A 136,717-nucleotide genomic window follows, 5' to 3' on the forward strand; every position below is an offset into this window, starting at 1 on the left:
AATGTCAAGCATTTCTATTACTGATTTACAATGTGTTATAAATGTGGGAGCGACATGTAAGAAACAGAACAGGGACCACCTGACTGAAGCAGATATATTAATTGGATACACAACTGGAGACGGATTAAACATGAGCATCACAGAGATTCAATAATTTCCTACTCTCGTAAAGTGAGAAATGGCCAAATTATTTAGTTCACTCAACGTCCTTGTCTATTTAGTAGCTTCTGAATTTTTCACGTACAGCAAATGTGGTCTCATTCTTCAGATTTGTGTCTCTATTAATAATTAATCACTCAGCAGAACAGGATACAGAGTATCTCTGGCCACATTGCCTGTATGATTAATGTGCTGTAAAGTTGGCGTGACAGCTCCCTCACACGATCTGGGGAAACGTAACACTTCATCTCTCGCCGCTGTCTGGGACGAGGGCTCGAGCCAGGGGACCGCCGGCACCCACAGAGACATGGAGGTAGGGGGCAGAGAGAGAAAGAGATGTGTGGTCAAATCCTACGGTCCACGGGATTCTCAGGAGAGATGGACCCTGAATGTATTTATCCATTGTTCTTCTTCTCCTTGAACAGGTTATTGCTAAATCGCACAGCTTGGGTGTTAAATATCTATGTCACAAGGCAGCCTTTATTAAAGAGAATATAATAACTGATATATATGGACGACATGCTCATGGTTCACAACTATCACTTTCTATACAATAATAATAATGATAAATTGTTTGTTTAATACTTATTGCATTGACCCACGGTCCCTGTTTTTTAACGCATGTTGTACAGTGCACAGTAGCAGGCCCTCGTTGTGATTAAAGGTTCGCTCACATAACCTGAATGTTAATTCTGAGTGGCTAGAGTCAAACTTATAAATACATACTTATCAACAATAATTTTATACATTTACTATGACAATAATTATTGTCCCATATCTATGTAAAAATGTATTAAAACAAAACTCCAAGGTTCATGGTTTAGGAGAAATATAGGAGAAAAAAACAACAAATGCAGTGATGTATATAACAAAGGAGAAACAAGTGTACCACTGTAAAATGGAAACCGTGATTTACAGTAATTGGTGATACGTATTTATACTCCACACTAATAAAATAACAACCATAAAGCACATACATTAAATAGAATATTCTTCATTAGGAGTATTATTAGGCCCACTGTGTGTTTAAAAGCTACCGAGTGTAACAAGTCTAACTTTTTGTAGCTCTCCTGGATCAGGTAAACACACCAGGAAGTGAGCAGGACTTTTCAGCTTGTGCTCCTTATGGCGTTTTCACTGGAGTGGAGAGGTCATTAGAGTGATAAGTCCTGGGTTGGGCCTCACACCAGAGCTCAGGACCAGTCACTTCTTGTTTTACCAGTATCCTACTGATGACGCAAAACTTGGTGGCACAGAAACAGAACTGAGATTTTGTAAAATTTGACCTGCAGGTAAATGGTTTGTTCTCTCCACTGATTCTGCAGCTATCGTCAGAGTGCAGCTTACAGGGAATTACAGGATACACCTGATCAGTTAGTAGAGGGATTTTCCTGATTCGGATGAACATCAGTGTGTGCGTGCATGTGAGTGTGTGTGTGTGTATGAGTGTGAGTGTTTGTGTGTGTGCTTGCATCTGTTTGAAACAGGAATACCGGTAGAAATTCATATTTTGAAAACAATCTTATTGCAATCTTCACATCTTCTGCACAGTATATGAATGTAATTATAAATGTATTTAAATATTACATTTCCAGGACCATCATTAATATTAAGATCAGTCTCATGTTTTTCTTTTCGTTGAGACATTGATCTAGCTTTGGATTTATTTCACTTATATCCAATTTAAAATGTGCATGTCCACTTCTCCACTGTCCTCCAATACGGTTTCACTTAGGCTCAAATATCAGCAGGACCCAGTCAGTGTTTTAATGGCAGCAGGTTCATTCAAAGTGTTGAATAATGGAGAATTCAGGCTCAGAATGAGACGTCTGTGGCTGAAGGAGCCTCGACTTTCACTGGATTTAATACAATGTATATGATTCTGCCCCAGTTATGAACTTTTGAAGTATGGACTTTTTTGACTTGTTGCCCTATGTCATGGTCTCAGAAATATAATTAGTTTGCATATGAATTTCTTCTCTATTTAATTGTTTTATTTAGAAATTCCTTTCCTTTGGCGTCTCCCTTGCTTTGCCTCCTGTCTTTGTCCTGTTTCCCATGATCACCTGCACCTGTCCTCATGTGTTTCACCTGTGTTTCATTATCTTCGCCTCCCTCTCTGGCTATATAGTCTCTGTGTTTACCTTTAGGCTGTTTGGTTCAGTTCTGACCTGTTTGTTGCTGCCATGTTTGTTCCACCTTTGTTCGGCTGCTTTAGTTTTTAATATGTGACTGTGTTAGTTTGAGTTTTGAACCTTTTTATCATCCAAACCACAAAAGTCACTGAGTATATAAATATGAATAATGGTGTATGGTTGATATGAGTCAACATCTACAAATGTGTGTTCTGATCCAAGAGTTGATCCTCAAATGTGGATCCAGTGTGTCTGTTGAAATAGTGCGACAGTATTTTTTATATGAAACTGATTTTTGTGCTGGAATGAAGAACTGTGTTAGGAGTTTTTGAAAAAAGTGACCTCTGAACTCTGGAGAAACGCATGTTACTAACTTAAATTAATTTCTCTACAGACCAGTGTTTTGCTTTTTTACCATTTGACAAGTCTTGCGTGTCAGTGCTGAAGTATCATAGACCCATGTAAACCCTAGCAGTTGTACAGAAGAACTGTTCACTTCCTCTTGGCTTAAAAAAGGCAAATTAATGATCCTACTTCCTCTTGCAGTTGAGGACCTGAAAGGAAACACTTCAGCCAGTCTTTTGGACCTTTAACTGAAAATAGACTTATTAAATACATATTTTACCTGGCAGGGGCAGATCCAGAGGTGGGGCAAGGGGGGCACTGTCTTATTGGACCCTGACGTACCCCTGTCCTGTCAGTCATATTAAAAAAATGTGTCCTCACTCAAGCTCAATACAACAAATCTATTAGAACAATTGTATTCCATAAAGAAAGAGACAAACAGTGGAGGAAGTGTGTTTATTTCTAATTGTTATAACTTTCAAATTGGAAGAAATACATTTTTTTAACCAGACTAGACTCATTCTGTGGACAATGGCTATTAAAAAGGTTAATGCAACACGCAAACTACACTAACCCATGTGACTTTAAATGGATCCAGCTCTTCAACATGAATTACAAATGCAATCGTGCGTCTCTCTTTCACAGAGCGCTCTCTTCCTAAGTGACTAACATCTCACTTGTGTGAAACACTGTGTTGGGTTTTCCTCTCTCTATCCCCAAAGGAGCGCTCTCCTCCTTTGTCTCATGGCTGATGACATGACAATGAACTTTAAATGTTTAATATTCTTCAGCACGCACGCAACTTGCATCACGCCATCTGTACGACACTTGTTCTGCACGGGGAGGAGAGAGGGTGGGAATGAGAAAGGAAAAAAAAAAAATGAGATAGATGGAGAAATAACAGCGAGAGGTGAGAAAAGAAGTTTGCTCAGGAAGAGGCCGAAAACAATGAAAAAAAAACATCCAATCAAGAGAGAGGGATGGATGCTTAGGGCAACTGTAGTGTAGGCAAAGTGTTTGATGCTTGTTGACAGCTGTATCTGTGAGGGGGAGTCTGTATTAGAGTGTGTGTGTGTGTGCAAACCAAGACCTATAATCCTATACCATGCAAGGTTGCGTGACCGTTCATACCCCACTCTTTGCTGCTCCACACACCATTTGCCCTAATTGGTCACGCCGAGTCTTGGTGTCTTTCTCACACACACGCACCCACACACACACGTTGATACACACTCATACAGGCAGATGCACCAATGCATATATAGACACAACAAGGTCCACATCTCCTATGCCCCGTATCCACGGTGACAATGAGGGGACTCCTTGAGGGTATGTCACAAACACGCATGTACATACACATATGCATGCACATCGTCATACCCTACTAAGCATATGGGAGACAGTCACGCAATCCCCCCCGCCCGTAACCCCCACAACCTTGTCAGGCCTTGACAACAATAAACCAATAGACAATAAACGGGACACCTTGCCTAACTAGGATTTTTTTGGAACATGATTTTAGATGATGTAAAAGTGGACTTTTTAAACAACTACTTTCAGTTAACTATCGGACCACCTCTGTTTAGATTAACAGCTACTTTTCGAGCACTGCTACATGTTCAGGCAATACACCCGATTTTAACTTGATTAAAAATATGGGTATACAGTACATTTTGAGATAAAATTATAATTGTCATATTGTCAAATAATTTTTGTAACTTGTGGTTGGAAATCAGTGCTCTAAGGCAGAGTCTCTAAGGCAGAGGCTTTCAAAGTAGGAGAGGGGGCCTCCACAGCTCCAAGGGGCCCTAAACAGTTTTAGAATGACACTCTCTGAATTAAAGTGAAAAGAATTACATTACATCAGTTTTAACATGTTTCATATCACAAGGTCCCAACTACCTGAACAGAGCTGCGTTAATCAGCTCCACATGTTTTGAATGAGCTGCAAGACGTCCTAAATTTAGGACTATTACCGTCTCTTGTTTGGTTTGTTCTTTCCATTAACATTGGTTTTCATGGAAAAATGTCAGTTATTTTTATTTTCCAGGATATATTTTAGCTATTTTCCTATGTATGTTCATTGTTTGAGAACTGTTTGCTGTGTTTAAGTTGGTTTTGTGTGTGTGTTCTTGTTTTCATTGCCTTTGTAGGACCTTTTCGAGCATGAACAGTGACCTTGTCAGGACCAGTCGACCTCATGGGGACTAAAGCCTGGTCCTAATGAGGCAAAACATTATTTCTCCTCCTAGTTAAAGTTAGGGAAAACATTTTGGTTAAGCCATCAACAGTACAATGGTAGTCAATGCTGTGTCCTAATAAGGCGTATGTGTGTGTGTTTACATTTGAAACTTATTTCATATTTCCTTGCTGCACATCTAGACCAGGAATTATCACAAAATATATTGTACCTCAATGGGACCTTCATAAATACAACATGTAGAATATGTAGAACTAGATATTGTTTGTGTGGAGTGAATTTATGTGAAAAAGGAATATTGTAGGCTTTCTATTGTTTGGTTAAACAAGTAAAATGGGGGGCATTTCGCTGAGGGGAAGCCCACAGTGTTACTCTGAAAACACAAAAATATTCTATAAATAAAAATCAATCCTGAGCCCTAAGGATTAGAAAAATATAATCTGCTGAACGTGACGGTGTTTTGTGTGAAATTGAAATCTTCATGTACAGTATTTGCCCGGGGACGACTGGCCGGTTGAAAGGTTACCAAGTGCAACCTGGTGATTCATGAACTAGATATGCAGGCAGCAGCTGACTGTGAGTCATCCTCATGCACGCACATATGCAACACACAGGAAGGCAAACTCCTCCACCCGGATACCCAGACTGCTTCACAAAAAATGTCCCCTGAACGCCACGAATTCAAGCCTAACCACTGTGGAGCATCTCACATTTTCTTAAATACACACAGTAGGCCTATATCTCTTGTTACACACTTCCACCATCAGTCCTGTGGGGCAGGGCCAGCAAACATGAATGCTCCAATAACCTCCATGAGAGATTAGGGGGAAGAGTGTACAGTGAGATTATGGAGCCACTGCCAGCAGTGTTTGTTGTGGTTGTGTTCATGCTCTAGTTGACAGATTAATCTGTGAAGGTTACACAAGGATAGACGCTAATGCCCTCCCTCTTTTGCTGGGAAATGCTCCCACCTACTGGTCACAATGTCAACCCGCAGCTGAAGAGAAGCCTATGTTACAGGTCACAGAGTGTTATAGGACAACACTACATTCAAATCAGTCACATCAGTTGAAATACAATCTTGATAAAAACAATCGTGGACTGTATTCACATGGTTGATCACCTGGGTTCATTGGTTCCATACTAATTCAGTTTTATTTATCTGTTCATTACTGGACCAGAGGGATGAATCACAATATACACAAAAAAATAAAACATTTTAAACCAAACTCCAACTCATTACATGCTATTGGACTTTATATTGATTATTTGCCTGTTTAAGACATTGGTAAAGTTTTTGACAATGAGCTGATGAGCATTTAAAAAACAAAATGCAATTGTTTCTGTTTAGAGATTATATTCCTGTATAATCGCATAAACTAGAAGGCCACTCTTTCATAATGTTACATTTACATGTATTGAGATCAGATACATATACCATGTACACAGAACTATATAATGCATTACTAATGTGAAACCCAGGCCATATGTCCATTCTTTGGTACAGTTGAAAGGAATATTTGTTACCCTACAGTAACTGAATAAATAATATCCCTCTAAAAATAGTTATATCATAGAAATTACCATTCTGCACATGCCAGATTGTAAATTTTTTCATAGACATTTCACAGAAATGTCAAAAAAAGAGAGTCCTATCTCACAATATTAAATGAAGCAGTCAAAAAAAATCCTGGATCAAATCAAATCAGTTCTAAGGGTTTTATTATTTTGCATAATCCTGCCAACAGACAAACAGGATGAAAGCATGACTTTGTAACGGAGGTAAACGTTCAAATTTTACATTATATAAAAAGTGCATTATTTTACCCTGAGGGTCAGTGTCTCCGATCACACCACAGAGCACCTCTTTTATCTTTGTATCAACAAATGTTGAATTTAACGAGCCCTAACAACACTTGTTTGTTCTGGTGAAGCAGTGAGCATCAATATTTATTGAGTATTTTCTCTAAACTGAGAAAACTTGCCTGATTCATGGTTGTTCAGACTGAAGGAACTTTGTGTGATTCTCTGATCTACATCAGGTATTTTGGCCCCTTCAGCAAATGGAAAAAGTTTTCTTTCCAGTGTGAGTCGCTGAGGATTTAAGGGTTTTGACTTGCAGTGGCAAGCATTTAATCAGTGGCTTTAACTCAGAAGGACTGGAAATACCTCTGACATTTGTTCGCCCCAAAAGTGGTAAGACATATGACTGGTCCGTACCAGGAATAATGAGGTAACATGACAAAGTAATTACCAGTAAAACACTGGGGAGATTGATCAAACTTTAGTCCATCAACTCCACGTAAAACCACAGAAAAGTGGAACATCCTTTGAATCTTCATATTGAATCTGCGATCAGAGTGAAAATTCCTTCCACATTCAGATCATTCAACCTTTAGTCTCTGAGAAGTTTGTGCTGGTTTGTAGTGGACTATGATCTGAATCAAGACGAAACAGTTAATGATCAAGAAGAGCAGTCCAGCGAGCCAGATCAACAGGAAGGTGTTGTAGCCTTCAAACTCCAGGAAGTAGGCCGGCCCCAACCAAATACCCTGGGGAGAATTGGAGAGAAAACAGGTTTTCTTTCATACTAAGCTCAATTTTAGCTGTTTCACTAAAAAATTCAGTTGTAAATCTACACAGATAACATCAATATCTGGACGTCACAAATGGATGGTCTGGAAATGTGCTTATGTGAAGTTTACCTGTCCAGCAAACCAGAGGAGCAGCAGTCCCGCCCCCTGTTTCAGAGACAGACTCAGACGAGGGATGACCAGAGGAAGTAGGCACAGGTACCACAAGAAGTACTGTGAAAGGATAACACATGAATCTTTGTTAAAGTATGCATGAAGATACGTCGACAATATAAAGGACCACAATACAGAGTTTGAATTCTTTAGAAAAGGCCCAAACTATTTTTGGATGGTCACAGGGACCTTTAACCACCAAATTATATTTGGATCATCCTTGAGACCAAGTGAATGTTTGGATTGAATTAGAAGATAAATGTCACCATCATGGAGACACGAAAACAAACAAACTACTACCTTTCTATCTGATTTCTGCCTAAACTCTGTTGATGGTGGTTCATGTACCTGTGAAGTGCAGACTTTGTTGAAGGAGACGAAGATGGCTGTGTGAAGGAAACAGGAAAAAGCCAGGTCGGTGCGAAATGCCCATGATGCTGCCAGCAGCAGGATGAGCTGAGGGAGAAACGCAGCCAGGCCAAGCCACTGGCTCCACCTGCTGTCTGCTCAGACACAAGACAGGAGAAACAGACCAGTCTTAAAAGGCTATATTAACAGCACACATCATGGGATGGCTCTGTAAACTGTGAACTTTTAATCCAGTCATCCTAATTGTATGAATGTATTTTGTGCAGTGGCATACATCTTCCGCTTTGTAGACTTTTGATGTTGATTTTAATGATCTAAACTAGCAGTTTTATTGGAGAGTGCCCTGATCAAGCATACATCTGCAGTAGTTATATCTTCATGCTGGTCTTTGCTCTGTAGTTCTGTGATGCTGCTTTCAGAAATGCACTGAGCTCTGGATAATCTCCGGACATTCTGTGGAGGTTCTCCTGCCAGCCCGCCTGTAAAGCTCTTGATAATATCCGAATGACCCCATGTTAGAATACAGCAGGAAGTCCTCTGGAGGATTCACCACAAGTGAGTGGATTTGTTAATGATTATTCTAAGATGCATAAGACCCAAAACTGGAAAAAAGAAAAAAAAGAACACGTATGTCAGAATGAAAAAGCGGTGCCACACACGAAGAAGGAACATCCAAGATGTCAAGAGAATATTTGCTGATAAGGACAAACGAGAGTGTTAATGAGCTGCAAACAAAAACAGGTGATCTGAGAAGCATGCTGCACCACCCCTCCCCTCAAAAATCTGCAGATTTCTCTGCTGTTATGAACGTGTCTGTTGTAAATCTGGTGCCTTCTTCACGTGTGAAAGGCAAACTCTGGAGTCAAGTCCCCATAGTGAGATTTCATTCTCCACAGTGTATATCTGAAAAAGCTTATGATGCACTGTGTCCAACTAGGAAGCTATAAAAGGTTGACGGATAAATACCTGCAGTGAGGTAGAGCATGTAGAAGTATGGAGAGAAGTTGTGTCTGATGTCTCTTCTGGTCAGGTGGTACAAGTAGGTCTGATGAAGGAACTCCCAGCCATACCTGAAGAGACAGGAGAGGAGTCACATGAATGAGCATTTCTATTCAAACCTATCAAAAGTTGGTATACTTGTTCAGATAAGGAAGTTAAATCAATATATTTTTACCATCAAATAACCATAAATGCTTGAAGTATTAAGCGTTATTGTAAGAAATGGAGCACTTAATACTTGTCTGGGCAGTACTATGGAAATCAACTCCTGTGTGTTTATGTGCATCTTGTTCATCTCACATGTGATAGAAGAGGGCTGTGAGTCCACAGAAAACTCCTCCGGCCACAGCTGCAAAGAGGAACAGCTCAGTGTTGAGGAAGCTTCCAATGAACCTGATAATTCTCCTCCACCTCTGTTTGTCCTCTGCTCGGCTCTCTGGTGTGCGCAGGGTCAGAGCGATGGTCAGAGCATATGTAACGGGGTAGATCTTCATATGCACCGACAGGCCGTACAAGACAGCGGCGCATATGAGATGTCGGCCTTAAAGATAGAAGAAGATAAAAGTATCAGAACAGGAGCAGTACTTTACAGAGCTACAAACCACATCCACCCACTTACCTTCCATACAGAGTAATGTCCCCAGCACCAAGGCTGCCAGGATGGACTCAGCGTTCCCTCGGGTGGACACTCCCATGGCCAGTGGGTTGAGGAGCCACAGAGACGAAACACGACGTGCAGTCTGAATATGGAGCACATAAAAAACAGTGTTAACTGCACTGCGCAAAAATCCTCTGGGCTCCATCTACATGATTTTGACGAAACAAAATGTGTTTTGTGATCAAAATATTTCAAGTAAAAAAAGATCGAACCTCAGAGGTCAGACCTCGCAGGCGCAGGATTCTGTAGATGAGCAGTCCGGACAGCACGTCACACACAACGAATAGGATCTTGCCAAACACCATGCTGAGATAGATGTTGGGGGTGAGAAGCCAGGCCAGCAGAGGAGTGTAGCGGTAGGTTGATCTGTTGTACGGGGACTCGCCCTGAAGGTATGTGAGGTTACAATCAGAGACATGTACTGTACCTCTTACTGCTGCAATTGATGATTGAGTCAAGTTCTGGATTTTTCCCTCTGATTGACATCACATGTTTATTTTGTTGAAGCTGCTCATCTTCATCAATCAACGTATAAATGTATAGAGAAGAGTAATATATCTCATCATACTAAAGGGCCCCTGTCTTATCAGATCATCGGTATGGATTTTTTTATGATTGATAATAACTGATATTGTTGCCAGGTGAAAAGGAGCAAATTTGAAATGCATCATATAACTGTCTGTGACAATGATCATATTGTATACACTAATCCAAAAAGGCAGCTAGTGGCATGGAAGAGGCACATTAAATAGTAAATTAAATTGATGTGCTTCAAAAGTTACAATAACTTCCAACACTGTTATTTTGTTAAACCTCTTGTTAAAGAAATAATTAACAAGTGACACTGAAGATAGTTTCTAACTCAGCAGTTCATGGGGAGTATTTAAGTATTATACCATGTCTATACCATGTAAAAAATAAATCTATAAATATAAGCTACGAGATGAAAATGTGTTTCAAAAAGGTTTTAAAATGTATTGTTGTTCTGCATATTTCCACTGTTTTCCAATGCAAATATTTAATGTGTGTAACTACTTTCGGGTGACATTTATTTGAAGCTCATTGTGACTTTGGAACTTTACTGAACTACTTACTGACTGCCTTCTGATTTGTGAAAACAATCATCACTGATTCTACACAACACCTGCTGGTCTCTGACATGTCAAATGTTGAAACCAGGACACAAACAGTAGCGATCTGCTGTTACACATGAGGTCATGGGGCTGTCACCTCAGTGATGAACCTTGCAGCATCCGTGAACACATGGTAGTCAATGTCCGTGTACTTCACCGCCATAGTCCGGTCCTGGTGGTCTCCATAGGCGACCAAAGCCAGTCGCACAGCGAGGGAAACCGAGAACAGGGCGTGTTTGTCGGTGAGCGTGGAGATCAGCCGCTCCATCGCGCAGGAGAACCAGGTCACCACTATAAGCTAACTCTGGCTAACTAGTATGGATGTGTCCTTCCCATAGGTCCTTCCATGGCGAGGGTTTGAGGCGTGTGTCTAGTAATCCAGGAAGATTGTTGTGAAGCGCGTATCGAGGCTTGTGCTGACGACGTATGTGGTGACGTTCAGAGCCTCGCGAGCCGGTCGTACCACGTGACTGATTCAGGAAATGGTTTGCGGATTTGGCAATGCGGTTCCCTTTTGATCCCTTTATTGTATCATAAAGACAGACACCATATTAATAAGTTCATAATTTATATATTGGCATCACAAACATCATTTATTGAATTCAACGCTTCACACACGCCATGGTGTCATTATAATCACTCTGCCTGTTGTACATTGATTGTCCACTTGATGGCACAGTAGAGCAAATGAAACCTGAGTGAACCAATTGGATGGAAAGCGTCAATACTTCATGAAGCTTCATGTCGCCATCACCATAGATATATGGCCATCACCAATTATATTGTTATCGGCACGTTTCGCTGAGAGGTTCCACTGACCAGACTCCAAACTCACTTCCGGTATTTGTGTCACGTGGGTTGAGGGCGTACCACTGCGTCAGGTTTGAAGTGGACGAGGGCGCACTCTTCTTCTTTTTGTTTAATGGCGCGTTGCACCTAACGTTAGAGGTCCATTACCGCCACTTACTGTGCCGGAGTATGGGTCAGAGTGTTTGGTCTGCGGAAATACATTACTACTACTACTAATAATAATACTAATGATAATAATAATAATAAAAAGGACCAAAAAAAATACTGAATACTGTGTTAAACCTGAATTCTTCAGGTATTGTTTCAACATTATTTAACAGATTTGGTATTTCTCTGGAGATGCTTACCCAGTCTTTCCTATGGCTCTCCTCATCTCTTGTAAAGTTAAAGGTGTATCCATCACAGCATTTGTTCTTTCTCTTCTCTGTATTATGGGTTTCTTCCCTCCCTCGCTTCCTTTTCTGTTTTAGATAGTCAGAACTGTGAATTTCTGCAAACATCTTGAACATAATCTCTCCAACTTTTAACAGTGGGTACTGCCTCTCGCTTCGAAATCCCCCCAACTCTTTTATCATTCAACATACATTGCCTATAGGAGTTATCTGCCTATTTTATTGCAGAATTCTCTCCAACATTCTCTCTTTACTTCTTTCTTTCATGGTTCTACTGACGGGACTGCTTTTCTACACTTTGTCCCTTTGCTTCTAGGGATTGATACGAGTTGCTTTGGCATGAACAAGCAACGTCCATCTGTAACTGTTAAAAATAGTTTTGTGCAGCAGTAGGCCGTGATTACAGGAGAAATTATTAGTCATTACAATACTATATCTATTCTTTCAATAGAACTGATTTAAATCGAGTTTTGGTTAAACATTAACAGTGATGTGTACAAAACATGTCATGGACAACAAGTTTAGTTCATCTTTATTACAATGGTTCAACTGCATTATATCCTTCTTATACTCATTATACACTGAACCAGACAAAATGTGAATGAAATAGTTATTTTCTTTTTTTAGAAAAAAAGTTGACAAACAATATTTAGGGAGCACACACTTTTATTCCATGTGTAAAAGCATCAGGATACAGAGACATAATTTGTCAAAACTGCATATAAACTATTTTTTATCAATACTCCACACCAAGCACACATCCTCTGCAAATATACTCATCACAATATTCTCTTTGGTTTGCTCAATATATAAAATATTTGTATTGCATGTTATATAGAGATAGTGCAGAGATTCTTTCAATCATAATATGGTCACCTGGTATACAGGTACAGTTGACCTCTGTGCTGCCAGCTTAGAAAGGCATAACAAATGTGATCAAGGCAAATTCTTCCAAAGAGTCTAAGGTACAGGATAACAAATTAGACTGTAATGTTATAGATGCTGCAGCAAAGAGGGCCAAATGTGTATTAAAGGGATAAAGTGACCAAACTCTGAACAATAACAGATTGGTTACAATGTAAAAGCAGAGCAGAGAGCTTTTGTTCGGGATAAACACAATGACTCATGTGAGAAGTGAGGCAGACGAGAGCCACAATAAAAAAAAAAGCAGTTTCTCCTCATCATCCTGATGCTGAAAATATAGGACGGGAACTTGGGATATGATCCAACCCTAGAGCCATGTTTCTCAAACGCTCAACAATGTAGTTCTCACTGAGGGGAGCAGAAGCGTCCGGCAAACAGAACGCTCATTGTGGGGTTATGTCGGATAAAGAAGAGGAAGGGATGGTCTGCAATGAATCTGGCTGGAGGCATTGGAAGACAGCGCAGCATCATGATGGCAGCAGTGGCAGCAGCAGCCTCGGTTCCCTCCTCATTGACCTCAACAAAAGCCTTGTGAACGACCTTTGACAGCACCAGGTCATTGGAAGGAGACATGCCTGTAACAAAAAAATGAGGGATGGAGTATATTTCAGGAATGAAGGACACATTCCTCCTGCCGAAAACTAAAAACATACCTCTTCAGACTATACCTTGAATAAAAATAAAAAATCAACTTTTTGAAACTAACAATATAGTAGCACTTAAATGGCACTTACTTATAGCACTTTGTAGTTTTGCTTTATTTTGAAGAAATTGTACTTTCTTGATTTTTGTCGTCCTGGGTTTGTACCCTCGGGGTTGAATGCACTTATCATAAATCGCTTTGGATAAAACCGTCAGCTAAATTAAATGTAATGACACACTGACTTGGGAGAACCTTAGGATTCATTTAGCCGATAGTAGCGAGATCAGTTTAATTGTTTCCTGATGTTTAAATGATGATTAACTAATCTGATGTATGGTGCATGTCCTACCTGAGAAGTCACTCATTGCCATATCGAAGGCATCCACCATGCCCATGCTGATCAGGACATCCTTCATGTCATACTTCTCCTCCATCTTGAACCGAGGCAGGCCCAATTGAACCTCTCCTTTATCCATCATGTCTGGACGAGTCCACTCAACAAAGTTCTCATAGGTCAGCTCCTTCTCCAGCTGGGGTCGTAGACAAATTCAATTATTAGTTTGTCTTGTGGGTTTGTGTATTTGTAGAAGTGCATGTGTGTGAATGTCCTACCTTCTCCAGACCAGTTGAACTATCGTCTATATCCATGGGGAGAAAGATGAGCATGCTGAGCTCCTCCCCTTTGTAAGGAATCTCCAAGACCTGAAGAACAGTGTGTATGCTAAATATATACTGAATACAGCTGATATTCAAAAATCCAAAACAATAATCAGTAGCTAGTTTCATAGTTGCAGCAAAAAAAACTCCAGACATGTCATCCATTCTTTATTGAATCATGATTCGCCTCATTCATATTTAATAGAACTACGTAAACTAAAGTAATGAATTATCAATTTGGTTCTCTGGTCAATTTACAGGTGGTTGACGAGACAAACTGTTTTCACTAACTCATCGAATGGATGTCTTGATTACCTGACAGTTGACTTCAGAGATGAAGGTCAAAGGGAACTTGGTTTTCTGATGCATCATCTTCACTGGCTTCGTCTCATTCTAAAAACAGCAAACAGGAGAAGCAGCTGAAAGCTTGTTCACATCACTTTGTTGCAGTCATGCAGAAAATCAAGGTATAGTGAGAACACTTTGACATCATTACTGAGAGAACAAAATATGGGTTATGGACAGTGGTTGTTAAGTATAGTGTGCTTTTCTAGTCTTGATGACCACTCAAAGAGCTGTACATTAATTATTTTGCAATTCACCAATTCACACAAATGTTGCATCTTTGTGCAACACGATCTCTATCATAGATCACTGCTGAGACAGTCGGCCTATCTGGCTGAAGGACACTTGGGCACGTGGAACGGGACTCTGCCCACCTTCTGGTGGATGAACCACTCTACCTCCTGAGCCAAGTTTCCTCACCTGTTTTGGATTTTAAATGACACTAGGAAACCTTGTAAACTGCTGCTACTAAAATGGCAAATTCCATTAAGGAGGCACTGGATTGCAAAACATTTTGTGCAGATCTTTTATGGAATTGTCAAAGGCTTTTGACACAGTGGACTTCGTCATTTTGACGAATAGACTCGAAAATATTGGCTCATCTGAGCATGCTGTAACTTGATTTTCAAACTACTGCTTTGTCTTCCACTTTTTCCTTCCTGTTTCAAAAGGCGTAGCGCAGGGTTCATACTAGGGCTTCATCATATATGTCACCATCCCTGTTTATTAATTAATTTATCAAATACTGCCACTCTTATCCAGATCACATTACTGCTTCTGCTCATCCAACTCAGTACTACAACTGAATACTGTACCCCTCTTGAAATCCTGCTATCTTCCTCTGATGTTATTCAGTTCTGTTTAGGTAAACTTAAGTTGGTGTTAAATGCAAACAAATCCCAATTAATTTTCTCCTCTGTCAAATTTTACCTTGTTGATTCTGAACTGAGCATCAACTGTGTCACTCTCCTTAAACTGCTTGTTCCAGTTGCCTTTGAAGTAGATGGCATTCACCAGCACCAGCCTGGTCATGTTGTCCACCACACCCTGGGCCAGCACATCCTGAATTTTACCTGAGCATTTGAAGTACAAATTTGAAATGATGAAGAAATGACAAGCTCAGTCACTGTGTTCCCTCAATTTCATTTCATGATGCAAACAAAGATTTTGTGTGGTCATTGACCTTGACCTTTGACAACTAAAATCGAATCTGTCCATCCTGGAGTCCAAGTGAATGTTTGTGACAGATGTACTGAAACACACTATGCAGGTTCCTGATGTTGCCTGTTCCCAAAAACATTAGGTCACCTTTACATTTGACCTTCAACCACCAATATCAAATCAGATTATATTAGATTTGAAGTTGTTGCGTTCAAAAGACCAAAGTATTTTTTTAAGTTCACAGTGACCTCGCACTTCGTAAGCAAAAGTGTAACCAGTGCATCTTTCAGTCTAATAAAGCATTTGTACCACATTTGAAGAAATTCCCATGAGGCATTCTTTAGATATCATATTTATAAGAATGGAAAGGACAGATGAACAGACATACCGACCTATGTACTAACGGACAGTTAACTTGAAAACATTATGATCCTGTCCACTGGCTGTCACTGGTGCGGGGTAATGGTTTAAACTTTCTGCCCCTTCTGGATCATCATATGTCAAACTGGTGGCACTGTAAGGCCATGTGCAATTTTGCCAGTCTGGAAATCCTTTTTTTTTGTTATTTACTTGGATTGCATTGCACAGAGGGATCATGTAGGCTCATTAACATACTGGCGAATGTGTGTGACCCACCTTGAGTCTGCTTCTCCACCCACGTGTTGATGTTAAGTCTTGCTGCTTCATGGCTGGTTTGGAAGTCCACAGACTCCAGCTCTGCATCGTAGTGCTTCCTGGTTTCTCCCAAAAAATCCTGAAACCATCAGCAACACATTTACTGATTCAGATAACACAAACAAAATAGTCTCTTCACTTGACTTAGAAGAGTTTAAAGTCGTAACAGCATGAGAACATTTGCACAATCACGTCCTTTCTTGCTTGTTTGCTGACCCTCTGTCATCATTCCCTTTTACTTGAGCTGAAAGATTCCTATCTGAGCCTCTCACAACCCTCCACACCCCATTATGAACACACACCTCGACAAACTGGTAGGACTGCTCCCCGTACAGTCTGTTGGCAACACTGAGGGAGTACGGAGCATCTGCCTTGTTGAGTGCGTTCAGCAGTTTACTGAAGTCAGCGTGGACGTTGTCCTGACAGTGCTTGGTCTTCAGGCTCTGTAGAGAAAGGCATGTTAGAGAGACACTCTGAGCCAGTAAAACACCAGTCTAACTGGTCTGCTGGTCATGTTCCCTGATGAGAATATAGACAATATAACCATCTCTTACGAATTTATGTTTTTCACAAGTTATGTATGTATTTGTACACTGTAACTGACCTTAAATATTTCCAAACATAAACCTGATGTAGGTGGTTCTGTATGTATGTCATATATACAGAACCACGCTCATAACTACAGGTGAATATAGATGCACATGTCAACACTGACTGAAAATTAAAAACATACAAATATAATAAGGAGGTAACGTGGAAAAAGTAAACCCATGGAAATGCCTGCCAAAGGAAAAACACACATCCCTCCATGCACCAGCGAGTTACCATTTACCCAGTTATGATATCATTTCATGAGAATTTAGCATGGAAAACCATCTTCCGTATACGCTCATAGTCATGCTTGCTACATTTGGATGTATCCATGCACAAGAGCAATATCAGATTAAAAAGGAAACATCTTAAGTTGTGTGGTTTCCTGCAGCTGTTTAAAAGGGTTAAATACCACACCAGAAAGAAGCCTTAACAGAGAAGCCAGGAATACATTCCTGTGAAGTGTGCAACACTATGAGGTTTGGATCTGACATTCCAGGCACAGCTACTCCCTGCATTGTTATGTTTCTCTAAATTCATTAGATTAGGAGGTTAGTCAAAAGACAAGAATCCCCTCACCACATGACAACACCCAGACCATTTATTAGTAAAAGAAACAGCAGTTAGTTCATCGTTCCTTTGCTCTTGGCTTTGCTACCACCTTCAGCAGATGCATTGGCAGTGTGGACTGGACCTGCTGCTGCATCTGCATCTGCTGTGCTCCTGCAGGCTGCGGCTTCTCTGCCTCAGTGAAGCTGAGGACCTGGCGGGAGTGTAGTTAAATGAAGACATCAGATGGCTATGGCTGTGCAAAGGAAGCTACATTATTGTCATGATGTGTAGGTTCAGTCACATTCTGTGAGAGGACATTTAGATGCTGCTGAAAACATGAACTACTTGGTGGAGGTAACTATTCACCTGTTGAACTCACATACATTTCCTAAATTACATCAACTGGAAAACTGTTAAGAGAGATTACATTGTGATCATCAGTCATTGCTTTCACTGTTTGTCTTCTTGTGCGAGTCTCAGGGTGTACTGACCGCACCCTGTCTGTTTCTAAGTAGGTGTAGCAAGAGAGATTTTCCAACCCAGCAATGATTTCGTATATGCATCGCTCATATTTGTATTCAAGACAGCATAAAAAAAGTAGTGCATGGATCAGATTTATGCAACCGAATTATTTCTGAAGGACTTTTGTTGCTGCACTTCATTGATTTAAAACAGCTCATATGTAACTGAAAACTTTCCCTTAAATGTGTCATTAATTTAGTTCCAGCCATTTAATAAAAGGCAAAAAATTGGTATTTGGCAAAAAGTCAAGTGACAAGACTGCACAAATTCAGGTAACCACAACGCTGACTCATAAATGTCTTGTTCCCATCAACTGACTGCAATATTTGTAGAGTCAGTGTTAGCCAGCTAGCGAATGACCAAGATACAAAATTAGAACAGTTCACACAACTGGACCTTCTGGTCACTGCCTGTTAGAACATCCTCGCTGCAGCAGCTCAAACGTATTACTGTTAAGTCTGCTTCATTTCATGCATACTAACTGAAGGAGCAAAAATTATTGTTAGCATGAACTCTTATTTTGTTTCAGCTTTAAAACCTCGACACTGATATTATCTCGCTCTTGACCCACCCACCATTAATCCTGGGTCCAGCTTTGGAGAAGTTAGACTGCTGTCAGCACTTTGAGCTGAAAGTTGAAGCAACCCAGCCTTTTTACCACATCAATTCAAACCAGGTTGCATCATGGCTCTTTGAAAAGTGAACTCTGGCACAGAAGGCCTGATCCTGTTCAACAGCCAGGGAATAATCCTACTGCTACCGTGTCAGACCACAGAAGGTCATGAAAGGGATGAAATAAACCTTTTTCCTTTCATTACCAGCTATTATATTACATGATGTATCAATTGGCACATGCTGTGAATAAGTTTGTCACCAGCATCTTTAACTTATCCTTTATTCCCAAAGTCATTGAGCTTTTGAGTGAGTGGAATTGTTTCCAAGCCCCAGCGATGTGATGGATTAAGGGCCAGGGACCCGTCCTCACACATACTCTCGTTGTCATTTCGCTCATTTGGTCTTATCTGGGTGTGTCATTGCTAAAGCAATAATACGGAAAAATGTCACAGAATGTTCCCGTTTTACAATAAGGCAACTTCCACATACAAATGAATCGCCTCTTCTGAATGCCTCGTTATACTGGTGATCACCAACATTTTCTGTCATTCATTCTCGAATACAGAGTTTAATTATTATTATTTTATATAAATTATTATTTATATGTCCCAAAACTACTCAATAAATATACATTTAGCTTCCAAAATTTATTTTTTCTGAGGATCCATACACACTCAATTCCACTGGAAAATATGTGATCCATTCAGTGACTCAACTTTGAGGGTAATGCCCAGGTAGCCAGGTGTGGATGTATGGGACATATGCACACAAAAGCTGTGTCTCCATTCAGTGGTTGCGTCCTTTGTAGGACGTGGTCTACCAGATAAGGTGAGCATGTGCCTTAACTGAACCTTAGACTTTATTGCCTTTACACTTCCATAATATGTAGCATGTTCCTATAGCAACACATCACAGGGCTGCTCCCATAACAGCTTGTCAGAGTTTGAACAGCAGATCTTTGTCATTGTTAATGACTCAGGAAGACAAAGCTGGTGATTCATGTTTAACGTGGGCTGACACTGATCCAGCTCTCTGCTCTTTGTATTCTGACACAGTGTTTCTGTGTCAAAGTTCCTTTCATTCAGAATCGTCTCAGTGAAGAGTTCAAATCATGGGAACGTCTGAAGCTGCAAGTTGTGGAGGTGCATTTTAAATCTTTCTGCCCACTAGAAAAGAAACAAAGTGTGTGTTTGTTTTTGTGTTCGCATGTGTGTGTGTGTGTGTTTACATGCTGTACCTCTGACATCTGTGTGTGTGTGTTGCCTCTGGCCCCCAGCATCACCATAGCCAGGGCTGAGGAGATGCTAAATGGAGAGTAGAAGACATTTGCTGCCTGGTCGTTGTCACTCAGCTTCTTGAACAGATCCAGACAGAAGCTGGTGTTGGCCTTGGACAGAGCAGCTGATGATGCCATTGTGTCTACAATGAAAGCAGAGCATTAATTATTACATGACTCAATTAAAATCAGGCTTTTATCTCTTTATCTTGCTGTCGTTGTGCCAAACTCCACTGAAAATTTTGTTCATTTAGCATTACATGGATTGCCTCTGAATATAAATACCTGATTGACAATTTATTAGAACAATTTATAAACTGAAGAAAAACATAAAACACACCCAGCAGCGTTATCTCATATTTTTGTTCAGATGATTTTTGCCATTATAATCTTTTTGAAAATCATGTAAATCACCTTGTAATAGAGCTGTTGTTAGTGAGATTATTATTATAGTTACGTGGTGATTGTTGCCACTAGTTTATTAGGATTCTATTGAAAGTGAATTTGTCTTTGGCGACATGATTGTAAGTTGATCAGCAGACTAACACTAAATATACATACAACACATCCTGAAAGTATTAAATGTACAGACTTTCTAATGGAGTATGCTGGAAAACAAACTTTCAATATCGCAACGAAAACGACTTTATGTTAAATAACACCAATTATTACATATAACACCATTTGTATAAACTATATTCTGCCCATGACGCCAGACCGTTAATGGACCTGATTCTAACATGAAGCGTTAAAAACCAGCTCGAGCAGAAATCGTGTGTCTACAAACTAAGATCTTAGTCTCTACTTACATTCAGACAGTTTCCTCCGGGAGTCTCTCAGTGCGAAGAGGCAGGTTCTATATTGACATGCTCAGCTGACACACCCCGAAAACACTGAGCTACTTCCGCGTTGTCGCATGTCTGTGTATGGAAGCCGAAAGGAGCTTTATTCGCTCTATTCCATTATTTTAAAACCTTATTTTAGTCGTAATGCTTAAGGGTAGAAACATAACACTAAAAGTAGTTTATATAACATGTACAATATTATTTGTATAAAACTGTTCAAACGTTAGATATGAACAGTATCAAGTTACTGTGTGTAGCATGTTACTATGATTTGAATATATGTCCACGACATAGTCACTGGTTGTCATAGCAAACTAGTGTAGTATTAACACTTAAGCAATGATTGATTCAATGTCATTATATCCGTTTTGTCACATTTCGTTTACCCAGATCAGGAAAACAATAGTTTTTATACAACAATTGAGAATCACACCTTTATTTCATGTGTAAACATGCCAAAATACATAAAATGACCCAATCCAAGTTGCAAACTCACTGTATATATTATTATACCGATATTTATAACATCTGGCTCCAGAGCTTACAGAAGTGCCCCACTGTTATAGCAGTGGCAGCAGCAGCTTCTACTCCCTCCTCTTGACCTAAATAAAAAGCCTTGTGGATGACTTTTGACAACACCAGGTGACATGACTGTAACAGGAAAGAGGAACAGACGATATTTTATCATATTTTTCATAACACTAGTAAACTACCTGGTCTAAACTTGCCTGTTTTAATGAGCTGTTTGCTTGGCCTGTGGTAAGGCTGGTTGCTGCTTTCTTACTGAAACGTTAAAAGTGACCTGCAGTAATTGAGCAGAGGCAAGTAAAGAGCTGACTACTGGACCCTGTCGAAAGAACCCTGAAGCTGCTCCACCACTGCTGCACGTTCATCTGTTTAATCAAAGTTCAGTTCGCCCTTCACACAGAACCCTGAGCTGGAGAATCACCTGTTACCATTGTGGTGAATGTGCCCATTATCGTAAACGTGCTGTGGTCATGATTGACAGTGTCGCTTACAGTTATAGATAGATAGATAGATAGATAGATAGATGGATGGATACTTTGTTAATCCCGTGGGAAATTTAGATCATGGAGTAGCTTATACACTTAAACACATCACTGACATACATACATAAATCACATACGGAGAACATATTTACAGATAAAGGAATGTAATGCAATGATGTGATTGTGTCAGTGTCCAGTAGGCTAGTGTTCTTGTGCTGCTGGAGTGGATGGTACAATAAATTATATCTATATAAAAACAACAGAAAAAAATATATATAAATATATAATATATAAGAATATGTAGTGGTAAAGTCTGTGCATGGGGCTAGTATAGCCAGTAAAGGGATGGACAGTGGGTTGGTATATAATAATGATATGAGATGAGAAGAGTAGAGAGAATTATGAGCCTGTTTGTTCAAAATGTATTAATATTCAACATATCCAGTGTCCAAATTGCACCACAGTGTACTGCCTTGGGCCCTTATAAACCCACATGCTGACTGTGAAGCTGATAGATGAATAACGATTTCTGGAGTTACCATTTAGATCAGGGTTCGAATTATCTTTTTGTCTCTAAGGGGGTCTCTATCTCATAAAAAAGTTGGCGCACCACGCACTTAGCCTACCAAGGCTAAACAATGAAATAGCCTAGGTGCGAGCAGCGCTTTTGCGCACGGTAGGCATAGGCTGTATTTAACTTGACACACGCACACAACAGAGACAAATTTTTGTACAGAAATTGATTTATTAGGGCCCGAGCACCTTCGGTGGGAGGCCCTATTGAAATTGAAAGGATTATTTTTATTAATATTATTTTTCTTTACACAAATTAATTGCCTTTTTGAGGGCTCAAAAACTTTCTAAAGTTTGCAGTAAGTTAGAAAGTGGTGAAAATGTACGTATTCTGGGGTATTTGGAAATGGGCTTGGCAAAATGGCGGTCATTACCACCAACTGCTGACCATTTCACCTAACTAGCATGTTAGATTGACTACACTCTACCTATTTTACTTTTTTAACGTATTACTGAAACTTTGTAGACATATGATTGCCCAACCATATCCCCTTGCTTTATCAACAGTTATTTAATTAGCATCTAAACACTTTAGGTATGGCAGACACTTTCAGATATGAGAGACCCCCTCAGATTTTTGACTTTGTTGCTTTCATGGGAGCTAGTCCTCACTCTCTGGGAACTCGGCTCCCTCTGGCTCCCACGTAATTCGAACACTGATTTAGATAAATCATAAACTGTCGATACGTGACAGAAATGCAGAGCACGATGATGTAATTTGTCATGAATCACAAAACTATAAAAATAAAACAGTTTAATCCAAATTTCAAAACATTACAGGCTTTTGCACTTTATATTGATTATTTTCCCTTTTTAACACATTGGTCTAGTCTTGACAATGAGCTGATGAGCCTTTCAAAACATGCAAATATTTCTGAATTGCCTAAAAAGAATTTGACAAGATCATATTCCTGTATACTCACCTAAACTACAAGGCTACTCTTTCACAATGTTTCATTTACATGTATTGAGATCAGATACATATACCATGTACACAGAACTATAAAATACAGTGCTAACATGAAACGCAGGCAAGATGTCCATTCTTTGATAAAGTTATAAGGAATATTTGTTATCCTACAGTAACTGAAGAAAGATCAGCCCTCTAAAAATACTTCAGTCATGCTGAGCCACATGGACCTCAAGCTTGTTCCATTCCCTCCGCATGTGGCTACAGATCACCAAGCATCCTGAGTTGGTGTCTGCGACACATTACAAAATTGAACATTGAGATAATTACACATCTACCCTGTTCAGCCTAGTCTGGTACATATTTGAACCACTGTAATGCCATTGTTATTGGTAACAATGGCACAATGCCTCTGCTTTAATCCCAACTGATTAAAGCCAAGTTTTGGTAAAAAATTTACAGTGAGGTGTTAAAAAGCATGTCATGGACAACAAGTGTAGTATCATCTTTATTACAATGGTTAAACTGCATTATATCCTTCTGATACTCACTATAGAGTGAACTAGACAAAATGTGAATGAAAGGGTTATTTTTCTTTTTTTAGAAAAAAGTTGACAAATAATATTAAGGGATCACACACTTTTATTCCATGTGTAAAAGCATCAGGATACAGAAACATAACTGGTCAAAACTGAATATAAACTATTTTTTATGAATAGTCATTATATGTATAGAAGTGCAATTACATATAACCACCAAGCATGGAACTATCTGCAAATATACTTTACTCACAATATTCTCTTTGGTTTGCTGAATATATAATATAAAGATATTGCATGTTATATAGAGATTCTTTCACCCATCATATGTTTACCTGGTATACAGGAACAGCTGACCTATGTGCTGCCAGCTTAAAAAGGCATGACAAATGTGATAAAGGCAAAGTCTTCAAAAGAGTGTAAGGTACAGGATAACAAATTAGATTGTAGTGTTATAGATGCTGCAGCAAAGACGGCCAAATGTGTATTAAAGGGATAAAGTGTCCAAACTCTGAACAAGATCGGATTGGGTGCAATAGAAAAGCAGAGCAGAGAGCTTGTGTTCAGGATAAACACAATGACTCATGTGAGAAGTGAGGCAGACGAGAGCCAAAGAAAAAAAGAAAAACTTTGGATGGGATCAAATTCTAGAGCAGTGTCTCTCAAACGCTCAACAATGTAGTGCTCACTGAGGGGAGCAGAAGCGGCCAGCAAACAGAACGCTCATTGTGGGGTTATATCGGATAAAGAAGAGGAAGGGATGGTCTGCAATGAATCTGACTGGAATCGGGAATCGAGCACACAGTAGCGTCATGACTAAAGCAGTAGCAGCAGCAGCCTCGGTTCCCACCTCATTGAACTCAACAAAAGCCTTGTGGACGACCTTTGACAGCACCAGGTCTTTGGAAGGAGACATACCTATAACAAAAAAAAGAGAGATGGAGTATATTTCAAGAATGGAGGACACACTGACTTGGGAGAACTTCAGGATTCATTTAGTCGACAGTAGCCAGATTAGTTTAATTGTTTCCTGATGTTTAAATGTTTATGAATTAATCTGATGTATGGTGCATGTCCTACCTGAGAAGTCACTCATTGCCATATCGAAGGCATCCACCATGCCCATGCTGATCAGGACATCCTTCATGTCATAACTCTCCTCCATCTTGAACCGAGGCAGGCCCAGTTCAACCTCTTGATTATCCATCTTGTCTCGACGAGTCCACTTCACAAAGTTCTCATAGGTCAGCTTCTCCTCCAGCTGGAGGTGTAGACAAATTCAATTATTAGTTTGTCTTGTGGGTTTCTGTATTTGTGGAAGTGCAAGTGTGTGCATGTCCTACCTTCTCCAGACCAGTTGAACTATCGTCTATATCCTTTGGGAGAAATATGAGCATGCTGAGCTCCTCCCCTTTGTAAGGAATCTCCAAGACCTGAAAAACAGTGTGTTTCCATAATAATAAATATATACTGAATACATTTGATATGCAAAAATCCAAATGACTTTACAGGTGGTTGACAAGTCACACTGTTGTCACTGACTCATCAAATGGATGTATTGATTACCTGACAGTTGACTTCAGAGATGAAGATCAAAGGGAACTCGGTTTCCTGATACATCATCTTCACTGGCTTCCTCTCTTTCTAAAAACAGCAAACAGGAGAAGCAGCGGAAAGCTTGTTCACATCACTTTGTTGCAGTCATGCAGAAAAAAAGGTATAGTGAATACACTGTGACATTATTTCTGATTCTGAGAACAAAATATGAGTTATGGATAGTGGTTGTTAACTATAGTGTGCTTTTCTAGTCTTGATGACCACTCAAAGCTCTGTACAGTAATTATTTTTGCAATTCACCAATTCACACAAATATTACAATTTTGTGCAACACGATCTCTATCATAGATCACTGCTGAGACAGTCAGCCTATTTTGCTGAAGGACACTTAGGCACGTGGAACGGGACTCTGCCCACCTACTGGTGGATGAACCGCTCTTCCTCCTGAGCCACAGCCTCAAACATGTTTCCTCACCTGTTTAGGATTTATATGACAATAGGTAACCTTGTAAACTGCTGATACTAAAATGGCAAATTCCATTAATGAGGCACTGGATTGCAAAGCATTATTTGCAGATCTTTTAATGGAATTGTCAAAGGCTTTTGACACAGTGGACTTCGTCATCTTGGCGAATAGACTCGAATTGGCTCATCTGAGCATGCTGTAACTTGATTTTCAAACTACTTGTCATATGGATCATAATTTGTCCAGGTTGCTTTGTGTTCCTCTTTTTTCATGCCTGTATGAAAAGGCGTACCACAGGGTTCAGACTAGGGCTTCACCGTATACATGTCAATAATCCCTGTGATAGTTTATCAAATGCTGTCATTCTTATGCAGATCACATAACTGCTACTGCTCATCCAACTCAGTAATACAACTGACTACTGTATCACTCTTGAATTCCTGCTATCTTCCTTCGATGTTATTCTGTCCTGTTTAAGAAAACTTAAGTTGGTGTTCAATGCAGACAAATCCCAATTCATTTTAACTTCCGTCCAATTTTACCTTGTTGATTCTGAACTGAGCATCAACTGTGTCACTCTCCTTAAACTGCTCGTTCCAGCTGCCTTTGAAGTAGATGGCATTCACCAATACCAGCCTGGTCATGTTGTCCACCACACCCTGGGCCAGCACATCCGGAATTTTACCTAGGCATTTGAAGTACAAATTTGAAATGATGAAGAAATGACAAGCTCAGTCATTGTGTTCCCTCAACAAAGAAATAAATAAGGTGATATATATTCATTTACCAAAAACAGATCATCTTAAAGGACTGTTTACCACATTCCACTAATACCTGTGAGTCAAAGTGAACATTTGTGCCACATTTGAAAGGATTCTCTCGATGTGGGATGCTAACCAAGATTTTGTGTGGTCATTGACCTTGATCTTTGACCACAAAATTGAATCAGTGAATGTTTGTGACAGATGTACTGAAACAACCTAAGCAAGTTCCTGATGTTGCATGTTCACAAAAGAGATCACCTTGACATTTGACCTGTGACCACCAAAATCAGATTGTATCAGATTTGAAGTTGTTGCGTTCAAAAGACCAAATTCCCATGAGGCGTTTTGGAGATATCATATTTACAAGAATGGAAAGGACAGATCAACAGACATACCGACCTATGTACTATTCGACAGTCAAAGTGAAAACATAATGATTCCGTCCACTGGCTGTCACTGGTGCGGAGGAATAATAAAACTGGATTAAACTCTCTGCCCCTTCTGGATCATCATCTTTCAAACTGGTGGCATTATAAGGCCACGTGCAGTTTTGCCAGTCTGGACATTTCTTGTTCTATATTTGGATAGCATTGCACAGAGGGATCATGTCGGCCCATACTGGTGTATATTTGTGACCCACCTTGAGTCTGCTTCTCCACCCAGTTGTTGATGTTAAGTCTTGCTGCTTCATGGCTGGTTTTGAAGTCCACAGACTCCAGCTCTGCATTGTAGTGCTTCCTGGTTTCTCCCAAAAAATCCTGAAACCATCAGCAACACATTGACTGATTCAGATCACAAAAAGAAAATAGTCTCTTCACTTGACTTAGAAGAGTTTAAAGTCGGAGCAGCAGGAGCACATTTGAACAATCACTTCCTTTCTCGCTTGTTTGATGACCCTCAGACATCATTCCCTTTTACTTGAGCTGAAAAGCTCCTATCTGAGCCTCTCACAACCCTCCACACCCCATTATGAATACACACCTCGACAAACTGGTAGGACTGCTCCCCGTACAGTCTGTTGGCAACACTGAGGGAGTACGGAGCATCTGCCTTGTTGAGTGCGTTCAGCAGTTTACTGAAGTCAGCGTGGACGTTGTCCTGACAGTGCTTGGTCTTCAGGCTCTGTAGAGAAAGTAGACGAAGGCATGTTAGAGAGGAACTCTGAGCCAGTAAAAGACCAGTCTAACTGGTCTGCTGGTTAACTCCCATGTTGAGTTATGAGAATATTGACAAAATCATCAAATTCTTACTGATTGATATTTTCCTTGTGATCCACGGTAAGTTGTGTATGTATTTGTAGACTTTAGCTGACTTAAAATATTTCCCCAAATAAACCTGATGTAGGAGGTTGTAAATCTCTCTCTTATGAATCAAGTGGTCATAACAACAAAAACTGAAAAATGTCAGGTCTATGAAATTTGCCTTCGCCATATATCCTGGTACAGCACAGTGTATGGACTGGTCCATGATAATGACTTAATGGATAAGGTTTTATTTGCTGGTTTAATCTGATGGCTTTCAGTATCTGTATGTTAAAACCTCATAACTACATCTGATTATGGAAGACACATACATTTCCTAAATTACATCAATTGTAAAACTGTTTAGAAGAATTGAGAGGAATTACATTGTCATCTTCAGTCATTGCTTTCACTGTTTGTCTTATTGTGTGAGTCTCAGGGTGTACTGACCGCACCCTGACTGTTTCTAAGTAAGATTTTAACCTAAGTTTGAATCTTGTGAGCTGGATTTTAGATTTACTAACGAACAGGTCACAAAGAGTGAGACTGAATGGATTTTTATCAGATAAAGTTTGCTCTTCCACTGGCTAACCACAAGGCTGTGTGCTCTCCTTTGTTTTGTATCCTTTACAAATATGTGTCCGAGCTCTTTAAAGATAGGATAAAATAAAAAAGATATTTAAAATTACGCAGATGACTCAGTGATTGTGAGTGTGCTTCAGGCAATTAAATAAGTCAGAGACCTGTTGTTGAGCACTCTGTTAAGAGGTGCAAGGAATCATTCCTCCAACTTAACATTTCAAAAACCAAGGATATGGTCATCGATTTCAGAAAACAGGTCAGACTATTGAATGTGTGGAATTGTATAAATACCTTGGGACTATTGTTGAGTCCAAACTGAACTTTAAAGCAAACAGTGAAGCTATGTGCAGAAAGGGTCAGTAGCGTTTGTACTGTTTAAGGAAAACGTCCTATTTGAATATTTACTAAACCATGCTGACACTTTTTTATCATGCTTTTATTGAGTCTGTTTTATCTTTTTCTTTGGAGTCATGGTTTGGTACCCTGTCTTTAAAGGACAGAAATAGACAGAGCCTCAGATGAGCCTACAGTCCCTGAACACCACACAGCTACAGAGGATAGCCAGCTCCATTAGCAATGATGACTTGCATCCTCTACATGGGGAATTTCCTCTGGTTGAAGGTTTACAGTCCCAAGGGGTAAAAAAAAACGCAAAATAAATAGTTTTGTTTCATCTGCAATTGTTCAGTTTAACAGTTTATAGCCAAATTTGCACTTTTGTCCCAATCCAGTTTTCTATTGATAGCAATGCATTTGAACACTTTGTCAATTTTGTGGTCTTGTCTTCTGTCTATTAGTTTATAATTTGTACTATTTTGGATGGATGTCTTCTCTTTCTGTTGCTGCAAAACAAATCTACCTTTGGGTACAAATAAAGTATCCTTAACCTTAAGCTTCCTTTAGCAAAACATCACATACCTCTCCTATTAAACCTGGTCAGAGTCTGAACATCAGATCTTTATTATTTTTTGTGACTCTGGAAGACAAAGCCGTTGATTCATGTTGAACTTTGGCTGACACAGAGGCAGTTCTCTGCTCTATGTATTCTGACAGTGTTTCTGTGTCAAAGTTCCTTTAGGTTCAGAATCGTCTCAGTGAAGAGTTAAAATCATGGGAACGTCTGAAGCTGCAAGTTGTGGAGGTGCATTTTAAATCTTTCTGCCTACTAGAAAATAAACAAAGTGTGTGTGTTTACATGCTGTACCTCTGACATCTGTGTGTGTGTGTTGCCTCTGGCCCCCAGCATCACCATAGCCAGGGCTGAGGAGATGCTAAATGGAGAGTAGAAGACATTTGCTGCCTTGTCGTTGTCACTCAGCTTCTTGAACAGATCCAGACAGAAGCTGGTGTTGGCCTTGGACAGAGCGGCTGATGATGCCATTGTGTCTACAATGAAAACAGAGCATTAATTATTAGATGACTCAATTTAAATCAGGCTTTTATCTCTTTATCTTGCTGTCATTGTGCCAAACTCCACTGAAAATGTTGTTCATTTAGCATTACATGGATTGCCTCTGAATATAAATACCTGATTGACAATTTATTAGAACAATTTATAAACTGTGAAGACAAACATAAAACACACCCAGCAGCGTTCTCATATTTTTGTTCAGATGATTTTTGGCATTATAATCTTTTTGAAAATCATGTTAAACTACTTGTAATAGAGCTGTTGTTAGTGAGATTATCATTATAGTAAAGTGGTGATTGTTGCCACTAGTTTATTAGGATTCTATTGAAAGTGAATTTGTCTTTGGCGACATGATTGTAAGTTGAGCAGCAGACTAACACTAAATATACATACAACACATCCTGAAAGTATTAAATGTACAGACTTTCTAATGGAGTATGCTGGAAAACAAACTTTTAATATCGCAATGAAAACGACTTTATGTTAAATAACACAAATTATTACATATAACACCATTTGTATAAACTATATTCTGCCCATGACGCCAGACCGTTAATGGACCTGATTCTAACATGAGGTGTTTAAAACCAGAAATCAAGTGTCTACAAAATAGCATCGTAGTCTCTACTTACATTCAGACAGCTTCCTTCAAGAGTCTGTTAGGAAGAAGAGGGAGGTTCTGCTCAGCTGACACCGCCCCTAAAAAAAAGAGCTACTTCCTCGTTCTAGTGTGTCCGTGTACGGGAGCTGAAAGGAACTTTCCTTTGCTTTTTTCTAAAACACAAATACAACACATCTACCTCGATTTGTAAAATGTTTTGCTGTTGGATTGTTTTCAACTGTTTGTTAATCTCTGCTCCTAAAGAATATTTTAAAACAACCACCTTCATTCCGGAGCAAAAATCTGTTTAAGAATTTAAAATAAAGAACGATGTGACAATGACAGAACAATAAAGGGCAGATGAGAACACTGTTTGTTTGTGTAGTTTATTCTATTTGAAAAAAACACCATTAATAATGTTAATAATAATGATAACACTAATCTTAATTATGTAAACTTAATTATTTTGATATACTTTGATAATAATCCTGTTATTGCAACACTAATCTCATGATATGAACATATCATCCAGCCCTTTAAGTAACACAGAGAGGAAAACAGTTTCATAGTCAAATGCCTGTAGACTTACTCACTTGCCAAAAGCACTGACTCATATTAAATATTTCCCCATCCATTCACACAGTGTTTCTTAACATGTCCTGATTACACAGCCTCCACCCCCATGCAGCACCAAATCTGTTAGAGAACCCCACTGTGTTTGAGAGATCTTTTCCTTCTGAAAGTTTATCTCAGTCCATCAGTTCCTCACTGGAACCTTAGTGATAGATATGAATCAAATGAATACACACACACACACACACATTTATATACATATATATACATATATATAAACTCATGCTGCTCAGTTAAGACTCGAAAAGGTGAAATTGCCCTTAAAGAAACGCCCACTTAAAGTGACACTTATAAGCCTAAGTTGGGACAGTTATGAGTCTTAGCTAAAGAGGCAGTTTGTTGAAAGTTTATTAATATTCAACATATCCAGTTTCCAAAATCAAATCAGTTCCAAAAGGGCATGGGTTCTACCTTGGCCTACGTATCTCCCTTTCACTAACTTTTAATAAAACATTATATTGTATTATTTTGCATAATCAGACAAACAGGATGAAAGCACAACTTTGTAACAGAGGTAAATATTCAAATTTCACATAATATAAAAAGTGCATTAGTGTGATCGGAGAAACTCAGGTTAAAATAATGCACTTTTTTAATCCATTTGTTTTATTAAAGGTTGAATTTAACGAGCCCTCACAACACTTGTTTGTTCTGGTGAAGCAGTGAGCATCAATGTTCTCTCTAAACTGCGAAAACTTGCCTGGTTCATGGTTGTTCAGACTGAAGGAACTTTGTGTGATTCTCTGATCTACATCAGGTATTTTGGCCCCTTCAGCAAATGGAAAACCTCTGATTGTCATGAGGTACGGTCACAGGTGGACGAGACTTGAACGTTGTCAAAGCAGTTTTCTGCCCAGTGTCAGTCGCTGAGGATTTAAGGGTTTTGACCTACAGTGGCAAGCATTTTACATGACAAAGTAATTACCAGTAAAAACACTGGGGAGACTGAGATTGGACAAAATTTAATCCATCAACGACAGGTAAAACCACTGACTGGTGGAACATCCTTTGAATCTTCATATTGAATCTGCGATCAGAGTGAAAATTCCTTCCACATTCAGATCATTCAACCTTTAGTCTCTGAGGAGTTTGTGTTGGTTTGTAGTGGACTATGATCTGAATCAAGACGAAACAGTTGATGATCAAGAAGAGCAGTCCAGCGAGCCAGATCAACAGGAAGGTGTTGTAGCCCTCAAACTCCAGGAAGTAGGCCGGCCCCAACCAAATACCCTGGGGAGAATTGGAGAGAAAACAGGTTTTCTTTCATACTAAGCTCAATTTTAGCTGTTTCACTCAGAAATTCAGTGGTGAATCTACACAGATAACATCAATATCTGGAAGGTACAAATGGATGGTCTGGAAATGTGCTTATGTGAAGTTTACCTGTCCAGCAAACCAGAGGAGCAGCAGTCCCGCCCCCTGTTTAAGAGACAGACTCAGACGAGGGATGACCAGAGGAAGTAGGCACAGGTACCACAAGAAGTACTGTGAAAGGATAAGATATGAATCTTTGTTAAAGTATGCATGAAGATACGTCTGCAATATAAACGACCACAATACAGAGTTTGAATTCTTTAGAGAAGGCCCAAACTATTTTTGGATGGTCACAGGGACCTTTAACCATCAAACTACTACCTTTCTATCTGATTTCTGTCTAAACTCTGTTTGTAGATGGTGGTTTATGTACCTGTGAAGTGCAGACTTTGTTGAAGGAGACGAAGATGGCTGTGTGGAAGAAACAGGAAAACGCCAGGTCGGCGCGAAATGCCCATGATGCTGCCAGCAGCAGGCTGAGCTGAAGGAGAAATGCAGCCAGGCCAAGCCACTGGCTCCACCTGCTGTCTGCTCGGACACAAGACAGGAGAAACAGACCAGTTTTAAAAAGCTGCATTACAAACACACATCATGGGATGGCTTTGTAAACTGTGAACTTTTAATCCAGTCATCCTAATTGTATGAATGCATTTTGTGCACAGGCATACATCTTCCGCATATATATATATCTATATATATATATATATATTTATTTAAACTGGCATCTTTGCAATTATAAGTGTAAACCAGGGGTGTCCAAACTTTTTATCCCGAGGGCCACATATAGAAAAAAATACGAAGGTCCGGGCCACTCACAGCGCCATGCCCCCCTGCCCTGGAGCGGACTGTTGACAATGGGGGGGGGGCTGCGTTCTGAGGGACAGCTGCAATACAGTGGGCCATAGTCCATCACATTACCTTTCATTTAGCTGACGCTTTTATCCAAAGCAACTTACAATAAGTGCATTCAAGGGTACAAACCCAGAACAACAAGAATCAAGAAAGTACAATATATTCAAAAATAGAGCTAAACTACAAAGTGCTATAAGTAAGTGCCATTAAAGTACTTCTAAATTGTTTTTTTTTTAGGCGGGCCAATTTGAAATGGATGGCGGGCCGCAGATGGCCCGCGGGCCGTAGTTTGGACACCCCTGGTGTAAACCAATAAAAATCTAAATCAAGATGCACATGTAATATAACCTATATCTACATACATATATAACATGTACTAATACTTTATGACCTGAACTGTTTAATGGTCTGACCTGTTCATAACCAGAAACCATTATATCTTCATGCTGAATCAAGAAAGTACAATATATCCTACTTTGCTCTGTAGTTCTGTGATGCTGCCTTCAGAAATGCACTGAACTCTGGATAACCTCCGGACATTCTGCGCAGGTTCTCCTGCCAGCCCGCCTGTAAAGCTCTGGATAATGTCCGAATGACCCCATGTTGTGGTACAGCAGGAAGTCCTCCGGAGGATACAATATCAGTGAGTAGATATGTTTATGTAGATAAAAGTGAAAAAGAGAAATAAAAAAAGAACAAAAATATGTCAGAATGAAAAAGCGACACATCCAGGATGTCAAGAGAATTCTTGCTGGTAAGGACCAACACCAGTGTTGATGTGGTGAAAACAAAAACATATGATGTCAGCAGCGATCTCTTCTTGTATTTTATTATACATCATTAAAAGTTCAGTGCTTGTCTGCTTTTCCAAATGTTTTAACATTATATATCAGATTTGGTATTTCCCTGGATATATTTACTGGTATTTCTTTAAACTTTTCTTCCACTTTTTCCATCTCACAGTTCAGGTCTATGTTAAACATTTCTCATCTAACATAAGAATTGAAATTGATCCGATTTAGCTTAGCTGAATATCCAATTTACTTCTCTTTCTTCTCTTATTTATTGCATTTTTATTATTTTTCATTACAAAAGAAGGATTTTGCTCCCATGTCAACTCAAGCAATCAGAAAAAAACAAGCAGAAAATCAAGGCTAAAATGTGTGCTGCACACTATGGCTGTATCTAGTGTTGTATTGTTGTCAATGAGTTGCTTTGGCATGAACAAGCAACAGTCTATCTGTAACTGTTACAAATAGTTTTGTGCAGCAATAGGCCGTGATTACAGGGAAACATTTTGGTCATTAAAATATATCTTATCTTTCAATAGAACAGATTAAAGACAAGTTTTGGTAAAACATTAAAAGTGACGTGTTAAAAAGCATGTCATGGACAACAAGTGTAGTATCATCTTTATTAAAATGGTTAACTGCATTATATCCTTCTGATACTCACTATACACTGAATAAGACAAAATGTGAATGAAAGGGTTATTTTCCTTTTTGGAAAAAAAGTTGATAAACAATATTTCGGGATCTTTTTCTATTCTTATTCTCTTTGGTTTTGCTGAATATATAACATAATGATATTGCATGTTATATAGAGACAGTGCAGAGATTCTTTCAACCATAATATGTTTACCTGGTATACAGGTAAAGTTGACCTCTGTGCTGCCAGCTTAAAAAGGCATAACAAATGTGATCAAGGCAAAGTCTTCAAAAGAGTGTAAGGTACAGGATAACAAATTAGATTGTAGTGTTATAGATGCTGCAGCAAAGACGGCCAAATGTGTATTAAAGGGATAAAGTGTCCAAACTCTGAACAAGATCGGATTGGGTGCAATAGAAAAGCAGAGCAGAGAGCTTGTGTTCAGGATAAACACAATGACTCATGTGAGAAGTGAGGCAGACGAGAGCCAAAGAAAAAAAGAAAAACTTTGGATGGGATCAAATTCTAGAGCAGTGTCTCTCAAACGCTCAACAATGTAGTGCTCACTGAGGGGAGCAGAAGCGGCCAGCAAACAGAACGCTCATTGTGGGGTTATGTCGGATAAAGAAGAGGAAGGGATGGTCTGCAATGAATCTGACTGAAGGGTTTCCAAAAAGGTCATAAGTCTTGGTGCTAGCAGTAGCAGCAGCAGCCTCGGTTCCCACCTCATTGACCTCAACAAAAGCCTTGTGGACGACCTTTGACAGCACCAGGTCTTTGGAAGGAGACATACCTATAACAAAAAAAAGAGGGATGGAGTATATTTCAAGAATGGAGGACACACTGACTTGGGAGAACTTCAGGATTCATTTAGTCGACAGTAGCCAGATTAGTTTAATTGTTTCCTGATGTTTAAATGTTTATGAATTAATCTGATGTATGGTGCATGTCCTACCTGAGAAGTCACTCATTGCCATATCAAAGGCATCCACCATGCCCATGCTGATCAGGACATCCTTCATGTCATAACTCTCCTCCATCTTGAACCGAGGCAGGCCCAGTTCAAGCTTTTTCTTATCCATCTTGTCTCGACGAGTCCACTTCACAAAGTTCTCATAGGTCAGCTTCTCCTCCAGCTGGAGGTGTAGACAAATTCAATTATTAGTTTGTCTTGTGAGTTTTTCTGTATTTATTGAAGTGCATGTGTATGCATGTCCTACCTTCTCAAGACCAGTTGAACTATCGTCTATATCCTTTGGGAGAAATATGAGCATGCTGAGCTCCTCCCCTTTGTAAGGAATCTCCAAGACCTGAAGAACAGTGTGTTTCCATAATGATAAATATATACTGAGTACATTTGAAATGCAAAATCAAAAACACTAATCAATAGTTAGTTTCATAGTTACAGTAAAAAAAAAAATCATCCATTCTTTATTGAATCATGATTCGCTTCAGTCATATTTAATAGAACTTCGTAAACTAAAGTAATGAATTATCAATTTGGTTCTCTGGTCAATATACAGTTGGTTGACGAGACAAACTGTTTTCACTAAATCATCAAATGGATGTCTTGATTACCTGACAGTTGACTTTAGAGATAAAGGAGTAAGGGAACTTGGTTTCCTGATACATCATCTTCACTGGCTTCGTCTCATTCTAAAAACAGCAAACAGGAGAAGCAGCGGAAAGCTTGTTCACATCACTTTGTTGCAGTCATGCAGAAAAAAAGGTATAGTGAATACACTGTGACAATATTACTGAGAGAACAAAATATGGGTTATGGATAGTGGTTGTTAAGTATAGTGTGCTTTTCTAGTCTTGATGACCACTCAAAGCTCTGTAAAGTAATTATTTTGCAATTCACCAATTCACACAAATATTACAATTTTGTGGAACACGATCTCTATCTGGCTGAAGGACACTTAGGCACGTGGAACGGGACTCTGCCCACCTTCTGGTGGATGAACCGCTCTACCTCCCCAGCCACAGCCCCCCCAAACATGTTTCTTTACATTTTTAGGATTTATATGACAATAGGTAACCTTGTAAACTGCTGCTACTAAAATGGTAAATTTCATTAATGAGGCACAGGACTGCAAAAACATTTTGTGCAGATCTTTTAATGGAATTGTCAAAGGCTTTTGACACAGTGGACTTCGTCATCCTGGCGAATAGACTCGAATTGGCTCATCTGAGCATGCTGTAACTTGATTTTCAAACTACTTGTCATATGGTTCACAATGTGTCCAGGTTGCTTTGTCTTCCTCTTTTTTCCTGCTTGTATGAAAAGGCATACCACAGGGTTCAGACTAGGGCTTCACCTTATACATGTCAATAATTCCTGTGATAGTTTATCAAATGCTGCAATTCTTATGCAGATCACATAACTGCTACTGCTCATCCAACTCAGTAATACAACTGACTACTGTATCACTCTTGAATTCCTGCTATCTTCCTCTGATGTTATTCCATCCTGTTTAAGAAAACTTAAGTTGGTGTTAAATGCAGACAAATCCCAATTCATTTTATCTTCCGTCCAATTTTACCTTGTTGATTCTGAACTGAGCATCAACTGTGTCACTCTCATTAAACTTCTTGTTCCAGTTGCCTTTGAAGTAGATGGCATTCACCAGCACCAGCCTGGTCATGTTGTCCACCACACCCTGGGCCAGCACATTCTTAATTTTTCCTGAGCATTTGAAGTAAAAAATTGAAATGATGAAGAAATGACAAGCTCAGTCACTGTGTTCCCTCAACAAAGAAATAAAGTAAGATATATTCATTTGCCAAAAACAGATCATCTTAAAGGACTGATAACCACATTCCACTAATACCTGTGTGTCCAACTGAACATTTGTGCCAAATTTGAAAGGATTCTCTCGAGGTGTGATGCAAACAATGGTTTTGTCTGGTCATTGATCTTGATCTTTGACCACTGAAATCGAATCAGTCCATCCTGGAGTCCAAGTGAATGTTTGAGACAGATGTACTGAAACACCTAAGCAGGTTCCTGATGTTGCATGTTCACAAAAACATTAGGTCAATTTGACATTTGACCTTCAACCACCAAAATCAAATCAGATTGTATCAGATTCGAAATTGTTGAGTTTAGAAGACCAAAACCTTGTTTTGTAAGTTCACAGTGACGTTGCACTTCGATTGCAAAAGTCTAGCCAGTGCATCTTTGAGTCTAATAAAGCATTTGTACCACATGAAGCAATTGCCATGAGGCATTCTTGAGATATCATATTTACAAGAATGGGAAGGTCAGATGAACAGACAAACCGACCTATGTACTATTCGACAGTCAAAGTGAAAACATAATGATTCTGTCCACTGGCTGTCACTGGTGCGGAGGAATAATAAAACTGGATTAAACTCTCTGCCCCTTCTGGATCATCATCTTTCAAACTGGGGGCATTATAAGGCCATGTGCAGTTTTTTTACTTGAGACAGATGTACTGAAACAACCTAAGCAGGTTCCTGATGTTGCATGTTCACAAAAACATTAGGTCAATTTGACATTTGACCTTCAACCACCAAAATCAAATCAGATTGTATCAGATTCGAAATTGTTGAGTTTAGAAGACCAAAACCTTGTTTTGTAAGTTCACAGTGACGTTGCACTTCGATTGCAAAAGTCTAGCCAGTGCATCTTTGAGTCTAATAAAGCATTTGTACCACATGAAGCAATTGCCATGAGGCATTCTTGAGATATCATATTTACAAGAATGGGAAGGTCAGATGAACAGACAAACCGACCTATGTACTAATGGACAGTCAAAGTGAAAACATAATGATTCTGTCCACTGGCTGTCACTGGTGCGGAGGAATAATAAAACTGGATTAAACTCTCTGCCCCTTCTGGATCATCATTTTTCAAACTGGGGGCATTATAAGGCCATGTGCAGTTTTTTCAGTCTGGAATTTCTTTTTTTTTGTTATTTATTTGGATTGCATTGCACAGAGGGATCATGTAGGCTCATTAACATAGTGGTGAATGTGTGTGACCCACCTTGAGTCTGCTTCTCCACCCACGTGTTGATGTTAAGTCTTGCTGCTTCATGGCTGGTTTTGAAGTCAACAGACTCCAGCTCTGCATTGTAGTGCTTCCTGGTTTCTCCCAAAAAATCCTGAAACCATTAGCAACACATTTACTGATTCAGATAACACAAACAAAATAGTCTTTTCACTTGACTTAGAAAATTTCAAAGTCGTAACAGCAAAAGAACATTTGCACATCACTTCCTTGCTTGTTTGTTTCATGACCCTAAGTCATCATTCCTTTTTACTTGAGCTGAAAAGTTCCTATCTGAGCCTCTCACAACCCTCCACACCCCATTATGAATACACACCTCTGCAAACTGGTAGGACTGCTCCCCGTACAGTCTGTTGGCAACACTGAGGGAGTACGGAGCATGTGCCTTGTTGAGTGCGTTCAGCAGTTTACTGAAGTCAGCGTGGATTTTTTCCTGACAGTGCTTGGTCTTCAGACTCTGTAGAGAAAGTAGACAAAGGCATGTTAGATAGACACTCTGAGCCAATAAAAGACCAGTCTGTTCCACTGGCTAACCACAAGGGTGTGTGCTCTCCTTTATTTGTGTATCCTTTACAAATATGTGTAAGAGCTCCAACTTAAGAAAATTCAACTCAACATTTCAAATACCAAGGATATGGTCAACTATTTCAGAAAACAGACCAAACTGTGGAATGTGTGGATCGTATAAATACCTTGGGACTATTGTTGACTCCAAACTGAACTTTAAAGCAAACAGTGAAGCTATGTGCAGAAAGGGTCAGTAGCGTTTGTACTGTGTAAGGAAAATGTCCTATTTTAATATTTACTAAAACATGCTGACACTTTTTTATTACTATTTAATTGAGTCTGTTTTTTCTTTTTCTTCTCCTGAAATGGTCCAGTCGGCGGATTGGTGAGCCTCAGATGAGCCTACAGTCCCTTAACACCACACAGCTACAGAGGATAGCCAGCTCCATTAGGAATGATGACTTGCATCCTCTACATGGGGAATTTCAACTTCTACACTCTGGTCTAAGGTTTACTGTCCCAAGGGGTAAAACAAAACACAAAAGAAATAGTTTTGTTCCATCTGCAATTGTTCACTTGAACGGTTTACAGCCAAATTGGTCACTATCCAGTTTTCTATTGATAGCAATGCATTTGAACACTTTGTCAATTTTGTGGTCTTGTTTTCTGTCTGTGTGTTTATAATTTTGCACTGTTTTGGATGGATGTCTTCTCTTTCTGTTGCTGCAAAACAAATCTACCTACGGTTACAAATAAAGTATCCTTAAGCTTCCTTTAGCAAAAGATCACAATACCTGCCCTAATTAAACCTGGTCAGAGTCTGAATGGCAGATCTTTATCATTGTTAGTGACTCTGGAAGACAAAGCTGGTGATTCATGTTGAACGTTGGCTGACACAGATGCAGTTCTCTGCTCTTTGTACTCTGACACACAGTGTTCCTGTGTCAACGTTCCTTTTAGTTCATCATGGGAACGTCTGAAGCTGCAAGTTGTGGAGGTGCATTATAAATCTTTCTGCCCACTAGAAAATAAACAGTGTGTGTGTGTTTGTGTGTTTGCATGCTGTACCTCTGACATCTGTGTGTGTGTGTTGCCTCTGGCCCCCAGCATCACCATAGCCAGGGCTGAGGAGATGCTAAATGGCGAGTAGAAGACATTTGCTGCCTTGTCGTTGTCACTCAGCTTCTTGAACAGATCCAGACAGAAGCTGGTGTTGGCCTTGGACAGAGCGGCTGATGATGCCATTGTGTCTACAAAGAAAGCAGAGCATTAATTATTACATGACTCAATTTAAATCAGGCTTTTATCTCTTTATCTTGCGTTATCTTATATTTTAGTTTATATGTATTATTTCTACTTCTTGGGATTATAATCTTTTTGAAAATCATGTAAAACACCTTGTAATAGAGCTGTTGTAAGTGAGATCATTATTATAGTTACGTGGCGATTGTTGCCACTAGTTTATTAGGATTCTATTGAAAGTGAAAGTTTCTTTGGCGACATGATTGTAAGTTGATCAGCAGACTAAAACTAAATATACATACAACACATCCTGAAAGTATTAAATGTACAGACTTTTTAATGGAGTATGCTGGAAAACAAACTTTTAATATCGCAAACGAAATGTATATGAAATATATAATATGAAAACGACTTTATGTTAAATAACACCAACTATTACATATAAAACCAATTGTATAAACTATATTCTGCCCATGACGCCAGACCGTTGATGGACCTGTTTCTAACATGAAGCGTTTAAAACCTGTTCGACCAGAAATCACGTGTCTACAAAATAACATCGTAGTCTCTACTTACATTCAGACAGCTCCCAGTCTGTCCGGAAGAAGAGGGAGGTTCTGCTCAGCTGACACACCCCGAAAACACCGAGCTACTTCCGCGTTGTCGCATGTCTGTGTATGGAAGCTGAAAGGAGCTCTCCTTTGCTTTTTTCTAAAACACAAACACAACTTAATGTTTTGCTGTTGGATTGTTTTCAACTGTTTGTTAACAATCTCTGCTCCTAAATCATATTTAAAAACGACAACCTTCAGTCCGGAGCAGGAATCAGTCTATGTACTTAAAATAAAGAACAATATGACAATGACAGAACAATACAGGGAGGATGAGAACAGTATGTATGTAAGTATGTTTGTGTGGCTTATTCTATTTGAAAAAAACACCATTATTATGGTTAATAATGATAACACTAACCTTAATTATGTTAACTTACTTATTTTATTCATCCAACAACTTTGATAATAATCCTGTTATTGCAACACTAATCTCATGATATGAACATATCATCCAGACATTTAATTAACACAGAGGAAAACAGTTACAGAGTAAAATGCCTGTACACTTACTCACTTATCTAGAAGCACTGACTCATATTAAATATTTCCCCATTCATTCACACAGTGTTTCTTAACATGTCCTTATTACACAGCCTCCACCCCCATGCAGCACCAAATCTGTTAGAGAACCCCACTGTGTTTGAGAGATCTTTTCCTTCTGGAAGTTTATCTCAGTCCATCAGTTGGAACCCGTCTGCCAACCTTAGTGATAGATATGAATCAAATGAATACACCACGCACACACACACACACACACACATATATATAAACTCATGGTGCTCAGTTAAGACTCAACAAGGTGAAATTGCCTTAAAGAAACTCTCACTTAAATTGATACTTAATTGGGACAGTTATGAATCTCAGCTAAAGTGCCTGTTTGTTCAAAGTTTATTAATATTCAACATATCCAGTTTCCAAATTGCACTAAACTCCACAGTGCACTGCCTTGGGCCCTTACAAACACACAAGCCAAGTGTGAAGCTCAAAGAAACTAATGCTACATGACAGCAATGCAGAGCACGATGATGTCACCTGATGGATGAATCACAAACGTATTAAAAATAAAACGTAGTTTATTCCAAACTCCAACTCATTGCAGGCTTTTACACTTTATATTGATTATTTGCCTGTTGAACACATTGGTTAAGTTTTTGACAATAAGCTGATGAGATTATATTGCTGTACAATCACATAAACTAGAAGGCCATTCTTTCACAATATTGCATTTACATGTATTGAGAGCAGATACATATACCATGTACACAGAACTGTAAAATATAGTACTAACTTGAAACGCAGGCAAGATGTCCATTCTTTGATACAGTTGAAAGGAATATATTTGCTATCCTACAGTAACTGAAGAAAGATCACCCCTCTCAAAATACTTATATCATATACATTATCATTCTTCACATGCCAGATTCTATATTTTTTCATAAAGATCTCTGTGATATTGGTAATTTCACAGAAACACTCTTGAATTCCATCTCTGTGTGTGTGTTGCCTCTGGCCCCCAGCATCACCATAGCCAGGGCTGAGGAGATGCTAAATGGAGAGTAAAAGTCATTTGCTGCCATGCAGCGTAATGTTAAATAATAACAATAATTACACATAACACCATTTGTATAAACTACACTCTGCACATGACGCCAGACCGTGAATGGACCTGTTTCTAACATGAAGCGTTTACAAACAGTTCGAGCAGAAATCATGTGTCTACAAACCAAGTCTCTACTTCCACTTCCAGAGTTCAGCAGTCTCTCAGTGTGAAAAGGTAGGTTCTTTATTTAAATGCTCAGTTGACGCACCCCAAAAACACCGAGCTACTTCATTGTTCTCGCATGTCCGTGTATAGAAGCCGAAAGGAGCTTTCCGTCACTTTTTTCTAACACACGTACACAACACATCAACCCCAGATTCTTTTTAAATGTTTTGCTGTTGGTTTGTTTTAAAGTGTTTGTTATTCTCTGCTCATAAAGAAGATTCTAAAACCACAACATTCACTGAGGAGCAAAAATCAGTCTATGAACTTAAAATATATAAAAATGTGACATTTATCCTGACGATGATCGATATGGATAGGAGATTTTGTTTTGGCTTTGCAGTGATAAGACAATTGTGAGGGTTGACAGCTCAGAGTTACAGCACCTCCCTGGTAGGTGGGACTGGAGAGCTCACCGCCTTTATAAGGACATGTGCGGGCAATTACTGCCTCTGTCTGATGCCTGGTAGATGGTGACTGCTGTTTTGTGAACGTAAAGGAGACTGGGAGAAAGATGTTTTATTTACCGGTTTGAAATCGAATGAGGTATTTCATATATTCAGTTGAGTGGCTGTGTTTCGATCCAGATTTCTGTGGCACCATGGTTGAGTGAAGATAGAGGGTTTGCCTCTCCCCCTATGAGATGGTATAAAAACGGGCCGAAATGTCATGATTGACAACTGACTCGTGATTTCTCATTATTCTTCATCCAACGAGACCAAAATACATTTTCAAAAGCACTGCAAAGAGACATTTTTAGAATTTATGAAAACCCCAGTTTTATTATGTCTTGCAATTACCAGAGCTGTACTTGCAATTTTTGTGGTAAGAAAAACCTACATTTTGACAGCCTTAGCACATGCTTTAAATGTGCTTTTATTTTAGTAAAAGGAGTGATTCTCTCTTCTACCTTTGCTGTTTACTGATGCCCTTCAACAAATCACAGATTAGTATTAGATGTTAGCTGCACTCTTTTGCTTTAGTGTCCATTATTTTTAAACCCTTTTAAAGTCGTATGCTTTATTTTTTTTACATGTGTCAATGACAAATACTTGTCATGGACAACCAGTGTAGTATTTACACTTAAACAATGATTGATTGATTGAACATTTGAGAATCAGACTTTTATTCCATGTGTAAAAATGCAAAAATACAAAATTTACCCGATCCCAGTTCAAAACTTCATGTTAACTCACTGTCCATTTTGTCTATATTTGTTATATGAGTAGTACTGCAATAACATATACCTGCACTTTGCATAGCCATACAAGGACACATATATCTGCTAATATGATTTCACAACAGTTAAAAAACACTAAATTGTTGTTTATACTCAACATACTGGTGCTGGAAATAAAGAATGGGAACTCAAGGTATAATTAAAGTCCTTGCAACATGTTTTTTGAAACCCTGAATTCAATGATATAATATTGCAATCGTAAATGTACTGTAATGCCCCTCTGGTTGAGAAAAACTGTTCTTAACAATGTAGTGCTCACTGAGGGGAGCAGTAGCGGCCGGCAAACAGAATGCTCTTGGTGTGGTTATGTCGGATAAAGAAGAGGAAGGGATGGTCTGCTATGAATCTGGTTCTATGGATTACAGAAGTGATCCCCACTGTTATGGCAGTGGCCGCAGCAGCCTCGGTTCCCTTCTCATTGACCTCAACAAAAGCCTTGTGGATGACTTTTGACAGCACCAGGTCATTGGAAGGGGACATGCCTGTAACAGGGAAAGAGGAACAGACAATATTTTATTATATTTCATAATAATAGTGCAGTACCTGTTCTAACCTTGCCTGTTTGGAATGAGCTGATTGCTTGGCCTGTGGTAATGCTGGTTGCAGCTTTCTTTCTGAAACCTTAAAAGTGACCTGTAGTAATTGAGCCGTGGCAAGTAAAGAGCTGACTACTGGACTCGGTCCAAAGAACCCTGAGTTCATCTGTTTATTCAAAGTTCAGTGTAGTTCGCCCCGCACACAGAACCCTGAGCTGGAAAATCACCTGTTAACATTGCAGTGAATGTGCCCATTATCGTAAATGTGCTGTTGTCATGATTGACAGCGTCGCTTACAGTTATGAGTCTGTTTGTTCAAAGTTTATTCATATTCAACATATCCAGTGTCCAAATTGCACTAAACTCCACAGTGCACTGCCTTGGGCCCGTATACACAAACATGCAGAGTGTGGATCTGAAAGATAAATAAAGAATTCTCGAAATACTCGATAGATAATGCCTAAACTCCTGATACATGACAGGAATGCAGAGCACGGTGATGAAGCCTGACATTCATGTCCTGATTTTGATATGTTTCATGTCCTACCTGAGAAGTCACACATGCCCGAATCAAAGGCATCCACCATGCCCATGCTGAGCAAGACAGCCCCCATGTCATAACTCTCCTCCATCTTGAACCGAGGCAGGCCCACCTCAACTTTAGAGTGAGACAACCTGTCTGAATGAGTCCACTCCACAAAGTTCTCATAGGTCAGCTCCTTCTCCAGCTGGGGGTGAATACAACATCATCATTAGTTTGTCTTGTGGGTTTCTGTATTTGTGGAAGTGCATGTGTGTGCATGTCCTACCTTCTCCAGACCAGTTGAACTGTCATCTATATCCATGGGGAGAAATATGAGCATGCTGAGCTCCTCCCCTTTGTAAGGAATCTCCAAGACCTGAAGAAGAGCGTGTGTCCAAGATTACAGCAAATATACACTGAATATATCTTGAGTATATGAAACGAACAACTTATTATAGTTATTAATTTGGCTTGTAGTTATGTTAAAGAAGTCTGGATCGTACCCAACTCCCATGTAATCTATTTAGCTTTGTTACATGTTCTGCTTCTTTCAGATTTAATGGAAACTCATTGACTAAAGTAAAAAAATATCAGTTGACTTGTTGCCTGGTCAGTTGACAGCTGTTTGAGGCACATGCTGCTTTACCTGACTCATTAAATGGACGTCTTGGTTACCTGGCAGTTGGATTCAGCAATGAGGCCCAAGGGTAAAGTAGTATTCTGATACATCATCTTCACTTGCTTTGACTCATTCTGAAAACAGCAAGCAGAAACAGCAGTGGTATATATGATCCACGGAGTTTACAATTACACTACCAAGCCATTCCCAGACCATGATCTCTTTGATTTGTGGGAAAGTTTGGAAGATACATGTCCAAACTAAGTCCTAGGAAACCCAATCTGAGGGTATAACTTGACTGGTCTGTTTGTGTTAAGCTAGCCTCCCTTAATCAACGGAAACTCAACAATAAATGTTTACTCACCTCTACAAACCTGTCTAGTTTTCTTTTAATCAACAACACAGAAAATGAAGAGGGTTTTTAAGTGTGCACGTTTTAGAGACTAAATAAACGCAAATGCACCCTGTGACATCATTATTAAGCAAGCTATAGTATATAATAAGGCAGCAAACTATAGCTTTTAAGCCTGAGGATAATATACCCTAAATGTCCAAGGTGTAAGTTCCTTATATATACTTTTTTTATTTTTTTTGACTTTGGTGAATCATTTCTCAATAAAATAAAACTGTCTGATCAGTTGGTGGTACCACTACATGGGTGTGTCTTCTGACTCGCATATTTCTATAACAGGTGTCTTACGTGGTGTACTGCCCTGCTATATACAGTAGTTTCATAGAACTACACTGACTGACTAGTGTTAATCCCTTTTCTCTGTCCAGTTTTACCTTGTTGAGTCTGAACTGAGCATCTCTCGTGGCACTTTCTTCAAACTGCTTGTTCCAGTCCCCTTTGAAGTAGATGGCATTGACCAGCACCATACGGGTCATATCGTGCACTGTACCCTTCAGCAGCAAATCCTTAATTTTATCTAAGAATTAAAAGCACAAATGTGAAATGATTAAAGGGTCAGTGTGTAAGATTTGGGTATAGAGAGATCTTCCTGGCAGAAATTGAACATCAAATAATCCTAGAGGTGTTTTAACCATTGTGTGTCATCTAAATTGTTTTCTTTACCTTAGAATGGATCCTTTATATTTAAGTATTTAACATTAACATTTGTATTGGGAGCTGGTTATGGAGGCCGCCATGTTTTTTAAGTAGTCTAAACCGGACAAACTAACACCTTCTAAGTTTTTATGATGACTGAAGGCTTTCACAAGTTCTCTTTCATGTTTGGAAGAAGCGGATGAGGTAATATTAGGTGACTATATTCTGAACACTGTACATTTAACAAATGACAAGCTCATTCAACCCCCGAAATTAGTCCAATCATGTTTATTAGGACAAACAGAGTCTTGCTTTCCCAGGGTTATTAATTATGTAAAAACATGCAGCAGTGGCAGGTGGCCCACTAACCTAGAGGTTGGTGCTTTGATCCCCAGCTCTCCATTCCATGTGCCAAAGTGTCCTTGGGCAAGGCACTGAACCCCAAATTATCCCTGAAGGCTATTCCATCAGCGTTACAGTGTGTGTGAATGGGTGAATGTCAACTGTAGTGTAACTTTACGTTGTTGCCATGACTAGAAAAGTGCAACATAAAAATGCAGTCCATTGACATTAATATAGATTATTTCTGTATTTATACTAATAAAGCTGGATTGAAATGAACCTTTCTAACGCCTGTTCTCTCCTGGTGATATGCAGATCTATTGACATACAGTTAATAGATCTGTTAGTGACCCACCTTGTGTCTGCTCCTCCACCCAGCCGTTGATTTTGAGCCTTGCTGCTTCAGAACCGGTTTTGAAGTCCACAGACTCCAACTCAGCATTGTAGTACTTCCTGGTTTCTCCTATGAAATCCTGGAAGCATCAGCATGTATTTACTGATACAGATCAACCAAACAAAATAGTCTATTCATTTGACTTAGTGGAGTTGAGTCCTTACAGCCAGGAAAACATTTTCAATATAACTACAGGGCTTCAGTCTTGTTTTGGTTTAAGAAGGGCTTTTTTTTTACCAAGGCAATTAGAAGTTGACGTTTAACACAATAACTGCCAAACACACTGCCAGCTCATATCAAGCATGTTCCTCCCTGCCTTCTTCTTCTCTCTGTTCACTGCAGGATTGCAAACAAGGTGCATGGATGCTGTACCACACCCCATCATGAACACACACCTCTACAAACTGGTAGGACTGCTCCCCGTACAGTCTGTTGGCAACACTGAGGGAGTACGGTGCGCCTGCCTTGTTGAGTGTCTTCAGCAGTTTACTGAAGTCAGCGTGGACGTCATCCAGACAGTTCTGGGTCTTTAGACTCTGTAGTGAAAGTAGACAAACGCATAGAGGGACACATTGAGATAGTGAAAGACCAGTCTAATATACAGAGTCTACTAAAGTGGTCTGATGGTCAACTCACCGTTTGAGTGATGTGAATATAAACACGCTCATCAATCTTTTCTGTGTAGATTATTGTCCTGATCCACCATAAATATGAAAACTGGTACATAATGACTAGTTTTAGTTGCTGGTTTAAGTTGATGACTTTCAGTACTGTGAAAAACCTCTGAACAATTTCCTCGTGAATGTGGATGCACTAAAGAACCTTTTATACTGTCTTTTAAGAACCCATAGAAATACCTGCCCGATCTTAGGAGCCTTTCCAGAAAGATCTATGTTAAAAAACACTTATCCCTCCACTATTGTGTTATTTACTTGATAACTATATCTTTTAAAAAGATATTTAGGGCAGAATGTTTTTCATCAAATCAACAAGACATAAACCATCATCTTTAGCCATCAATTTGTTTTATCCATGTACACAAGTGTTAACAGAGTAATTCACTTGTCAAAACAGACACACCAAAGGAAACCACTTAAATTTGTGTGTCCTCAATTTAACCAAAGCACTTTTGGGTGGTTGCCATTATTTAAAACCAATGTCTGTTTAAGTCACACTGCGGCATGAGCCAGGACCACATTGCTGTGACTCATGTCACACAAAGGGTTTTTGAACTGACACTTGACACATTGACACAATAAACCTGAGGCTGAGCTACTCCCCCCAAACAGATCATTGTTAGTTTATGCAGTGTCACCTTCTGCATCTGCACGTGCTGCTGCATCTGTCTCTGTTCGGCTCCTCCAGGCTGCGGCTTCACTGCCTCACAGAAGCTGAGGACCTGGTGGTGCAATTGGTAGGGTTCACGGTTAACTTAGATTTTGCATGTCTCTTTGTGTATACACGAAGTCACAAAATCAACGTAGCAGTGAATTGTGGGTTCAGTCACATTGTGCTCCCTGCACTTAAAGTGCTTTCACACTTACCTTATTTGGTCCACACCTTTCTACTTTTCAGTTTCTTTAGGTATGAACCAAAATAACAGGTTCGGACAAAAAAGAATAGTCATACCATATAACGTACCAACATTTTGTCTGAGCAAAAGAGGTGATCACTGTCTGGATCAAACAAACCATGGTTGTACCCAGGCACGTGCACAGATAGACCCCTAGTGGTGCTCAAGCACTGGCCCTTTTGCCCTGGATGAGAAAAGTGCCCTTCTGATGGAGCCCAATTTTTTCTTCATTCATCAATATTTAAGAATAAAAATTACTCTCTCTCTCATCAATTCCCCCCAAATGTGTTTTGATATCAGACGGGGCATTTATTTGAGTTCTTGTGAGAATTTCGCCCCGACACGCCCCGCGGCGCTCACCAGACGCAGTTGCAGAAGCATGTGCCGGCCTTTAGACAAGCCTAAACACATTTGTCCCTGAGGGTGTGTTACCATGACAAATTAATCAGATTGATTTGGTACAGTAAATGTTTTTTTACTTCACGTATGATAAATCAGGTCACTGGTTAAACTAAGCTGACAAAATGGAAACCAGTCTCTTATTGAAAATTGGATTAAACATATAAAAGCTCTTCTGTTGCCTCAAGGTTTATACAGCCCTTTCTCTTTCTCCACCCTTCACTGCCAAAATCAGCAGGGGATATGGAAAGTGACAAGTTCCAACCGATCAGTTGACCACACTGCTGACCGTCACATTTCTTATTCCCATGGACCGACTTCAGTAATTGTAAGGCAGATATTGCCAGCTGGATGAATAGCTAATTACAAAAAAAGGAGCATAGAACACAACCACGCACTAACTTCTAGCAGCTTTACCTAGGTGTGTCTTTTAGAAACATGTAATTGAGGGTTCTTGTATTACACAATGTTCCAACTTCTTGGTACATATCACTTACCTCTACTGAATGTCAAATTGTACTGTTGATTAACATTTTTATCGTGGCATGTAGACTCTCTCACAGGTTTTTTGTATATCAAACAAATACTATTAATTTATCCGCATAATAATTTCCATCCAAAACCGCGCTGAATGGACATAAATTAGACTTGATTTTTCTTTTTTTACTGAGAATCACATTACTATTTGCTAATTAAGGAATACAATGTGTGATCCCTTAACTCTGAGAGCGGGATCAAACTATATGGTACATATACACATAGTGTGTGTGTGGGTGTGTGTGTGTGTGTGTTTGCATGTTGCACCTCTGACATCTGTGTGTGTGTGTTGCCTCTGGCCCCCAGCATCACCATAGCCAGGGCTGAGGAGATGCTAAATGGAGAGTAGAAGACATTTGCTGCCTTGTCCTTGTCACTAAACTTCTTGAACAGATCCAGACAGAAGCTGGTGTTGGCCTTGGACAGAGCGGCTGATGATGCCATTGTGTCTACAAAGAAAGCAGAGCATTAATTATTACATGACTCAGTTTGCAGGGTTATATTGTTATTTTAGGTACAATTTCGAGTTATTAACATTGCGATCTTATTGAAAATCATGCAGAGCACTTTATAAAAGTAATACTTACAGACAGACACGTTCCTTTAGTGCAGCAGATGTTCAGTCTCTCAGGAACACACTGATTTCTTTGTGAGGAGGAAACTACATTACTTACAGGTGCGGCTGCCACACCCTAAAAAGACATACTTCTGCATTCTCATGAACTATAATTACTGTAATAAATTGAAGTGCATATCTCTGCCAGAGCCTGAATGTCCCCTAATGAAACCATATTTAAATGTATAAGACATGGATTTTTTTAGCGATTTTTTTCTCGAATTGCATAAATGTCCGTCAGATCCATTCACTTTTGTCTGAGAAAGCAACAATAATATTGAACTGGGAAACTAAGTGGACTTTATACAGATGCACAAACAGGCAGACAAAGTGTGTTCAGGACCTCCCTGTGTATCCTCCAAATGTATCCAGTAAAAATCGTTGATATTCATGTATGTAGGTAGTCAGGGAAGTCCTGAACACAGGCATATCAGTCTCTCTCTCAACTTATTTAGCTAAGTGTTTTTATAGTACTTTGAAGTATCCTGGAGGAGATTTTTCGAAGTAAAGTCCAACATTTTCACTGTGGAATAGATCATTTCAGGATACTTCAGAGTACTGTAAAAACACTTTGCTCAATAAGTTCAGAGAGAAACTGATATGCCTGTGTTCAGGACCAGTGTTGCCACGGTTACTTTGAAAAAGTAACTTAGTTACTTTACAGATTACTTGATTTTAAAAGTAACTTAGTGACTCTACAGATTACTTCATTTTAAAAGTAACTAAGTTAGATTACAAGTTACATTATTAGTTACATTCAGCAGCTGCCGACAACACCCCCGCCACCTCAACATAAAAATGGCCCGGTTTGGCCAACACTCACTTAATTAGTAACCGTCGGAGGGGGCCCCCGCGCGAACGGAGGGTTCCCCAAGCGGGAGCCGTAGCTGAGGTGATCCGCGAGAAGGGCCCGACACACGTCCAGAGTCGCAGCCGCCGACCGCAGTACCCGGTCCCCTCCAACGGCCCGCCTTCTGCACCGTCGACGGACACAGCCCCGCGGCCCAAGAGAAAAACGAGAAAAGCCACCGCACAGGCGCCACCGTGAGGCGCCACCGGACGACTACCGATGTTCGGCCGATACATCGATACAACACTAGATATTAGATATTTCCCAAGGCACACATGATGATCTCTCGAGGCACACTAGTGCCCGGACTACCTACATACAGTTCTATGAAAAAGTATTTGCCCCCTTCCTGGTTTCTTATTTTTTGGCATATTTGTCACACTGTGATGTTTCAGATCATCAAACAAATTTCCATATTAGACAACGATAACCCAAGTAAATACAAAATGCAGTTTTTAAATGATAATTTCATTTATTAAGGGAAAAAAACTATCCAAACCTACCTGGCCCTATGTGAAAAAGTAATTGCCCCCCCTTGATAAATCATGAATTAACTGTGATTAACCACATTCTTTGGAAAGCTGAGTTCAATTTCACTAGCCACACCCTGGCCTGATTATTGCCAGACCTGTTAAATCAAGAAATCCCTTAACCCTTGTGTTGTCCCAGAGTCTGGTTGACCCAGCATGTGTTTGTATGTGTGTGACAGTCTCCAATCTTCGCGCGTGGCGTGCAGCAATACAAATTATTTAAAAAGAGTAAAACGTGTGCCACCGCATTTTCTTCTTCTTCTTCTTCTTCTTCTTATTATCACTGAGCAAGAACAGGCTCGAGTACACAACACTGGCAGCCGGGGATGCTCGTGGCGCTCGTCTCAGGGTCACGGGCACCCCGACCGACAAGAGACAGGCCCTACATGTTCGCATGTTGTGTGCAGCTATAAAAAAATTATAAAAATGAATTTCTTTTTTTAAATTATTATTACTGCGCAAGAGTCTTCTTCTTCTTCTTCTTCTTCGCATCACTGAGCAAGAACAGGTTCGAGTACACAACGCGGGCGGCCGGGCGGGCCCGACGTCGCGACTCTCAGGGTCAGGGAGAGATCGGACAACAACCCAGGGTCCAGCCTCTTGTCTAGCCCCGGCCGTCGCGGCCGCCGCAGCCTCCGTGGCAGCCCCGTTCGCAGCGAGTAAAGGCCGGCGCATGCTTCTGCGTTTTCACAGGCCCGCAAGCGCAAGAGCCCTTCCGGGCCCCTTACGTGCTTAAGTATCTCTTCTTACGTGCTTACGTGCGTCGCTCAATTTTTCTAACTATATGGCAAAGCTCTGCGAGCCTTACGCAGCCCGCAAGGGATGTGATTGGTCTGCCTACTACATCCTTTCCGGAGTCGCATTACCAGTTTCATGCCACATAATACCGGCAGAAACAACGGAAGATTTAGAAGAACGAATATGGACCAAATAGAAGAGCGTTTGGCAGAAGAGATCCGAAAGTATGACCACTTGTATAACACGTCACTGATTGGCGGATTTGTCCGCCAGAACAACGCTACGCGGAACCGCAGTGGATAAGTAAATACAAAATCGACGAAGAAGAAAGAAGGCGTCTCTAAGGTCGTCTTTGACAAAAAACATTACTCCGCCTAGTGTTCTGGAGGAGAATTGCTTACTTGTCGTCCCTTAAGTCTGTAAAAGTAGAGGAGGAGCCAGAACTTTCAGCTATCAACATCCTCTCCTATGGAATCATCTCCCACTTTCAGTTCGGGAAGCAGAGACCACCTGTACGTTTAAGAGTAGGCTTAAAACCTTTCTTTACGATAAAGCTTATAGTTAGAGCCAGTCCAGGGTTGTCCTAATAATGCTCTTAGTTATGCTGCTGTAGGTCTAGAATGTCGGGTCACACATGACAAGCCGAGCTGCTCTTCCAATTGTCTCCTTCCTCTTCTCCATCCTGATCACATTAAAGAAATAAAACACTCATCAATACATGGCACAGATTTGACTTCTTCCCCGGAGTCCCATTGCCTTATAGGTCGCAGATTCACGGCCGCAGCGGTGACGACATCGTGGATTATGATCTGTGGATCGTGTATCAGAGATTGTGATCATAATGACGGATTCTGTATCGTGCTACCTGATTGTGATAATAATGGCGGATCCTGTATTGTGTTTGCATCTGATAATGGTGGTGGACCATGATTGAGATGGCAGGTGATGGTGGATTCTGATGGCGGCAGTGGAAAATGACTCTGGACTAGAGTGGCATCCGATCTTGATGGTGGATCATGATCGTGGTGGCTGCTGACCATAGACTATGATTACAACAAGACTGTTTGATCTATAATCTTTCTCCTCAGATACTCAAACATTATTGACAATAATCCATCAATTCATTGACCTTCCATTATGCTACAAAGTGTTTATTCTAATCATTGCAGCAAATACCCTTATCTTTCTGATGTTCTCCTTTACACGTGACATCTATTGGACTTCTGTTCTTCCTGGGAGAGGGATCCCTCACATGTGGCTCTCTCTGAGGTTTCTACGTTCTTTTGACCCTGTTCAAAGTTTTTTTTTGTAGTTTTTGCTTACACTTTTTTGAGGATTAAGTGCAAATCACACCTTGTTCAAGCCCTATGAGACAAATTGTGATTTGTGAATATGGGCTATACAAATAAAATATGTTTGAGTAAAACCATTGAATCAAATACATACCTTCCAAATTTCGACCGAATCATGTTGAATTGTAATAATGTTTCATGTTTAACTTCCAAACTATTAATAATCTGTCGGAACTCAGTTTTATTGTTGGTTTATGAAGTTCTGTCACTTTATTCAGACTCACGTACAGAGATCACACAGGAGGCCATAGTTTGAGATAAAAAGTATGAACTTTAATCACAGTCCAGTTAATCATACATGAAATGACAGTCCAAGAAAAGCCACGTAAAACTGTAAAAAGAGAGGACGTAAATAAAGTGATAAAAGTTCAGGTCTTACTTTAAACACCAGGTCCAAGCTACAAATCTGGACAGCTGCAAAACAGCTGGACGTATGTCTGAAGGATCCTTACATGACATGAACCTGGCAGATCATAAAAAAATGTGATTGTCAGTTTAAACATTAACTTACAGGTGGAGAATCAGTACATTTCCAACGCTGCACTCTGAGGACGTACAGTCGACAATATGAGCAGCTTTGGGCAGATCCTGAAGGAGATCGGAGAGTTTGGTTTATTTCAGAAGCGTTTAGTCGCTGTGTTATGTATTCCCAGCATTTTCGTTGCTTTTGATATGATTGGACAAGTGTTTACAGGCATGAAATTCCCTCATCACTGTAACACTGACTGGATCTTGGATCGAGGACCCAACCTGACTCTGGAGAGACAGATAAATCTCACCATCCCTGTGAACAAAGATGGAAAGTATGAGAGCTGTGAAATGTTCACACCTGTGGATTGGGATTTGGAAAATATTGAAGCGTTTGGGATTAACACAACAACAGGATGCATAAATGGATCCAAATACGAGACACACAAAGGTGCCTCCAGCATCGTGACAGATGTAAGAGAAACTTGTTTACACTCCTGAACAAAACAATAAATATTACTTGTACTTAATAATTTAGAATAAGCTAGTGTGCAAGATAGAAAGACAGAATTATAATCAATGGGTAATTTAAAAATAATAAACTGATTTATACCTATGCAATATTTGCACAGACTAGTAGCGTGCAGATTAAAATTTTTTAAAAATCTCTGTATCTTGAGAAAGTTGTTGATGGAGTCACTGATGCAAAGTGTCAAGTTAACATATCCACTTTTATGCTATTTTCTGTTTTCAGTTTGATCTGGTGTGTGACAGGAGCAGTCTCATTGAGGTCTCACAGTCCATATACATGGCCGGTGTCCTGGTTGGAGCGTTGGTGTTTGGGCTGATGGCTGACAGGTACCATTTGAAATTGGAAATGAATTGCAACTGATTCAACTTTGACCGCGCTGTCTTTCGAAACCTGCTTGAAGACATGTAGCAGGGATGGGAGAGTTCATGTTTGAAAAAAATGTGAAACAGCTTTTTATTATTATTTCTTTTTGTGTAGGTTTGGTCGACGCTTCGTGGTCCTCCTCTCCTTCCTTCAGCTACTGCTGTGTAGTGTTGCTGCTACTTTCTCACCCAACATCTATGTCTACATCGTTATCAGATTCTTAAATGGCATCGCAATTTCTGGCATCATTACTAATGCATTTGTCATAGGTGGGTACAACGTTAAAAACAGAAACTGAATGTCTTTATACTTCAACCGAGTCACCAACACTAACATCATTGTGTTTTGTAATTTCGGGTACTTCTACCGCACAGGACCAGTGAAATACTTTGAAAACTCTAAACATTGTGGCTTTAATCCACTTGTCACAGCCCGGCTCAAGACTGTGGCAAGGAGGGAGACGAGTCGGGTGAACTGTGGCTCTTTTAGAATATTTATTCAACGGAACAAACTACAAACAACAGCCAAATCTTCAAAAACAAAACAGAGCAAAGGTACTGGCGTCCGGGAGAGCCAACCTCGTCCCGTAGGTAGCGCAAGAGAGAGAGAGCGCGACCAATCTGGCCAGCTTTTTAAGGGGCAGAGCACACCTGGCCGAGATGTGCTCTGATTGTTGCTGACACCCACTCCACCTGTAACTCAGAAAAAGGGAGAACAGGGACACCTAGTGTCCATGTGAGTGTGGAAGGGGTCGTCACACACTGATCTGATGAACACCACAACAAACATTTTAAAAATCAATGTATAAGTAGACTGCATTAGTGCTCGTATGCAAAGAGCAGTAAATACTGTGGCGACTGTCTTGATGCTCAGAAAACATGAATATATCATATGTATAGAATTGTTGTAATATATGTAAGCTGCAAGTTACTGCACAATAAGTACAAGGAAAATAACCCCCTGGGACTTTTGTTTATCTATTCACCTGATCACATTTTACTGAAAGTATGAGCAGTGTTTGAAGTGACACTGCAAAACATTGTTTCATTAGTAAATGATAACTTGCAAAACACAAACACACGTGCAAAACAAGCATAAAATAGGAAATTGTGAATGATGCCTTTTCTGTCTCATCTGTCCTTCTGCTTTGAAGGTGGAGAATGGAGTGATTCTTCCAAGTTTGCTCTCTGTACCGTCATCAACCAGTCTACAGTTCCCCTTGGACTGATGATGATGTCTGGCATTGCCTATCTGATCCGTGACTGGAGGATCCTGCAGCTGGTGCTCTTCTGCCCTCTTGTCCTTGTTCTGGGAATATTTTACTGGTCAGAAGCCTGACAAGCCACATGCAATACTTGTTTTCTAAAAACATTAATAGCATATAGTTTAGTTTGTGATCGTAGATCTATGCGTCCACCAGGATTCTTCCAGAGTCAGCTCGCTGGCTCCTCACCCAGGGCAGGAAGAAGGAGGCTATAAAGGAAATCTGCAGGGCAGCTAAGGTGAATGGGAGGAAGGTCCCAGAAGACCTGATAGAGAGGGTGAGTAAACTCAAGCACAATGAAGCACAATAAACTGAAGTAAATAGAGACTAACTGAAATATAAACCTTGATTCTTTAGCTGGAGGCTGCAGCAACACCCAAAAGAGGAAACATGTTGGACATCTTCAGGATCTCCTACCTGAGAAAACGTGCTCTTGTAATGAGCTTCATCTGGTGAGAGTTTATTTCAACCACAACCTGCTCATTGGCCTAATTTGAACTTTATGGCTTAATTTTCAGATATTTCTGACAACAACAAACAAGTTGATAGTGAAATAGGTTATGATGATGGAAAAAGTGCAGAAATACGGACAAAATTAACGCAGAGTTGGGAACAAAGACTCCCACTGTTTTTACATAAATATCTACGATTAAGCTTAAATAAGCCTAAAGGGTAGCATTGGCTGTCTGACGTAATAAAAGACCATAAAAAGTGATCTGATGCTTCTTGGGCACCTTATGTCGTAGGTTTAACAGTCATACCCAATTGGGAGAAGACCCTCGGGTAGACCCAGAACTCGCTTGAGGGATTACATATTCCACCTAGTTCCTCAGGAATAGCTATGAAGTGTGGCTGGGAAGAGGGATGTCTGGAATACTTTATTTGGCAAGTTACCTCCATGATCCTAGCCCGCGTAAGTTTGCAAAAAGTAAGATTGCAATTCATCAATAGTTCTGAGTTATAATAACATATACAGATACTGTCACCACGTGCATCTTATGCTATGGCCACTAGGGGTTTCAGTGAGCCCCCTGCAGCAACCCAGTGAACCGTTTATTCTAATAAATTAAATTTTTTCTCTTGATCGCTGAAGACATGTTTCTCCCTCCCCCCCACCCCCACCCCCCCCCCCCCCCCCCACCCCCACACACACACACCCTCCTTGATAGGTTTGCAACTAGTCTGATGTACTACGGACTGAGCCTGAATGTCGGCAACTTTGGTGTGGATATCTACCTCACGCAGTTCATCTTTGGTCTCGTAGAAGTTCCTGCATATCTGGGCTCTTTACCACTCATCCAGCACTTTGGGAGGAGGATAGGTCAATCTGGGGTGCTGATCTTTGCAGGTTGTGCTTGTCTTGGGACACTTGTGATTCCAAAAGGTAATGTGTTGTATAGAAAAGTCTGGCGCATATACTGACCTGATAATTTAATTTATATGCGTGTCAAATGCGTTTTTCCTTTAGATCTTCCTCAAGTTGTAACAGCCTTAGCTGTTCTTGGAAAATTTGCAGCAACTGCTTCTTTCTCCATAATCTTTGTTTACGCAGCAGAACTTTACCCCACTGTTGTGAGGTAGGTATTGTCCCTAATGTAAAATTTCAAATCGGTAATAAGTCATGGTGGCGAACAGTTCCTCTTTTGCTTATATTACTTGAGATAGGCGATGAGCCCATTATCTTTACTTGTAGGCAGAATGGTGTAGGTCTGAACTCCATGTGTGCTCGTGTGGGGGGAATCCTCGCTCCACTGATCCGACTCCTTGACGTCTACCACTACACCATCCCCATGCTAATATACGGCACCATCCCCATTGCTGCTGGAGGTTTCTGTTTACTACTTCCTGAAACCTGCAATGTTGAACTGCAGGACCACACTGAACCAAGGTGAGTTGATGAACCTTTTATCAACAAAATACTTATTTTTCTTTGAACAAGACCAAAGTAATTGCGTGTAATAATGCTATTGTTTTCAATTTCAGGGAACCTGAGAATGGAGCTGCTGATATTTATAAAATTTAGAAAAGAGCACAAAATTGTTATTCACATTAGCAAAATAGATTTCAGAGTCTATAATATCAGGAACAGTAGGGTGTTTCCACTTAACTGATACAGTAGTAACAGTAATTTGTCAGATCAACTTTGATCAGCTGACCAAAATAATCTCATGTTCTAAACCAACAACTTGTATGTCAGATCCCTTTCCTACCAAATTACCCTAATTGATAGTACTTCAACAATCAACTAAATTACACAATCAACCTGTCATTATCATCAGGATATGTACCACAGTCCTTTAAACTAGCTGTAATCAAACCCCTTCTCATAATTTCCGTCCTGGACCCAGAGGTTTTAGCCAACTACAGACCGATATCCAACCTCCCCTAGCTGTCTAAAATCCTTGACAAAGTTGTAGCCAATCAGCTGTGAAAGTTTCTCCAGGAAAGTAATGTACATGAAGCTCTTCAGTCGGGGTTGAGAGTTAATCACAGCACGGAGACAGCCTTGGCAAAAAGTCACTAATGACCTTCTAATAGCTTCAGATCAGGGATTTGTGTCAGTCCTCGTTCTGTTAGATCTCAGTGCAGCATTCGACACTAGTGACCATCACATTTTATTACAGACTAGAACTGTTAACAAGCCTTAAAGGAACCGCCCTAAACTGGTTTAAATCATATTTGTCCGATCAATTCCATTCGTGCAAATTAATGATGAGTCTCTGCGCACCAAAGTTGACCAAGGTGTTCCACAGGGGTCTGTGCTTAATTTTATTCTCATTGTATATGCTTCCCCTAGGAAACATAATAAGAACACACTCTGTAAATTTCCACTGCTATGCAGACGACACCCAGTTATACTTGTCAATAAAACCTGAACAATGTAATCAATTAAATAAACTCCAAGCATGTTTCAAGGACTTAAAAAACTAGATGACCTACAATTTTCTCTTATTAAATTCAGATATAACAGAGGTTCTAATACTTGGCCCTAAACACCTTAGAAATACATTATCTAATGATATAGCTGCACTAGACGACATTGCCATGCTTCCAATGAAACAGTCAGGAACTTGGGAGTGATCTTTGATCCCGATTTGTCCTTTAATTCTCACTTAAAACAAATTTCTAGGACCTCCTTCTTCCACTTGCTTAATATAAAAAAATAAATAAGATATTGTAGTGAATGGGACATACATAATTCACCCTTGTTCTTAGTGTGGTAATATACACTGTTCTTTCATACTGTTATTTAATTAATGTGTTAAGAATGACTGTGCCGGGATCGGGTCCCTTTAAATATTTATGTGCGCGATGATGTCGAGCCCAAGGTTTGCTGGGTAAAGTGATGACGTTGCGCCCAAGGTTTGCTGGGTAATTTAGCGCCATTTTGTTGTCTGTTTGGAGCTACCAAAATAAACGGAACACAGACTTGTGTTTCCAACTTCAGGAATTGTTTTCTGCGTCTAAATGCAATTCCCACAATATGCTCTTTCTCAAAAAGATGCAGAAAAAGTAGTCCACACCTTTGTTACAACCAGACTTGATTATTGTAATTCCTTATTATCAGGCTCCAGCAGTAAGTCGTTAAAGACCCGCAGCTTGTCCAAAATGCTTCAGCACGAGTCCTGACGAGAACCAAGAAAAGAGACCACATTTCTCCTGTGTTAGCTTTGCTACACTGGCTTTCAGTTAAATCTAGAATAGGATTTAAAATTCTCCTCCTCACCTTCAAGGCCCTTAATAATATGGCACCAATACACCTCAAAGAGCTGAGAGTACCATATCAACCCACTAGAGCACTGCGCTCCCAGAATTCAGGCTTTCTTGTCGTCCCTAAAGTCTCTAAAAGTAGAGGAGGAGCCAGAACTTTCAGCTATCAACATCCTCTCCTGTGAAATCATCTCCCACTTTCAGTTCGGGAGGCAGACACCATCTGTACATTTAAGAGTAGGCTTAAAACCTTCCTTTACGATAAAGCTTATAGTTAGAGCCAGTCCAGGCTTGTCCTAATAATGCTCTTAGTTATGCTGCTATATGTCTAGAATGTCGGGTGACACATGAAAAACGGAGCTTCTCTTCCCAGCATCTCCTTCTTCTTCTCCATTCTGATCACATTAAAGAAATTGATATCTCATCAATACATGGCACTGATTTGACTTCTTCCCCGGAGTCCCATTGCCTTATCGGCCGCAGACCCAGGGCCGCGGCTGTGGCGACATCATGGATTATGATCTGTGGATCGCGTACCAGAGATCGTGATCGTAATGGTGGATCCTGTATCATGCTGGCTGATTGTGATAATAATGGGGGATCCTGTATTGTGTTGGCGTCTGATAACGGTGGTGGACCACGATTGAGGTTGCACCTGTTGGTGGATCCTGTTGGCGGCATGAACAATGACTGCGGACTAAAATGGCATCCGATCTTGATGGTGGATCATGATCGTGGTGGCTGCTGACCATGGACTATGATTACAACAAGACTGCTTGATCTATAATCTTTCTCCTCATATACTCGACCATTATTGACAATAATCCATCAATCCATCAATTCATTGACCTTCAATTATGGTACAAAGTGTTTGTTCTAATCAATGCAGCAAATACCCTTATCTTTCTGATGCTCTCCTTTACACATGACATCTTTTCGACCCCTGTCCTTCCTGGGAGAGTAATCCCTCACATGTGGCTCTCTCTGAGGTTTCTACGTTCTTTTTACCCTGTTGAAAAAAAATGTATGTAGTTTTTCCTTACACTTGGTGAGGGTTGAATGCAAAGGATATCACACCTTGTTCAAGCCCTATGAGACAAATTGTGATTTGTGATTATGGGCTATTCATAAACAATTTGATTGATTGAATGAGCGTTCCATTGAATAAAATACATAACTTAAAAACTTTGACCGAATCATTTTGAATTGTAATAAAGTTTAATGTTTAACTTCTAAACTATTAATAATCTGTTGAAACTCAGATTTATTGTTGGTTTTTGAAGTTCTGTCACTTTATTCAGACGCACGTGCAGAGAACACACAGGAGGCCAAAGTTTGAGAAAAAAAGTATGAACTTTACTCCCAGTCCAGCTTATCATTCAAGAAATGAGAATCCAAGAAGAGCCATGTAAAGCTGGTAAGAGACAGGGAAACTCAAGTCCAAAATAGGGTGCAGAGAACTGGAATCATATATGATTATACTGAGGTTCAAATTTAGAAATTGATCAAATGGAAAGCTCATGTAGATTTGTTTTCATCTGATTGGATCAAACATGAATATTTGCCTGGTATTACACAATGTGCGGCATTGTGAAACATTAAGTCATAAAAAGAATCACTCTTACAGTATCTGTAGGCAGAAAGTCATGTGATCATGGAACACACTGTCCTCTTCCTCCCACAATATGTTGAGAGCTTTTACCTTGCTCAGTCATTTTGCTGATCAAAGAGAGGACATTAATAAAGGGATAAAAGTTCAGGTCTTACTGTAAACACCAGGTCAAAGCCACAGATCTGGATAGCTGCACAACAGCTGGACTATGTCTGAAGGATCCTAACATGACATGAACCTGACAGATCATAAAAACAATGTGATTGTCAGTTTAAACATTAACCTACAGGTGGAGAATCTGTACATTTCCAACGCTGCACTCTGAGGACGTACAGTCGACAATATGAGCAGCTTTGGGCAGATCCTGAAGGAGATCGGAGAGTTTGGTTTATTTCAGAAGCGTTTAGTCGCTGTGTTATGTATTCCCAACATTTTCGTTGCTTTTGATGTGATAGGACAAGTGTTTACAGGCATGAACTTCCCTCATCACTGTAACACTGACTGGATCTTGGATCGAGGACCCAACCTGACTCTGGAGAGACAGATAAATCTCACCATCCCTGTGAACAAAGATGGAAAGTATGAGAGCTGTGAAATGTTCACACCTGTGGATTGGGATTTGGAAAATATTGAAGCGTTTGGGATTAACACAACAACAGGATGCATAAATGGATCAGATTACGAGACACCCAAAGGGTCCACCAGCATCGTGACAGATGTAAGAGAAACTTGTTTACACTCCAGAACAAAACAATATATATTACTTGTACTAATTACTTTAGAATAAACTAGTGTGTGAAGTACTGTGCAAGATAGGCAGACAGGATTATAATCCTTTAGTAATAAACTGATTTTTACCTATGCAATAATTGGAGAGACTACTACCATGCAGATTTAAAAACCTCAATATCTGTGTATCTTGAGAAAGTTGTTGATGGAGTCACCATTGATGCAAAGGTCCAAGTTAACATATCCACTTTTATTCTATTTTCTGTTTTCAGTTTGATCTGGTGTGTGACAGGAGCAGTCTCATTGAGGTCTCACAGTCCATATACATGGCCGGTCTCCTGGTTGGAGCGTTGGTGTTTGGGCTGATGGCTGACAGGTAGCATTCGAATTTGGAAAGAAATTGCAACTGAAACCTGAATGAGATTCAAACTGTGTCAGTGCTGTGTTTGGAAACCTGCTTGAAGATGTGCAGCATGGATGGGAGAGTTCTTGTTGGAAAAAAATGTGTAACAGCTTTTTATTATTAATTCTTTTTGTGTAGGTTTGGTCGACGCTTTGTGGTCCTCCTCTCGGTCCTTCAGCTACTGCTGTGTGGTGTCGCTGCTGCTTTCTCACCCAACATCTATGTCTACATCGTTATCAGATTCTTAAGTGGCATCTCAATTTCTGGCATCATTACAAATGCATTTGTCATAGGTGGGTACAATGTTAAAAACAGAAACTGAATGTCTTGATACTTCATCAGAGTCACTAACACTAAAATCATTGTATTTAGTAATTTCTGGTACTTCTACCCCACAGGACCAGTCAAATACTTTGAAAACTCTGAAAATTGTGGCTTTAATCCACTGATCTGATGAACACCTCAACAAAAATTCTAAATTTCAATGTATAGGTAGACTACATTAGTGCTCGTGTGCAAAGAGCAGTAAATACTGTGCAAGTGCCTTGATCCTCAGAACACATGAAGATATCATATGTATAGAATTGTTGTAATATATGTAAGCTGCAAGTTACTGCACAATTAGTACAGGGAAAATAACCCCTGAGACTTTTGTTTATCGATTCACCTGATCACATTTTACTGAAAGTATGAGCAGTGTTTGAAGTGAAGTGTTTGAAAGTAAATGATAACTTGCACAAACACACAAACAGACGTGCAAAACAAGCATCAAATAGGAGATTGTGAATGATGCCTTTTCTTTCTCATCTGTCCTTCTGCTTTGAAGGTGGAGAATGGAGTGATTCTTCCAAGTTTGCTCTCTGTACCGTCATCAACCATTGTGCAGTTCCTCTTGGACTGATGATGATGTCTGGCATTGCCTATCTGATCCGTGACTGGAGGATCCTGCAGCTGGTGCTCTTCTGCCCTCTTGTCCTTGTTCTGGGAATATTTTACTGGTCAGTTGCCTCACGTGCCACATTCAATACTTGTTTTCTAAAAACATTAATAGTATATAGTTTAGTTTGTGATCGTAGATCTATGCGTCCACCAGGATTCTTCCAGAGTCAGCTATCTGGCTCCTCACTCAGGGCAGGAAGAAGGAGGCCATAAAGGAAATCTACAGGGCAGCTAAGGTGAATGGGAGGAAGGTCCCAGAAGACCTGGTAGACAGGGTGAGCAACCTCAAGCACAATGAAGCACAATAAACTGAAGTAAATAGAGACTAACTGAAATATAAACCTTGATTCTTTAGCTGGAGGCTGCAGGAACATCCAAAAGAGGAAACATATTGGACATCTTTAGGATCTCCTACCTGAGAAAACGTGCTCTTGTAATGAGCTTCCTCTGGTAAGAGTTTATTTCAACCACAACCTGCCCATTGGCCTAATTTGAACTTTAAGGCTTCGAATTAGGCAAACAAGTTGATAGTGAAATAGGTTACTTACGCAGAGTAGGGAACAAAGACTCTCGCTATTTCTACATAAATATCTACGATTAAGCTTAAATAAGCCTAACGGGAAGCATTGGCTGTCTGACATAATGCACGCTTGATTTTCAATACTTTTACAAGTATTAAAAGACCATAAAAAGTGATTTGATGCTTCTTGGGCACCTTACGTCATAGGTTTACCAGTCATACCCAAATGGGAGAAGACCCTCGGGTAGACCCAGAACTCGCTGGAGGGATTACATATTCCACCTAGTCTGGGAATGACTCAGAATCCTCAGGAATAGCTGGGAAGTGTGGCTGGGAAGAGGGATGTCTGGAATACTTTATTTGACAAGTTACCTCCATGATCCTAGCCCGTGTAAGTTTGCAAAAAGTAAGATTGCAATTTATCAGTAGTTCTGAGTTATAATACATATACAGATACTGTCACTACATGCATCTTGTGCTATGACCACTAGGCGTTTCAGTGAACCCCCTACAGCAACCCAGTGAACTGCTAATTCTAATAAACCAGCATCTTTCTTGTGATTGCTGAAGACATGTCCCCCCCCCACGATAGGTTTGCAACTAGTCTGATGTACTACGGACTGAGCCTGAATGTCGGCAACTTTGGTGTGGATATCTACCTCACGCAGTTCATCTTTGGTCTCGTAGAAGTTCCTGCATATCTGGGCTCTTTACCACTCATCCAGCACTTTGGGAGGAGGATATGTCAATCTGGGATGCTGATCTTTGCAGGTTGTGCTTGTCTTGGGACACTTGTGATTCCAAAAGGTAATGTGTTGTATAGAAAAGTCTGAAGCATATACTGACCTGATAATGTAATTTATATGCGTGTGAAATGCGTTTTTCCTTTAGATCTTCCTCAAGTTGTAACATCCTTAGCTGTTCTTGGAAAATTTGCAGCAAGTGCCTCTTTCACAATAGTCTTTGTTTACGCGGCAGAACTATACCCCACTGTTGTGAGGTAGGTATTGTCCCAAATGTAAAATTTCAAATCGGTAATAAGTCATGGTGGCTATACTTTCCTCTTTTGCTTATACTACTTGAGATAGCCAATGAGCCCATTATGTTAACTTGTAGGCAGAGTGGCGTAGGTTTGAACTCCATGTTTGCTCGTGTGGGGGGAATCCTCGCTCCACTGGTCAGACTCCTGGGCGTCTACCATTACACCATCCCCATGCTAATATACGGCACCATCCCCATTGCCGCTGGAGGTTTCTGTTTACTACTGCCTGAAACTTGCAACGTCGAACTGCAGGACCACACAGAACTAAGGTTAGTTGATGAACCTTTTTTTTTAAAGAAGACAAAAGTTATCGTCTTTAATATTGCTCTTTTTTTTGGTTTCAGGGAACCTGAGAATGGAACTGCTGAGATTTTATCCCATTCAGGAAAGAGGACAAAAATGTAATTCACATGTTTATTCGCAAAACGTTTTTTTTTTCATATCAGGAGGAGTAGCGTGTTTCCACTTAATTGATACACTGGTAACAGTAATTACTTATTAATGTCAAACATAATGTCAGTTAACCTTGAATAAAATACATAACTGCAAAACTTTGACTGAGTCATGTTGAATTGTAATTTTGTTTCATGTTTTACTTCCAATATTTCATATTTAAAATTCCTTAAAACTTATTGTTTTGCCTTACGTGCAGAGAAAACACAGGAGACCAAAGTTTGATACAAAAAGTACGATCTTAACTCATAGTCCAGTGAATCACACAAGAGAAGACAAGACGATTCCAAGAAAACAGCATTAATGCACTTTTCCTTTGTTGAAGGTGTTGAATTCATATGATCTTAATGGCCATTGCAGATTGGTTATCCATGCTGGGTGATACAATCCCTGTGGATCATCACTCAGAATGTGGATATTCTGATCAGGGGCAACAAGTTCACCATAAAATCATTTATTATAAAATTCAAACTACTACATATTAGTTCATAGTATTTGCTCCGGTGTAGACTGTACTGTGTAGTTACACTGTAATAAGACCTTTGTGACATTTTTTTGCAAGAAATTGGTGATTATTTATTTTTCACAGCAATATTATCACATGTAGGATATCATCTGATATCCTATATTATCCTATAATATCCTATATCAGATATTATCTGATTAATGTTTCTGTCACAGTGGAAGATCAGCCAATGTGGAACCTCGACATTTATGGTATTTGAAGTTAAAAATATTTTGAGATTAAAAAATCGTTCTTTGTTACAGATTATATAGAATGTTTTGCTGTATTTTGTTATAACTGAAAAGTGATAAATCTAAAAACAGAGCAGGTATCAGCATCTGTCTTACACTGCAAAGTTTTTTACAATTACTAAAGCATGTTTTTGCAAAGAAAAGTAGGTTATTTGTCAACACACAGTTAATCATCACTGCTACATAGATGAACAAACACAGCATCACATGGTGCCTCAAACACATATCCTCAGTCAGATTTTTCATCTTTTCACAGTCACCATATCGTCAGCTGTGGACAGAAACACAACAGAGTTTTAATGGAGAAAAGCTAATTAAAATAATTGTTCACAAAAAATGATGATATTCACGATAATAATAATTACTTTGTCGGATGGTACTCACGTTTACACTATATGTTTAAGCTTCAGATTCATTATGCACCACGCCAGCAGTATTCCTCAGCAGCCACTGGTTCTTGTGTTGCACGTGTCCAAAGCCCTCGTCATAATTCCCTTTTCTTCTGAACAGTTGTTGGTAGTGAAATATGCAGTAGAACTCCCCATGCAAAGGTGTGTAATTGTACATGCTACAAATGAACACAACATATAAGTGCAAATGAATGACCTTAGTTTAAGGTAGAAGTTACCACAGAGGATCAGGGCCCCAAAAAGAGGAGAAAGATTCCGAGAATGAAGTTGTACTATTATGACAATAAGGTCATAGTATTATAGGAATGAAAACTTCTTTGGATCCAGAAGCCTTATATACAGTATATGGGTGCAACATATGGGTTCTCTATGCTACTAATTTCCAAAAGTTTGCCCTTTTTCTCGAAGTGTTATAACTTGAAGTCATGATTTCATTCTTGACTTTTTTCCTCATTAAATTAAAACTTTATACGTTACAACTTTATTCTCGAAATTTCTAGATTTTTGTACCTAAATTTGGCCTTAATACTTATTTGTAAGATAGGGTATTGTACGAATATCTAAATCACATTTTATTGGTGATTACAGTCTTGTAGATTGATGATGTAGATTAATCATGGAATTTTGTAATGTCTCACCTTAACTTTTTCTTGCACTGTTTACAGACGAAGCAGGTTTTGTGAAAAATGTATTTGTCTGCATTAATTTTTTCCATGGGGTAAACTGGCTTCAGACAGGCAGAGCACATCTCTCGACAAGTTGGTTGAAACTGATGATAAAAGGTAGATTTGAGTTTGAAAAATGATTTTATAATTTAATAATGAAAATATCAACAAAACTAAAGACCTGAACTAAAACTGAAAAATTTGTCTAATTTCAAATATGTCAAAAAAAACATTTAATATTAATAAAAGCATTTGAACACAATGCAAACCTTATAAATAAACAAACAATCAAATTATGTACATGACAACTTATCTTTAAAGAATCTAACCTGCACCCTGTCTGTAAATGAGTTAAAGCTTGTGATTGATTGGCAGCCGAACTTCGGGGTATGTCGTCGGACTGACCACTGCCGGACCTGTGAATGATGTCATGGTTTCTGGCTGCGTGGTGACCACAGTGGAAGTTGTGGATGAGTAAATCCGGTTCCCGATGTCATCCGTCTGCTCATAGTTCTCTTTGATAGTTTTGGTTCCTCTAATGCTTTTCCCCTCGTGGTCCGTCTGCACCTCGAGTACGCTGAGCTCGCGTTTAGGGTCAATTGGGCTGTGAGAAGGCTGCTTTTGACCTCCCTTTCTTGGGTCCATCTTTCTTTTTTGGGCCGGACTGTTGCACGTCAGCGTCTTTGTTGTGAGGAACTTCTCCTCTGACTTTGGGCTCTGCTGACACTTCGGGCAGATTGTGGTCTCGGCTAGAAGATGTGTTTTATCAATTTTTCTTGTGGCTGACTGTATGGAGATGAAGGCAGGTGAAGATGGTGGACTTGCTCGTTGTTTGGCGGAGGCTTCTGCGTTGCTTGCACCTTTCCCAGTTGGGCTTTCCTTTGTGCTAGGGTTTTCCTGGGCCTGTGGTAATTTTGTTCTGCTTGATCCGATGCTAATTTTGCTAATATTTCCACTGGAGGGGGCTCCTTGCATTGTCCCCAAGGATTCCTTGAACAGACATGATAATCCAGCAATATCTGAGTCGGATTTCAACGTAGAGACGGAATAAAGAGCCTTCTTTATGGCTTCCTCTATGTCCAAAAGTCTGGCTATGGTTTGCTCTTTTAGTGTCATGATTTCCTCGCTGGCTCTCTCAAGATCTCCAAAAATATGAGCCATTGAGGATTTGCTTTGAGGGTCATCCTTCAACGGGGACTTCTCCTCTTTGTGTTCCACTTTGACATTTTTTTGTTTCTTTTTGTCGGAACTGACCACCCAGTCTGGGACATCCTCAAACACACTCCTCAGAGACCTCACATCAACTTCACTCGTGTCCTGTTCGATATCTTCGACTCGACTGAGAATGCTCTGTAGTTCCTCCTGCTTTCGTAAATTGTCAAAAATGTCCATGGCTGCTGTCATGTTCCCTCTCACGATTTCATCCATGTGAACTGACAGCCGCTGTCGGCGCTCGTCTTCTGTCTCGGTTCGTCCTCTCTTTTCCCTCATCTCAACTTTATTGTCTTGTTTCATTTCTCTCTCTTGCTTGTCAGCATTTTGTAAACTGGTGTTTGTTCCAGTGTCAGATGGATTAGTGGATATAGTTTGTTGTGGTTTTAAATCTAAATGCGCAATTTTTACTCTTTTTGGCTTCACAGGTGCAATCTTTGACTTTTTACCTCCAAATTTCTGGCATGCTTCATTAAAGTTTATAGGACTTTCATCGCTTTCATTCATATTATCTTTAACAAGGTTTTGTTCCTGAGGGGGTTTAATTTCTGCTGTTGAAGTCATCTCTGTTTGTTTGTCAAAAGTATTTTTATTGGTGTTCTCAAAAGAGCTTTGGATCTGACTCCTTTTCTGAGATATCTGAATAGCTTCACCATTATAACTTCCTGAATATGACCCAGTGTCTGCAACACTTTTTTGGGGGGACTGGTTTTTCGTGTGTCCATCGCTACATGAAGCTGAAGTTGTCAGTGGTTGAGCTACAGTTTCTTCTTTGGATTGCCCCTTTCTTTCAGGTATTGTAACATTTGTTTGTGTTGCCTCAGGATTTGTGGTGTTACTTGATCGGCCATCTTTTTGTTTCACTTTCAAATGCTCTGGTTTTGGTGGGATGGCTGGTTTCACACCAACAGGTCTTTTGCTCTTCTCTGAGACAGCAGTTGTTGCGGGTTTATTTTGGAGCTTTGCATTAACCGCACTCAGCTGCTCCTCGGAGTCCTCTTGTCTCAAGTGAACATGAGTTGAGCTGGATTCAGTCAAAGGGCAAGGTTCCTCAGTGACCGGCTCCTGAACAGATGCCTTGGATTTGACTTTGTGAGATCTGGAGGAGTTTTTATATATCATAGCTGCTTTGAAATCACCTCTTGTGACATTAATGTTGGATCTCTCCAAGGAAGCCAAAGCTTGTTGAAGTTTACCATGAAAAATAACTTCATCTTCCTCTTGTTGTTCACGTTGTGTGTCTGAACAATCAGCAATGGATTCAAAGTTTTTCTGGACCTCATCAGTGTATTTTTTACCCTGTTTACTGCAGGTTTCAGTAGTTTGCACCTCTTCAGAATTACTGCCTTCATGGCGCATCTCTGTATTTTTGTCTGAATTGAAGTTGGAGGCTGATGGAACTTCTTCCATCTTTGGTTGAGAGACAACTTTTTGGTCCTTATTGTCTCGACATATTTCTTTGACGTCACCTTCCATAACTGAGACGATGGGTTGCGCGGACGACTGTTGAGCAACCCTTTTGTTTTGTGACGAGTGATACAAATATTTGGCTTCTGTCGTGGCCTGCTGAAGGCTGTGGATTGCAGTTTGGAGGTTTGAGATTTCGTTGCTGTTGTCTACCACTCCCAGTATCTGAGCTTGGTGGAGCCCATCATCCTCCTGTGTCTCAAGATGTTCATAAGACCTCTGAGGTGCAGTTGGGAAATTACAAACTTCTTCTTGCGCTTGGCCACCACGCTCCAGAACGTTATCTTTTCTTAACCCGGGTGTAAGTAACCCGATGTTGGATTCTTTACAGGACTGGCTCTTTCCAAGTGGCACATTCTGACCTGTACATGTGTGAGAACTGGTGGTAGATGGAACACGATTCTCACGGAAATTTTGCTTTGCTTGGCTTTGCTGATCTAGAGAGAACATGCTTTTCAATCTCTTTACATCCACTGGGACCCAATCTATAGAACTCTCCTCTGCATGCTCACCTCCATGTTCAGGATGATGCTGTGTATTTTGTTCAGCCATGGTCTGTTTCTGATCAGCTTCCTGTTCCTGCTCTATTGGCTCAACCTGAAGAGTTTTCAAATACTCCAGATCTCCCTTTTCAATGCAACTCTTGAACAGTTGAACATTTCCTTTAACTCTGACCTCAGGTCTGGTTGATCCGGTGCAGGTTTGGTCTTGAAAATGTTCTAGAAGGGAGCTTATGGTCAATTCAATGATGCCTTTTCTTAGTCCTTGATCTTCTGTTTTACTGATATGAATCTCCTTTGTTTCGGGTTCATCAAACCTTGCAGCATGTCTTGGTGGAGCTCTGTAACTTTTCACATCTTCCTCATCAACATAATTGTAGAGGGAGTAAACCATGACGTTAGCACATCTGTTGGCATCCTCCTGAATGATCACTCCTTTCCTCAGAGAGTTGTCCTGATGGAGAATGTCCTCAACGAGCTGAACTACATTGGCGGTTTTAAACTCTGTGTCTTGGCTGGTAGTGAACTGATCCTGGTGCACAGGTGCATTCACCACTGTGGCCTCCATCCCTCCTTTTCTATCCTCCTTTAGGTAGGTGATGTAAGGCTTTAGGTTTGCTCGTGGTAGCAGCTGGACAATGAAGTTTTGTGCACCGCCTTCAGCCAATTCATTATATTTTATCTCAGGGCCACTCTTTGAAAGTATGAATTTAGCCTTTTTCGCTATCATTGTCTCATTCACCTCAATGATTGATCCATCTGAATGTAGGGCATTGACACGATAAAGGGAATTTAGAGTTTCCCTGATGTTCTCCACCATCGTCTCAATTTCATCCTTGTTCTGACGCCTAATTTTGTCAAATGGCATTGATTCAAACAGATGGGCTCGGTCCTTGACATTAGTTATGAGGGGCTCCCCAGATGCTTCCCTGGGATTTGCTAGGATTTGGGGTATTGATGGATTTTCTCTTTCTATGTTTGTGGAGATAAATGGGTTGTTGTTGAAAAGACCTGCACCTGTTTTGATAATTTCCTCAAATTCCCCTTGAGCTGTAAGACTTGTAGGGTCATTGTCAAATGCTGCTTCATCAGAATAAAGGTCTTCACCATCAGAAAATGTAAGACCAGTGCTTTCAGCAACAACATGAACACATGGCCCTTGTTTATGTGGCTGATCTGTGAAATCAAGACTTTTGTTTTCACTGTGTATGTTCTCTTTGCAGCTCATTTCAAACTCGTGTTTTTGTTTTCGGACTGGCCCTCTCTCTTCCCCAAAAATAGAAGCTTTCCCTTGGAACCTGTTATCAGGATTTGGGCTGGATTTTCTCACCGACTGACTCTCAAATATCCTCCTGGAAGCCTGCACATCTATTCTTATCGTCTCCTCCTCACACTCTCTGTCAGGCTCTGGAATAGAACCAAATGTTTTGTAATCCTGCACAATCCCTTTAACACTTCCATGACATGGCCTCTCTTCATGCTCCTCAAACACAGCGGATGTTTTGCCGACAAAACCCTCACCCACTTTTCCGTCTGCCATGTGCGTCTTGGGGGTGTGAGGAGATACTTTGTTACTCAAGGCACAGTTCTCAAATATCAAGCGTCGTGAGAAGACCTCTCCTTCATATCCAGTTTCACCAGCTGTCACCCCAGACTCCGAGCTTAAGACCTCAGCAAGCTCATCGTCCACGGCTTCATCCAGCATCTTCAGCTCAGGGTGGGTGTGCTTCATGAGTCTCCTCAGCTCACATTTCTGCCGCTGCTGGTGTAACTTTTCCTTGGAAATTTGGGATGGCATTGATTTTTGGGAACGTTCCTCAGAACTGTCTGCTGGTCCTAGCTGATGTCTGGGTAAAGGAGGTGGAGGATGGTAATCTTTTCTTTGTTGGGGGCCTTCGGCCATCTTAGAGGAACAAAGTAACAGTCTCATCGTGGGGGCATTTTTAACGGATATTAGCTGTCCAATGAAAACCATGCCCTGACTGTGCACACATGCAACCAAAGCCATTTGTTACCTTCCAATCCATGCCGGTTCAATTGCTGTCCATAATCCAGGTGTCAGTGGGTTAGCTGAACTCCAGAGCAACAAATGCAACCACATGGATGAATACAAATAAAAACACATGGAATAAATGGCATCCAATATCTGTTTCTTTCCCTCACTCAAGAACAGAAACATGTTTATGTTATTGCGTTATTTGTTATAGCAAATCCAAAGCACAACGTCATGGATGTCTGGTGAAATCCTTACCTTGGTTATCTTAACTCTTTTCCCAGATTCAAGAGATCGATCTTGTGCCTGAATGGAAACAATAATTAATCCAGGTCAAATTAACCTTAAATGAACATTTGAAGTTTCCTTCTTCTGTCATGTGATATAACACTTTATCTCGTATAAAAGCATAAAAACCCTGAATTTACGTTTCCAGCAAATCTGAAATATGAACCATATATTGTGTATAAAGTGAGCCAAAATGACAGCTCCCCAAAAGTGAGGCCAAAGCATCTTGATCCCCCCCTGGTGGCTGGCTGTAGTGTAGGTCATAAACAACACCTCCTCAATGTTAGTGGATGGGACATGGACCAAACTAAAAATTAAAAATACACATCAAATATATATTTCTCAAGGATGTTTTCTGTCTTTTGTAGTTCTTATCACACTTGCATAAATAAGGGGTTAAACCGATGATTGACAGCTGAGACTGATTTTCGATTGGTCGACTGCGGAAAACCAAAACCTAGCTAGATGTGCAAGATGGCAGCAATCGTATCCAAAATATTTTGGCCTCATTTCTGGATAGTGGGAGAAAGTCGAGATCCATATTTATCTATGAATATGTGATTGAGTAGACAGGTGTTTACCAGTTTTGGCTCCTGTGGTGCCACCTTTGACAGATAGAGGGCAGACAACACTTTGACGGACAGTTTCTCCTTGAATTGGAAGAAGGAGCTGTCTCTGAGGTCTGCAACTGACCTCCTCTTTTCATCTGCAAAGACACAAGACACAGCAGGTCAATTGAAAAATCAGGTGCGGTGATATGTGCCATGAAATCCTGTAACGTCAGCTTCGCACATGATACCTTCAGTAGTGATAAAGTTTGAATAAACAACGATGCGTTCATGACAACAGCAAAGAAAAACGGATTGTCCAGTTTAGGGGTCTGCGTACAGAATTTTGAATAAACGGTTGAACAGCTCTTTGTGCAGCAGCGGGGGCGAGGCTTCAGAGAGAAAACATCCCATTCCTAACAGACAGCTTAAGAACAGGCACTGCACTACTATGATTTAAAGAAAAGAAGAGTTGTGTCACTTTATTTTTGATTATTTTTGGCACAACATCCCGTTACAGAGAATTAAAAAACGTAATGCCAATTCTAACAGCGCACAGCTTTCTATGCTCACGTCCATATAGCCAGTGTTTGTTGATAGTTATCACCAGTAGTCACCCTCTCTATTTAACAGCTGTCATGGGATCCAGTTATAAATGTAACACTTAGAGACAGATACCTGGCTCCAATGACACACACCGAGAATTAAAGGACACACGAGTCACAGCCAGAGTTGTCGAAAGTATGGCAAAGCTAAACCAAACTTTTTAACTTTGTTGGTAAAGCCCCAGGCAGCTGCCACTCAGGAAAACACAGCACAACAGAAAACAGAATAATACGACCTGTTTCTAATCAGCTGACACTCTATGACAATCCTGTACTCACAGACTCCACTTTCCTGTGTACTGCCCGTCTTCTTATCTCCTTTCTGTATTTTGTTCTAACTGATGTTGTTGCCGTTGGTTCGTCTGGTAACACAGCCTCTCTCTCTCTCTCTCTCTCTCTCTCTCTCTCTCTCTCTCTCTCTCTCTCTCTCTCTCTCGCTCAGTCTCATTCCTGACAGCTGACCCCTTCACCCTCCTGCACTTATTCAGGACTCGTAGCACGCCGGGCTATTTCCGTCCTGCGCTGCACTGACCTACTCTGGGCCCACACCCGGCCAAGTCAATCACGGCTTCTCGCTAAGTCACTGTGCTGACGAGATCCATTTCATCGCTTCCCTTTTCATTCTCGTCGTCAACTCAGCTTTGACCTGAGTCACAGGTTCTCAGGCACACGCAGCTTTCCAGGGAAGCTTTACCAGGGAACTGGTTTTATATATATTTTCTATTTGCTGTTGTGATGGACCAATAATCAAAAATCTTTTGGTAATATGTTATTTTCTAGGTTATTTATTCGGTGATCTTTCTCTGGTATATTCATTACCTCCACAAAGGAGGTTATGTTTTTGTTGGCGGCTGTTTGTTAGCAGGATTACGAAAAAACGACCGAACCAATTTCCATGAAATTTTGTGGAGGCGTGAGGAACCCATTAAACTTTGATATGAATCCAGGATGTTTATATTTTATATTTATATGTTATCCCTCTTTGAAACGAATTTCTGAAGATAATCTTTGCCTCATCCCGGTCTTGAGGTCATGATGCCAGTTTCAGATCCCACACAGGCTTGATGTTCTTGATGGTGGAGGAAATACAGTTGCACTCACCATCTTGATCGGCTGCAATTCTTTCGAAATCAATCCCCCCGATTGTTTTTCTCCTCACCGCCCGGCTCTGATTCACAATCTGCAGACAGAAATAATGAACTGTCATTGGCACTAAAGAGATGACGGACAGACTTGATTCAAATCTAGGAAGTAATGTTGTAAAAATTTAATTATGTTTTAGATAACAAAGTCAATTGCTAAAAATGCATTTTAATCTTATACTTTTCTTCTTCTAACACTAGTAATTTTGAAAATACTTAGAGAGTTGGTGATTTATATCATGTATATTTGATCGGTACATGTCAATACGTTCTTCTCCGATCAAAGTGAAAAAAAGTCTTGTTTTCAATTATCAATCTCGGCCCAAAATTGCACTTTCAGGCTCGGTTTGAGTCATTTCGTTCACCTTTCGAGTCACATGATCCTCCTTTGCACCAGTTTCATTAACTGGTGGATTTCTTGTCTTCTGTTCCTCCGCTGAGCTCTTCACCTCCCCAGCCTCTCCATTCATCAGCGGTGGGATACCTGCTGCCTTCACTCTGGCCTGTGTTGCAGTGTTGTTCTGAGTTGACTCAAACCGAGCCTTCAGGGCCTCTATGGAGCCGGTTCCGTTCTGAAGGCTCCCCATCGACCTGCTGCGTGTCAAACCGGTTTTGGCTTGGGAGCGTTCCCCCTCGTAGCTTCTCTTTGTCTGGGATGCCGGATAAATCTCTTTACTCTCCACGAGAGATGGTGTTATCTGACAGTGACACACACACACACACACACACACACACAGACACACACACACACAAGCGCCATTAATTGTTTTTCCCACACGGAATCTGCTTTTTTTGTCAAAAATGAGTTTACCTCTTGAAACACCTGCTTCAGCTTAACTTCACCATTATTTACAGAAGGTGCTCGAGTTGATGCACTGACTTCCTTTGTAGTTTGATACCTGGTATGCAAACAAAAACCAAGTTCAATAATCCGCTGTGCCGCATGTGTCACTTTAAAGCACAGAGAAGATAAGATAAGATTAAAAAAAATTCTTTCACCGGGAAACGAGCTGGGACACAGATGTTTTCTTGTCCCGCAGTCCCGCCTCTGTCCTGGTGGGTTTGTCACATGACGAGGAGACACTCCTCATCGACTGGGTGCGTCTCAGGTTGCTCTTCCAGTCCATGACAAACAGGACACTGCAGCAGAATATAAATAACCATATCACATATAAACACGACAGATAATCAATGACATTATCTGATTTTATATTGAAAAGAGCAATAGTGAGCAATTTATCTACTTTTATGTCAAGCTAAATATTTTCCCATCTACAAAATCTTTATCTTTATTCATATTTAACTTCTCAAAACAAAGATAAAAGTTTCTTACGAATAAAAAACACAAATTAAAATAAAAACAATATCGAAAACAGATGAAAATGCATATGAAAACATTAAAACAAGTCAAAACTCAGTAATAAAAGAAACCAAAACACAAAATGTTTGACAGAGACTCAATAATGAGTGCAATCAGTGATATGTATAATGATTTGGAAGACGTCAGTTATAAATTTAAGGTCAAAGCAAAAGAGTGTAAGAATCATTACATCTATGGATAATTTATATTTCAAATAAGCGTTAAAAAACAGCTTTTTAAATAGAATCGTTACCGTACAGTCGTCAGTCAGTGTCTGTTCTCTGTGACGGTCTGAAACCCTCCTGCTGCATCACATGACCTGTGATCAAAGTCCTTTTTCTTCCTCATTACTACTGTGTAAAGTGATCGGTATAAAATGTCCAGAGGAGCAAACAACAGGAAATAAATCCTCCATACACAGGCTGTTCCTGCTGCTCATTTAACTCTGTGTCGAGCATCTTTTTGTGCTCATGTTGTGTGTTTTGGCTCCGTCGAGTCCCAGGAGCGTCCGGGAGATGCTTCAGTGTTTGATTCCAGGTTAAACCTCCAAAGCTCAGATGTAATTACTTGATCTTTGAGCAGCAGCAGACCATGCATTAAGAGAAAATGAGATTAACTTTACTGATCCTGTGGGGAAGTCGGTTCATTACAGCAGCAAAGAGTTGGACAAAGAACAACAAATAGAACCTGTCGAAAAGGAAGTTCTCTATATGAGCTACTGATTAACAAACACTGTCAGGTTTCAGATTTACGCAGTTATGATTCTCAAGATGTTGAAGTTTTATTGGACAGTTGGACTTTGTCTTATTTTTTTCAGGCAATGTGCTGATTGGCTTGAATCTCAGGAGTGTAAAGAAAGAGTCTCGAGGTTTGTAGCTGTAACTTTACGGTAACAAACAGAGTTACGTAAATTTGAGTCTCCGTTTCCCAGACTTTCACCTCACTATTGAACAAGTTCCTTCACAAATTGGAATTATAAATACACAAACTTTATTACTCACACAAAAGTATTTTTCGAGGTACAAACATTTTCAAATGGAAAAAATATACAATATGTTTTTTTATTACCCGTAGAAATTATTATTGTGTCCCAAACACTTTCACACCTGCACAAACAGTCCATCTATAAATGTTTTAGATCTTAATTTAGGTTTGAACAGACAGGAGTCCAGCGGCAGCCTGCGAAGGAGCAAGTGTTGTAGAGGTTTTGTCTCCACACAGGAATTCCAAGACCTTCTGACCCTCAGGGGTCAAGAGGTAAGAACAGGAGGAAGCTCGGCTGCCCCATGATCTCGCTGACACCGACTCCGACCCCGACTCCGACCAGACTGACGCACGCTGCAATTAAACGGTTAATTATGTTCAGATTTAGCGTAAATACACAGTACTGAAAATGACATTTAGTACTTTAGTACACAATGCATACAAGAGCTGTAACTGATTGCAAATAATTAATCAATACCCTATAAAATAGGTTTATAGATATAGAAATCTGTTTTAAGTTTGTCCTCAAATGAAATTAATTTGCTATGAACTGTTCAAACAGTTGTCGACTGTAAGTAAGTCCATTTACAGAACTACTTAAAGCTGCTTTCATTAAGCTATTTGGCCACTTGGGGGCAGCACAGAGTACTCAAAATTGCTGATGTTTACAATTTCTGTTCAGTGAATATTTTTTTGGGGACTATACTAGACTTTAGACTGAATTCAAATAACCAGTCACCAGATATTTAGGATTTTAAGATATCCATGTACCAAGATTATAAAATATTACTATATTAAAGGAACCTTCCAGCCTAATGACCACTTTTACTTTTGGCGCTGGAGTTCATTTTACTACAGATGAATCCATACCTCTATCATCTCACACCAATTTGAACGCAGGGATTTTACCTGTATTGGATTCTTTTTTTGTTTACATCGCTGTATTTCTGCTCTGACACAATCTGACCTCATCTTTGTGGCGCCTGTTATCTGGGTTTCCCTGTGTGTCACACACTTGTAAAATTCAGCAGAGGTTTTTTGATATAATGGCGGCTTTGGTCGGCCGCACAAAATTCATATTCACTCTCTTTAGTCATGCGCTCTGTTAATCAGTCTTCAGACAAAGAAAGAGCAAGAGCAACAGCAGCAGCAGCAGCAGCAGCTCACACCCCTGGGGCAAAACGGAGAGATTCAGCCTGGCTGTCTCCCCCACCGCTGCCCCTCCTCTGACTACAAACCCTCATCCCTCCCTTCAAAAAAACCCACTCCTGTCTCCGTCTCCGAGGCGCTGCAGAGATGAAAGGGAATATGCGATGCGGTGCCTTTGACTGTGAACTGTGCCGTGTTATTAGGGGAAGTTTACGGGCCTTGTCTGCGTTTTAAACACACTTGCTTACACCAGCCAGCTGTTAACGTGGGGGGGGGGGTGTGTGGCCGAGTGGAAAGGAGGCTCCAAATACTTGCAGCTAATTCGCTCCGTGACGGACAAAGCGCTGCAAAGAGGAAGAACAACATCTGTGCATGGGTCCTGCGTTTTAATGCACCTCCTGTGTGAACATGGTCTTTCCTGAATGAGGAAAAACTGAGAGAGGAGATAGGCCTTCCATATTGCTACAGGACGCTATTGTTAGGGTGTCCACTAGAGGGCGGTAAAGACCTGTCAGACCCAGCGTTCTGTATTGTCTTACCCACATGTGGTCTTTGTGGGAACATTACAGTCGGGCCAGGCGGGGCCAAACTGGGTTATTTCAGTGCACCGAAATAACCTAGAACGTGCAGCAGGGAGAAGTGGGACCAGACAGTCGAGGGGAGATAAGGTCACTGCTGCTTGGCAATGATTGGCCAGCGATGCATACATATGCATATTTTTAATCACAGACAGTGAAATCAATTCATGCTCACCGAGTATCAAAGCCGTATTCAGAGCAGTAAACTGACGTTACCTCGATTAACCCTGCAGCTGCAGCACTTTTCCCTTAGTCTCGAATAGTGTAAATTCCTATAGGGTCCAGTATCTGCAGCACAGAGAGGCTGATTGGTGGGTTGGTTGTTACGGAGCATGTGACCTGCTGCTGGATGCTAGTGACAAACACACACGATGCACCTCACATGGCCTGAAGTCTGACGGATATCATGCATGCATTGTAACACAGAGGGCAGGGAGAGTGTGTGAGTCAGCAGTGTGTGTATGTGTGTGTGATTCATGCTGTTGCTACTAGTGATACTGCCATTGAGACAGTTGTTGTTCTTTCAGAGCCTTCAACCAGACTTTTTATTGCTGAAAACAGGACAAAACATGTTTTTGAATATAAAAATATAGAGATAATAATCAAACAGAAGACTTCTTCCATCAATAAACAAGCTTCTATTTCAGATAAGTAACTGACATAGTTTTTTGGCCCATCCAGTAATATCTGTTTTGATGCCATGTTCCATCTGTACTGTACTGACTTCATCCATATCTCCCTCATTTTCAATATTTAAAATATAAAGTTTTTTGTAATAAAATCTTTGATATTCATACAGCAGTTCTCAAAACAAAGAAAGAAAGTCATTTATCAAACATTATAAAACAAACAAGTAAAAATGCATGGAAATAACAACAAATTAATAAAAACACAGTCATAAAAGAATAAAAAAACTAATGACAGAAATTTAAACCTGACCATTACAATGACATAAACTAGATTTAGGTCGAGTCAGGGAATGTGGTACGATAAAAGTACGTTTTTAAGCTTTGATTCAAAGGAAGCTACTGGCTCAGTTTTATTTCCCCCAGCAGGGTTTTCCAGTTCCACTCATGATCAGTTATTAGTGAACATGGCAGCTCTGTCTCAATATGCATCCTCGTGCGTCCGTCTGTCCTTCATGACGAGTTTGACGTCGGAGCAAATGTTCCGCGTGCGAGTCCAAATCAGGAGCACACACACACATATGGCTACTCAATCGGCTTGCCATACACACACACACACACACACACACACACAGACACACACACACACACACACACACACACACACACACACACACAGAGAGAGAGAGAGAACAGAGAACAGATGAAGGCTCTGGAAGTGTTTAGCCAAATTACAAACTATATGGAACATGGCTTGCATGATGATGATGATGATGATGATTTGACTGGAGAGAAGAAACATGTCGCTCCAAGACTTATTCTCTTCAAAATGAGATATGTCTTATTATAATCTGTATTTCTGCCAAACTTATATCAATAAAACTAAAAACTAAAAAGCACATTGTGATACTTCAAACTAAAAGAATTGTCGATTCATGTGGTTTGTTACTGACACAAATTCACACACTTAGAGACTCTATAGTTCCTCATGTGCAGGTTTCACAGGATATGGAAGTTAGTAATATCAGAACCTGACAGCGAAGCTTCAACTTTGGTCTCTGACTCACCAGATTTGCACATGTGTTGCCTGTTACAGTGAAAACCACCACAGAGGCCTCAAGTAAAACCAGCGTTTCAAAAGTAAACCATTGCTCCAAGACTAGATTATTAAATGTGTGATGCATCAGTGCAGGTTATAATTATGAATTAGTGATTAAGTTTACGATGTTGATGACAGTTACTAGAATTAAACAATAATGACAAGAGCCTATATTTATACATACGTATTAACTCCATGTTTTCGGGGACATATTTCTATGAGTCTTTGCAAGTAGGTGCAGATTTATCAGATTTAAATGCGGTTTTCATAGGTGCTGCAGCTTTTTGTAACCGCTGTACGGTAACAAATCACATTACACCATCGATGTGTAGCTGAGACAACGTAATGTGGCCTCAGCTATAAAGCTTGTTTGAATTTAAGGGGACTGTGGGGCCTTGGTGGAGAGGTGTGAGCACTACTGTCCTGGTTTATTATCTGTATCAGCATAGAGGACAAGAAAAGATCAATCAGAAAATCAGGCAATCTACAGAATCAGCGTTTTATGTCTGCGTTTTATTCAGTGTTTCCTCGTCTATAATGTATATTATTACCTTACATTCACTTCGTTTAGTGCGGTGACAAGCAAGACAGCTCTATGGAAGAGCTGTTCACCTGATATATATTACCTTGGCGCAGTTTGTAACGTTTTGAATCCAGATTTGAGGAAATGTTTCAGGTTCTCAGTCCGTCCCTCCACTCCTGACTGCTCCTGGCCAGTTCTTCACTCCTCTCTCTCAGCAGAGAAACGTGTGGAGGAGGAAGAGGAACACGAGGAGGAAGAATGAGGAGCGAGATCAAGGTGTATAAATTTATCCTTTAGCGGAGTCACAAATCAAAGCAGCAACTGAAAAGGAGCCAACTTGAAAGCATCACTTTGAGTAGACGCCGAGCTGATCTACTGTATGGTCGCTGAGCTTACCGCACATTTTAGATTTTAATTTAATTAACTTGTACCGAGGACGACAAAGGGAGAGTAAAAAACTTAAATGCCTTGATGACGGAATCAAATCCTGTGTCCATAGAGAAATCACACAGGAGAAACATGTTATCCTCCTGTTGTCAGAGAAACTGGATTGTTGTGTTGTGTTTCTGTCCTATAAGTGAGTGTAATGAGGTGTCGTACTTCACCCAGGCAGCGGGATGTTTTGGAGAACGGCGAAGGAAACTAAAACCAAAGAATTTCTCAGCTCATTTGTTTCTGGGTGCATGGTGGAAGGATCTGACTGGGAATCTATGTGTCACTGGGAAAGTGTTTTCCTTCCAGAGCTCGATAAAGAGAAAAGTTCAGGAACACACTGTCAGCTTCTCCCGACACATGGCTATGATTTGTTAGAGTACTCGTCCCTCCCTCTTTTCCAAGGCAGAACATGAGTAGTGGTGAGCAGCAAAACATTCTGTGTGAGTGTGTGTTTTCTGTATCTGCAGGTGTGTGTGTGTGTGTGTGAGCAGTGTGTGAGCAGTGTGTTGAGCCTGAGGGGGATCGTGGCTCGGTACAGTTGAGTGGGAGTGACTGTGACCTAACCCGTCCCCTTTCTGTCCACATGCAGCCACGCAAGCTCCGCCTCGCTCATTGTGGCCCATGCAGGGGCCTGCCTGCTTGTGTTTGTGTGTTGGTGAGAGTGCACGTTTCACACGTGTGACCACCGTGGAGGCGGCCGGAGCTGTAAACTGCTTCCCGAGGCTTAGGAGGGCAGCCTCTCTCCTGGCTACTCACAGGGACGAGTTAGCTACATGCCTGGAGGGGGTGACGGCATAGCAGAGCAGTGAAGCATGGTGCCCGGGGTTTCACATAACAATGCTGGGTCATGGGGTCGCACACAGAGGCCCTGCGTGGTACTGTACACGGCCACAAACGCGCCCCTTGTTCGACAGTCAAAGAAACAGAAAGTATATATCGTTCTCCGCCAGGTTAACGGAGAACAACGTTTTACGAGTGAGGAAAATCTTTCCAAGTGCAATTAAGTTAATGCATTTTGGTGCATTTGTTTTTTCAGATCTGATAAAAGCTTCGGTGAGAGCGCGGGGGAGCAGGTTAAACTTTGCCCTGACACAGTTTCTCACTCTCTTACTTTGGTCGCCCATGATTAACCGTGGTGCAGATGCACTGATCACACGCACACGCATTCAGTTTACCCGTCTGGGGAGAGTGCCTCCTGCAGGACTTCATGTTCGCTGCTGTTGATATCACACACACACACACACATACACACACACACACACACACACAAGCACACACTCTCCCTCCCCATAGATTCAGCCCATGTAGAGAGCTGGAATATCAGGTTTCCTGTCTGTGTGCACGGTTTGTACTCACAGCTTCACCTTTGTTCCGACACCGTCAGCACACAGCGGCGCTGCATCGGGGCGCTCTCTGAGGATACACACACCCAGCCACTTGCAAACTCTGTCACCAGTTGATTTCAGGTTGCCAGAGGGATAATTATCACAGGGCGTTAAAGTGGCCTTTTGCATGCGTCGGGATAATTGCAAACATATGAGCAACAATGCATCTTTAAAGGTTTTTAATGAGACCGTGGTGGTCGGCGGCGCTGGACGTCTGCAGGCCAGAGTGTTCCTTGTGCTTTGTGTGTGGCTCATTCATGGTTTCCTTCTGTTAAATATATGTACGATTGTTGTTCCTGCACATTCCCCTCCGCTGCGTGGAACCCCGGATGACCCTGCCATGGCGCCAGTAGAGGCCGGGCACTGCGAAGGAGGAAGAGGAGGAGGAGGAGGAGGAAAGGGGGAGGAGGGCCTGGAGTGAATATTGGAGTTAATTTATGAAGCTCAGGAAAAGGTTGACGGGCACACAATACTGTACTGTGGTCCCATGTTACACAACGGCGGGAAAGGAGTTGGTATGAGGAATGAATTGCTCCTGTATTCACGCTCGCTCTTTATCTAATAAGCCGTCTCCTGAAGTTATTTAATGCTTGTGAGTAATCAGCTGCAGCCGGAGGAGGAGGCCTGTGTTTTGACTCTGGGCCAGTGGGGCTGAGCCTTGTTGAAATGTGATCCTTTGCGTGAGACGTCACACGGTGCAGCTCCTGGAATGTCCTGTATGGTACAAACTCTAACACACGGCCAACTCTAATCGCTTATCTCTCGCCTGTGACACTTTGTACTGCAGAGCTGTCAAATAGGATAATATCTGTGTCTTTATCTGAGAGAAGCCACAATATGGGCGATTCTCGGCTCTTCTATAATCCAGATTTTAAAAACACTATGCGGCTCGCTTACGTGTGTCTCGGCTCTCACTGTCGCCATCGACCACATTAAAGCACCAAATTGAATTAAAGGCCAACCACATTGATTTACCTAATCAAGATGAATTCAGGCTTCATAGGGAGTCACACTCAGTCGAGTAACGTGTCCTCAGGAAGCTTCTGACGCCAGGTTCAATTTTGGATCGAGCAGCAAAAGTAAAACACTGACTCCAAACTTACCGGACAGGAGGGGTTTGACAAAATGATGTTATGGAATTGTCTAATGGGAAGTGAAGAATCAAGTGTTGAGGATTCTTGACCTTTAGGATGTTAGAGTCTTAAAATCTGGATATTTAGTACTCTGTGGCACAGATTTTGAGTTTTTATTGTTGGACCCAACGAGGAGGTTATGCAGTAATTACTGAAACCGATTATTACAAAGCTTGGTGGAAGAATACGTATGGGTCAGGAAAGGATTATTTAAATGTTATTGCAGATCTGGATTAGGTGGTGGATCCAGGATTTCCCTTTAACATTTTGAGAGGGGGAGTTTTTCAAAATTTTCATTGATATCTCAGGCAATAATTAAGAGAGCCTAAAAAAGGTAATTAAGCCTGTTTAGGGGACTGATATTAAAGTGTTTGCAATTTCATTTGGTGCAGATTCAAATCAACTGATCTAGTGATTTGATTGTAAAACAGATATATATGTCCACTCTGAGCCCCTTTCTCATTTTTTGTAAGTGAAAATACACTTCAGACTCCTGCATAGTGGATACAATAACATAATAGTCGCATGTAAATCAAAACAGCAACGTCATAAACTACAGCCTCATAAAGAGTGCAACCAACATCTTTCTAAAACATGTCCATTAAATAATAAGGGCTTCATTTATCTCTTTATTGCTCACTGTAAATTACTGTTGCTGTTATTTTGCCCGCCCAATGTGACTGTTGCTGTTTTGACCTGACTTGGTGTTACCGACCCTCTCCACCAGAGGCACTGTTCTGCAGGCTCTGGATGCTCACTCCTTGTTCATGGAGGGCAGGATGCTGCTGCAGACACATGATGCAACCACGTTAAATATCGTCACACTATTGCAGCATGTGTGTGTGTCTTTGATATGGATTTGTTGTTCGTGCCGTGAATGATGAAGGTCATAACAGTGTATGACTGCAAGGGGAAGGCGGTGCTTGTTACACAAAGAAAAAACATGTTAATGCAGCAAATTAACACGCTCCCTTAATTGTCCGAATCATGTGAGATGTTTGACAAACTGCTCAGCTGATCAACTGATCTAATTCACTGTGGAATACAGGGTCTGACCCCGGGTTGTTCAGCAGCACATGTGATGCACATGCAGAGTCCTCCCGTGTTACACAAGGCAACCACTGGATATGTGTGTGTGCGCGTGTGTGTGTGTGTGTGCGCGTGTGTGTGTGTGTGTATGTGTGTGTTGTGAAGGCTGGGGCGGCTGTGCTCATGACCGACCGAGAGATGATTAATTACTGTAGCTTGAAAAGACATTCAGACACAGATAGAGAACGCACTGTTCTTGCACACGTGTGTGGCAAGCTGCCATAAACTCGTTTGATATACGTTTTCATCAACTCAGTTTATATTCGATTGTTACATTTATTCTTAATTTCACTCCCTCGCCCGTTTTTCCACCCCTGCGGTCATTCTCCTGATTTATATTTCATGTTTAGATCTCACATAGCTACAGCTCTGGGGGGAGGGGGGGGGGGGGGGGGATGGACATTTGCAGATCTGCACTTTCTCAAGGCTGATTAGCAGCGTGCACCTGGGATATTAGCCCGCTGTAATGTAATTCATGCGGAATCCAGCTACAACCAACATGACCTGTTGTTTACTCCTGTGGCCCTTCCTCTCTCTCGCATGGTTTGTTCCCTGATTGCGTCACAGAGACATTGCACGTACAGTAATCAGGGTGAAGAGGCAGTGTGACTAACATCTCGGCCTGTTCAAGCCGAGGTGGACTGTGTGAGCATGCACACGTAGAGGAGGGACGTCACAGAGTGAGACATGTAGAGCTCTTTTGTTGGAGGCTGCAGAGGGAGGTTGGGAGGAGGATGACAGGCGGCTGAGCTGTGTCTATACATCCCTCCCCTCTCTCTCTCTCTGTCTCTCTCTCTCTCCACACACACACCTCCGCACCATACTCTCCCTCCCGAGGCACGACTCTGGTCACCGTGGATATTAATACACTGCTCTGCCACTGAGTGTGCTCAGCATAGGAGTGAAAATATCTGACAGGCACTATTTATAGACCCTGCAGGCGGACAGGCAGAATCCACAGTAACGCGATCCAGACTCTTGTGGAGTCGTGCTCCACAGGAAGTGGCCCCGGCGGAGAGCAGAAGCAAAGCCCAGGGGGCTGGGAGCACAACCTGGCCCCAGCAGGGAGAGAGCATTAACGCCAGTGGCAATTATGGGAGCAGGATGCTGTTGTAGTGTGCATGCACGTGTGGGTGTTACAGCAAACAGACTGGTAATGTAATATTCATGCAGGTGTGCACGTTGCCTGTGTGTCATTCTCCTGAGCCTTTTTACACACATGCAACCAAGGTGCAGGGGCTTTCACTCTGTACATACATGTTACATGTGTGTGGTGCTTTTAATTGAGGGCGCAATTAGATCTGAAGCCGCCATGAATAAAAGATGAGTCACACAGCGGCAGCATGAGGGGGTGAGGATGTCAGAGGCAGGTCAGCTGGGCCGACTGGGCATCCTGTGACATCCTGAGAGTTTGGACACAACAGAGGAGGGAGAGAAGGATGAATAATGAAAGGCGACCAGGCGGCGTGTTGACCCCTGTCACCAGCCTGATTATGCAAATCCCAGAAAGGGCTAAGACACAAGGACAGAGGAGAGGACCAGTATCTCCTCGACTCCTCACATCTACACTGCAGATGACTGATTTAGCCTCGGTGAGATTTTTAATAGGAGGTGTTTGTGATTTAAAACAATTTAATTTGGCTTATTGGGAATCTTTCCACTCCAAAACGTGTCCATCCTAATCACACGTGGCTGCCAGACAACACATGCATTTTTATTGTCTTTGGCCGCCTACAGCTTTGTGGCCTGATGATAGTTTTTATCGTTGGATAGGAACCAGAGGCTGAAGCCCTGCCGCTGTATACGAGTGATCCATCAGCGTGTGCCACGTGCCGCAGGAGGAAGTACAGCAGATTTACTCACAGGCAATATCATGGTGTGATGAATAGAGTCAATAATAAACAGAGTCAATAAACATGTTAATATTTCCTTCCAGTAACTGCACCCTTCCTTTTTTCTTTCTCTTCTCTTTTTATCAAACACTTCTATTGATTGAAACTGAATACTGTTTGTGGCATTGTTGAATTGAGTGCGTGTTAAATCACGATGGCAGAAAATTATTTATTTTATTTTCCTCATCCTTTTAGATCTATTTCCTCCATCAATCTTCTTCAAGTGCTGATAGAACAAATAAAGAACACAGCCGGATTCAAGAACAGTTCTTCTTGAAATGACTGGTTCTCTCTGTGTTTTTCTCTTTAGCTGAGCGAGCACATCACGTTGAGCCACTCGTGGACATTGTCAACTATACGTTTCATGAGTGTAAATTGTGTTTAAAGTCAGTCATGACAGGATAAAGTTACCTGGATGATTTATCTGCAAAACAAATGAAAACCTGCGCTGATGTTTTACCGTCACAACAAACTCTGTGAAATCTTGTACAGACATTCATGGTCCCCAGAGGATCAACTCAACTGATTTTGGTTATGAACTAACTTTCCCAACGATTTCTTGTCACAAACCTTTGCAAAGTTTGTCATGATATTTTGAACAATCATTTCATTCATTTCAGCCATGCTGCTCCACCATCTCCTTTTCCTTTTGCTGCTGCAGCAGAACCCGACTTGAGGTTCAGTGGGTGCGACACATCTCAGTTGGCCGCCTCTGGGGTAACCTCCTCTTCTTCTTCTGCACTCCAGACTACAGTGTGTGTGTGTGTGTGTGTGTGTGTGTGTGTGTGTGTGTGTGTGTGTGTGTGTGTGTGTGTGTGTGTGTGTGTGTGTGTGTGTGTGTGTGTGTGTGTGTGTGTGTGTGTGTGTGTGTGTGTGTGTGTGTGTGTGTGTGTGTGTGTGTGTGTGTGTGTGTGTGTGTGTGTGCCACTGAGAGAGACAGACACAGAGAGTGGCAGACTGGTCATCTGCTCGTCTGAATGTTGCATTTTTGTGACAACACCGTGTACTTTCAAGTTTAAATAAAGGAGGGAGTTTGCCTCCTGCTATCTGAGTGTGTGTGTGTATATGTGTGTAAGTGTGTGTGTGTGTTCTCCGCCGTGCTTTCCAAGCCCGTCTGCTCACCTGGTGGTTGCCATGGGAACAGCCAGACAGCGGCAGACTTTGCTCCTGCCTCCTGGGGGGGGGGGGATTGTGGCAACAGAGAGGAGGTTTGAGGGCGAGGAGTCTCTTCGGGTCCTTTAAAAAAAAAATTTAATGAACCCTCAAAACTTAAGGGCTGTTAATTCTAAACGACTCATGTGTGTTTTTTTTGAAGATCTAAGCACTGTTTTATTCTAAATTTAAGGTTTTTTTATAAGGTCCCTTTGTTCTGTTTTGTTGAGCCGTAAAGTTTTAAAACACCTTTTACCAATTAGCTTCATATGAAAATCCCACTGCGTGTTGTAGCTGCTGCAGGAATTCGCGGGAGTTTCTGGGAATTTTTAGACAAAGGGAATAATGTTTGCACACACAGATGTATCAGACCTCCCTAATCGCATCATGGCCGTGCATGTGAAGTTAAAGCACACGTGCTCTGCAGCTCCTGACACTGTCTGATCATTTGCATTCCCAGGAGAGAGAGACGGAGACGGGGAAGGAACAGACCAGCTCTGTTGTCCTTTCTTTTTTGTGTGTGTTTGTGTCCAAAAGACAACCCCGCAGCTGGACCGAGGCTCTGAACGCTGCTGCAGCACCGAACACTTTTTCTTGTGGTTGGGGGGGGGGGGGGGTTCTTTCCTCTCTCCTTAATTGTGCCTCCAGTTTATTATGCTGACGCCTGAATAGCAAGATGTTCCCGGCTTTATCGCACCAGTTGCACACTTCTCTCCTTTGTGTTTTGCCAGCTGCCCTGAGAGAAGAAGGGGGGGGGGGGGGGGTGCGAGGCTGAATGTGTGCATGTTGTCAATGTTGTGCACTACATGTTATTTATAGGGTGAGCTGATGAGCTTTTTGGGGGGTTTTGCACGAGCAGTATAAAAGTTTGACTTGTACTGTTTTCTGTGTGATTGAGCAGATTTCAGTCCGGCTGCTGTGTCACTAAATTGGGTTTGGATGTCTTCTGTGAATGGACGGAAACAGAGTCTCCCCTCCCTTCTGATCCGTCCTCCTCCTTTTTCCGCCTCTGCTCACCCTTGCCAGTTCTTTCGCTCTGCCTTTTCCTCTCCTCCTCTCCCAGCTGCAGGCCCTTGTAGTCAGGGGTGAACCAGGGAGCAGCGGCAGGAACTGAAAGAGGCATGGAAGATGATGATGATGTTGATGATGTTGATGATGGGAGGGGTAGATAACAGAGAGAGAGACAGCAGCTGGACGCAGAAACCAAATAGCTACTTAAAGGAGACAGATGTATAAGTGGTTTGGAGCCGTGACGCTCTGGCCCGGTCCGGTCCGGCCACCCTCCTCATCCACCCACGATCACAACACAACCATGTGAGACTCTCCAGCAGTCCCACAGGCTGCTGGGAGACACTTACATAAAGCAGCTCCCGTTCTTGCTTGGCTAACTCTCACATGGAGGAGCATGTGAGACGGGCGCTCTGTGCTGCTGCTGCCGCTTTCACTGTTTCTCACCCCGGTGTCTCTCACTTCGTCTGGACGGCAGGGCAGAGTCATCCACACTGACACCGAGCGTCTATCGCGTCCATTCCTGCCTCTACTCCCCGGTCAGTCAGTCTGACCTCATGACCTTCTCCCTGAAACCTTAGCTCCTATATCCCCACTTGCTTGAGGGCCTGTCTCCCCTGACCAGCATGCAGAGGCTCCTGGTCCAGCCCCCCTCGCCCTGGGCCCCCACGGAGGGTGACCAGAGGTCAGTGTGTGATGTACAGCTGTAGGGCGAAGAGGAGGAGGAGCAGGGAGGAGGGGTGAAAAGTGCTGACTACACAGGAGCGACCACCCACGTGACGTCACAGTGACAGATTCAGCTCACAGCATTGTTCCTTGGCCAGACTCTCATACTGCCTCTGTGGTGTGAGCAGCATCAGATAAACATTCCCAAATAAACCGGCTGCCTGGAAGTCTCCCTCGTACAGGGCGTACTACGAAACTCTACATAGTTGTAGTAGTTCACAAAAGAGAGATTTACTTTGAGGGTTATAAGAAATCATTCAAATGTATAACATTCTCTCAATCAAACTGCTGCAAATGTTTGTTTTCATTATTGATTAATTATCAGTGTGTCGATGAACTGATGAATCCTGAATGTTAAAAGCTGTTGCAAGTATAAGATGCTATATTGGAGTAGAGTTTTGGCGCTAAATACAGAATATACAAAACAAAAATTGAATTTAACAGCTTTTGGAGAGTATCTTTCCACTAAGCTCCTTTGTCTTCAAGCAGAATGTTCCAAACTACTGAAGGGATCACTGTTTATTGTTGCAGCAGCTGTATGAGATCTAATGGGACTCAGTAGAGCACATGTGCCTCCGCCAAGGCCGAACTGTCCCCTTAAATTCAAATCACGCAGCTGCACACACTCATAGATTTCAGTCCCCTAAGTACAACAGATTTTTTCATCAAAATCCACGAATGAATGAAATTTGAGAAAATGCTGAAAAATGCTGAACAATGTAAAAAATAAATCCTGGATTCAATCCCTGATTCAGATCCAAACAAAAATCAAATGGGTTCTTCTCTGACACATACTACACCCTTCAGTCAAATACTCTGGAAATCCATTCTGTTGCTGCGAACAAACATACAAACCAACCAGCAGATAATCGGGTAGATATTTCAAAACCTCAGCTTATTCCATTTATACTGATGTGAATCATAAGCAAAGCAGCAAAAACCCAAAGAGTTGAACATTTTACTTTGCCCGAAACCAGTGATACCCTTTTTCTTTTATGCCATTATTTTAAAGTCAATATTTTTTAATCATCCATGCTCAATATTAGAGAAACTAACAGAACTGTAGTAAAGATAAAATGTGCTGAAACTGTTATTAAATGTAACTTCCATCTTATTGATCATATTCTAGATTTGACTGCTTGATCAGAAGACTCGAGTTTGTGTATGTTTCCTCAATGAACTCAGATCTTCAGCCTTAGCTCCACGTTCTCAGCCCCATCCTTATAAAGAAATTGTCGTCAATTACTATTCAGTTAATCTGCAAACTGATTAATTGACTTATCGTCTCGGCGCTGCGGAATCCACCTCAGACTCTTGGAAGGACCTTGGCAGCTCTCCATGCCATGACTTGGCATCCTATTTATGCCGAGAGCGTCCAGAAGCGACATGAATAGCACGTCCAGACTGAGTTAATCCCGCGTTCTCCGAAAAAGAAAGCAGCTGCATTACCTCCCGTCGCCTGTAGACACCACACTACCAGGCTCAGTTCCTGCTCATACTATGTGGCGGAAAGGATTGTTTTCTATCTGTGCACATATTCTGGGCGTGCGTCCCACTCGGCAGATCGCCCTTGGCACCGCCAGACGTGGTGTCCTTTACCTACCTCCCTGAAGCTGTGCTCCAGTGCGCCGCGGCCGGCCTGCAGACTGTGGCTCCCGGGCAAACAGGCACAGAACACAGTGAACTAGACGGATTATCTTTGTCGAGGGAAGAGATCGAGACAGATTATCGCATAACAGTCCTCACCATCAGTATTTCACTCCCTCCAGGGAACACGACAAAAGTCTCTGACAGATTATTATCAGCAGAAAAACGGTGGTTAGCTCATTTGGATGCTCTCAACAAGGAGCTTCAACAAAAGGGTTTATCCGGCGGATCCTATTTAGATGTTACTCGCCACAGATCAGCCGCCGGTCTGTCTCTGACAAACTCTCGACGTATCACACCGATAATCTAATTTCTGGTTGTCAGACATAAATTGCCGGAATGGAACAAAACAATGAATAGTTAATGAGAAAGCGTAAATTAAAGCATCAACATTCTCTATGACTCGGAAAACAATCTGTGCTTGTGCAGCCTCTCTCATGTCAACACTGTTGTCTTTGTTTTGGGTCTTGAACACTCAGCATTTCTGCTCCGCTCATTGTCACATCCATCTCAGAGCGAAAACACACTCCCATTGTGGCTGCGGTTATTGGCATGTGTTTGCTCTGCAGAAGAGGGGCAGCTCCGGCCTCGGGCTGGTTTACACTGGGAGCCTCTGACCCCTCTAGGGTCAGTGTGAGCGTGGTGAGGTGACGGGACGTTTAAGGGTCGCTCTCGTCACATGATCGCCGCTTGTGCCTTATTTTGTCTTCTTTCATATTCGAGACTTGCTCCTCAGGGGGATAGCTGGTGGTGCTGTTACGTGATAAAAGAAAGAAAAACAATGGGCTACAGTATGACTCGCTCAGAATGAATTTAAATTAGTAGTTTCCAGCAGTTTTACAGTCGCTTGCCCAAAGGTTCAGAGAGAATATAAACCATGGGAGCCTAGTTTGAAAGCAATTTCCTCCGCCTATGTTATTTTCATTTTCTGTTAACGTTTTATTTGACATTTTTATAAATTCTTCAGGGAATTGTTCTGATATAAATCTGGCAATTGATCTCTACTGAGAGCAATTTAAGTTTGATGCCATAGGTGACCATGCAGTTATTTAAAAAGTTGAAAGTCTTCACCTTGATTAAGAGTTTGTGCACTATAAAAAATATATATATATATATATATATATATATTATAGCTTACTCAATGTGATGAAGCTCGACCTGATATTGGATTTTGTTTCAAAGTTTTTGTCCGAACCTAGCCAAAGTTGTGGGGTTAAGACAAAATTGTATAAACAATCATTACTGTTTTCCTTTGGTGCTGAAGAAAACTTTGAAGTGGAGTATTTGAATAATAAGGACTTTCTTTTTTTTATGATTTTGTTAGAATTAAAGGGGATTTATTTGGATTGGATATTCAGCATTCAGGTTTGACTCGGTACAAAATAGTTTTAGAGTTTTACATTTGGTTATTGATAAACACAAAAATGAAGCATATTCAGCTGGTTTGGTTTCGAGATCAGTTTCAGTGTTTTTATTCATAATGTTAATTAAATGTAACAAGTGATATTAGATCTCAGTCACTTTCATTTTGTTAGAGTAGCTCTCCAAAGGGACAAAGAGACCCCTGCTCTAAATGAATGGTACCCTTTGGAGTTGAAGCCCGCTGTATTGACTTGGATGTAATCTAAATAGAGCACTATCCCACGGGTTTTGTGGCTGATTCCCTGGAGGCAACGCGCGGTCGAGATTACCACAGTTCTTGGGTTTTGGCAGATGCGATCTACAGTAGATTTATGTCACGGGCATTAATCTTTTTCAGCCTGTTTTATCTTTGGATTGTTGCCACGGAGAGTCCATTTAACTGCCAGAGCTGCATTCAGGCTGTCCAGAGGCGAGTCCTATATTAAAGAAATTACGGGCACGCCTCGTTATCATCACTGCCAATTGGATCCATATTTAAAGCCTTTTTTTTTATCAAGTTAAAATGTTAAGTTGTGGCTTCTTAAAATCACAGCGAGGCAGTGAAGTGACAGCGCGCTCCATCACCCTCGGCCGCTTGTTAGTGAAAAACGAGCTCGTGGATCGTTAACAGTCGCAAAGTGTCACGGTGTCTCCGTGATATGGTTGCCACGGCAACCGTGACATCGATGCAGACATAGTGATGCATGAAAACTCTGGAAGCAGGGGACCGGTTGCTAGGCGACCTGAACTCAAGAGAAGTCATGGGGCAGACTGCCAACGTCGGGTGAACGGGGGCTCAGCGGAGGAGCGGGGGGGGGTCATTTCCCCTCCAAGACTTTAATGTGTGAATCTCTCATTTGGATAAACTCACACGTTCAACAGGTTGTGAAAGGTTAGTGTGTCAATCAAATACATGTTCTTATGTGTAGCATCAAATCACAGCATGTGCACTGAAGTTTCCTAATATTTACCAAAAATGTTGTATGTGAGAAATGTCTGAGTCAGTTGCTGCCGACATTTTTCAGAACTTTTCCTGCCAGCTCCCTGTTAAAATCTGTAAAATGATGATGTTTCCAGCACACGATGGACACACAACTGAAGAAAGCATTGAGGATTCAAGTATCTCAGGATGAAAAATAAGTGACACATACGAAAATGTCAACTTGGAAACGAAATGAGATTTTATGAACTTTAGGCAACAAAGTCAGAGGCCAGTGCTGGAAAAACATAGATTAGAGATCCACAGAGGAATTTATGCATCATGTACTTCCTCTTTAAAAGTTAAAGGCCGAGTCCAGAGTTCATGACTGAAAGAACCTTGCACTGTAAAGTAGAGACCTACTTTATTGTATAGAAACTAACAGTTCCCACAGTTAGAACTTGAGTCACATGACTTCAAGTAAGACTCAGTTCACATAATGATGAGTCATGTGATGAGTTCCGGCTCTTTCATGACTGACTTGTTACCTCTCTGATTCTTCAAAGTGTTTCAGTTTCCTTTGCATGTCCAACCTCTACTGAATAATCACATCCACCGTCTCTCTCACTCATTCTCTTTCACTTCCTTCATTTATTTATGTGCACTGCACTGTGACATTTGTAATTCTGTTGTGTTGCACATTGCAACAGCTGCGGTATTTTTACTCGGCGGCAGATTAGTGTTTCTATTTTTGTGTGAGAGGGAATTAGTTGTTTGGGTCTGAAAGTAGAAGTCACAGAATAACAGTCAGGGCCTGACCAAGTGGAAAATGTTTCTTAATTTCTGTCATCAGAAACAGCAGTCACACAATCTGGACACTATCCAGTTCAACCATATTATCTATCTACGATATTTACCTGAGGTGGTGTTAATCATGAGTTGGTATAAACTTAATAATGAGTCATTATTATTTGCCCTTTCTCTATAATATAAATAAGATTACAGCAGTTTTGGTAGGTCAATATTACAAAGGACATTTAACTGCATTATTAGCCTTTATTATCTCTTCTGGATTAAAACTCTGCAAAGTTAAACAACAAAGTGGACTGGCTAGCCAATCACAGCAGGCGGGCCTTTATGAGGAGGGGGGGCCTTAAAGAGGAGGGAGCAAAAACCGTTTTTCAGACAGAGGCTGAAAAGAGGAGCTGCAGCAATTGAACCTAAGAGCAAAGCGGTGTTTTCCGAAAACTGGGGGATGCAAACCTTAACAAGTGATAACCTTTATCATGAACTTGAATATGTTTCATTTAAAACCAAAGTGCCTCTCGCTCCATCTGTTTTCATTTGATCTTTTTGTTGCTGCATTGAAGTTGAGAGCTTGTGAAGCAGGCCGTCAATGATCGATGTCGATCTCAGACGTGAGACTGACGACGTGCAGAAGACCTGTGACAGGCCAACAGAGCCAAGGAGGCAGCGGGAACAGGATTTACGACCTGCAGATGAGCTTTAATGTGTCAAGGCACTAATATTATGACTCAGGATGAGATCACCCTCACAATGGAAGATGGATGGTGAGGTGCTCCTCTCTCCCCTCGTCCCCCCTCTCCCTCAGGTGGGGCGCATGACTCATACGCTGCAGGAAGTGTGTGGCGTTATGAATTGCGCCTGTCAGAGACCCTCGCTGTAATCAGCCTAATTAGAAAAGGGAATCGTGCCCACATTCACAAAGTTTTAATGGTTTCTGTGATGATGAACAGGTTAGCGTAGCACTCAGGAGACACACGGGCTGAAGTGTAATTTGAAGAGAATGACGGTGACGCAGGCAGGTGCTTCATGATGAGCCGAGCTATTAATGAAAACACAGAGAAATCCCCAGCCAGTGTCTATATACTTTTTTCTGACGTCAACTCTTCATACAAACACAATGACACCTTACACACAAGTTACTCATCATCCCGACCTTCAGCTGCGTTGTTGGGACCTGAGCTATTTGCATTGGGACGAACCAGGCGCACGCCAGCACGTGCTTCTCCCCATATGTGGTAATGGGTAAATAGAGAGAAGTTAAAAACGGAACCAATCTGTGGTGGACTGATGTCATCTGTTTGGCCTCAGGTGCCTATTTATAGGACGTGTGGCCTTTTATATCATTGCCAGCTACGGTGGCCTTTATCCTCCACAGACAGCACAGTATTAGTTATTGCTTGTTGATGTGGCTGGAACTTAATGACTCACATGGACGACCACAAAAAAAAATCATGACCCCCGAAATAGATTTGAGCAGAGTCAGGGCTGCAGCGGACAGTTTTTCAGCTGCTGCATATTTCATGTTGTGATCAACACATTGTCCTCTGTATATTAATTCTCATAATTCCATTTTCTTTGTTGTAGTTTTTTCGTGGTTTGTGGCGGGTTCCAACAAGCAGGCTTTGATCACTTTTTACCCCCCCACACACACACAAAATACCAGAAGCTAGAAGCGGGGATCAAATTTCCAGAAAATATTCTTCTAAAATTTAGTTTGGCTTTCCATGCCTACTCAGAAAAAGAAAAACAAGCCTGCAGCTACAGAGGAGATTTTTGCCATACAGCCCGGCCGGCTTGTTTTCGCTCTGAAACGCGATAGCCCCCTGGGACACACCACTCAGTGTTCACCACAGAGGGACTCCTCGGGAACAGAGGGCTGCATCTGCAGAACAAACAGCGTGTCGGCCCTGTTGTCTCACTACCATCCTGCCCACTGCCCTCTCTGCTGGTTGCCATGACAGCGTGGGGGGGAAACTCCTGGAACCAAAACACTCGGCTCCAACTCCAGAGCGGTTCCTCGGCAGCTCGTCGGGAAACATCGGAAAAATCGAGTTCATTAATAGCGGCAAACGTTGCTCTGATCAAAATATTGATTTCCAAATTCCCTTGATGGTTTGTTTCCTTCCTTTTGACTCTCACAGACTCGGGGGGGGCGAGGGGTGGAGGCCTCTGACTGATGATCACACACTAAAGCCTCGGCTCCTCATGTCTGACTGTGTCAACCTCTCCTTACCTCACCTCTAGTAGCCTCCCCCCCCCCCCCCTTCGCCCTATCAGCGGAGAGTTGCACAACACCGCCTGGCGAGAGTGTTTGTCGCCATGGTGATAGAGTATGCACTGACAAATATTGTTGTGGGGGGGGGGGGGATTGTTGAAGGTTTTTTTTCTGCACACTGCTTACGGCTTAGTGTCGGGGGAAAAGCCTTGACACAGATTGACCAGGGGGCCTCAGAGTCTTGCCAAATATAGGACAAGGATCAAATGGGATTTTTCTTCTTTTTTTTTCTTCCTTCATTTATTTTAATCAGAAGTCAAAGGAGCAGGCTGACGTCTGAGCAGAGAGTGGCCGTCTGTAGTTTGACATTATCCACAGGATCTGGAGATATGTTTTGGGGCAGGAGCATTTGAGGGCACGGAGGAGAAGGGTGGGAGGAATCTGTGTGCTTCACTACAGAGACAATACAACTGTGTCACCCTGCTGCTGCTGCTGCTGCTGCTGCTGCTGCTGCTGCTGCTCTTCACAGGGTTGATTTCAAGTTCAGGTCGACTTCAGAGCCGCCGACAATCTGACTGTCACCACGACCGACTGTGTGGAACTAATGTAGGCCTGACCTTCTTGTCCCCCCATTTCCCCCCACCTTCTCTCCTTCTCCCTTCCTCTCTTCCTCCCTCCCTCTATCCCTCTCTCCCTGTCTCTCTCTCTCTCTCTCTCTCTCTCTCTCTCTCTCTCTCTCTCTCTCTCTCTCTCTCTCTCTCTCTCTCTCTCTCTCTCTCTCTCTCTCATGACTCATACGTGCCTCTGTACGCCCAAACGCAGACGGATTCATGACTTGATGATTTCTGGCCACGTCGTGACTCAGCCCCGGCTCATGCCTCCTCCGTAGCGGTGTGGGCTCAGCAGGTGTCGGTGTCTGAATGTGTGGTTCTGCAGACTCAGTTAAAAAAAAAAAAGTCACTTTAAGTTTTTTATATATTTCTTTTAACCTTCAAACAGGAACAATGTTTATTTTCACACACACACAGACACACACACACACACACACACACACATTATTACATGAACATGCACACTGATCAGCCACAATATCAACACATAGTGATAACAATATTATCAAATAATATGATATTAATAAAATATCACATTATACTGAAGAACTGCAGTTGGCAAAACCAAGAAAAGAGGGTCTATGTCCACGATATTGCCCTTATGAATATAAAAAAATAACAAATGAAATGAATTAATCAAATAAGAACAACTTTAAGATAAAAGCAACAATGGACAGTAGAAAATTTGAAGTAATAAAAGCAATGAAAGAATAGACAAAAACTATGTGGTAGCGTTTATAAACATAGCAATCAATGAAAACAGATGATAAAAAGAGAAAAATGCAAACATTGTGCAGATAATAATAATTACTACAGTGTGTTCTGTCTTTGTTACTGTGCGTTCTGTAGTTAAGTTTGTGTTTGTAGGAATAGACAAAGAAAAAAGAGATGGAAACATTGTGAGCACTCGCTCAGCCAATCAGCTTGCAGCTTCTTTCCTAGTGGGTGTTTGATGGTTGAGTCAGAAGTTCCTGAGACCAACTGGAAACAAGATGTTTTCACAAGAACTGCTGAGCGACAGAGGAAACACCTCAGAGTCAGACAGAGAACTGTCTGTATTAATAAGATATTCATATCATTTATACTTTCACGCCATGTCAAATACAAGCAGTGACAACCAGACTCAGACAGTGTAAACAAACATGACACCCTGACACATGCAGTGACCAATATACTGTGTGTGTGTGTGTTAATGTGTGTGTGTGTGTGTGTGTGTGTGTGTGTGTGTGTGTGTGTGTGTGTGTGTGTGTGTGTGTGTGTGTGTGTGTGTGTGTGTGTGTGTGTGTGTAGACTAGGTATTTCTAGGTAGTACTAAATCTTCGCACAGACATTACGAGGACTTGTCTTCATTGTGGTAAAGATATACCCCAAGTCAATGTAGGATGAAGTAATGGAGACACCACTGTGTGTGTCTGTGTGTGTGAGTGTGTGAGACCCTAAGACAGACTGGTGCTCTTTGCAGGTGGCAGGTCTTGGTAGAAAGTTATGTGCTGGAGCTCAGAGGTCAGAGTTCTGTAGGCCAGAGGTATCAGGCTGCAGCTGGGGGTGACGTAAGAAGCCCACACACATACACAAACACACACACACACACATGGGCACGCACACATTTTACACTACATACAGTGATACCAGGGTTGTGAAGTTAATGAATGTCAAAACCATCCCTTTAACAGCCTTTTACATTTTTTCCTTAAGTGATTCAGAGCCTTTTTGGATAGTTTATCTTAAATACACACAGTCGATTATCAGCAGTTTGTGTGTGTGCGTGTGCGTGTGTGTGTGCATGCATGCGTAAGTGCGTGTGTTGTCAAGGCCCCACTCCTCAGATTGCTGTGTTTGCTGATGGAAGCAAAAAGGACGGATCTGGCACCATTTGCATGTTGAGCGCTGAATGTGATGCAACAGAGGAGAAGAGACAGATTGTTTTTCCACTAGAAGCAGAGTTTCACTCTCTCTCACATCCAATATATATGTTGGTTACTGACAAGTGTGTCACTACTACAAACTAAAGCCTTAGAGTTAGTGCTGTAAAGAGCCACTGTCAGAGTAAAAGTACTTGAACCAAAGCCAGGCAGTTTCCTGTGTCGGGAGGACGCAGTTAAATAGGTTTGTGGGGTTGGTTTTTATGGTAATAACATATAAAGTAAAAATAAAAGATTATACTGCCAAAATAAGCAAATTCAATTTAAGTGTTAATTGCTTACAGAAATCTAATAAGCAGCGGTTATAATTCGGGAAACATTTTTGTGATTCTCCTTCATACTGTACTTAAAGGTTCTTTTTATTTCAAGAAGCTCAGGTTCCTGGTTTCGTAATCATCTTTCAAGTAACACTGTGGGAGGTGAAACAAAGCTTTGATTGCATAAGATTCCTCCCAGCATCACAGCACTAAATCAGCTCTCCCAGAGCTGATGTAAAATATTAGTGTGCCATTACCCAAATGGTGCCGTTACCTCGAGAAAACCCTGTTTTTATGAAGAGCAGCAACGCAGAGCAACGGCAGCTTTACAAATAAACCACGTTTATGGTCACCTGAAGATGGGCTCATCAAATATGGGCCTACTTGTATTATTCATAAAATAACCCCTTGTGAAAGCTATTGCAATCTTGTGGTTCATAAATCTGTGCAGAGCATCTGAATGCCGCCGACTGCCGCGTTTAAAGCTCTATCAGCTGTTTGTTTTATTGACTCATCATGTGCAGCGGGAGGCGACACACCTGTCTGGAGTATTCTCACATGTGTTTGTTAGATGTGTGGGTCTCTAATGACGGGTGTTCCCATGACACACACACACAAAGCACAGACAGACACACAGCACAGCACAGACAGACAGACAGACAGACAGACAGACAGACAGTCAGACAGACAGACAGACAAGAGCCTTTTTCAGACATGAACTCATGACATTTCCCGAAAATATGAAGGTGCAGTTTGTTCACAACATGGTTGTCTAGACAAGGTTCTCTAGACCTGGAGCTCAGGAGAAGGAGCGGGTCTTCCCCTAACCAGAAGGTGGACGGTTTCGATCCCTGTCTCCCCCACTCCGCATTCCAAAGTGTCCTTAACTGGCTGAGATACTGAACTTCAAATTGCCCCTGACGGCTGTGCCGGCAGTGTATGAGTGATGTCTGATAGAGAAATTGCTGATGACTCTGACATTTTCCCGTGTTTTTACTTGGGGCTGGTGAGAAAAGCTCTGGAAAGTGTCCAGAGCAACTGACTCAGACATTTGCGATCTTACATACAGCCCCTCTGGAAAATGTCTGGACATTAGTGCATGTGTGAAAGCAGCTAGATAGACAGACAGACAGACAGGCAGACAGGCCGACAGACAGAGACAGACAGACAGGCAGACAGAGAGAGTATTTGCACAAAGCCATTATTCAATCCCTCCTCAAGTGGTCCAGTTCTTTTCCCCAGTGGCCACGTCCTGGTCCCAGCAGCCTCCCGGCTCCTCCCAGAGAGCTTTCCTGGCTCCTCTCGCTGGAACAATTAGCCGATCACAGAGACCTGGGTCAGGGGTCAGGCTCCAGGGGAAAGGTCATCCGTCTCCACCAAGGGCCATTACACCTCTTCAATAACCCTATCATGTGGGAAATAGGTTGGTTTCCCAAGCTGATTACTTGATGAGGGACCACTGGCTTCTATTACACTCATAGAACAGAAGGAGGAACAAGCTAAACAATCAAAGCTGTTCTGATCACAGCTTCCTGAGACAAATCACAGCTTCGAGGATCATGTTGCGTCTACCATCGACAATAATAAATAATCAATATCCAGTAAAGTATCGGTTACGTTTTTGGCTCCACATTCAGAACACCAGCCTGCGTCTATTTGGAAACTTGTTGATAAATCAAACAAATATTTGTCAGAGACGTGCTGCGATGTGCAGACGGCCCGGACCGGCTTATTGTGTCAGTCCCTCTGTCTCCCTGGAGCACGTCTGGTATGTAAACACAGAGGTGCCACAGGACTGGAGAAATAGGTTCATCGTGACCTCTCCTCGAGCCGGTGGAATGTGTGAATCATGAAAACACACAGGAATGTGCACCTACACCCCTGGACACACACCCACATGCAACAACAACGACATAAATACTCAGCGTGGTGACAACAACAAAATGCAAAAAAAACATTTGACAAAGAGACAGCTCGACGTTGTTGCTTTTCTTCCAACTTCCTGTCCATGAACAATAAACATTTCAGAATGATCCTGGAGCTTGGAGAGGGAAACTGATTTAAACCATTTCACAAAATAATCGGCGTTTATTCGTTTGTATAAATGTTCATTTGTGTGTCTGAGGTATTTTTCTACGTGTATAATATCAAACAATTTCAACTCATGTGTTTTTGTTTCCATTTTTAATTAGAATGAAATGAGAGTTCCCGTATGAAAACTCATTTAAATTATTTTAATTTGCTCATCTTGAATTTATTAAAAGAACAATCTCGCAAAGTGAAAGAAAGTAAAAAAAAGAAAAAAACCAAAATATTGTGAAACATTTCCTGACTTGAGAGCAAAATTACTCTATTTCAGATTCAGCGCACCAATTAAATGCTATGATGCACAATGTACGTAGTGTAAGGTGCTTTTTATGTTTAAAGAAATGTGGCAGGTTCTTAAAAAAAAACAAAAAAACTTAATGTTTAAAACCTGCTGCAGACTTACATTTATTGGTTCTGGATTCAAAACAAAGCAAACAGGAAATTTCTTCTTGCATGTATATATTTTTTTTGCCTCTCTCTGTTTTTTTATCTCTGAACAGAGGCCTGCTGCACCTGAGAATTCAACATTATCAGCTGAGCCCTGCACTGGAGCCCACGGGACCACAGACCACAGAGCAGCGGCCACTAATGCTGAACAGATGTTCATCAGCTGCTGGGATGGGATGAACTCCTCCTGCACGGTGGCTGGTTTCATTTGGGCTTTAGCCGCATTAAGGCGTCACCGCGCTCTTGTCGCTTTCTGCCGTATAAAATCACACGATAACAAGGTAAACGGTCATGACCTAAATTCAATGCCTGGTGCCGCAGCAGGGGACACAGGTTTGTAACATACGATGACGCAAATTCCAAAACAGGATATGTGTGCATAAGGGGTTTTAATACCAGGCTGCTGTTTTTAATGCATCTCTGATTGAGGTTTAAAGCAGGTAACTTGACTATAGGAGTGTAAAAGTGACCCACATAGAAATGGAGGGCGGCTGAGGGAGTGTGACGGACCCGGCTACACACACGGGCTACGTGGGAGGTCAACAGATCTCTGAAAAATAAACAAAGAGAGACAGAGATTGGCTTTTTGCGCGGAATTGACAGAGACTCCTGTTTCCTTTTGACGTTCAGTGCGAGGGGTCATACTGGAGCTGGAAGCCTTTATCTGGGTGGACAGCAGTTTGGAGCGTGCATTAGCATATCATTAGCATTTTTCACAGGGGATATGATTTATCAAACCGTACAGCAATCAGTGCGGGGGAGAGAGGGAAGCCTTAATCAGCCAGGGGATAGGGAGGACATATGGCCGGCTGATTAGAGCAGCATTCACCTGCTGACTGAGATCCACATCCTGAGTTGAGATGCTCGCTCTCAGCGGGGGGGGGGGGGGGACGCCATCCTGAGCGGCTCGATGCAGCTCGGCCTCATGCATCTCCTCAGCGAGATCGAGCTGCTGATTACGATCCTGCTCCTTGCCGTGTGAGGGATGCACAACAGAACAGAAACGCCATTCACAGCAGCCGCGTTATGGGATGTGTGTTTCACTTATACAACTGAGCTGTTATGGTGCGTTTATGTAAGTGGCCCAGGCAGTGTGTGTGTGTGTGTGAGTGAACAGACCTAATCCTGTGTGTGTGTGAGTGTGCGTGTGTGTGTGTGTGTGTGTTGACAGTGGCTGTCTTATCCAGAGCCATTTGATTGACTTAACAAAGGTCATTTACTGAGTTGACAAGTAAAGTAGCTCAGACCTGACTTACAGTACTTTCTAGTGTGCGGGCTTACAGATGGTTTTAATAATAACTGGCACTTTTTACTATCACTTTAAAGTAGGACTTTGTAGCCTGTAACAAAAAAAAGGACAAAATATTTCCTCTTACATATATAAAGTAGAACTTATGAGCTATAAAGGTTTTACCGCCCTGGTGTCACTTTGTTTAGTGTGTCCAGCAGCTTATAGAGTGTAGTTGTGTTTTTGTGTTATTCTGTGATTACATGCAGCAGATAACCAAGGTGACCAAATGCACCAGAACTTGATCATCATCACAAAACACTCATCACCCCTCAGGACGTAGCTTAACATGGGAAATACTATCAACTTCTTGTGTGACGCTGCTGTGTAAAGAGACATTTTTGAGTCAGTGTGTTGACTTTATGACAGTTGTCACTTTTGCATAAATTGCAGCCAACCTTCGCTGGAGTTGTGAAACAACGGTAAACATATTCAAACCTGGTGCAACTGTAGCCTGAGCAGAGACGAGTCACAAAGTCACCAAACTGGCTCGGTGAACTACCTAAGTAAACTTTACTGACATTAATATGACGTTAATTTTAGGTTGTAGCAGCAAAAGCTCTGAGTGTGTACTAAAGTAAACAAGGAGGTGTTTTAACGATTGTGAATTCAACCGCTCGTATTTACATGAAGATTAGATTACTGCAATGGAGGGAAGCAAGATGATGGAATAAGGGGGTAAGAATTCAGGATCTTATAAATAACTTATACTATATTTTATTTTACCTACTGGACTCCTTTATTACTTGTATTATATATGACTTACTGAACAAGAATCTGGATGTTGCAGAGCATTTATATGTTACCTATTATATTATATAATGTTTATATGGCCTATAATAATCTGGATATTTGTGAGGAATTTAGGCAGAATTTATATAGTAGTTATTATTTAACTGCTTACTCTGATTTTACAAGGTAATATACATATAGTCGTGCTACAGTATGAACAGGGAATTTTACATTTGGAAGAATTGAATCGCACAGGCTCGAAACACTTGCTTTTATTTTGAAGGATGGAGGTTCGTAGTTCTCTGATCACATATCTAAGGTTGTTTAAGTGTTGTTGATTTGTATGTTTGTCATTTCGAGCTTTTGCACTTTTTTTAACAGATTTACAATATATGATCCCAAGTGGACACAAATGGATCACATCTTATTCGTCACGCTCTTATTGTGAAACAAATTAGTTTATATCGATAAAATAACCAGTTGTTTGTTCAGCTGATGAATTATTCAAACAACAAATCACAGCTCTAGATCACACTGATGCAACAGACCTGTAAATCCAATACAGCCATAAAGCACTCCTGATTATTGATTTGTAGCATTGCCCAGCAGATTGGACTAATACAGAGGGAGATATTAAAGGGATTGCAACCTTAGCAATAAACAGTTCGACATATTCTTTGAGAGACGTCACATTTTTATCGTATCGGTCATATCGATCAATCTGGGAACGGTACTGAGCACAACCTCCTTGAACTGACCATTCCTCAGCAGAGCCTCCACACATTCAGAGTTACATTCCCTTAAGAGGACATGCCATGACTACTTATTACACATGGGGGAGAGGCGGGGGGTGGGGGGGGGGGGGGGGGGGGGCTGGGGGAATAAGTAGGCCACGCAAGCATTATCTGTTTTTCATGCTGTGAAGTTGGTTCGGAGCAAAGCCGACAAGGGCTTCATGTCCGGTGGCGGATGTCGGAGGTGGTAAATAGACAGTGACATGTCTTAATGTACACTGAGCTGAGGAGTGACTCTCTGCATTAACATTTCTGCATTGCACAAGTATGAGAGCAGCAAGGAGCTGATTTGTTGAGCTATATATATAAACGCAAAGTTTTTGTTGACATTTATTGACCCTTGGGGGTTCATGTTTGTCTGTGAAACTCTGATAGCTGTCCCCTTCCTGGGTTTTCCTTTTTCTGTGGGTTTTATTTTTGAATTATAATGTGCAGACCGGGGAATGCCTCCAGTGTGCTGATGTTCAGGTGTACGGCAAGAGCTGTGCAAGATAACAATCAGTCAACAGATGGTCCGCTGACCTCCCCATATGTGATCGGGGCTTTTAAAGTAGCGGCTTTCGGAGGATCTCTCATTTACCGCCTATTATACTGTCCAGGGCTCAGTGTATTCAGAGTGAGAGGCACTGGCTCAGATTGGTCGTGGCGCATGACGCAGTGCACGCATGTGTTCACTGTCTGACGTCTGAGGAACACGAGGCGCTAAAGCATAACAAAGGAAAACTGGAAAACTCGTCTGCAGCGTGCGTTTCCCCGAGACCGTGAAACTAAATGTGTCATTCAAATACTTGCGAAATATTAAAGGGGAATTTCCAGCAGCAAGGGGACGCTCTTTTGTCTCATAATCCTGATAATCTTTGCGAAATCCCTCAGTATCGACTTGGATTAAATATTCAAACTGAAGATCCAGCTGGCCATTATTAAATGTTAAAGGGGCATAAGCCTAATTAGGCGAAGAAGTCCACTCCTGGGACAGTCCTGGGTGAGAAGACATCCTGCTGGCGCCGAGCAAGACCACCGTGCAGGAACGCACGCAGCAGCAGCAGCACCCGTGCAACTCAGCCTCACTTAACCTCGTCCAGGGCTCTTCTCCCTGGGTTCAATTATTTACCAAGCGCCGGCTTAGTTCAGGGAGCGTGTGACTAAATGTTGCTCAAGCTGCTGTTTGCTGCAGTGCACGGACGTTTTGCAGAGTCTCTGTCAAACACATGGCTCAACTAGCCGAGTGCAGACATTTGTCACCGAGGTGTCACAGCTTCAGAACCGGTGAAGCCCGGGTTAGATAAGCCAATTAGTCTCGTCATGTGCGGGTTCCCTGCTCACTCGGGTCGTTCACAGTGAACAGAACAAAGAGTAGAAAGAGTTGGACCCTCACGTTGGAACAATTCTCACTTACGCTGCAGCTTTTTCTGTTGCACGATCAGGAATCCTCTCACATCCCTTGTTTCCGGGGAGAACTCTCGGACAAGGGCAAGGGAGTGATAAGAGGCAAAAAAAAGCAGCAAAAAAAACCCCTTCATTCTCCATTTTCCCATTATAACATAGATACAGTACAATGGTGCATTCATCAGGCTACACTCAGTGCTAATTTCCCTGTAGGCAATGTGCTCCATTTCTCTCTCTGTGTCTGCCTTTAAAAAGCCAAACCCCCCCACCCACCACCCTCACACACACACACACACACACAGACACACACACACGCACCCACCCCTCTCCATCTCCTCCACTTCCTCCCGTTCAGAAAAAAAAATGCTGATATGTGCGTAAGAGTGCTTATTTTTTCTCATCCATTACCAGATTAATTAACGTGTGGCTTTTGCCAATGCCCAGATGGATCCTCAATACTTCAAATGAGCTTAATCACCATGCACTCCCTAATCTCGTGCTAATTTAAAGAATTGCCTGGAACATACTGATGACTGGACTCTCCCAATTTCCTATAGCAGAAAGCTTTATCTTGGGGGGCGGGGGGGGTTTGAAGTCTGACTAGTTCCGCTCCGGCCGCTCATACTGTATTTCATGTGGAGTAGAGCTATTTGACAGGGCTTTTTCCCTTTGGATGCGGTGCTTAGAGATTTCACTGTGTTGTGTGACATGTAATGCAGCCTGTGCATGGGGATAGGCTTGTGTTCTGGGAAGATAGTGCACTGCGAGCTGCCTTCTAAGACGCAGTGTGGTGTGTATGTGTGTCTGTGTCTGTGTGTGTGTGTGTGTGTGTGTGAGCGTGCGCACACTAAGGCAGGCATTCTTGTAGCCCTTTGTTGTCCACATGTCATGATGGATTTGGTCATTGCCGGCAGTGAGCGAGACTGACACGAGAGCATGCAGTATGCCTGCAGGAAAACACAAGCTCAGCCCATTGTGCCTGTTTCACAGCTCTCGTTCCCCACTGCAACACCCCACTCTCTGATATGCGGCAGGCTCACTGTACGGAATAATGCAGATTGAATCAAAAACCTGCACGCTCAAATCACATTACTCCACGAGTGATACGCCGTTTTCATCCTCCTTGATTCAATTTGATTAATTGATGCTTTATCTGCTCGTTAATTGTTCACAATTCTGTGTTATTTTAGTATTCCCGCGGTGACATAATCTAAATGGGTGCTTATTCAAATGCATATAATGCTTCCAGGCTCATTTATCAGCTAATTCCAGCCGGGGAACACATGTGCCCGACTGGTTTCTGTGAGACCAGAGGATGAGAGAATAAATAAATTATTAATAGGTAAATTAACTTGGATTGGTAAACATATTTTTCTCCCCATAAATGTAAATACCCACAAAGTGTTGAAACTCTTAATGTTCAGGTGCCGGATTTCTCTCAGCCCTTCCCGTGCCTTCATACCAGGAGACTGGCAGCTGATGCCCGCTGTGCCCAGGGGTCCCGGCGCCCTGACCCACAATCCTCAACTACTGTGTTACACTGAGTCCAAAGAGAAAGCTATTAATCCTCTCCATACTCCCACATCAGCCAGCTCCTATTTGCATAAAGATATCAAAGAGACTGAAGGGGAGCAGTGCGGGGCTTAGGGTATAGACACTGCAATATGCTTCCAGTCTGTGCCAGCTTAGAAATCTTCCCCTCTCCTCACCTGTTTCCTCTTCTCTCCTCATTTTCAGTTTCCAAACACACCAGGTCCCAGGAGTCCTCTCTGCGGATGTGCTTGTACAACAGCATGAGGATAGATTTGTTTAAAGAGGAAAATCGCCTGATTCATCAGCAAGGACAAAACCCCTATTGATGCCATCCATCTCTGACAATTGAAAAGACCCCCAAATAAATCATTCATCCTGCTGTCAGTTAATGTAACGTGTGGACAACACGCATGCACTAGACACTTAATGGATCCTCGATGGGGGAAATAGCTGGGAATCGACCCATCCTTGCAGCCAGCCACTGTGTGTGTGTGTGTGTATGTGTGTGCGCGTCTGTGTGTGCAGGGAGGGGTGTGTTTGCGTCCGTGCGTGTGAGAGTGTTTGCAGAGGAGAATGGCATTGGCCTTGTCTTTGGTTTATGCGTGGCTGACTGTGTTCAGGCCTAAGGCACGTTCAAGAGAGAGTGGGGTCACATTCTGCTGCTGCTGGGTGGAAGCCTGGATCGCCCCTGCCGTGCTGCAAACACCCCCGAGGCTCAGGCAGGGGGACAGGAGTATGTCCCCCCCCCCAACCACCACCCCCAGCCCAAAGCACCATCTGCTACCGCCCAACACCGAGCCACCCAGGATAGGAGCCTGAGGAGGGGGCAGCTGGGGGTGCTGCAGGGAGGGAAGGACTCTAAGTAGCCTCAGCACTGGCTCTCTCCCCCTCACACAGATCATCCTGCAGGATTCTGCTCTGCAAGATGTGCTCAGACCTGTGCACGGATCCCAGAGCGTGCATCTGCACTATTGGACATTAGATCCTGATTAACACAATGTGGAAAATGTAATGGGCTGTGTTTCGCTCCTGCTGAGATCAGGATAGAATTACTAAGGAAGGGGCACCACAGTGTAATCCTGCTTTCACAATGCAGGCGTGCACCGGTCCTTTACAACAGCCACTGGGGGAGGCACTGGTGATTGTTCATTAGCAAACCCAGTAGGGGCTTGCACTCAGCCATCCGCCTGAACATCCCGGATCAGACTCTGTGCTCTCGCCTGCAGCCGAACACCGACGCACGTTCAGCGGCTGAAACCGGAGACTCACCGACAACTTGATGCAGAGCTGTGGTGGCGTACAGGAAACCAGTCTCTCTTTTGTTTGTAAACAAAGGAATGTTTATTTCACGGGGTGCGAGCACAATTGTTTAAAAAAAATAAAAAATTCACAGTTGCATGTGTGAGTGTCTGGCGAGCACACGCGGCTCCCCAGCAGAGCCTAAAGTCATTAATGTTAATGTGTGTGTGCATCCCTCACTATTCCCTGTGCGACTCTATATATAGGGCTGTAATGATAGCCAGCTCGGGGAGATGAGAGCAGTGAATTAATAAGCCTTAGTAGAAGATCTCTGCACCGTCTCTAGACAATGCCGGCTCTCTCTCTGCGGAAAAGCAGCAAAGATGAGATGTTACTCATTTCTTTTCTGCCTCTTCCACTAAAGGCAGAAAATGAATTGATTTCTGGTGGAGGCACAAATGGTTTCCTTTTAGGTTGGAAAATTAATTTCTGTCTCTCCGGCCTGTCTTGAAGCTCTGAAGCTGACACGTGAGTTATTGATGAACCCGGGGAGCAGCGTGCTTGGGTCACGTTAGGATGAGAGGGGTCGCAGAGTTGAATCAAGGATTAAGTTGTTGCACCATCCGCTGCAGAGAATATGAACTTAATATGAACCAAAGCAGAGACAAAGAGCAACATGGGGACAACTTTGTCCTCATGTTATAAATATCACAACAGGAAAAGCAGGAAAATGATGATGAGCTTATGATCATAATAAAGGAATTTGAGAAGGAAGATGTGACAGCAGCTGTTTAGCAGCTTCACACTGTATCAGAGGCAGAGACCCTGTTTTCCCTGTGTCCCGGTGTTACCTTCACACGGTGTGAAGCGAGGACAGGACCCCTCCCCGTGTTTCCACTCTTGTGATGCTAAGCCAGACGAGCCAACGTCCAACCAAAGAGGGTGAGCTGAGGATAAGTTGCCCTAGTTGCTAGTAGTGATTGACTGTGTCTGCGTCCTCTGGGAGCCTGAGTGCGTGTCTGTCTGTGTGTGTGTGTCTGTCTGTGTGCAGCTTTGTGTTTCCCAGAGCTTTATGATATGCAGCGTATGGCCCCTCGAGCTGCAGCAGCCACAGTCCGGCTTCCCTGTGATCTGGCGACTGGGTGGCAAATGTGTAGCCTCCCTGTTAGCAACATTATATCTCCCAGTTACGTGAGAGTGGGCGGCTGCCAAGCTGTCCTGGTCGAGGGGGTTAGGGTTAGGGTTAGGGCCAGACTTTGTTATTTTAATTACACTTTGAAGTCCCTGCATGCAAACATTTAGAAACATAATTGGTAAAAAGGTGTGTTGTGTAAGATGAATCATAAATTCTGGTATTCACCCCAGCTGAAACTTGTAACAGCTGCAACCAGTGGTCACTGGTTTTCATTAAAATGTAATGAAGTCATGCCGATAATGACTTTTTCCTCCACCAGCATGTACACAAACAGACACATGGTACTAAGAGGTACACACATATTATAAAAGCGCTTTTCTCCATCACAAACGAGATCATGTAACAATTGCACAAATAGGTGTGGTACCTGAACGCTGATTATTGAAAGTTCTGCATATGTATATATGTATAGAAGATATATGCAGGAGATGAATAATAGATATCATTATAGTGCAATAAAGGATAAAGATTAATAATCCAAAATCAGCCCATTAAGACCTGAGGTGCACTGTAAAAAAACTGTATAACCTACCATTGTTTGAAAACCTGAGGTTTCTGTAAAAGTTTTATTTTCCAGCTGATAGAAATATGAAATTAAAGACTTTTGAAAGCTTAAAACATTTGGGTTCTGTAAAGAAATAATCGCTATTTGCCTTAGAAACTGGATATGACTTGAAATAAGAATATTTGTCATCGTGACGATACTTTTTCCGTCTGCATTTTGCATTACTGATGTGAATTTCAGTGAATCCCGATGCTTCTCATCAGTCAATATTACATATGATAACTAATATAAACTAACTCTTTTCTGAAGATAACTCTTCAGACTCTTGGGAAATGCACGCAGACATCACGCCCATTCTTAAACGGTGATATATGCTGCATCCGGCCTTAATGCTTTTTATTGAAACCGAAAAGTTTAAGCCTTTTGACCGACTCTCAGCAGGAGTCGGCTTCGGGTTGTTGAACTGACGGCAAATTTGCACAATGCAAAACTGTACAAATGCAATGCTTTTACATTCCGCCCTATGTTATATCATAATATTAACCTTGTGCCTCTCTGCAGACGCCTCTGTAATCCCTCCGCGGTGACAAAAGAACACTGTGTCGTGTTCTGAGGAGCGAGGTCCCACATTTAAATTGAACATTTGCACTTTAAGACAGTGTGATCTTTTCATCTCTGCGGAGCGGCCTGACCTTTCTATTATTACAAAACTGACAAAAAATGTCTCTTGTCCGGTCGCAATCTCCAGTCCAAACTGGATTGACCCGCTCCAGAGGTCGCGACCCCTCTGCTGCTCACTTAAGTCAGTGATTTTGTGACACAGGCCTTTAATCCAGACAAAATGAGGAGCTGTTGTTTTTTTTTTTGTAGCCGGCGCCTCTCCAGGCATCTGTTCAGTGCCATTAACATTCAGCCGAGCAAAGTCACATTCAGACGCTAATCAATTGATCAATATTTGCTCCTCTGCTGCATTTACTGCAAAGTGAGTCAAACAATTCATAATGTAGCCGACTGCTGTGTTTGCTAATATGCCGTTTGTCCTCAGAGGTCCCACGGTGACGCAGAGACGAGTAATGTCAGGCGGCCTCTTTTATCCGACAGGAGTTTTAGGTTGCAGCGCCGCGAGACGCAGAACAGGTTCTTGAGTTCTGAGCACACATTATATGAGCTGAGCGTGCCCCTGAGGATGTCGGGAGAGGAGGCGCGGGACAGACACTCCTCACCTGTTCGCTCTGTGGTGACCATCTGTTAAAAAAAGGACAAGCTTTACAATTATTGTGAGGGTCGGATTAGTGCTGTGAATGCGTTGCTAACTGCCATAAAGTGGAAGGCTGGGACCGAACTGCTGGGACGAATGTAGGAAACAACTAGAGTGGCACTCAGCGGAGCGATTACCTCCTCCAAGTACCAGCAGTCTCCTTAAATTCAATAAAGCCGCACCGAGCTGCACAAACTCACAGATATCGGTCCCTTATGCCTCTTCTTATCAACATCCATTCATTTTTCCCAGGAAAATTGGTGTAAATGTAAAAAACAGATGTTGATTAAAGTGAGTTTTTGTTATTATATCTGCCCCTTTGGCCAAATCCACACATAAATGTAAGGGTTTCTTGTTTAGCCTATGTCCCATCACCACAACAGGTTTCATGGACATCTGATCAATCTGTTGTGTAATCCAGTTAAGAAGAAAAGAGATATTACGAGAATAGAGTCATAGATTTTCTAGAGAACAAAGTTGTAGTGTCATGAGAAAACAGTCATTAGTTTATCAGAAAAAGTCATTAAAGTCGTAGATTTACGAAAATGTAGTTGTAATATTGACTAAAAACTATGTTTAGTAGTCATAAATTGATATGCATCGTCATTGAAAAGTTCTAAATTAACATGAAACAACAAAAATAACTGTGACGATTGTGCAAGTAACTGGTTCTATTCTGAAGAAAGAACCGCACAGACTTTTTGAGGAGGAGGAGGAGTTTGGTATGTGTCTATTACAAGGTTATCTATTCAAATGGGTTTCATAGTTTCTAAAGAAAGCAGATTGGTTCATATTTTGGATCGAGAAAAATGAGACTCCAGCGAGAACAAGCTCTTCTTGCTAAAGGTTTTTCTTTATTCTCGTAATATGATGACATCGTATTCAACGTTCTCGTTACATTATCACTTTTTTACTCATTAAATTACATCTTTATTATAATTGTTTCCCCCTTTAACTGGCCCTAATACTCCATTGTAAAACGTCTTAGGTGGAGGTAAACACACACAATCTACACTAACATATTTATCAGCCCCTTTTTTTGGCCCATTTAATGACACTTGATTCTCTTCTCTGCAGAAGAAGATCAGACTCTACCTTTACGTGAGTAGAAGAAGCATGAAGACCGAGAGCTGCCGCGTGGTGCTTCGTCCCCTGTGAGTTATCTGAGCCTCATTCTTCTCTCACCACACGGCCTCCCACTGGCTGCAGCCACACCAGCTCTCAGCTTCTCAAAGAGACCTTAATCATTTTAATATGAAAGCTGCTAAGTACCTCCAATGATCACTTTGATGAAATGGAGGACATTTTAAACAGCGCCCCCCCCACCCCCCCTCAATGCATTTCAGCTTTTCACCTCTGCCTTTCATGATTCTTTTCATCATTGACTAGCACTAGACCCTGATGCGCCGTGTCATTTACAACCTTTCAGCCTCCTCCCTAGAACTCCACCTCGATTCATCTCCGCCCTTTGGCTTCGTCTCCCTTTGTCTGACCCGTGATCTAGGAAAATTTAACTTAACACCGTTTATTCCTGGACGCGGTTTTCTATTTTCTTTGGGATGTTTAGAAAGAGTCTTTGTTAACAGCAGCTCCACAAAGACATGAATGAAGAGAGTGAATGAATATTGGATTTGCCTGCGCTCGGTCCACTGGGATGCTCGTGTTGCTCCGTGTCTGCTGGATGTGAGGGGAGGAAATTGTTTGCTCACACATTCGCCCATGAACAGTTGATAAGGCTCATTATTTCCCACAGATGTTTATTCTGTCTCTGTCCTACATTGTTAAACACGCATTTTGAATTAATTCAAACTGTGCATCTTTTTTATACAAATACGATTTTAAGCAGCAGCGGAACACATTAATAAAGCTACCTGTCAACAACGTATGGATTCACCTACTTAAGAAGTTCACTCTACACCAGCTCTTGCAGAATCTAGGACAAGGTTTGTCTTCATCTGCAGACCAGAACTGGAGCAGAAGTGGCAGTGACAGAGTTGGAACGGGCTGAAAAATCTCTTGCAAAACACGTTTGTTTTCCCAGTGGCTAAGATAAAGATAAAGAGGCCAGAGCTGCTGCTGGGATTTCCACACATTGGAACATATCAATCAGGGACCAGTTGTTCATGGGATGGTAAAGGTTCTGTGTGACTGGGTCTGGAGAGGTTGGTTCAGGACACAAACAGTTATAGCAATAGGAGCAACATGCATTCCAGTTATTGATTATCTATCCTCATTGCTGGGACCCGATTTGCGTTATTAACAGTTTATTGCTCCATTATTTTATCAAAGATGTTGTCCATTTATCAGTCTGTTTGTCAGCAGGATGGTGCAACAACTACTGGACAGATTTCCACACAACTTTGCAAAATAGGGCGACATTGTCCAAAATTTCCCTGGAAATAATAAATGAATTCTAACTGATATCTATGAATGTTTAAATTGGGCCCCTTGAATTTAAAAGGACTGTTGGGAGGAGGTATGCATTTAAAGTATGTTGTTATCATTGTTGTCTATTGTGTTGTACTTGTTGCATTGACACATTATCATACAAGCATGTGGAGGAATAGTATGTGTCAATGTGTTAAAGCACGCTTCTCTGTGACGTGTGATGGATCGGTAGTTCCAACTTTTATTTCATGTGTTGAATTAAGCATTTAGGTTGATATGCATCACGTGCAGTAACTTTTCAAATTCACTGACATAAAGGAGTAGCATATACTCTATGTATATATATTTTTAAGTCAAGTCAATAAATGGTTTCCCCTTTCTGTTAAATATAGAAGTTTTGTTGCACAACTTGTCTGTTCTGCTCCAAAAGGAATTTATGCATGTGCAGCGACGAACTCGCTGCCAATCTCTCATAGTGCCACAGTGACGCTGATAGAAACCAAGTCGTGCAAATGAGTCTTTGTTGCCTTATTTATCACCTCCTGTGTGTTACCTTGGTATCTCTCTCTGCCTTTTGGCAGTTGCACTGCCTTGTGGTTTATTTATACTCCATCTCATCATTTATTAAAAACTCAGTCAGTGGGGCAGGCTAAAGAGCATTAGGGAGTGAAGTCGACAGGCTGCTCGGGAATCATCCTTCCCTTGTGCCAAGTGGGGCTCCTCCTGCCCTCGCTCCTCGCATCCACCGCCAAAAAGCCCGCGGAGGCACACAGACAAAGGGAGGGTGGCCGGGAACGCCACTGAGTGTCTGTCTTCTAAGGAAAATACAAATTACTCCCATCTGATATTAGAGGTATGAAGAGCTTTTTCAGAAATCTGGGGTCTAATAATGCTTTTTATTTTCCTTGAGGGGCATCAGAGGAGCCACTGAGCACACACGTCTTTGCCAAGCAGACAAACGTCTCTGGTAAGAATTTAAAAACCATAAAACATCAAGAAAAGTCCAGTTTCCACAAACATCAGTGGACATTTATTATGTGCAGAACTGTCCTCTCTTCTGAGGTCAGAAATAACAACTTCCTAAAAGCTGAGCTAAAAGCAGAACTTTAATCAATCCATTTCACTTTCACAAAAGAAGATGTTTAAATGACGTTTTCTTTTTAAGTGAACAGTGGCTCTTGTGTAAATCACAAAGTACTTGGGAGATTATTTTTAAATTCCATAATATTAATTCATTATTCGACAGGCGTTGTAGGTTGCAGCGCTGCGAGATGCAGAACAGGTTCTTGAGGTCTGAGCACACACTACATTAGCTGAACGTGCCCCTGAGGACATCAGGAGAGGAAGCGTGGGACAGACACTCCTCACCTGTTTGCTTTGTGGTGATGTTGTTAGTTCAGGACATGTGAGCCCACTGGATGCTAATCTCAGATCATCTTGCTGACCCCCTGCTCAAGATCCCTCTTTCTCCCAGTGACAAACAATCATCCAAATAGTTTTGTTCATATTTACTCAGATTTCCGCATATCTGCCACAGACTGAGTTGCCTCAATAAGCTGATCTCTGAAAGTCCCCATGGATCCATCTGGCGTTTGTGGGAGTAGGCGGGAAAATATGTTTTCCTTTGAATTGGGTGAACTGATCCTTTAATGATCCATGCATTCCTCTGTATGCCTCCCCCATTGTCCGAAACGCGGGAGGACCGATGACAAAGCCCAATAAAAATTCTTAAAATTTCCCAAACATCAATGAGAAAGCACAGACCCTGCGGTAACCTCGGTCAGGAATGTCACACCAGCGTCAGACGCCGTGTGAAGAGGTGGCAGAGAGAGGACAGGAGCGTTGGTGCCGGCCTTCACCGCTGCTGTCCCAGGGAGAGTCTGTGGGACATATCTGCGCTTACATCTGTTCAAACACAGGTGCATCCTGGGAAAGTGTGATTCTGTAACAGTGCCAAGAACGATCCTAGTTTCCAATGCAAACATTTCACTTGCATTTCAACGCACCGTCGCCTGCACATGCAGTAACTGACTGTAGGTGCCATCGCAGCACCTGCAGGATGACGCTGCAGTGTGGTTTATTCATTTATATCAACAGGAACTGCAGCTGCATCAATGCAGGGGCCTAATTGAAATGAATGAGGGAGCTTCTCTCTCTCTTTTTTGTTTCTTTAGCACACACTGAGTTTGTCTGAGCACGACCTTGTCCCCACTTTGACATTATAGATTAAATTCCTATATGGAAAAGAATAGATAATAAAATAGATAGTGCGTTTATTATTTGGTTTTCAAAGTTTTTTTAGGAATATTTCTTCCAGCAGTTGTATCAGAGCAGCTCACCCGTTCACTGCACCTGATTGTCTAGTTCTAGGTTGAACCGAGTTGAGCTTCACCAAACTGCAGCAGCTTCAGGGCTCTGCAGTCTTTAGCTGCTGTGGCTCATTTCCTGCAGGTCACTTTTACATGTCAGAAACAAAGCTGCAACCAGGTCAAGAAAACAGCCCATTCCGAACAGGCAGGTTTAGGACGGCCACTGCACTGGTCATTTTAAAAAGAAGCAGATGAATGTGTCTCGTCTACAAACTCTTGCCGTCTGAATGATTTGTTTCTAGTCACATAAATCTCCTCACATTGCGACTGTGACTCAGTTGCACATTTTGGTGAGTCCCTTAGAAAAAGGAATTTACGACCTCAGACAAACTTTGCTTGTGTAATTCAAGCTCGCCACTGCTGTGACCTTTGTCCAACTGTTTTCCTCTGGACACCCACGGCACCTGGCTGCCGACTCACCACTTCAGGGCCTGCCTTCCCTGTGGTCTGTCCAAGGCCACTGTTCCTCTGCAGGAGACAATCAGCTGCCGGGTCAGACAGACAGATAACAGGACGGATACAGATACCATGGAGGAACAGAGTAAATAATCCCTTTTGCTAAGATTTTCAAGTCATTGGACAGAGTGCTGAGAGGCATCGGGATTAGAATCTGGATGAACCGCGGTGCAGAGGAGCTCAGCGGATCACCACCGCTTTCGATTGAGTGCGATATTGAAAGCAGGTGAAAGGTGATGGCGCTGAAGGCCTCGTTAGAATGACTGACCTGGTAATGCGTTCTCTCCACAGACGGCGGGTGGAGGAGCTTATTTTTCCATCCTAATGTATGGATGTTCATGTTCCTTTGATCTGCGTGAATAGAGGAGCATCAAAGGGAGCGGAGGGTGGGGTGGGGAAGGGGTCGGGGGGGTAATAGATTGGGAGAAATCTCATTGTAAGGAAATTGTTTAATGCACAGTGGTCCTGCAGCCTGATGTATGAGCCGCCCTCTGCAGGAATTGCCACTCTAACATTTGAACAATCAGCCGCCTCTGTCGTTAAGGTACTCATTACGTCTCACCTCGAACGCCACGCCATCTTTACTGCAGCAGCGGCACGGCTGGGTTCTCCCCGCGCCACGTGGACTCGAGCCCAGACGCTCCCGTGTCCCGCTCTGTAATCGAAAGTGCCCCTCCGTGGTCGTATTTACATTTATAATGATAAGTAGCGTCACCTCCCGTCTGCGGTGCGAGGTACTTCAAGGACCTACAGTGTCTTGAAAAATTGTTCCATTACATGCGCTTGGCAAATGTCAGGTCTGAGCGCACGCTGGGGGAACACGGAGCGGCACAGTTGGCCTCCACCAGCGCAGAGACAGAGGTTCTTGGCCGTGCTCTCTGCGCTGGGTGCTGCTGGTTGTGTGATCAGGTGGGAAGCAGCTCGGAGACAGTGTCCTTGGATGAACACCAGTGACTCATGCTTGTTGGCTGCGGAGACGTTAATGGTTGTTAACTGCCGGGAGATGAGCTCAGGCTGTGGGTAAAAACAACATGTGTCACAGAAGAAACACATATAATTACAAAAAAAAACTAAAAACAATATGCGGTGTCTTTGAAGCTGCAATGAGCAGATGAAAGTCAACGGTTTACATGTTTCTGTCTCTGCATCTCCTCCAGAGGATAACTGTTCAAGGTTATGATAATGGCCGTGGTTCCTTGAGGACTATAAATGCTCAGTAAGGCAGGAGATATGATGTAGTTAATGTTTTTACTGTCACAATAACAGATTTCAATAAAATGTTAAAAAAAGAGCATGATAATGACCGTCTATTTTATCCCTAGCACTGTTTAATATAATATATATAATATGATTTATTAGCTGTAATTGCTCTACAACTGCAGTTTAATTGGTACCAGTCCCAGTTGACGTGTGAGATACTACACATGGTTATTATACTAAATGTAACAACAAAATAAACAACTGCCTTTCAAGGCCTTGCAGAGTTAAATAAAAAATGAAAAACAATAATAAATAAAACCAGGACAGACAGTTGTAGTAGAAAAGCCGGGGGATAGAGAAGCAGTTGATTTCTATGTGGAAAGGACACACACCATTGAAGACAGTATGTTCTGTCTTCTATTAAATAACATATGACACATGGTGGTTATTTTCTTTTTTCACTATTCCAGACGTGGTACTCAAAGTATTCCAACTTTGTGTATTTTCCCCCAGCATCACACTCAACATGTTGAATTTGTTTTATTGAGAACATTTACCAGAGTTTGATTTGTGGGCACAGGCGCTTTTCCAGGGAGGGGGAGCTGTGCTGAGGGAGTTCGGGCTCATGACATCAGTATTTCCAAAATATTGGCCTCAGCCTTGAGATGCACAGTGTAATATTCATGTGAATCTGATGTTCTTTCAGGAAAAGGGGATTTGAGGAGAGAGAAAGAAAGAAGGAAAGAAGGGGAGTTGCTTATTCTTACAGGACGCACACGTTGTTCTAATTTACTTGAGCATACATTGCACACACATGACTAATGTTAGTTGTGTGGTCGACCTGGTGACGCTGCTCAGACATTCGATCCGATGACCTGATTGCCTGAACAATCAAACTAATGCTGACTGACCAGGTGTCAGGAGATAACATCGGGACATGTGCTGCTGTGGACGAGGTGCCGGCACCGTGGACTCCTGGTTCCCTCTCCCTGGCCCTGAGCCGACTGAGGGAGAACAAAACAGATCCCTCTCTCCGCGCTCGCTCACTTCTTTGAAGTTTCCACGGCATCAGCAGAATTATAGAAGGGGGGGGGGGATGGAAAAAAAAACATATGGGAGGGTACATCAGGAAACCCCACCTCCCCACCTCCCCACCCCTTCGCCGTGTTGTTGACTCCTCGCTAATTTTAAGGGCTTGGACTCGTTTTTTTTCCAGCCCACGTTTTTTTACACACTGACATCATGCATTCCATTTGTGAAAATCACATCCTGGAGCAGACACACACTGCCTTTGGTGTATGTGTGTGTGTACTTGTGTGTGTGTGTGTGCGTAGGCTTGTGATGTAAACCATGTAATTATGTGCTATCGACACTCACCTCACTGCACATGAGACACAGGTCTGCTTGTTAGAGATCCGGAGGCCCTTTACTCGTCTGGGCCACGTGATGTAACCCAGCGTTTTCCCAAAGATCTTTTTCCTGACCTGCCGCCGCTGAAGGATATGATTGTGTTTCTGTCACAGACTTTATGGTTTTCCTTCATGCATTTTCATAGGACATTGTGTTCTGATGCGTCCATTGTGTTGCTTTGATATCGCAGCTGAAATACCCAGACTAATGCCAGCAATAACTTGGGGAAGATTTAAGGGATAACACCGGGGAAGCCATCCAGTGTGTCTTCTCTGCCAGAGGGAAAGAGCCTTAGAATAACAGGCTTAAGATTAAGGAGGAAATATTTTTCTGCTTTCGCTCACTGTTAGTACAGCTCACAAGATTCTTCAGCCGGAAAGAAGTCAAAATATTCAATGTGGCTGACGGTGACGGGTAACAAGGAAAAGGTTTTCAGAGAAAAGAAGAAAAAAAGAAGCCGAGTGACAGTTCAGACTTTCCAAATTGTAAGATGATCCTTTTTCTTTAAGTGTGGGAGAAAAACAAAGAGCCTTTTGTTCTTAAGTGGAACAGAAATGATAGTTTCCCATGATTCCAACATGTCATACCAGGTTAAGCAAGTGTAACTATAAACCTTGAGGAAGGCTGCATTCCAGTTAGGTGTGCCAGTCACCAAAGTGGAACAGAACCATTATTAATGTGCTTCTCCCACTAAAAGTCATAATGTCTGCATTTTAAAAAGAATGTAAATGTAACCCAACAATTATTGAACATGTCAAAACCAAATCAAACTGTCCAGTGATTCAAGCTGTGTTCAACAAATAGGCTGACACCGCTGAGCTGAGCCGAGCTACTAACACAAAACACACTGTGGTCAGATTGTCACGTTTTATGTTTTAAAAGTGAAACTGTGGCAGCAGCAGTGCAGAGAATAAAAACTCCTCTGTGGTGTTGTCACATAAGAGGGACTTTCCTCAAACATGGTTTTTGAGAAAATAAATGATGCATAAACTTCTAACGAAGTGAAAATTAGCTCATTAATTGAAGCATCCCACGTTATTTGTTTTATTTAACAGCGAATTGATGCACGACACCTCACAGGGGATTTCTGCTGAAGGGCCTGACCCTGTAGCTGGGCCCCTTTATGTGGTGTGGAGTGTCTGGTGGTAATAAAGCAACTGGAATACCCACAACAAAATTTGTACTCATTCAGGGACACAAACTAGTTTTTGTTTTATGTTTTTCAAGACAAGTTTTCCTTGATTGAACCATTTTGCAGGTACATTTCGAGTAAAAAAACATGGTTGCATGAAATGTCTTTTTGTTATTCAGAGCACATGATGCAAGCATGATTCCATTTGAACTTTAAAGTAAGTATTTCTTCATCCATCAGAATATTGCCAGCAGCGTATGTGGGAGTTGAGTTAGTGTCACTTTGCCCTAATCATCATAAGCTAGTTTCAAAATAACATACAGATTTGAAAACCCCCAATTAGAGTGCAAGCCCCTCTTGTCACCGTGCACTAAATCTGTCACACTAATCACAGTCTGGTGATTTAGGAACACTTCTCTCCTGCCTCCTTCCCCCCCGACAACTGTCTGTCTTTATCGTTTCTTCTCTTTCAAGACACTGGAGTTTGTTTTATCCCCACCACCTGCAGGAGCGTGCATGCTTATCATTTTAGCGACAGACTTCAGCCTATCTGCCTCAGTTCTTTCGTGCATTCAGAGGATTTCAAATGAGCCCTCCCCCCGGCCCTCCCCCCTACCAGGGCTGATCTGATGCAGACCACATGCAGAGCTTGTGTATGATGGCATTGACTTTACATTCAGAGTGCTTATTCTCCCAGGGCTCCCTCAGAGGTAAAATAGGCTTGGCAACAGCCTTGTGCCTCTTGTAAAACCTCTCAGTGAGTTTCGGCATGCAGGACGGATTTATGGATTTGCTTTGGGGACGTGAATAAGGTTTTCCCCGGCGTTGACAATGAGCACATTTGATGGAGAAGCTGTCTAGTTAAAGGGAATAAAAGTGCACATAAACCAGCTCAAATTGATGCTGTAATGTAGCTGTTCTGACTCCCAGACATGCTCCCCCAATGATGTTAACGTGCCTGTGTGAATGGTGATGTCATCTAAAAAGAAAAGGGTCGGAGCTCGCCGGAGAGAGCGTCGCAGGCAGAAGACTGTCTAGGAGCCAGAGCATTAGCATAGAGGCTAGACAGGTCCACTTTCAAACCCAATCACCCGAGCTGTCATCTCTCCGCTGCCGCCGCTGCTTGTTGCTCCGAGCCCCCGCCAGGACTCAGTCGCACAATAACTACAAAATAACATTCAGAGAACAGGCTGCATTCAATGAAGATATTTCCCCTGCAGAGCTCATCTCTCTGCCTCGCTCTAATTGGGGTGTGACCTAAATATCTGACTGAAGCGGCACTTGTGTGAGTCTGCAGCCTCACTGACCTACATATCAGACGCACACTGGCGATTCTCTGCAGGAATCAATACGCAACATCGTCCTTGCACTCGGCACCGGGGGTCGTCCTTCCTGAGCCGAGTCGATTCTGTTGAGATCGTCTCGGAAGTTAATAATTTAGATTCAACCTGTTACGGGTGAACACAGAATGTATGGAGTTTGGTATCAACCTGTTGGATGGTCTTTCAAAAAAGTGTATTTCATCCAATTTTTAAGTTAAAAAATTGAAATAAAGCAGTTTCAGTTGGTTTTAATGTTTGTTTGTGTGCGTGGCTCTGCTCTGACCTCGGTGAGCACTCCCAGGTCGTCCTCTTCTCAGGGTGTCAGCGACTCTATTTGAAGCGACAGTGTGTTTCAGAGACACCAAAGACCTCCTGTTTACTTTTGGCCTATTTGTTCTTTCACAACACTTGTTCTCTCGGCCGCAGTTTCAGTTTCAGTGACTGCAGTCTGCGCGTACGTGTCACAGACGTTTGTGGTTTAAACGGCACGTTCGTCTCCCTGTCCTTCTCCTGAGCCGCGTGTGGTGCGGAATAAAGATGCCTTCTGCGCAGATTACATCTCAAACAGAGTCGGAGATGGTATCATAAAGTGTGTGTGCCTGCGGATAGCTCTGATGACTGAAAACAGGAACGCTGACAGAGGGGGCTGATGGAGCCGCTGCGTGTTGACAACAGATGTTTAGTGGTTAAGTATCATTTATAGTCAGTATGAAAATCAGCAAAACATGGCTGTTGAGGGATTGAATTGTGCCCAGATGCATCTTTACATTAAGAGATAAAGTGTACAATTTAAACTAGAAGGCCACCAAGCAGAGTTGACCTCTGTATGAGAACACATTTAAAGTCAATAGAATAGAATTTTTATTTGGATCTGCTTCAGATTTCACACAACTATAGATACTTCTCCCCTGAACTTGTTTATGATGTTTTTTCATCAAGATTCTTATCTTATTATTTTCTGAGAAATCCCCCCAAATAATTTTGATTTCCTGATTTGGATTCTCACCAAACTTTTGCAGGTTCTTCCCCGACCAATATCACATCCCTCCAACAGGTTTCGTGACAATCTGTTTGAGCGAAATAAAAACTGATTAAAACTGCTCGTTGGAGGTAATTAATGTTGTTAACAAGTTTACATACAACAGTAGTTAAGTGGCTAATCTGTCTGGCTCAAAGAATGTCTCTGTATTAATATAACCTTTAATAGCATCTTCACAAAATGTCCTAAATGGGCTTTATTAATCAAAAATTGGGTCTACATTAAATGTAGAGATGAACTGTGCAGAATTTATCAGAGCAGCAAAGCTCTCAAATTAAAACAAAGCCAGACAAAGGCTGGTTTCAAAATTCATTAGGGCCGTTCCCTGTGGTGTTGTAATTGATCATGACAGATCCACCTCCTGTTGGTGACAGCCTCTTTCCTACTGTGAGCCCCTCAGTGAGTGGGATTGATTTAGGACTTCCTCCACGCTCTTCTCTCCTCAGCCTTGGCAACAGCAGTAAAACTGGCTCCAGCCTGATGTGCCTTGTGTTCTTAGCCCTCCAGGGGTAACCGGGCTTCGGTTTACACGTGCCCTGTAATTAGGAACATCCTCGGAGTCTTGTAACGTCCGTGAATTAGGGATTGCTTTGTGAGGAGCGAGGTGGCCGGCACCAGGATATAAAGTTAAAGAGACTGGAGGAATAAATGTTTGTTTTACAACATGTGGACATGGGCTTTTTCTCGCGTTTTTTTAATTACAAGGTTGATAGTTTGTCATGGATGAGAAGTGCAGGTCAAGAGAATTAGAGGTTTGGCACCATGTGGCCGCTCTGATGTAATGTTTAGTTCTATGCGTGGTATTAGATTTGACCATAGATTTCTGATTTTAATACAGTTTGGGGAGCACTGGGGCTCTACCCCTGTGGAGCATTAAATTAAGCACATCTGTTACAACTTGCTCAATAAGGAAACCAGAAAGTAACTATCCAAATAATCTGTGTAATTTGATTTCTAAATCTGTATCATTTGGGGGGGATGCAACAGCAGTTTGGACAATAATGTAGGTCTGTGTTTGTCTCCAGAGGATGAACCCTACTGACTTTGGTGATTTCCTGACTTTTCCTTGAGCAACCATTATACCTGTTAATGGGTTTTTGACCAGTGGAAAAGGGGCTTTGCGATTATCTGTCTAAAGAGACCAGGCCTGAGAGATAATTACCCGAGCCTGACCCAAACCCAACAGGTTTTTTTGTGTGAACCTGACCTTAGCCCGATGTTTTTCCTGATAACAGGCCTGAGCAGCATGGAACATCGAGTAGAAAGCCCAGCCAACGTGATGGAACCCGACCAGAACCCAATTTCAAAACTTTTCTCAACCCATAGGGGCCTACTGAGTAAGGCCGGGCCTTCACGCTCTAGAACCACTGGACAAAGTTTACATGAAATTTAATTCTGACATTGTGCTATTGTTACAAATAAAGTGATCCTCTGACCTCGGCTCTTCTGCCATCATCAGGTCCCACTTTTGTATTTTTGGCTAATGATGCAGCATCAGTTGTGCCTGTGTTTTTACCAGAACTTTACATGCTAACACATTAAACTAAGATTTCCCTTCTTTACTATTTATGTCTCTGAACTCTGAGTTTTATGCATCATTATATGCAGCACGTTACATTTTATAACCGCAAAAATACTCCCATAATGTCACTTAAAACCTGTCAGTGAAAATATAATATGACTATAATTAATGACTATTTGAAATCATAATGGATTCATCTCTAGAGAGTGATCCATTTAGCGTCTATTAGACAGATAGTAAGAGAATAAACACAGCAGTGATTAGTCTTCTTTTCTCTTATGACAAATTGAAACATGAATGCGAGACCATTTGAATATGTTTAAATTAAACATGAAAGTGGCAGCTATAACATCTGATGCAAAAGACCTTCTGTCTGAGCTCTGACAGACTCCGGTTGTAAAATGCTTTGTGCACCTTCAGGGGAATTCCTTTCATCGATCGCATATGGATCAGATAATACCGAGGACGTCAATAATCCTGGCGTCACAGAGGAGATGACAATGCAAACTGCAGAGAGGGGTTTTAATATGTTGTGCGTCCTATCTGAAAATGAAGACACAAACTTGAATACATTTGTCGTTCTCTTGAGAGTAATAATTAGTCGCTGGGTGTTTTACATTTCCGTCATATGTCAATAGTGTCACCACCAACTCTGTTTGTAGCAGGAAACACGATCATTTAGATGTGATGTAAGCAGCGAATCATTGTCTCGGCTCTTTTCACTGTTGAGGAAGTCGCCTTCTTCTCTGACCGGCAGCCAGAATCGCGGGCAGGAAATTGAGAGCAGAACTGGTGCCAGAGGGTGTGTGTGTGAATGTGTGTGTGTGTGTGTGTGTGTGTGTGTGTGTGTGTGTGTGTGTGTGTGTGTGTGTGTGTGTGTGTGTGTGTGTGTGTGTGTGTGTGTGTGTGTGTGTGTGTGTGTGTGTTTTGTAGCGAAGGGTGTTTTGTGGAGACAGCAAGTTGGATTGTGAATCCCATACCCTGCTCGGCGCCATGAGGCCCACGCACAGGAAGCCTCTCCCGCTAAATACAGCTGACCCCCCCCCTCCTCTCTCCCTCCCCTCCTCTCTCCCTCCCCTGCTCTCTCCCTCCCCTCCCCTCCCCTCCTCCATCTACAGGTCTGCACACACAGAGCTGAACAGACAGAGAGAAGTCTTTTCATTTCGTCTGCTCATTCATCCCTCCATACCTCCGTGGGTTTTAATGAGCTCTCCCTTTTTCGGGCTCTGTCGCAAACCCGTGGTTTTGACATGATATATTTCTGTCTGTAAATGTTCTTGACTGGGATCTGACCCCGCTTAGACACAAAGCTGCTCTCGAGACCCCCTGACCCTCTGTGGCAGAGACCCTGTTTAAAAAAAAAGCTAAAAAAGCGAGACGTGGTCTGCGGTGTCGGAAACAGGATTCTTTATGACCGTCCTTCACTTTCATGGGTTGCCGTCGCAGTAGCACACCCTTTCTTTGCCTTTTTGGATCCTGAGGTTTTGCTAATCAGCTTTCAACACACTGATGGAGACTTAGGAGGTGGTGAAATTAAGCCCCGAGCTCATCTTTGTACCATCAGCTCGGTTAATAATGTCCTCACTTTCCAAAGTCTGGCTTTTTTTTCTTTTTCTAATCTTAAACCCTGAAGAGTCTGGGGAAGCAACAGTAATCTCAGCAGAGTGCTGCACAACTGGGCTGCCTGTCAGTCTCCTCACCTTTGAATCAATGAGAACACAGTGCATCAGCACTCTGCAGCCACAGACTCATTTGGTGGCATGAAATTTTGGATTTAGCGTCAGACAAACGGAGCCCATTTTTTTTGGTTGAGTCCCGACAGTCGAGGGACCTTTTAGCAATAATTGTGGATCATTCAAGTTATTTAGGGTGAAACTACATCGTAAAGTGATTAGTTTAATCCCGGCTCAACATCTCTTGGAATTATTTTCGTACTTTATTTGGAAAATTCTGCACAAATTCTGATTTAGGTCCAACTCCAAGGAAATGGTTTTCCCTTTGGACAGACAGCATAAAGCGTGCAACAGAAATTGATTATAGCAATAACTGTCCCATACTTGCACTGATACTGCAGAGCGTGAGTTTCATGGGATGCGCCAATAAATTGTTGTAATTTGAACTCATGACATCGTCAGAGCTATCAAGCCCAGACATGACCTGTTAAATCCAGGTATCTGTGAATTACATAAATAACAGTTAAGTATGAACCAGTCACTGACTTTTGATATAACATGTTTGCTTAAACTATAATTAATTAATCTAAAAAAATGTAATTAAAAATAATTAAATATTTTTAAATAAAATTTACAGCAACATCCAGAAATAGGCCACTACCCTCTTTTAACTGTAGTACTGTAGAACTGTAATTGGCAGATTGTGGGGAGATCAATACAATCTGCAGGAGGTATAGCAATTGAAGGAGATGAGCAAAAGAGACTTTAGGTTGAGACATGAATGATGATGTCGAAGCTCTGATGGCAGAGATAAAGAGGACATTTCAGCTGAAAGCACACCTCGTCAACTGACCACTTATAAATGAGTATATCTGGAACTAATGGTGAAATAAGTGATGTTCTTTATGCCTCCTGTACCAGGAAGACTGGACGGAGGTGATGAAGGGGGATCAAAGTGGAGCGGACAGACTCTCTGATGAGGTGCTACTGATTCTGTCTCGTCTAAATGGCTCGAGACGTCTGATCTGAGCTCAGGGAGAGTTTGCAGTTAGAACGAACTCGGCCACAAGTGGCTTCTCTTAATGTGATTAAGGGTTTCTTTGAACCCGAGCAGGGCACGAGCATCCCTCACTGACATAATCTGCTTCAGTCGGCTTCAAATACAGAACTGAAACTGGTTTCAATCTACCCACTGGAGCAGGTGTCAGTTGTTTGTTTGGTTGATATGTGGTCAGTTGGTTGGTCGGTGGGTTGGTTGGTTGTCAGGATTGAACACAGACAGAGTAAGAAGACATTAAATGTGGAGTTTTTGGACAATTTCACCAAATTCTCAAGGAATGTTGTCTTCATGTAAAAAAAATCTGGCATATATGTAGAGAACCGATATCTATGAGTGTGTGCAATGTGGTGCAGCCTGATTGAATTGCAGGAAGCTGTTGGGCCTGGGTGGAGGTGTGAGCTCTACCGGGGGCCATTCGACTTAATAGTATGACAATTGAAACTAATGACAGTACTGGAAGGGAAACTTTCCTGGTGTGCAGACACATTATACCAGGTGATACTGTCAGGCATGCTGTTTATGTATATTGCAGGTTGCCACACAATAATTATATAAATGCACCGAGTGTTATTAAGTGCTATGATTATACCAGAACCGGGATTAAAGTCGCCGAAGGATTTTTAGGCTTTGAGTGAGCTGAAATGGGCCTAATCATAAGCGGCTGCCGCACAGTAGCAGGAAGATGTCCCTGATAATTGGTGCATTCAGTGAATTTTCCACTGGGCATTGCTGGTTGTAGGCGTAATTGACCAGTGGCAGAGCAGCAGAGCATTGATAACCAAACATGGACAGAGTGGGCTCAGCTGGTAAAGGTACTCATCTGTGCGCGTTCTGCTGCTGTGTATTAATGGGGCTTTGGAGTGCTCCTGAGCTCTGCGGACTCCTTATCCCCATCACTGTTGTGTAAAGAGAGGGAGCCTAATCCTATCTGGCCTGCAAATCCTCCTCTGGGGCCCAGACTGTGTGGAAACAGGCAAACCAACGCACAGGCGCCTGACTGGCCCTCTCTCTCTCTCTCTCTCTGTCTTTTGTACGCTTAGTCGCACATGCACATGCACGGACACACACACACTCACACACACCTACACACCTCTGGACAGCTGCCAATGCCACTGCAGTCACAGGTGAGCACTGCAGTTTACTCCAAACAAAGAAAGGGATTGTCAGGGTTTACTTTCCTCGTCGCATACACTGTGCTGGAAAGTGTTGCCTGTGTGTGTGTGTGTGTGTGTGTGTGCATGTGTGTGTTGGGAGATTATGAATAGAAATCTACATCAAGACAGAAAAGACTCACATTCCACACGACATTTCCCATCACTGAATAAAGAGGCTGAGGTTAAGTGGGAATGTGTGTCCTGCTTTCAACTCCCTGGCCGGTGGCTCCTTCACAGCGAGGCAGTTCGCCACTTGATTATTATCCCGCGGCGGAGCAGACTTGACCAGATGAACATTGTGACCTCCCCTCGTCTCCTGTTCGCCAGCCGGTGAGAACACTTCTCTAATTGTTGCTCTGCGGCCATGCTCTCCTTTTGCCAAGCGAGCTACATTATCCCTAAATGACAAACACACGGTTATTTTGGGCGATCCGCAAAACTGCAGGAGTCAGTCAGGCTCCGCATTAAAACACACAAATGATAGTCTGCCAGGTTTGGTGCACAAATCATCCACTGGAAATAAGCAGTGTGGATCCAGAGTGTTCCTGTGTTCAGACGAAATTACCTCTGTATTTTGCAAATGAAACAGAAACGTCTTGTGTTTTGATTTGAAATTGCTGGTTCTCAACACGTGCCAGGGTTTGATCTGTTAGTTTTAGCCACTTTTAAGTTTGTCTGGCGAAGATGGCTTATTTATTTTTTTAACGTGACTTGTTTTAGAGTCATGCTGATCCACTCAAGTGTTAACTTTTTCATTTCAGTTTGCTCTCTAATATGATCCGATTGTGCAAAGACAAATTCAGAGAGTGAAACCCAGCAGCAGCCAAAATATTCCCAGGACAAGCTGAGATGGATCTAAATGCTCCTTTATTCTGACAATGAAGGAAAGAAAGTGCAAACTAGTCATCTTTAACAAATGCACTTCCTTTTTTTGTACTAGATAGACTTTGGAGGCATGTTGCTCTCATTTATGCTATGCTAAGCTATCTGACTTTAACCTTTGTGTCGTGTTCGTTTCTCCCCCCTTACTTTGGTGCTCCCGGTCAAATTTGACCGGCCTGTTTTAACTGCCCTTACATTAACACAAAAACCATTGATCGTCACCAAATTGTATTTAACTCCCTTTTAACCTGTAAACAATGTCTCAGACTACTGGTTACATGAATAACTGCAGTGAATAGACACAGAAATTGAAAGTTGTATTCCAAAATTAACATTTATTGTAGAAAAATCAAAACAGAGACCAAATTCACAGAACATCAGAACATCAACATGAACACATTGTGTGTGTGTGTGTGTGTGTGTGTGTGTGTGTGTGTGTGTGTGTGTGTGTGTGTGTGTTCAGACACAGGAGTGGCATTTTGCAATCAGGTCACAGTGTGTCTTGCAAACGTAGGCATCACATTTGAAACATGTAAGACTTGTCTTATTGTCTCTAGGGGCCATAGCTTGCATCTCTTCCGTTTCTGCCCCTGTTTTGGGGGGAGAGTGGCCAGGGCCGTGGCTGGGGCTTGCAGACTCCTCACCAGACTGCAAGAGGCTGGTGTGCGGGGAAGGTGCTGGCGCCGTTGAATTAGAGGAGTCACTAAAGCTTTCCCAAGCTCTGCCAGGAAGAGTCTCCTCTTGAAACATTTCCCCTGATTCCAGGCTGGGTCGAATGTCACCTCAGGTGTGTCTTCCACAGGGGCCTCTTCCCCAGGTGCCTCTTCCTCAGGGGCCTCTTCCTCGCCATATGTTGACTGTTCGGTCTCATGATGGTCTGGATCAAAATCAGGATCGTTGTCTTCTATTTCTGAAACATCCTCCTCTATTTCTGGTTCAACTCCAATCCCGTCTTCATCAGTTTGAAAAAAAAGGTCAAGAGCCTCTCTGACAGAAAAACGTCTGATCGGGCGCCGACTCATTGTGTTCAGAGTAAAATAAGAGCAATGCACAAGCAAGCTATATATAGGGGATCTGTGAGAAGATATCATACGTTTTGTATCGAAAGTGTGGTTCACGTGGGGGGATGGACACATTAGCCCGGGAAAGAGCCAGGTTCCCATAACAAACACCTAATTGGTAACTTTGAAGTGTTACACGTTTAGTCTGGAAGGTGTGGTTCACGTAGGGGGACAGGCACATAAGCACGGGAAAGAGAGGACACATGGTCAGTCTGAAAGGGGTTCACGTGGGTTGGAGTGTGTGTGTGTGTGCGTGCGTGTATGTGCGTGCGTGCGTGTGTGTGTGTGTGTGTAGGTGTGTGTGTGTGCGTGTAGGTGTGTTTGTGTGTGTGTGTGTGTGTGTGTGTGCGTGTAGGTGTGTTTGTGTGTGCGTGTGGTGGTGGTGGTGGATTTGTGGTTGTGTACTATCTGATGAATGAACACAATCTAGGGTCACCCATTCATTTCCTATGGCGGTCATTTTTGACCGGGAACACCACAGGTGTTACAAAGTTGACTAAACAACTCAAAATTCAATGAAAGTAGTGATCAGCAATTGTAAATGTTCAAATGCCTAGTGTGGAGGATATCATAAGCCCTTGAGACAATAAAATGTAAAACACAATATTTATGATTGATCGAAATGGAAATCGGTCAGATTTGACCCGAACACGACACAAAGGTTAACCATATATTGAATCCTCTATTAGATATATATTTATGCTATGCTAAACTACCGGGCTATTGACTTTAACTATATCTTAATCCTCAATTATACATACATTTCTGTTATGCTAAGCTAACAGGCTATTTGCTATTCCTCTCTAAAGGATTGGTAATAATCTTCTTATCCTTCTTATCTTATTTTTGGCAAGAAAATTAACAACCACATTTCCCAAGCTTGTTTTTTTACACAAAATAGAAAGCTGTGATAATGAACGATAAAACAAATTGTATGTATCGGCTGAACATGTCGTCTCTCTACCCCGACATGTCATCAGCCGTGGAAATCATTCCATCACATCTCTGTCAGTTTGCATTTTTATTAATCCCAAATCACTGCCCTGAATTGGAATTATTCCTCACCGATTAGCGCCCCTCTTTATTCCTCTGAGGCTTATACTCCTGTAGTCGATCTATCGCAGCTCTGCAGAGCCCATAAATTGTGGCTAAAGAGGGTAGACAAACACAGTGGGCTGGTGGTGTGGGCATCAGGCGATTTAATCCTTTGTCATTATCTGTCAGGCCCTGCCAGCAGACATCTGCTTGTGAATGCAGTTCCAGGGAACGCTGAGAGAACCAGCCTTACTCAGGTTAGAAGGGAAAGAGACACACCCTGGTTCCTTTATGTCTCGTACACCCACTTCATTAGGGTCTGGGTGTTCTTGTCAACAATGGAGAACAGGCCTTGTTGCTGATAGCTTTATCTCTGGGTGGCTGAACAGGCACCAGAATCCGCCCTGAGGCGATCCAGCCCATTGCCAGCTGCAGCAGGAATTTAACAAATAATCCAACTTCCTGTATCCTGCAGTGATACAGTGAGCTAGACTGATGAGCCCGGTTAATAAAGGCCAAGTGATGATGAGTCATGCTTTAAAAAAACACGAGTGCTAGCCAGAGCGGTGGAGTGAAATGGATCGCGCCGCACAGGAAGGCCTTTTGTTTGACAGTACCTGGCTGAGCAGTTTGACATTTCAATTTGTAACCCGGGTCAATTTGAGAAAGTTAAAAAAAAAAAAAAAAAGCCTACGAGGCATGTTTGACAAAGACCCTCCTAAAGACAAAGACAAAAACAATAACAGCCGTGTAAATAGAAAAACAGGGAAAGCTGATCCTGCTTGTTTCTTCAAAAGGACCATTGGAAAGGCAATGTGGCAAACAGAGGAAAACAGAGTCAGAGGAAAGGATACTAATCTAGACCTAATCCCCTCAGCATCTGTCACTGATGCATTAATCAGACAGAGAGGAAACATGTTATTCTGTAATGCCTCCTCTCATCTAAAGCCCTGTTGTTGAATTTTGCAGAATGGACGCGGGTCACGGAACATCGTCTTCTAGACCAACACCAACAATGTCTCGTAAAACGTTATAGTTGTATTTTAATGGATGATTACCTCGCTGATTATTTCGGGCTGTAACTACACTACACACGAGCTGCGGCAACATATATAAATGGTTTGCGAAGGATTTCCAAACTGCTTGTAATTAGATTATAAAAGATTTATAGGCATTTCATGCTTGTACTCCCTTTATTTAATTCACTACATCTGCCGCCCTGCTACTGCTAGACCCTTGTTAGTTTCTTATATAGGTTAAATTGAGGTGTCGGTTAACATTTTGTGTGTCTCTTTCTAATCACTCAGTCCTGATCTACTGGAGGAACCAGATAACTCCTGGAAGCTATAAATAAACAGAGGCCATTTCTCACTAGTTTAGTTAATTAGAGTATCAGGGCCCCATTAGCACATTGATGTGGATTCGTCAGCTCTCGATTGGCCTCACACCTATTCCCAACAAACTAACACTCATCAGCGGCATCGCAGTCGTTACTGATAGATCCGCGGCCGATCGCCCGTCGATATGGATCCAGTGTGTGTGTGTGTGAGATGGAGCAGTGTATTGTTTAGATGATTAACAGCACCTGGAGGTGTGACGCCCGGTCACTGATGGGCTCCTCGCTCCGGCGTTTAATCATGGTGAAAACACATGCTGTCACTCCACGCGCCCTGAGCCCCATCACTTAGAGAGGGGCTTACGGTGAGCCCAACCCGGCGGGGCTCTCACCACCAGGGATGAGAGTCCGGGATGCAACGCTGCTACCGTTAGTGCTGAGATGATAAAGAAGCCACAATTTGCATCAAATCTCAACACACATCACGGGATCGGATAATCTCTCCACAAAGCCTCAGCTTTTCCACGAACATCAACAACAAAACAGCCAGACCGACTCCTTCTGAAAACATCGAATGTGTTTACACGGGCTGAGGTCAGCTTCCCTGCCCTGATTGGATTCACCCGGTTGTGTGTTTTCAATCTTGTCCCATTCAAACCGAGGCGGGAGTATCTACAACAGTGACGGGCAGTTAGCCGTGAAGTGTCAGCCTTCATTTGCATTTACCTCACCACATGCTGGATTTGAGATAAAAAAAAACTAATCTGCTTCATCACCACAAACACATTGGTTACGCAATAACACACAATTAGGATAATGATTCACTCTGCCACCGGTGACAGTTAACGCCTGTCTTCACAAAGGAAACAAATGGCTCCTTTGTAGTATGGCTGTTGTTTTCAGTTTCATCTTTGCTTATCTAGATTTGTCTCATTAAGATCAGAGATCTGTTTTACAAGCAAGCAGCAGCACATTTGGCGTCAGACAGAAAACATTCAAAGTCCTTACACATTAAATGATACACAATAAACAAGAGGGGGGGGGGGAAGAAAAGGTTGATTTGCATCTCTTTCTTTAATTTCACTATATTTACTCGCACACTTGTGCACAAAAACATTACAACAACTAATGGAGTCTTGTTTCTGAACGGGACGAGCTAGTCCCTCTCCATTTCACCCAGACAACCTTCCTCCTGGTACACAAATATTGCTCATTACATGGGGGTTTATGTGCTCAATACAACCATTGACCCTCAGCCTGCCTCTGGCTCCTGCCTCCCCCCCCCCCCCCCCCCTGTCTCTTTTTCATCTCCTCCCTGTCGATGGCTAGTTACCGATGGGGCAGTAAATTATAATGGCTGGGCTGGGATTAGGTGTGAGAGGGGGATGTCTGAGAGGCAGAGCGGTGGAGGAGGAACGTGCACACTCATACCCTCACAGATGATTGTCTCCTCGTGTGCCAGACAACTCCACGTTTTACCGCCCCTCCTCCTCCTCCTCTACCTGCAGATTGCACCATCCATCAATCCAATTTTCCTGTTTTCACTCCACATGTTTGCAGGTGTAAATATTCATCCAACATATGACAGGTTTTAATGCTAAGAAGAAGAAAGTCTGCACCCATTGGGACAACTAACAGTATAGTTAATGGATGGTTAGGTGAAGTGACACTGTGGATTTGTTGATAAGAGAGTGAATCCTTTTTATTTTATTTGTTATGTTAAAATGTACAAAGAGGATTTACTTGTTGTTTGAAAATGCATCATCATCATCTTTCTTTACGCAGCTGTAATAAACTCTTACTTTGAAAAGGTTTTTCCTTTTTTTTTCTTGCATGAAGTATTATTATAATAATAATAATGACAACAGCAAAAAAATAATAACAATACCAATAATAGATAGTTTCCTGTTGCAAATATTATTAATAGCCTTGTCACCTCCCCCAGTGACCAACTGCATGAGGGAGTGTTAAAGCTGATTTTTTTGCTTGTGCATGTTGGGGGTAAGAGGAGCCTGTATCTTAATATAGGGGATGACCTCAGCAGTGTCCTTTCCTCATCTCCTACTATAGACGGACTGTGCACACATGGACTCGTGCTCAAGGCAGCCGATGGAAATAGAAATGCTGCAGGGATTTCTCCAGCAAATGACCTGGAAAACATTGGCTGCTTGACTTGTGGGATAATATGTGTATCTCCTGCAAGTCTTTGCACCGATTTCTGATTTGTCGGGACGACAACAGTCAATTTTTTTTGCTATTCGTGTGTTTACTTAGTCAAATCAGACATTGGATATTTCCCCATGAGTAAGAACATAAGCATTCCGTGTTGCATTTCAGGACCTAATTCCCTCAATGACTAAATACTAAACCAATTCAAGACGGCTCTCTTGGTGTGAGTCCAAACTATTTGGCATTCCTTTCTCAGCTTCCTCTGAAGAGCGCAAAACATTTTAGAAATAATTGCGTGCACTTCTGTGGATGTGCTCAGGAATCTCCTCCTCCCTCCCTCACGTGCACAGGCAGATAGGCAAGCATTCCTTGTGTTTGTGTGTTTGCATGTGCAAGTGTATGCAGTGTA

At 41.9% G+C, this 136,717-nt stretch overlaps 8 protein-coding genes across 13 annotated transcripts; 2 read left to right on the forward strand and 6 right to left on the reverse strand.

Moving 5' to 3' along the window:
* Nucleotides 1-5,967: 5,967 nt before the first annotated feature.
* On the reverse strand, nt 5,968-11,207 carry pigm (phosphatidylinositol glycan anchor biosynthesis, class M). The gene is made up of 8 exons (XM_053412329.1): nt 10,843-11,207; nt 9,825-9,998; nt 9,574-9,694; nt 9,255-9,495; nt 8,922-9,025; nt 7,935-8,089; nt 7,545-7,646; nt 5,968-7,391 (listed from the first exon to the last, which is right to left on the reverse strand). Exons 1-8 carry the CDS (start codon nt 11,011-11,013, stop codon nt 7,224-7,226), a joined length of 1,236 nt encoding a protein of 411 aa, XP_053268304.1. The 5' UTR covers nt 11,014-11,207; the 3' UTR covers nt 5,968-7,223.
* Nucleotides 11,208-12,595: 1,388 nt separating this feature from the next.
* Nucleotides 12,596-20,853, reverse strand: LOC128425985 (leukocyte elastase inhibitor). Of its 2 annotated transcripts, XM_053412833.1 has the most exons (10): nt 20,718-20,853; nt 19,870-20,051; nt 17,605-17,706; nt 16,655-16,795; nt 16,314-16,431; nt 15,447-15,589; nt 14,487-14,564; nt 14,127-14,216; nt 13,864-14,044; nt 12,596-13,446 (listed from the first exon to the last, which is right to left on the reverse strand). In XM_053412833.1, the coding sequence occupies exons 2-10, from the start codon at nt 20,044-20,046 to the stop codon at nt 13,217-13,219; spliced, it is 1,260 nt and encodes a 419-aa protein (XP_053268808.1). In that variant the 5' UTR covers nt 20,047-20,051; nt 20,718-20,853; the 3' UTR covers nt 12,596-13,216. The 2 variants fall into 2 exon arrangements, with proteins under 2 accessions (XP_053268808.1, XP_053268809.1); XM_053412834.1 differs by lacking the exon at nt 17,605-17,706.
* Nucleotides 20,854-23,870: 3,017 nt separating this feature from the next.
* Nucleotides 23,871-30,598, reverse strand: LOC128425986 (leukocyte elastase inhibitor). The gene is made up of 9 exons (XM_053412835.1): nt 30,439-30,598; nt 29,600-29,781; nt 27,554-27,694; nt 27,213-27,330; nt 26,351-26,493; nt 25,352-25,429; nt 25,129-25,218; nt 24,866-25,046; nt 23,871-24,703 (listed from the first exon to the last, which is right to left on the reverse strand). The coding sequence occupies exons 2-9, from the start codon at nt 29,774-29,776 to the stop codon at nt 24,471-24,473; spliced, it is 1,161 nt and encodes a 386-aa protein (XP_053268810.1). The 5' UTR covers nt 29,777-29,781; nt 30,439-30,598; the 3' UTR covers nt 23,871-24,470.
* Nucleotides 30,599-34,606: 4,008 nt separating this feature from the next.
* LOC128425987 (leukocyte elastase inhibitor) lies at nt 34,607-50,696 on the reverse strand. 3 transcript variants are annotated; one of them, XM_053412836.1, is made up of 10 exons: nt 50,597-50,696; nt 50,277-50,458; nt 48,816-48,899; nt 47,896-48,036; nt 38,650-38,767; nt 37,181-37,323; nt 36,213-36,290; nt 35,855-35,944; nt 35,590-35,770; nt 34,607-35,427 (listed from the first exon to the last, which is right to left on the reverse strand). In XM_053412836.1, the coding sequence occupies exons 2-10, from the start codon at nt 50,451-50,453 to the stop codon at nt 35,198-35,200; spliced, it is 1,242 nt and encodes a 413-aa protein (XP_053268811.1). In that variant the 5' UTR covers nt 50,454-50,458; nt 50,597-50,696; the 3' UTR covers nt 34,607-35,197. The 3 variants fall into 3 exon arrangements, with proteins under 3 accessions (XP_053268811.1, XP_053268813.1, XP_053268812.1); XM_053412837.1 differs by lacking the exons at nt 34,607-35,427; nt 35,590-35,770; nt 35,855-35,944; ... (1 more) ...; nt 37,181-37,323; nt 38,650-38,767 and adding exons at nt 43,908-44,520; nt 45,122-45,302; nt 45,384-45,473; ... (1 more) ...; nt 46,503-46,645; nt 47,462-47,579; XM_053412838.1 differs by lacking the exons at nt 47,896-48,036; nt 48,816-48,899; nt 50,277-50,458; nt 50,597-50,696 and adding exons at nt 38,990-39,130; nt 40,249-40,430; nt 40,999-41,133.
* A 3,966-nt stretch (nt 50,697-54,662) lies between these two features.
* LOC128426205 (solute carrier family 22 member 13-like) lies at nt 54,663-58,745 on the forward strand. Its single transcript, XM_053413071.1, has 10 exons — nt 54,663-55,037; nt 55,318-55,421; nt 55,573-55,727; nt 56,612-56,783; nt 56,879-56,999; nt 57,080-57,174; nt 57,892-58,106; nt 58,191-58,299; nt 58,416-58,610; nt 58,706-58,745. The coding sequence occupies exons 1-10, from the start codon at nt 54,663-54,665 to the stop codon at nt 58,743-58,745; spliced, it is 1,581 nt and encodes a 526-aa protein (XP_053269046.1).
* Nucleotides 58,746-62,388: 3,643 nt separating this feature from the next.
* On the forward strand, nt 62,389-66,083 carry LOC128426145 (solute carrier family 22 member 13-like). The gene is made up of 10 exons (XM_053413021.1): nt 62,389-62,763; nt 63,047-63,150; nt 63,316-63,470; nt 64,004-64,175; nt 64,271-64,391; nt 64,472-64,566; nt 65,229-65,443; nt 65,528-65,636; nt 65,753-65,947; nt 66,023-66,083. The coding sequence occupies exons 1-10, from the start codon at nt 62,389-62,391 to the stop codon at nt 66,081-66,083; spliced, it is 1,602 nt and encodes a 533-aa protein (XP_053268996.1).
* LOC128426146 (LIM domain and actin-binding protein 1) lies at nt 66,079-77,540 on the reverse strand. 3 transcript variants are annotated; one of them, XM_053413023.1, is made up of 10 exons: nt 77,331-77,539; nt 76,717-76,857; nt 76,529-76,616; nt 76,083-76,415; nt 75,677-75,755; nt 74,004-74,128; nt 73,393-73,440; nt 67,936-68,066; nt 67,272-67,455; nt 66,079-67,158 (listed from the first exon to the last, which is right to left on the reverse strand). In XM_053413023.1, exons 2-9 carry the CDS (start codon nt 76,842-76,844, stop codon nt 67,287-67,289), a joined length of 1,101 nt encoding a protein of 366 aa, XP_053268998.1. In that variant the 5' UTR covers nt 76,845-76,857; nt 77,331-77,539; the 3' UTR covers nt 66,079-67,158; nt 67,272-67,286. The 3 variants fall into 3 exon arrangements, 2 of the variants coding, with proteins under 2 accessions (XP_053268998.1, XP_053268997.1); XM_053413022.1 differs by having other exon boundaries at nt 77,336-77,537; XR_008333241.1 differs by lacking the exon at nt 67,936-68,066 and having other exon boundaries at nt 77,336-77,540.
* LOC128426144 (xin actin-binding repeat-containing protein 1) lies at nt 68,085-73,364 on the reverse strand. The gene is made up of 2 exons (XM_053413020.1): nt 73,157-73,364; nt 68,085-73,044 (listed from the first exon to the last, which is right to left on the reverse strand). The coding sequence occupies exons 1-2, from the start codon at nt 73,166-73,168 to the stop codon at nt 68,314-68,316; spliced, it is 4,743 nt and encodes a 1,580-aa protein (XP_053268995.1). The 5' UTR covers nt 73,169-73,364; the 3' UTR covers nt 68,085-68,313.
* Nucleotides 77,541-136,717: the final 59,177 nt, after the last annotated feature.

This window comes from Pleuronectes platessa, chromosome 20 (assembly GCF_947347685.1).
Source record: "Pleuronectes platessa chromosome 20, fPlePla1.1, whole genome shotgun sequence".
Lineage (NCBI taxonomy): Eukaryota > Metazoa > Chordata > Actinopteri > Pleuronectiformes > Pleuronectidae > Pleuronectes > Pleuronectes platessa.

Bases quoted from the DNA above. Each gene is read 5' to 3' on its own strand.
- pigm (XM_053412329.1), bottom strand. From the start codon at position 11,013: ATGGAGCGGCTGATCTCCACGCTCACCGACAAACACGCCCTGTTCTCG. The intron at 9,695-9,824 runs GTTCGATCTTTT...CTCCATATTCAG, and splicing joins TGCGAGGTCTGACCTCTGAG to ACTGCACGTCGTGTTTCGTC. The intron at 8,090-8,921 runs GTATTTATCCGT...GTGTCTGAGCAG, and splicing joins CATGCTCTACCTCACTGCAG to ACAGCAGGTGGAGCCAGTGG.
- LOC128425985 (XM_053412833.1), bottom strand. From the start codon at position 20,046: ATGGCATCATCAGCTGCTCTGTCCAAGGCCAACACCAGCTTCTGTCTG. The intron at 17,707-19,869 runs GTACAGCATGTA...CACTCCCGCCAG, and splicing joins CACACACACAGATGTCAGAG to GTCCTCAGCTTCACTGAGGC. The intron at 13,447-13,863 runs GTAGGACATGCA...TTTTTGTTACAG, and splicing joins GGCAATGAGTGACTTCTCAG to GCATGTCTCCTTCCAATGAC.
- LOC128425986 (XM_053412835.1), bottom strand. From the start codon at position 29,776: ATGGCATCATCAGCCGCTCTGTCCAAGGCCAACACCAGCTTCTGTCTG. The intron at 27,695-29,599 runs GTACAGCATGTA...CTTTCTCTACAG, and splicing joins CACACACACAGATGTCAGAG to AGCCTGAAGACCAAGCACTG. The intron at 25,047-25,128 runs GTAGGACATGCA...CTACACCTCCAG, and splicing joins GTTCAACTGGTCTGGAGAAG to CTGGAGGAGAAGCTGACCTA.
- LOC128425987 (XM_053412836.1), bottom strand. From the start codon at position 50,453: ATGGCATCATCAGCCGCTCTGTCCAAGGCCAACACCAGCTTCTGTCTG. The intron at 48,037-48,815 runs GTGACACTGCAT...CTTTCACTACAG, and splicing joins AGCACGTGCAGATGCAGAAG to AGTCTAAAGACCCAGAACTG. The intron at 38,768-47,895 runs GTGTGTGTTCAT...TAATGGTTTCAG, and splicing joins AGTCCTACCAGTTTGTAGAG to GATTTTTTGGGAGAAACCAG.
- LOC128426205 (XM_053413071.1), top strand. From the start codon at position 54,663: ATGAGCAGCTTTGGGCAGATCCTGAAGGAGATCGGAGAGTTTGGTTTA. The intron at 56,784-56,878 runs GTCAGAAGCCTG...TGCGTCCACCAG, and splicing joins GTTCTGGGAATATTTTACTG to GATTCTTCCAGAGTCAGCTC. The intron at 58,611-58,705 runs GTGAGTTGATGA...TTTCAATTTCAG, and splicing joins CAGGACCACACTGAACCAAG to GGAACCTGAGAATGGAGCTG.
- LOC128426145 (XM_053413021.1), top strand. From the start codon at position 62,389: ATGAGCAGCTTTGGGCAGATCCTGAAGGAGATCGGAGAGTTTGGTTTA. The intron at 63,151-63,315 runs GTAGCATTCGAA...CTTTTTGTGTAG, and splicing joins TTTGGGCTGATGGCTGACAG to GTTTGGTCGACGCTTTGTGG. The intron at 63,471-64,003 runs GTGGGTACAATG...TCTGCTTTGAAG, and splicing joins TACAAATGCATTTGTCATAG to GTGGAGAATGGAGTGATTCT.
- LOC128426146 (XM_053413023.1), bottom strand. From the start codon at position 76,844: ATGGACTGGAAGAGCAACCTGAGACGCACCCAGTCGATGAGGAGTGTC. The intron at 76,617-76,716 runs GTGAAAGAATTT...TTTGCATACCAG, and splicing joins GTGTCCCAGCTCGTTTCCCG to GTATCAAACTACAAAGGAAG. The intron at 76,416-76,528 runs GTAAACTCATTT...TGTCACTGTCAG, and splicing joins TGAAGCAGGTGTTTCAAGAG to ATAACACCATCTCTCGTGGA.